We start from the raw sequence: 144179 nt of genomic DNA, 5'->3' as shown, positions 1-144179 counted from the left end.
CAATGCACAAATCTGGCTCCAAAAAAAAAAAAAATATATATATATATATATATATATATATATATATATATATATATATATATATATATTTTTTTTTATGTATTTTTTTTATTTAATACTGTGTATACCTAAAGTTTGATTGAGTGGGCAAGACTTACGTTTGGGTGGGCTCAGCATACCTCTGCCCATGCCTGCATCAGAACACAGACACAATGCATGCACGATCACGAGTCTTCTCGGAAGCTGTAGAGATGATAGAGTCAGATATAATGGGTTTCCATTGTGGAAATCTAAAAAGAAGAGACTAGAAAGACTAGATGAATGCTAGAAAAGTCCCTTTTTGAATATAAACTGATTTTATAATGTGGCAAGTAGGAGGACGGGGCCAGGCCAGGATGGCGCATGCTCGCCCTCTAATCAGGCTAATCAAGCAGACAAGAAGGATAAAGGTTCGGGAGAGAGAGAGCTACAGGCAACTGCCCTGTATGTGTTTATGTTTGTGTGTGTTTGTTTAATTAAATATCACTTCGTTATCGCCGCCTCCTTTCACTTTTACCCTGTTACATTGGTGCCGAAGCACAGGAAGGAGGAGGGATGCGCCATAGTAGATCCCTCACCACTACCATCCACCCCAAAAGGAGCAGCCGCGACCATCCGCCGGGGGACAGAGGAGCCCGGCCATCTGAAAGTGGAGGAATGACCGCCGACCGCGAGGGGAGGAGGTGCTCCTTACTAACCGACTGCAGTGGTCTGGCCTCTGCCACGGGTTGAGGAGACCCCTACTGGCTGCTAAAACGTAGCGGGTCGAAGGGAAGACTGCCGTCCATGAGCAGGTAGCGGCTCATTACAGACCACCTGGAGTGGGAGAACCGCTGCCAGGGGTGGAGGACACCCTTACTATCCACCAAAACATGGCGTGTGCTCCGTCTGCCAGGGGCCGGAAGGCTGCCTCCGATCCACCTGAGGAGGAGCGGCTGTCATTCACTAGAGGGTGGAGGCGTGACCGAGGACAGGCTACGGCGTATTAGAGAACCGGTGAGTCCTTAGTGACCTCGTTAAACTGTCTGCTATTATGCAAGGAAGTGCACTCTAAAATCTGTTTGTAATTTTGACAGTTAATGAAAGAAAATATGCTGCAGAAAAAACTGGTACCTAAAACTGGTTACAAATTATATTTCATATTAAAAAGACAATGCATGTATTTTTACAGCAAAATATTGTAAATATAATATATACAGGGTTGGGCGGGATACTTTTGGATTCCACTACAGATTACAGAATACATGCGGTAAAATGTAATTTGTAATGTTTTCCGCTAGATTACTCAAGGTCAGTAACGTATTCTAAATTCCAAATCCAAATTCTTTGTATTACGTTTTCAGCACTGATAGATATTTTCACTTTTTTTGACTAAAATCTCTGTCAGTACATTAAAACAAAATACAGATTTAAAACTACTTTCTCTGATGCCAAAAAGGCGTTTGATATGGTAGAATGGGATTATCTTTTTAAGATTTTGGAAATATACGGGTTCGGGAAAACTTTTGGATGGATTAAGTTACTTTATAGACACCCGGTCCTGAAACCATTAGCAGCCACGATAAGAAAGGAGGATGTTTTTCCAGGGGTGATGGCGGGAGGTGTGGCACATAAGCTTTTGCTTTACGCAGATTATATTTTATTATTCGCCTCTGACCCTACTAGATCAATGTCTTGCATCCACAGAATTATTAATTATTTTTCTAAGTTCTCAGGATACAGAGTCAATTGGTGTAAATAGAAAGCTTTGGCTCTGACAGCGTACTCCCAGTTACAGCCTTTCAGCCGGGTGCCTTTCAGTGGCCCAAACAGGGCATTAAGTATTTGGGCATTTTATTTCCAGCAAACAAGTTAATTTTGACCATTTAATAAAAAGGTTTTCATGCGATGTGGGCAGGTAGGCTTCATTACATTAATCTATGATTGGGAAGGTTAATGTTATTAAAATGAATTATATTCCAAAATGTAACTACCTGCTACAGTCTCTCCCTGTATATGTCCCCCTATCTTATTTCAATAAGAGATAGCATTGCGAAGTCCTTCATTTGGAAAGGTAAATGTCCCAGATTACATTTCAGTAAGTTGCATTGAACAATTGACAAAGGTGGGCTAGGCCTATTCAAGATTCTGTTTTATTATTATGCATTCAGTCTAAGACATTTGGCTCATTGGACACTTCCACCTGAGAGAGCATGCTTGTCCATGCTTGTTCAATGAACCATAAATAATTAATGAACATGCACCTGTGGCAGCCAGTTTTTTACCATAAATTTTGCAGTGTTATGATTCTAACAGTGTGGTTACCAGGGCATTGCTATTCGGCTGCTAAAGTGTACCAATGTTTTTTTTAGATTGTTGCTACTGTATGTGGTTGCTTTCTGGTCCTAGTCTCCATGATATTCTGGCCTCTATATATGGCTCGGGTCCCTCCTTCAGTTTTAGACTTTAGAGGGTTTGTTTGCCTGTTAAAATCATGAGTCAGATCTATTAGAAAAGAAATAGCTCACCTCTCCTCAACGAGCGGCACAATTTGATGTAATATTCATTCTGTGGCGCAAACGTGTGAGAGGAGTTACACTTAATTTTCAAGGTCTATGTGCGCATGTTGCATCACACTAGAATATGAGTCCTCATTCACTCAAACTGTTGTTGAAGTGTTCAAAAATTTACATAGTATATTAGAGATCATCTGATAAGCAGTATGCTCATGAATTATAATTATAATTCACTGTGTTTCTCATTTGCACTGTTCATAATAATCACCCACTTCTGAATAACAGAATGGTACAATTTAATGGCAGTTTTGTTGGCAAGCAAGCACACACTGGTAACAAACTCTTTGAGAGTAATTAAAAGCGAAATTAGTTAGCACACCTTCAAAATGATGACTTTTGCTGAAACCATGTTCGGACAGGGCTTGTGAGAGTGACATTTTACGATTGTTTTCCAGAACTCATTCACTCGCTGAAGCCATTCCCACGTCTGATTAAAGCTGAAGCCGGCAAATAAAGTTTGATATTTTTGTTGGGCAGGAGACAGTCAACGGGTTGTAATGTACACACACACAGTGGATATCCTAAATATTTTACTTTAAAAAAGGAGACGCAGTGAATCCTACACATGGGCTCAAATGAATAGTGAATCGTTTAATTGAACTGGTTAAATACAACCATCTAAATTCACTCTAAATTAATTTTGTCTTCCCAAAGCTACATATACGTAAGTAGATTAGTGAATCGTTTATTTTAACCGGTTCATTTAACTGTAAGAAAGAACTGCTTCAGTTGAATGTTTTGGACTTCCCTTAAGTGAGAGAAGATGTTTTACGTTAGCATGTTTGAGCACTGAATCAGTTTGCTCGGCGGCTGCATTGACAAAACAGTGGACAATGTAGTGTTTCGTCATGTTACACCATAACTCGTATAATATTTTCTTGCAAGCATGCGCTAAGTCTAGGCACAAGTGGGTTGGAGAAATCGCCCGCACAAAGCGCTAATGGGCTGGGTCAAGTGCAATTTAATTATGAGGTTCTTCTCTGGTTATTGAATCGTCTGCGTCCTATTATATAGTCCATTTCATGTCAATAAAAATTAAGACATCCCATTCATAAGAATTTGGTAGTGTAAATGGGCTGTACATTCCCTGCTCTGTGACTGTATTGTCTTTTGTGCTGCTCCAGACCACAATGTATGTGTTGTATATGTTCTCTGTTGTCCTTTCTGGGATAGTTGGCTCTCGTCCTGCTTGCCAGTGTCTTTGCTCTGAGATTTGACGTGGTTCTTAAATGTCTTTAGGCCAATTCACAAACATACAATACCTCCACAGACAGCACCAACACTCCGACTTATGCCAACTTGCACTTTGTGCTGCAGGAATTTGGCACTTAGTATTAGCACGGCCACAAAAATTGGATAAGATGTAGCGCACAGTCGCGCTTTGCACGGTTACGAAAATAAAGCCCATTGTCTAGACCTACAGCATGTGAACGGCCCCTAATTTTATTATATATTTAAAACATATACAAAATTTAGTTTGATTGGTAGCTTGGTAGCAAGCACACTTGATAGTGATTAGCAGAACTGTATATTTTTAGCAGCTTCGTTACAACCACTTCCAATCATTTTGAAATCATGACAGTAGCTGACCTGAAAGTGAAAACTGACTGTAGCAAAAGAGAGTTTGCACTAATGAGCATCCCTTGCAGCAATGTGTACTTGTGTTGCATTATGATTATGTAGCTTGCATAGCTAGAGTTATCTGCGTTCGTGTACTTGCATAGAGTGCATTTCACAACTTGATTCTTTTAAATCCCTGAGATACCCAAGTACTGTTAGTGAGCATAAATTAAATCTGGATGTGAAAAATAATGTAACTCATCATTAATGCTCATTGCTTTAAATATTGTTTAAGTTTAACAACTACATATGACAAAAGGCACCAATGACACTGTTAGCTGTAGCTTGTGAGGTGCAAGGTGACAGTGTTAGTGGTGGTAAGTAGTTGTTATATCTCTAGACTCATTTCATCTCCATGTCCAATACTATCACCTTATACTGTTATGCAAGCACTTTTTCTGTGGCCCTCTTCACTCTCAGGAGAAAAGCTGGAGGCCTTGATCACAGCTTTAAAAGGGAATATCACAGTAAAGTGGAGGCACAACACACTTCAGCTCTTTTAATGGATCTTTATGGTGACCCATGACTTACAAGAGCTGTGAATGGGATACATTTCTGAAAAAACATGTAATGCAGCTGTAACACAGGGCTGGATTATAGACTGGGCAAGTGGGGCCAGGACCCAAAGGCATTTGGGACTAACTGGTGACTCAAAAGCCTCAGGCACTCAAGCTGACCAATAGGGCCCCCAGGTCTCTTGGCGTAAGGTCAGGTAGTTTTAAGGCCTACAATTAAGGCCTTACTAGCCTACTAATACAACAATGAGCGACTTCGTTATTTCTTTTAACATTTATGGAGAATATGACAACTTTGACGACTGGGATGCTGCTGAAGAAAGAAAAAATGTAAATAAAACGGAGAAACGACACAAAGAGATAACACCGGGAGAATTGAATCAAATAGAAGACGAAAAAGATGAGATCAACACGAAAAAAAATACGAAATGGGCAGTAAATACACTCAGAGACTTTATTGTTCAAAAAGAAATGGACTCCAGCTTTGAAAATTACACCGTTGCTGCTCTGAATGAGACCCTGCGGGAGTTTTACGCAGCTGTCCAGACAACCAAGGCAGGAGGAGAGTACAGCGCAGAACTAATTGTTTTTTTTGTTTGATTGTTGTTTGATTAATTGTTTTATGTGTAATAAAAAAATAACTATGCCTACCTTTGTGTTTCATGAACAAAAAATGCATTTTTGAACCTGAAGGGTTCTACAAGCTGAGCGGACTATAAATATCTCCGGTTGCTAAATAAACCGTCAGGCAAGTTATTATTTGTAAAAACTAGATTTAGCCTAATTAAAATATAAACTAATGTTTTCAAAATGTTTTATTTGGCAAGTGACCATGGTATAAGCGGGTTAATGCCCTCCGAGGTGTCCATTGTCAGGTTTTAATGGCCTTCGGCGGAGGCAACCGTCCTCCGCTGCGCGTCGGCTGGTTCACACCTCGCCGTCGTCCATTAAAACCTGACAATGGACACCTCGTCGGGCATTAACCCTTACTTATTACACAGCACTTTGGAATACTCGATATTCTGATTGGTCAGTTGCACCATAGTGGGCTGATACTTCTGAAGAACAATCGAACATCTGGGGAATAAGTGATGACAGACCGGTCATCCAGGTATTGCGAGTCATCTTTTCTACTTCTCATATCACTCTGTAATCACTCAAATAAATGTTTCATGTACAATTATTAATTTATTTGGGAAGTAGTCACGTAATGAGCTGGATAATGAGCAGTACGTGATCGACAGTGTATGAAATGCAAAAGCACAGTTGTGAAGCACAGTGTTCGCTGGCTCGAAAATATACACAGTTATTTGTAAAATAACAAAGGTGCTTCAGCAAAGTATTCATCAAAGGCTGTGAATACTTATGTACATGTCCATCCATCCATCTTCAACCGCTTATCCGAAGTCGGGTCGCGGGGGCAGCTGCTCCACCAGGAGGCCCCAAACGTCCCTATCCCGAGCCACTTATGTACATGTGATTTATTACATTTTTTATTTGAAACAAACGTCTTTCACATTGTCATTATGGGATATTGTTTGTAGAATTTTTTGTAAAATAATGAATTTAATCAATTTTGGAATAAGGCTGTAACATAACAAAATGTGGATGTGAACCCTTTCCAGATGCACTGTACATCGTCAAGCATCCAACAGATTTGAGCTTAGGTAATTAAGAAATGTATCTGAGTAGTAATTTGAGTAGCGTTTGGGAGCAACATTGCAGACGACAACACAATAGTCTGCTTCCCCCACTTTTAAAATGTGCCTGTCCCACTGGTCTAAACATGCTTGAATCGATGTTTGAATTGAATGAGATTGTCAATTATGTTAAACGTTATTGGTTCTTGCATGTCTCATCATTGATTTCGAACTTTGCATGATGAGTCTTGATGTGCCATATTTTAACTCATTAACCCTTTAAAACCTATTATAAATAACAACAGGAAGTAATGGTGACAGAAAGGGAATGTAAAGTTTGTTCATGAAACTTAATTACAACATTGCCTTAAAGTTCAGAAGTGCACTTGGCAGAGTTTCAGCGATTATGCAACTGCCAAACGTTTGGAAGACAGTTCATGTTCTTAATTAAAAATGAGATCTATCTGCAGAACTTTTTCGTGTTGAATTTTTTTTTCTAATGGATCTGATTAAAGCAAGACTGATTGAGTAAGCGTGTCTAGGGTCCACCCACACATGCAAATCAAATATAAAACAAATAATGAAGAAACATTAAACAAAGCCATTTTCTCTCTCTCTCTCTCTTTTTTTTGTCTTCTACCTTCGAGATTAAAAACATTCAACACATAATTTATACTTTCGTCAAAAACAAAAAGCAAAAATGAACACATCGTGCATGGACCCCATGTGATGTTTCCTGCCCCTGTTTCCTATTTGTCCATCATTTCTGGCCCCTTCTCTACTGTCGCTCTTAATAAAATGTGATGAAATCATGTGCGTCAGTACAAAGCACTGTGTTCGGTCTCAAGTGGGCATCATTCCAATTTCGATGGTAGTTTCTTAATGGACATGCCTCAACCATTAGAATCCAGGTCAATGCAACTTTTTAGCAATTTGGCCAATCTATTTATAACAATTTGGGATGGAAAGCTTGTTGTCCTCTCTAAATTGCTGTCTTGATCTGAGAACAAAATGTTATGCATCTGGACATGAAAAATCAGCTTTTCTGAGAATTCACTCTGCTCATTCCAAGAATGACGGAGAACATTTTAAAATAGACAAGAACAAGATGGCAACCTCGAAACTAACTGAGTTTTAATTAAAAAATTTGTTTTTTGAGTTGCTGGATTTTCTTGCAATATACAGTACTTGAATTAAAAGTTTAAAAGAGTTTCATGGTGTTTTATGTGAATCTTCCTTGATATTTAAGCAACCCAAAAAGCAACATTCTGTCATTATTCTCTCTCAGTTCACTCCATATAGAGTCTTTCTCTCACCTGTCCAAGCTTCAGGTGTTGGACATCGGCTATGGCAATGACATTTTAAGGTTTCTTCATAAACATGGACTAGATCAATTCAGTACATTTTAAACCTGTGCATGCATGTAACGTCACCGTATCATTTTAAAGTCCACATGAAATCAAAATTGACCCTATATAAATACACGTCTTATATTAACCAGGGGCCGGTTGCATAAAACTGTTTTAGCCTAGTCTTACTAGTTAGTCGTCTAATATGTTGGTTTTAATTTTTTCAGTCAGTTGCATAAAAACGTAGATGTATTCAATAAAATACATTTTGAAGCACTGTAGTCCTCTAATAAGCAACTATTCTCAGCAAATAAAAAGTGTATTGAGCGTCCACTGTCGGCCATTTTTTTTAAGCTGTTCAGTGTCTTATTTTTCCCACAATGCAATGCAAATTAGACTGTCTTACCAAAGACAACTGTGAGCTTGTTTTATGGAACAGGCTTTCTATGGTGTCTTTAGCTAGTCAAACTAATTGTTAGATGCAGTCTTAAGTTAATGGCTATGTTTATGCAACTGGCCCCTGGTCTTATTATGCTCCGTTTATTGGTGCATGTTATTCTAAAGAGAAAACAAATCTTTGTTGTCTTTCATCAAAAATAAGGACTTGCTTCGCTTCTGAAATCACTTTTTATTTCAGCTGATGTCACAAATCCCTCTCACATTTCACCTAGTTTCTGCTAACATCCTGTTCATGATCCAATCAATGCCCGATGATTAAAATTAAGTCCTGTCTTACTCCCCCCCCCCCCATCGATTAGCCTGTTTTACTCAGAGATAAGTTATGTTATAGGAGTAAAATTGGTTCTGAATGTTGTTGAATAGAATAAATGAATGAGAACTTTAAAGCCTTTCATTTGTTCCTGTTTTTCTTTCTTAATTATTTTTTAAACTGGACATTATTATAACGGCAAGCCGTTTTAAGAGAAAAATAACTTGTCATATATTAATAAGAAAATTATCTTTATATTTGTTGTCTTTCATTTTTTAATGTGTTGTCATTTACTCATACTGTCACATATGTTTGTGTTTGTTTACATATACAGTATGAAACTTTTTATGTTGTTATACTGTTATTCTACAAGCTTTGTTTAGGGTTTGTTAGCCCAAGCCCCTGGACACTAAAGGCCCAAATATACTTCATACGAAATCGAAGAACGAATGAGCGTGACATCATTTAGGATAAAATCTGACCAACAAGACTGGGTTTCTCCGTTCACTTCGGTGGTTCGTAACTGCTATCCTGGATGAAATTTTACGTCATTTTACGTCTACGTCATCGGTAGGTGTGACTTGGAGCTCCACCTACATTGATGTCGACAGCTTATTTTGTTAATGTTGTTGAGTCAGTGAAAATTAGTCAACAAACACACACAGGCGTACAGAGTTATTAGTGAGCTGGTGCAGATTTACCAACATCTGTACGATTGTTCATGTAGAGACATTTTTTAAGACCATGTCATACAACTTTTTTGTTGATTAGTCTACAAAAAGAAACAAATCTACAAAAATCTCTCAAGTGCCCATTCACTCATGTGCCATCATCATTGAAAGCCATTCACACATCTGCCCAAAGTAAGCCTAACATCATTATTTTGTCTTTATTCTGCACTTTAACACTTTTATACTCTGATCATAAATTACAAGAACAGTGTTACCAGCACATATAATTGTGGCCAAAAATATTGACACCCTTGTTAAATATGAGCAAAGAAGGCTATGAAACAAATCTGCATTGTTTCTCCTTTTGAGAAAAAAAATCACAAAAATCTAACCTTTAATTGAAGTAAAACAATTGAAAGAGTCCAAATATCTCATTATTAAATATGAATTTTTCTCCAAAACACATTGGACACAATTATTGGCACCCCTAGAAATTCTTATGTGTAAAATATATCTGCGTAACAGCTCACCTGTCCCCTAAGAGAGAGAGGCCCGAGAGAGAGATATGGCAGAATGAAGATGGCGGTGCGACAGGGAGTCATGTGCTGTCTGACACCTGTGTGTGTGTTTGTGTCTTTTTAGTTCGGTTTATTATAAAATTATCATTTATATTATCAAGCCGGTTCTTGCCTCCTCCTTTCCAGCAATCTCTTTACAATCTGAAGTATATTCCCATTCATATTTTAAACTTTTTAGTGCACCTGGGTGTCTAGGAACATGAAATTGTTCAGCCATGACTTCCTGTTTCCCAGGGGTATTCATATGAGTTGACACACAGGCCAAATTCCCTTAATCATCAATCACAAATCATCAGTGGGTTAGACTGAAGAATATAGTTTTCATGTGCGGCAAGAGGTTGTTGAAATTCACAAAACGGGAAGAGGCTATAAAGAAAGAGCTAAAGCATTAAAAATACCCATTTCCACCATCAGGGCCATAATTAACATGTTCCAATAAAATGGATATCTTAAGAATTTGCCTGGAAGAGAATGTGGGTCTATATTGTCTCCATGCACATCACCTACATCACCACAATTGTTTGGGAGGGTATCATGAAAAAAAACTCATGCTCATCCATCAACAATCTCAAGCGTCTTCAGTTTGTCCAGACACGACTGGAACTTCAAATGCGACCGGGTTCTTTATGAAACATAAAAAGAGCCTTTTGGCAGCAAACACTAGAGATGGGTTTGGCACAGACAGAGATGAAGTACCCAATGCCCACGGTTAAATGTGGTGCTGGATCTTTAATGTTGTGGGGCTGTTTTGGACATCTTGTTCGGATACATGGCATCATGGACTCTATCATATACCAATAGATTAAAAAACCTGGCAACCTCTGCCAGAAAGCTTACAATTGGCCCTGGTTGGATCTTCCAGCAAGACAATGATCCAAAACTAATGTGAACATCAACAATAAATAGTTCCTTGACCACAAAATCAAGGTTCTGCCATGGTCATCCCTGACCTGAACCCCACAGATAATTTGTGGGGGTGAACTGAAGAGGAGAGTCCACCATGTGGACCTCTGAATTTAAAGGATCTGTAGAGATTCTGTATGGAGGAATGGTCTCCGATCCCTTGCCAGGTGTTGTCCAACCTCATTAGGTATTATAAGAGAAGACACAGAGCTGTTACCTTGGCAAAGGAAGGTTGCAAAATGTATTGAATAAAAGGGTGCAAATAATTATGAAATATCTTTAGTGCATTTTAAAACGATTTCTCAGTATGTGAACTGGTGTTGAGCTACATATTGGCTCTTGCATGAGCAATCCTCTTTGATAAGATGATAAAAATAAATGACCATGAAAGACCATGAAAAGAACTAGACAAATTTATCCAACTTTGTACAGCATCTTGTTACACAAAAATAAAAAGCTACAGTTAAAACACACAATATTTTGTAAAGCACATTTCTTAAATTGGCAAATCTTCACCTTTGATTTTAGTGCAGACAAAACAAACATTAACAAAGTTCAATACAGCCGTAACAAAAATAATCCACGCTCTTTGACGAATGTTGTAAACAAAGCGTGTTTATGCCACGGCTCTTTCTTTAACGGTACTTAAAAGGCAACATTGTTTAATCACAGCATATTGAAAACAATTCAATGTGTAAAATAGGCGTAAAACATTGCAAAAGTCATTAAAGACCCCATAATGATGAGTGCAGTTGTTTTTCCCACTTTTATGTATTTTGCTATTAAAAACATATCGTATTTCGCATTAGTTTGTTTAAATTGTGAACAAAGATTAGTATAAGGGAGAGAGAACATTTTTCTTTCTAGATTGCATTTTACTGGACAAAAAATTGGATTCTTCTGTGAGATGATAACATCAACATTTTTGGTCCATTTTCCTAGAACAGAAATTCTGTAAATTTTAAAAGAGTATATTTGCTAAAAGTTCATTTAAGTGCACTAGCGTAGAGATGACCTACTAGCATAGCAAATAAACATGGTCTTAAAACCACAAAACTCCAATTATGATATTTAAACATAAACAACTCTTGGCAAAACAAATGCTAATTTTCCAAACCTTTTGCCATAAATATACATAATACATATTATATATAAAAACAATACCTTCTGATGCATGAACTGTTAAATCACAAAGTAAAAAAAAAAGTTTTTAACAATAGAGGATAATGGTAAATATGGCAGAATTTCTTGGTGCAAAATCGGTAATATAAACTCAGCAAAAAAAAGAAAACCCCCTTTTTCAGGACACTGTATTTTAAAGATAATTTTGCAGATCTTTATTGTAAAGGGTTTAAACAATGTTTTCCATGCTTGTTCAATGAACAGTCAACAATTAATGAAGATGCACCTGTGGAACGGTCGTTAAGACACTAACAGCTCACAGACGGTAGTCAATTAAGGTCACAGTTATAAAAACTTAGGACATTAAAGAGACCTTTCTACTGACTCTGAAAAACACCAAAAGAAAGATGCCCAAGGTCCCTGCTCATCTGCGTGAACGCACCTTAGGGAGGCATGAGAACTGCAGATGTGGCCAGGGCAATAAACTGCAATGTCCGTACTGTGAGACGCCTAAGACAGCGCTACAGGGAGACAGGAAGTACAGCCGATCATCCTCGCAGTGGCAGACCACGTGTAACAACACATGCACAGGATCGGTACATCCGAATATCACACCTGCGGGACAGGTACAGGATGGCAGCAACAACTGCCCGAGTTACACAGGAATGAACAATCACTCCATCAGTGCTCAGACTGTACGCAATAGGGTGAGAGAGGCTGGACTGAGAGAGGCTGGACTGAGGGGGCTTGTTGGCCTGTTGTAAGGCAGGTGCTTACCAGACATTACCGGCAACAATATCGCCTATGAGCACAAACCGCCTTTCGCTGGACCAGACAGGATGGCAAAAAGTGATCTTCACTGACGAGTCTTGACTCTCATTTATCGTCAAAGGAATGAGCATTACACCGAGGCCTGTACTCTGGAGCGGGATCGATTTGGAGGTGGAGGGTCCGGCATGGTCTGGGGCGGTGTGACACAGCATCATTGGACTGAGCTTGTAGATATTTGCAGGTAATCCCAACACTGTGCCTTACAGGGAAAGCATCCTCCTCCCTCATGTGGTACCCTTCCTGCAGGCTCATCCTGACATGACCCTCCAGCATGACAATGCCACCAGCCATACTGCCCGTTCTGTGTGTGATTTCCTGCAAGACAGGAATGTCAGTGTTCTGCCATGGCCAGCTAAGAGCCCGGATCTCAATCCCATTGAGCACATCTGGGACCTGTTGGATCGGAGGGTGAGGGCTAGGGTCATTACCCCCAGAAATGTATGGGAACTTGCAAGTGCCTTGGTGGAAGAGTGAGGTAACATCTCACAGCAAGAAATGGCAAATCTGGTGCAGTCCATGAGGAGATGCAGCAATGCAGTACTTAATGCAGCTGATGGCCACACTTTTGATTTTGACCCCTCCTTTGTTCAGGGACACATTATTCCATTTCTGTTAGTCACATGTCTGTGAAACTTGTTCAGTTTATGTCTTAGTTGTTGAATCTTTTTATGTTCATACAAATATTTGCACGTTACATATGCTGAAAATGAAAGCAGTTGAAATTGAGAGGATGTTTCTTGTTTTGCTGAGTTTAGAAGTAAGTGTAAGGGTCAAAAGAAATAACCGACTGTGGTTTCACACCAAGGGGGATGCGTTTTCAATATAACGACATACATCACTGCTTAACCACCATAGTACGATGCATCGTTGTAGAAATTAAATAGCTAGTCACAAAATCATAGTAATTATGTCGCACATCAATCGTTCGAACCATGTTGGTTGAGCTGCCATTTATGACGTTACTCATGGGGTGGAGTAATAACTTCAGCAAATATAAATTTATAATAGCTAATTTACATGTACACCAGAAAGCTGTTTAATGCGAGAAAGCTACACGAAAGCGGCATGCACTTTGTAATGCAGCTGATACATTGCGCTGCAATAGTGGGGTTTCCCTATTCATTAGACTTCGGTGTTCCCCTGATGCACATGTGCACTCTTCAAAAACATATTAACGGCACTTATCTGTTAACATAAACAAGCCGTGTTTTCAGACAGATTTTTCTGAGCTTTCAAAGAGCTTTTAATACCTCAAATGGCTGCATTCGCGTCAAGTCTTGACAGAATTAATGATATAAATGGAAAGATATAGAAGCCTCAGTGAAGTCAAATGATGTCAACACAGAAAACTAACAAGGAACTTGTTAACCACAGGTGGAGGAGCTGTTGTGTGAAACACCAAATCATTGAACTATGTTGGTAACGATGGAACTTATGACCATTGTTGGATAATGATGCTTTTAAAAATTGCTTATAGAGATGCATAAGAGCTCTAATCAGATTGTAACACTTCCATTAGTTCCAAATGTGGTGAACTTTTTTTTATATATATATATATAAATACAATACAAATTTAAAATCCCAGATTTTATAGTGTGTCTCAAACAAACATACGAAAGCAGAAGACTTTTCAGACTGTGCATATTAAAGCTATATTAAAGACATTGAAACAAGACAGCGACCACAATGGACGTGCTGGTGTAATCGGCTTTGTAAACCGTGTCTGAAACACTATAATTCTCACAACTGTGAAACATAACAAGGAAAAGTCTTACATTGATTTAAATTTAGTTCTTTGGCTCAGCCGTGGTGGCACCCAAACAAAGCATGGCTCAGTTTCATGGTTTACAATTAAATGCTTTACAGATAAAGCCAAGAGCATTAAAACTTTTGTAAATAAGGTGCAATCTATAATTTGGGAACTGAGAACTGGTTCCTATTAATTCAAAAACCTAATGATTGCGGGTCTCGAACGTGCATTATTCCGCCATCATACTAAAATATCCTGACAGTGTTTCCTGCGCTACCATTAAGCAGCACTCCAACACCACTTTTGAATCAGCAGCGCAAAACATACTGTGCGACCAGCGTAGCCCAATTCTTTAACGAATGTTGCTTACAGTATGGTTCTTTTGAAGAGTCGGTTCTTTTGAATCAGCAGCATGCAACAAGAATCTCTTCTGTTAAAATCCTAAATTATCTCGTCATTTGGTTACCTGCTGCTGAGGGCAGTAAATCCAATAAGAACTGCATTTCTTATTTCCAAAATTTCTTCCACAATTTCTAAAAGAATCAATAAATGGAACCATTAAGGAACCGGAAATCATTAAATTCTTAATTTATTTGTGGGTATTCGGTGCATAATCCATAGGTTCTTGCACAGAATTAACCAAACGCATAAGTGGTACAATATTTAATAGAGTTCGCCTCTCAGAGAGTCAAAAAGGTTGAATTTGTTTCTTGGTTCAAAAACATAACAGCTGAGACTGTGTACCAACTGTAATTAGTAAAAAGTGTGTTGTTTGTTTAAATAACAAAATAAAGCTTTTTATTCAGTTAGTTCAAAGGCAAGCGGCTTCATCTGTGATGTTGAGACAATTCGGCATTGATATCACTCACTTTGTCCTGTAGTTCAAATAACTTATAGTTCCTGTAGCTCAGCTAGCAGAGCACGCCCCAGCAGATCCAAAGTCATGGGTTAGATTGTATATACTGCAAGTCACTCTGGAGAAAAGTGTAAATGTATATCGCAAGATAATTGTAGATGATGGAACAAAAAGTCTTGTTTTGGTAGAAATGTCCATCCCAGATCATATTTTCTAGGTAAACAACGTTACCACAGTAACATGACCATTGGATAAAACAATTAAAAGACTGGATAATTCACAAGTTCCAGTGCTTATGAAGGTCCCTCTACATTGATTGTGGTAACCGTAGCCATGAAGCAGCGCTGGAACAGGCGTTCTGGATCAGGTGGCTGGTTGTCACAGTCTAGTTTTGCCCTTAGGAAATGTTTGCGGAACCCTTGCGGTCCTGATGGCCCACTGGGTTGGCTCGGACCTTCCTGAGGACTCGGCTCGATCACTAGAAATGAGAAACACATAACAGACTCATAAAGGTCCGACTTAACATAGATTAATATACCTAGAGAACTATACATAAAAATGCATTTCTCATTACAGAGGCGGCTGGTGTTTTTCAAAAGTGGGGAAGCACTGACAATTGTTGTTGGTGCTCAAACTACTACTCAATGAAGTAACTCTCAGTTAAGTACATCACTGTTTCAAATATTGTTGCAAAGTCCTGCCCATTTTAGAGCTCGACCAGTCATAACATAGATAACTCTGGCTTCCAGATGGGAGTATATTGATTGAAGCCCTGTGTCCAATGAGCAATCCCATGCATATCCAATATAAATAGGATTGCTGCAGGCTGGAGATCTCCAAATGGGGCGGAATCTCCAAAAGAGGGCAGGATTCCTCTAAAAGAGGTTTGTGCCAACTACAAAAGAGGGTGTCGCTTCTACACATGATAAGGGTTAGGGGGATCCCTATATCTTTGCTGGTGGATCGGAGCTCCTGCCCCTTTTTGGAGCTCTGCCTGCAGCTATATCTGTCTCAAAGAAGCATGATGTCCAGTTGGGACCCAAAATTACATGTTTAGAGCCTCTTGTCCAATGAATATCGATCTTTTCGCTTCCGATTTGAATGGTACCGGCCTCTACCATTGAAGCATGACTTCAGTAACATTATAGGGCTGGGTAAAACTATAGATTTTCCCATGCATCTCGATATTGATTCTTAAATCCCAAGATCGATCTTTCACTTTATGTGGCAACCCTCTATAATACAAGTAAATCACTCACATGTGCAATCAAACTCACATATGTGACTAAAAATGTCTATGATTATCCACTGGCTAGTAAATGTTCAGATTTCACTCACTAGTGATTGAGTAGTCTAGTCGAGAGAATGTTATTAGCACAGAGGTTCTTTAACTGCATGTCTCGGTTACTGTCGTAACCTCCGTTCCCTGATGGAGGGAACGAGACATTGTGTCCCCATTACCACAATTCTGTAATACCCGCTGAAATGTCCAGGACCCTGTCTCGGCTCCTCAGCACAAAACCTGAATGAGTGGTTGCGAGCCAGCTCCTTCTATAACCGTATGTCCAGGGAAGTTGCATGCAAATTCCACTCGCCAATTCTCATTGGTCTTTTCTCAAAGATCTGAGGTGTTTGGGGCTCCCAAGAGTGACTCCTAGTGTCACTACATCGACACAATGTCTCGTTCCCTCCATCAGGAAACAGAGGTTACAACAGTAACTGAGATGTTTTCCATTTGAATTAAGTAAAACATTTTTACCCCATTGTTTTAAGCACAAGTCTCACAAAAATGTTATTAGATACGTCTCAAAACAAGACTTAAGACTTTCTAGTGTAAGTATTTTCCCATTCATTTTATTCATTGGGATTTCATAAAATTCTATGTTCTAAGCAATGAACCAAACCAAACAGCTCTGAGGTGAATTACAACATTACAAACTTTGATTTGAAGCAAAAAAATCATTTTAAAATTAGACAAAAAAGACAAGGATCCAAATTCCGCAACTGAACACGAATTGTAAAACATGAAGAATAAATAATGCAGACTGATGGCTTCAACAGAAACATATGTAATTGATTAACAACCTCAGTGCTCACAGTAGGTCTGACTTTAACCCTAAAGTGCATATAGAACCTCACACCCCTTAAATGCATACGTTAAGTGGGTCAAAATAGACCCAAGATAATTCTTGGTGCTTTTTCTTTTTTCCAAGTAAATTTATCTCTTTATGATAATTTTTATTAATAATTTGTATATATCTTTTATAAAATTTTGAGGAGCTTCACATACATTGAAAATTAATTAGGAGTAACACCAATATGTTATGACGCAGATATAGATATATCGTATTGGCATATTTTCTGCAATATATATATATATATATTTATATTTATATACACACACACAAACACGTCAAATGTTTTGAAACCCTCATTCTTTTTTTTTTCTTTTTTTTTTTTTTAAAGTCATCAAAACTATGGAATAACAAATGGAACTATGGGAATTATGTAAAATCCAAAATAAATCAAAACTGTGTTATATTTTAGCATCATCAATGTAGTCACCTTTGTCTAGAATTTGCAGACATGTACTCTTGACAGTTTCTCAACCAACTTCTTGAGGTATCACCCTGGGATGCTTTTTAAACAATATTGAAGTTCCCATCTATGTTGGTCACTTATTGGCTGCTTTTCGTTATTATTTGGTCCAAGTCATCAATTTAAAAAAAAAAATTTTTTATAAAGAAATAAATTCATATGGTGGCACAATTACATTTTTGTCTACAAAACTACTTTCAAACATTTAAGCATATGCCTTCAGATCAAAAGATTTTTATGATCATGGAAACATTTCAGTCAAGTGTTTCAAAACCTTTGACCGGTAGTGTATATTGAGGAGAGGATTCGTTTTAAAAGGAGAAAAATTAAATTAAAACAGCTCGCTGTGGTACCTTTACACATCAATCTCCAAACCTCTTATGAAATGCATTTCATGTACAAAAGAAAAAACTAAAGCATAATAGATAGGGTCTCTGATTATGATTTTCCTCGCTGAGTTTGAAAACAATTACAAAGAAAAGACGAGGCGGTAAAAGCCACAGGGGTGGCACCTCTAGACTGCATCATTTATTAGTGTGGGCCTCTGAGATGGATTTGGATGTAGGTTTAGGAATTGTACAATTCTAAATCTTGAAAACATGTACAGAGATAACGTAGAGTTATCATCGCTTAATATTCCTTTTGGCTGGCTGATTGTAAATTATCCCACTTATTATTACATAACTACTTACCAAATAAACACATACATGGAAATAATATAGCTATTTTAAATTTAACAAATGTTCTTATCCGAGAAGTTGTTCACAGAGTGATTGGAAAGACTTAAAGTGATCATGTCATGAGGAATAAAATTGTCCATGATATTTTGACATAAGAGATCTTTCTACTATGAAAACATACTGTTAATTTCAGTACTCAAAACTTAATCCCCAATGCAATAAAAGCATTTACTGAAACCAAGCTGCAAAGATGCCTCGTTCTCTTCTTCTGTGACTTCCCTACATCACTAGGGGGCCCATTAATTCACGACCGCCTCTACAGCAACAACGTCAACGCCTACTTAAAATCATCACACCCTTGGGCCCACCCACTGGTGCTCAGTTTGAGAGCAAAACACACAGGCCTAGTGTGTCCTCACTATTCCTGAACACCAAAGGGAACCCATCTGGACTATTTTGAATTATTTTGGTATATAAACATGCACTAGACCGATGTCTTTGGCCATTGTCATGTATCCCAGGCTGCTTTTAAAAAGACAGTGTCAAGTTACAATTCTGAAAAGGAGAATCCATTCGGTTTCATTCAGCAGCTGCCTCTTTTTGTTTTGAGCACAAACATGGACACATTCTCACTCGCATTTGAATTATTTTTTTATTCTTGGTGTATGTAAACATGCACTAGATGGACATCTGTGACCGTTTTGATGCATTTCCGGCGATGTGCATTTGAGTTCAGGATGATACTGGAAACTGTGTGTGTGTGTAGTTTACACTGTGTTTTGGACTATGCACGTATGAATGCAGGTTTTTTTTTCAGCATATTTCAGCATGGACTGCATGCTTTTTCGGCTGATATCAGCGTGTATTGCTTGTGAACCAGTCATAAAATGATTCAAGCTTTGCAAATGAACGGTTATTGAAGGATAAGTTAAAAACACTTGGACCCGATAGCAAAACAGTAAGTAAAAAGTTTTATTTATGAATATTTAAAATGTCATGACTGTTAGATAATTGAATGTGCTGAGTGTTAACAGTTGTGCTTGAGATAACAGTATAATATATTCAGATGCAATATGTTTGGTGTGTTGTGTAAACCCTGATATGTCATTTGTTTTTATTGTTGAGCACCTGGTGTTCAATTGTGATTGAGTTTCAATTATGACTGTATTTGAGGGGCAGTATGATGTTAGCCAATCATAACAGTGGGTGTTTACGTTGAACTTTTAAGGAGGTGCTTAGGCCAAAACCGAGTGTAATCGTCAAAATCAAAAACCTTAATATTATCAGTGGACCTCAGGGAAGATATTAAAACTAATATATATAGAGCATTTCATGACCACTTTAAAGCACAGACTTTGCCTGGGACAAGGGTCAATTACACAGTTTAGCTGTCATTATACAAAACAAAAATATTTGAAAGCCGAATGCCACCATAGAAAAATCAAAATTACAAACAGACTTCAAGTCAGACAATATGCATCACAATCATTGGCATTTTTTAAAATGGTTATGAACTAAAGGCTTCCATATTAACATATGAGAGTTTAGCAACTGTTTACTCAATTCATGATGTAATTTGATAACCTGCTAAGAAGTAGGTGTAAGTATATTGGATGGACTAGGGATGCACAGATATGGACTTTCTGGCTCATAAGAAAACGATATTTCACAGCAGATGCAGTATAGAGACTGCTGAAAATTGCATTTCATAAGAAGTGTTTACAGAAAAGGGAATTAAATTGTATTGTAGCGTCACAAAGAAGATGTTAAGAGTTTGTGCAGGGAAGAGGCGAGAGCGCGAGGATACAATTGCAGTAATTTAATAATGAACAAAAGAAGAACATACAATGAAGACGGTGAACATACTGTTGTATTACAAATTTATAAAATGTTAAACACAATCATATATATAAACTGGGAAAGTAGAATAGACTGCATTTAGCATTTAAGGTATAAATGATAAATATATCAGCTGTTAGAAAGAGTATTCCAGCAAGAGATTTCCTTCCAGTTCTGTTCTCTCTATTGTAAATTAAATTAGTCAGACTACTGACAATCTCATCCTCTGTCTTTTAATGGCTGTTGGAGCCCCAGCCCCAGTTGTCTAAATAGTTAGGCTGATTGGATTAGCATCTCTGTATCTGAATAGTTATGCTGATTGGATTAGGACAGGTAACAATCTAGAGTCTAGGGTGGGTTTCCTATGCCTGTATACATCATTTGCATGCTTTAAAGTTATCACCTGGGTGCTTTGTGTCTATCTCTAAGCACTGCCCTCTAAATGCATGTATAAATTACAATGTAAAGTTCCCTTAGTTAGATGTTGGTCCCTGCAGCTGCTGACACCACGAGTTTCTCAATAAAGAATCCTGCTTGAAGATACAACCGAGTCTCCTGGTCTTACCTTCTGAGTTTCCCACTCTCTAGAAGGATAAAAAGTTTACAACAGTTTTGGTGCCGTAACCCGGATAGAGCTACTCACCTGAATCCAGATTGAAACTTCAAGCTCAACAAAGATCTGACTGCATTCCAGCCTGAATCTTTCTTACAACCAAAGTTTGGTGAGTGCTACTCTATCCAAAAGAACCTTTAAGACCAGTACAAATCCTCTGCGCCGTCAGAGAAGGGTTAACAGACAGCTGTAGGTTTGGTTAACTAAGTTATCCTCTAAAATTGTCTTTTTAGAGAAGATTAGCATTACGTGTTAATATTGGTTACCCTCTGTTGTTTTCAGGCAGGGAAGATTAGCATAAAAGGCTAATATTTTGTTTATCCTCTGTATCTGCAGAGAAGAATATTTGTTACCCTCTGTTTTTAGACAGAGAAGATTAGCATAAAGTGCTAGTAATTTGTGTTATCCTTTGCTTGGGTCAAAGAAGGTTAACAATAGTTGAACTGTGTTAACAAGTGTACCCTCTGTTGATTAGAGACGTTTTAGTGTTTGTTTGTGTGATAACAGAACAAAGAAAATCCACAAAATGTTTAAGAAAAGTGCTAGACTAATCCCCACAACTGAAAAAGGTGGTCTTGCGACTCCTTTGTGGTCAGATAGTGAATTCAAAACACTGTTAGGAGAACAACTGAACCTAATTGTCACTGAGAATGTTAGACAAGAACTACCTAAGAAATATGAGATTCATCCAGACAAGACTTGGTCAGTAGATGAGTGTAAAACGTACTAGGAGCAAGTATTCGCAAGAACAATGTGAAAGGCATTATCTGCTGCCACAGAGAATTTTGTTTAGCACTTGCTACACAACAGTCTAAGCATAACTCAGAGCTAGAGAAAGAGAACAAAGAGCTCCGTGCTAGAGTATCCTCTTTCACCAAGAAATTGAACCACAACAAAGCTGCAGAAAAAACTGTTGTAGAAGTAGTTAATCAGCCGGATAACATTTTCCCTGACTTACAAAATTTCTTTGAAACAGATGTAGCTCTCCAATCCGTAACTGCTGTGCCTGTAAATTCAGTCAATGTGTGTGGTGCTAGGAGACGATCTCAGGGAATTGAGGGAACTGAAAGTGTTTCTACCAACTCTTCTGTTGTCCAAATACAAACAGTCACAAAAGCGCTTGGACCTAAAGATATAGAGAGACTATCCCAGAGCTTGCCCTCAGCACGCACACAGTTTTCTGAATTTAGAAGAGCATTGATCAACAAAATGCGTCTATGTGACATGTCGTTAACAGAAGTCACACAGTTAATGTCACAAATTTTGACTGAATCTGAATTCAACAGTTTTGAATCTGCAGTGACTTCTGAACTACAGCATGCCAGTAGAAGAGATATAAGAGAAGGTGTTTTGAAAATTCTAAAGAATATCATGGGACCCAAAATAGACTGGTCAAGAATCACTAGCTGTGTACAAAAGAAAGAAGAAACTGTGAGTGAATACACTGAAAGGTTTTGTCAGTCAGCTGTAACTTACAGTGGAATTGTTGATAATTCTGAAAGTGTGTTAGATGACAAGGGACCCCTAGTCCGCATCTGGTCAGATGGCCTTTTAGCTGAGTACAGAAGAGCCTTGCCATTCCTAGATCTCACTTGGTCTAACAGAACTCTTAGAAGTAACCTAGACAGGTTGGCTACATGGGAAAGAGATGCTGATGTTAAAGCCAAAGTGAGTGTAGCAGCAGCAGCTACATTTAGCACAGAAAAACAAAAAAACAGGTGGTCTAAAAAAGAAGGCAAATGCCACTACTGTGGAAAATTAGGACATTGGGAGAAAGAGTGTAGGAAGAAGTTACAAGATGCAAATAGAAATGCTATGCATAATTCTGCTCCTCCCCGCCTGCTTACAACCCTGAAGCAGTTCAGCAAGTGTCCACTGAAACTTTAGGACAGCTCGTTCAGGCTCTTCTAAGAGCACAACAAGACCAGGAAAAAACTAATTGTTGGGGCTGTGAGTAGCTACCTTTCCCCTGTAATCCATCATAATGACAAAATAATTTTTGTGAAAGGTAGCATACGAGAGAAAGAGATTGATTTTTTGCTTGATACAGGTGCAGAAATTACAGTAATTCCTACAAAATTGGCTAAAAGTTTAGACATCCCGTACAAGAAAACCAAACTTTCTTTAACTGGCGTAATAGGTGAAGATTCTGTTTTGTATGAAACCCCGCCCATAGAGGTACAATTTGGCCCGAAAACTCTGACTACAAAACTGCTATGTGCTCCATTAAATACAGGTGCAATTTTAGGCATGGATCTCCTGAGACAAGTACATCTAACTTTAGACATGTCCTCAGTCTAAAGAATCTGCTAGCATTAAAATTTGCTCAGCACAAGTTTCTACCAATAATGCAATCCCTCCAGAGTATGCTTTCTTACAGAATCATCCAATTTGGTCTAAAGACAAGGATGATTGTGGTTTGTTGACAGGTGTAGAACCAGTCAAATTGACAGGAACTCCACCTCCGGTCACCAAACAATATCCAATCAATAAGGAAGCTATACAGGGGATCAAACCTATTGTGGAAAAGTTGCTGACGCAAAGAGTGCTAGTTAAAACCAACAGTCCATGTAATTCACCCATATGGCCTATCAAGAAGTCCAATGCAACATGGAGACTTACAATAGACTACAGAGTAGCCAATAAACATATTGATGAAATCACCCCTCTAGTGGCAGATCCTTCTACAATTTGTAATGGCTTGTCATTGGAGTGTAAGATTTTTTCAGTAATTGATATGTCTAATGGATTCTTTTCTATACCGTTGCACTCTGACAGCCAGCCATGGTTAGCGTTTACAGTTGACTATGAACAATACCAGTGGACACGTTTGCCACAGGGATTTCAAAACTCCCCAACTATATACCATCAGGCTGTCAGACGTGATTTGTGTGACCCAGAATGTCCGGTAAAACAGTCCACTATGATCCAATATGTCGATGATATTTTGATTGCCTCAACAGATCACGAGGTACATCAAACTGAATTGGCAGCATTGTTTGACTATTTGCATAAAAAAGGACACAAATGCAGTTTTCACAAAGCTCAAATTGCTAAAAAGCAAGTCATATTTCTGGGTCAAACAATTAGTGCAGGAAATAGATCCATCACACAGGATCGAGCGGCTTCAGTCAAATCCATACCTCCGCCTACTACCATTAAAACACTCCGCTCATTTTTAGGAACAGCAGGTTACTGTAGACCGTGGATTGAAGAATATGCCTCGATTGCTCAGCCTCTCTATGACTTGTTAAAAGGCCATGGTAAAGATTCAGATACTGTTTGTATGGAAGAACTTCACCTCAAAGCGTTCAATGATTTGAAGAGAGCACTATGTCAAGCACCAGCATTGGGAATTGCACAAACTGATAGACCCTTTGTTCTTTATGTCCATGAACATTTAAGCTTCATGACTGCATGTTTAATGCAAGATCATGGGGGCAGTTTACGCCCAATTCATTACTATTCTGGTAAACTTGACATAGTCAGCTCAAGGTATGGGCCCATGCCTCAGAGCAGTACAGGCAGTTCATCTAGCGCTTCAGGCTTCATCAGGAATGGTGTTAGGACAGACTGTAAACGTAAGATGCCCTCACGCAGTGTCCGCACTAATGAATCAAGCAAAAGTCACTTCTGTCACTTCCTCTCATTGGGGAAATTGGTTAGCAACTCTCACAGCCCCGAATATAGTTCTACAGCGTGCACCAGTCACGAACCCATCCTCATGTATGATGTCTGCAATGACTGAAGTTTTGTTAGAGGATGAAGGCGAAATGACACATGATTGTGTTACGCTTACATATACATCTACGAGTGAAGTAAAAGAAACTCCCATAGAAAATTCAGAATTTGAGTTGTTTGTTGATGGGTCAGCTCAAGTAATTGAAGGTAACAGACGAGCAGGTTATGCAGTAACGTCCACCACTGAAGTGGTTGCTTCAGGTCGTCTTCCAGATCATTTTTCAGCACAAGCTGCAGAACTAGTAGCCTTAACAAGAGCATGCACACTAGCTTCAGGATCAGTTGCAAATATCTACACAGATTCCAGGTATGCTTTTGGGGTCATTCATGATTTTGGTATCATTTGGCAAACCAGACAGTTTCTAACTTCTGCTGGATCCCCATTAAGCATGCTGGATTAGTGAAAGATCTAATGTTTGCCATGAAACTTCCAAAGAAATTGGCAGTAATCAAAGTGAAAGCACATCTCACCACTAATACAATGGAAGCTAAAGGTAATGCTCTTGCTGATGTAGCAGCTAAACAAGCTTGTTCCTATGCAACTGTACAAGTGTGTTCAGGTAGTATAGCACAGAAGACAATTCTGCCTCCTGAATCAATAATTGATCTGTACAAAGACGTTCCTCTGTATGAAGCATGGACATGGTTAGACAAAGGAGCCACAGTGGATTCATCTGGCTGCTGGACCAAAGGGGAAAGTATGTTGCTCCCGAATCACTGCTGCCATATTTGGCTCAACAAATACACAATTTGGGTCACAGTGGTCCAGCAACAATGAATCACAGGTTCTCTAATCAATGGTGGAATCCAAAATTCAGAAATGTAGCCACTGAAACAGCAAAGAGGTGTGTTACATATCAGAAAAATAATGAGGTACCAGCAGCTACTACACCAGCAATACATACCCCAGCTCCACCAGGACCATTTCGGTCACCTGCAAGTTGACTACATATCATTGCCTCCGTGTAAGGGAAAAACTGACGTTTTGGTAGTAATAGATAAGTTCTCTAGATGGGTAGAAGCTTATGCAACAGGGCGTGCTACAGCTGCACATACTGCTAAATGTCTTGTCACTGATTTCATACCCAGATGGGGATTACCAGATTGCATTGACTCAGATCAAGGTACACACTTCACAGGACAGGTAGTCAAGGAAGTGTCTAGAATGTTGAAGATTAAGTGGAATCTTCACTGCCCATACAGACCACAAGCATCAGGACAGGTTGAACGATGTAACAGAACAATTAAAACCAGGCTAAGCAAAATGCATCAGGAAGGAGTACCATGGGTAGAAGCGCTGCCAGCAGTACTGTGTAGTATAAGAGCATCACCTAACAGATCAGTAGGACTGAGCCCTCATGAGATTATTACTGGACGCCCAATGCAAATGCCAGGTGTGATTGATCTTAGAAATGCTGATGTACACATTGCCTCAGATGCCCTGATCGCTACTGTGAAAACCTCACAAAGGCAGTACAGAGTGCCAAAGAGAGAGTTGAGTCGTGTTGGCAAACTCCACCAGAAGGTGGACACACAATCATCCCAGGTCAATGGGTCATGATAAAGACATTCAGAAATAAGCCATTAGAGCCTAAGTGGCACGGACCACATCAAGTGATGTTGATTACAGCAGCTGCAGTATTGTGTCAGGGAAAGAAAACCTGGACTCATGTGTCACACTGCAAAGTTGTTCCCCCACCTACAGGGATAGGATAGGACACAGACCAGTGAGGAGCCCAGGGAAGAACCGAATGCAATATGCATCGGGGACAAACCCTGTGGTGAAGACTCCCTCATAGGCCTTCCCCATCCACTAGTCCATCCTTACCTCACTGTTCTTTAGGTGTCAAAGGAATTATGAAATAGGGAAAGAAGGAACAACATTAGCAGACTCAGAAAAGGACACAACCCGGGTGTTTGAACAAATACTGCTCTACTGTCTTTTGTTTTTCTTTCTACCCTCTTTGCAGATACCACTTGATGGCTGTCCCGAGACCCATAGGCATCGACCTCCTCACCTGTGTATGAGGCCACAACTTCCAGAAAACAACTAGACCCACTGCCAAGCCCAGTATCACAAGAAGAACGAAAAAAAAAAAAAATAAAAAAAAATAAAATACACAACACAGAGACTCACATACGGAATCTTCAGTCATCCATCAACATGATCAAGATTGTCACATTTCTAACTATCATGGACATCGCACAAAGTGTGGACTCCAGAAACAACATATTCTTAGAGCTGATGAATAGGTCAAGAAGTGCCTTGTTTGCAGGAAAGGACGTTTGCATGCCACACGCACCCTCAGTAGGAGCAGGAATCCCATGGGTGGCACACCCTATCTCCAAATGTGACACGTGTACCTTCTTTGATCATCATACCAGTGGATTATACAACAAGGATATATGTCACAATGTAACAATTCCTCCACCCTCTCCATGTTGCATTCCTGGATTACCATCCTGCAACCTAACTTCAGCTCCTCCCATTATGACAGATCTACTTTTGCCAATGACTTTTCCTTGGTGTATGGAAAATTATGCTCCAGCCTCGACTCCCTTGGGTGAAATTCCTCGTGAACTTTGCAGCTTTGTGGTCGAAGTGAGAACAAAATCCCATGTAGACATTACTCCATCAGCAGGAAAAGAGGACAAAGACTTAGAAGAGTGTCTCCACAGGACACCATCCCTTCCAAAACTCAAAACTCTTGGCAATAAATCAGTGGTGTATGATTCCTCCACCGACTGGCATTTTTTGGTTATGTGGAACTTCTGTCTACAATATTCTACCCAGTCGATTCAATGGCAGGTGCACCCTGGTTTATGTTTTACCGGCTATCAGAGAAAATACACACTCCACCCCAAGCTCTACACATTTACAAAATTCACCACCTTCCACAAACAAAGAAGATGGCTGCATTCCAGGACTCACTTGTGCACAAACATGGTGGTCGAGAACTCTTGGAGCAATAATCCCGTTTTATGGTGTCATGCAGGCCCTTGATCAAGTCAGAAGCTTATCAAATTCTGTACAGAAATTGGCCAATGATACGGCTTTGGCCCTTGGTAACATCAAGGACACTCTCGCTCAGCACAAGATAATGATCTTACAGAACAGAGTGGCCTTGGATTACATTCTAGCAACGCAAGGGGAGCCTGCACCATTATCGGCCCCGAGTGCTGCACCGGTTTAATGGATCCAACAGAGAACTTGAACAAAATCCAACAAGACATTCTTGATCTTGCAGCAAATTTACATCAGATGACTGAAAATAATTCTTCATGGTTTGGAAACTTGCTAGGTAAACCCTGGCTGTGGATAAAGGAAATAGCAATTCTGCTGTTCTTTTTCCTACTGGTGTACTATTTATGCATCCACAGTATCAAGTGTTTCATTCAACAAATGACTCAAGCACCTCACGAGAAAATAACAGTTCCAACCAGAAAAGATTATTACCCATAAGAAATTCACGGACCCTAATTGCATGTTTGTTCTGTGTCAGCATGCAATCACAGAAAAAAACAACACAGAGCAAGTGCTATGTGCCTGTAACGATCACAAGTTACAAGAATGAACTTTTAAGTGTCTAAATTTTTATTTTGTGAGAGTTATTAGAACTCTCAAAGGGGAATTGTTGTATTACAAATTTATAAAATGTTAAACACAATCATATATATAAACTGGGAAAGTAGAGTAGACTGCATTTAGCATTTAAGGTATAAATGATAAATATATCAGCTGTTAGAAAGAGTATTCCAGCAAGAGATTTCCTTCCAGTTCTGTTCTCTCTATTGTAAATTAAATTAGTCAGACTACTGACAATCTCATCCTCTGTCTTTTAATGGCTATTGGAGCCCCAGCCCCAGTTGTCTAAATAGTTAGGCTGATTGGATTAGCATCTCTGTATCTGAATAGTTATGCTGATTGGATTAGGACAGGTAACAATCTAGAGTCTAGGGTGGGTTTCCTATGCCTGTATACATCATTTGCATGCTTTAAAGTTATCACCTGGGTGCTTTGTGTCTATCGCTAAGCACTGCCCTCTAAATGCATGTATAAATTACAATGTAAAGTTCCCTTAGTTAGATGTTGGTCCCGGCAGCTGCTGACAGCACGAGTTTCTCAATAAAGAATCCTGCTTGAAGATACAACCAAGTCTCCTGGTCTTACCTTCTGAGTTTCCCACTCTCTAGAAGGATAAAAAGTTTACAACAATACGAAGGAGGTAGTAACAAACTCCACAGCTGTATGCTGGCTAGTAACATTAAATACAGACATATGAACAAGAACCAACAAAGATTGAGGGAAACATGAGGGCTATATACACACAAAGACTAATGACTAAGCGAGAGACAGTTGGAGGGAAGTAATCAGGAACACAGGCTTGACAAGGAAGATCAAAATACATTTAAACATAAGAGTCCTTGGAACATTTGAACTTAAACTGTCCTTTGATGCAGAAAGACAACAAAAAGGGTTCCCCCCAAAGGTGGACTCCTGGTGCCCAATGACAGATTGAAAGGAGGGCAGGGCCAAGCAGACAAGGAAGGATCTGGAGGAGGATTACGAGGCCAAGGAGGAGCCCGTGGACGATCAGGAGGCCAGGGAGGTGCCTGTGGATGACCAGAAGGCCAGGGAGGACTCTCCAGGAAGGGAGCAGGGTACGAAGGTATGGGAAGCGGCTCCAGGCAGGGAGGGAGGTCCTGTGGTTTGGGAGGTGGCTCCAGGAAGGTAACTGGCTTTTGATGTTCGAATTACACCAAGATCTTGTACCTCCCATTAATACTGAGATGCCTATGCCCTGAGAACCTGCCACCATGAACCATAATAAGGACCGCTTCACAGCTCACGCCGTTTTCCCCTACTGAGCACTTTATTAGGAACACATGTACACCTTATTAATGCGATTATTTAATCAGCCAATCATGTGGCAGCAGTGCATAAAATCATGCAGATACAGGTCCGGAGCTTTAGTTAATGTTCAAATCAACCATCAGAATGGGGAAAAAAATTTTATCACCGTGATTTCGACGGTGGCATGATTGTTGGTGCCAGATGGGGCTGGTTTGAGTATTTCTGCTGATCTCCTGGGATTTTCACACACAACAGTCTCTAGAATTTACTCTGAATGGTGCCAAAACAAAAAAAACATTGCGTGAGTGGCAGTTCTGTGGACAGATACGCCTTGTTGATTAGAGGTCAATGGAGAATGGCCAGACTGGTTAGTGTTAGTGGGAACAGATTTGGGAACCACTGCGCTAGACGGGCATTATTGACTGGTGTGCCACTTTCAGCTATTTTTCGAGCTTTTAGTACAAGAATGCGTTTGGTCTGAACAGCCCCTTAGGTATTTTTTCTTTGTCGCCTTTGGCTTTTCACTGGGGAATTTTTTGTTAAAGTGCTTTAGAAAAACATGCATGTCAAAAGTGCCTGTTTTAGCATCAGATTAATTCTACAGGGTTCTTCTAGGAAGCATTCACAAAACATCTAATGGTTTAAAAGGGTGATTACGGATCATTAGTACTGTAGGTGACAAATTGCTCCCCACTTACTGTTAATGTACTCAACCATCCTACGGTGTTAATTTTAAAACGTTTGTCTCTCTCTTGCTCTGTACATTTTTGTAGTTACCATTAAAGACACTATTTTAATGAGGGGAGAATCAAACAGGCGATCATGCATATGCTCAAATCTTAACAGCAGTAATTATGTCCCTTCAGCTCTCTCGAGGACATTAGCACTCAACATAGAGCTTAATGTTCTGCTTCATCGGTGACTAAACCCTCTGATCATCTCATTAAACCAATCGGTCATCACTCTGTTGCTCTCAGTCAGTTCATGTAGTCTGAGCGCTTCATCTCAGTGTGACAACAAGACTCTAATAACTACACTTACAAAGTATCCTATTAAAGGGGTCATGACATGAGAAACCAAATTTGCCTTGATCTTTTGGTATATAAGAGGTCTATGTTTCATTAAAACGTCCTGCAAGTTTAATATTTTAAGATGTCCTCCCCATTCTAAACAAATCATTTATTTAATCAAGCTCAAAATACAGCTCGTTCTGGATTCATGGTTAGAAGTGACGTGACGGTTAGAAGTGACGTACCAGCGTTTGCATGTGACCGCCTCCAGCACAAGATAACTACGCTTTAAGCGCAAGACAACTACGCTCATTTCAGTATCGCCGTGCGCCTCACAAGTGTTCAGTCGATGGACAGCGAGCTCTGACAGAGACTACTTGTGCACAGGAAAATTACGATGCCACACAGATGTGCTGTTCCTGGCTGTGGTCAAACAAAACCTCTGAATAAGCTGCCGAAAGATCCAGACGTCAGGGAAAAATGGATGCAGTTTATTTTTTGCGGACGTCCCAGTCACGGCAGTGTTAACTTAAGCGTTTGTTCTGTACATTTTAAGGATGACTGTTTTGAGAACAAATCTCAATATGATGCTGGCTTTGCCAGAAAACTGTTGCTCAAAGATAAGTCCGTGCCGACTATTCTGGGAACAACGACGACGCAAACTGTAAGTAATCTATTTTAAACTTTAAACTACTTTTTAAAGCGCAATTTCATTCATTATGAATAATCACAGTGTTTTTACTTAGTTTACTTGCATATTGTTCTGGCTGGGGGCGTCAATAATTGATACATAGGCACTGACGTTAGCCAGTCATAACAGTGGGCGTTAACACTGAAGTCTTAAATAGAAAACGCCCCCAAAACAGACTGTTTGAATCAGAGGATGAGAAACAGGGTGGGAAAAGGTCATAAATCACTAGATTTTAAAAGTTTTTCTTAAAAAAAAATATATTAATACTATAATTGCACCTAAGGGAACATAATAATACAATAAAAAAACCCATGTCATGACCCCTTTAATGTCAACAAGAAATCAAAACTGACCCCATTTATTTTCTGTATGTTCCCAGTTATTCGTGCGTGTTATTCTAAGATTACAAATCTTTCTTAATCAAAATGCAGTACATTTCTCTGCCAAAATGCAATACATTAATTTTCTTTTCTGCTGAAGTAATCACGGTCATGTGGTGAGAAAAACTGATTTCAAAGAAATAATTAAACAAGGTTTGTCGTCAGTCTTCAAATCAATCTTACGTCAATTGAAAGGGAGAGTTTACATATCAGGAAAGTTGTAAATGCACTCCATGTATCCATCTATCCCAGTAGTGGCCCATGCATTTTACACCTTGAGATATAATGTATACAGCGAGTCATTAGGTCACTTCACAGAGAAAAAAAAAACTGCCTCATTGACAGACAAATTCACCAACAATCACGGCTGAAATGACTAAAACTACGTTTGCATGCCTCGATTACCAAGGTAGCTGACATGACGAACACAAAGACAGGTACGTATCCAATGTACAAGAAACTACAAGGCAGTTTCGCACAGGACCTGACAACTGGTAAAATCGCACGCGCGATTGTGCAGCCAAGATGGTGCTCGCGTCATGGTTTCATCATGGTTAAGAACTTTATTAAATCAAGTCACCCACATCATGTCCCCTACAGTTTACTAAAACAACAAATCAAAATGTAATGGTTTCAAATGGGCAAGGAGGAAGCGGGAACCGGACGAATCATCAAAATGATGAACACTGATATTTTTCTTTATAAGCCTGATAACATTGTGCAAACAGTAAATGGTCATTCTATGACTATCATGTGCTGTAAGTCATATTATGCACGTTATAACCACTTACGTAGACATCTGGACTTGTGTATACCGAAACATCTCCTTATGCATGTTTGCATCTGCAAACACCACAGAATGGCAGCGTGCCCTCAACCACTTTCATTCATTTCTTGCTTGTTTTATTCATGTTCTGATCATTTGTAGATTAATGGCTTCTATTAATAGAATAGAAGCCTTTATTTTGGTCACACATTATACATAAATTTTTGCATATATATAGATAAATTTAGGGCGCAACAGTGGCATCTTGGCTGTGCTGGGACCCCCGACATTCTGGTCAGTAACCCAGAGCCTCATCCGCTGAGCCACCACTGCCACTATGCTGTTAAGTATTGACATGGACCGATCAGACGTCGGCATCCTTTCACTTTTCTTACAGCAAAGGGCAAAATGGCACGTTTACCTATTTAAATGAATACCAGATGCTAAAACTACATTGAATTATATCCTCACCAGGAATGCTGTTGTTTATAGTTGAGGACTTGCTATTGGCTGTTGTCATTGCATAATTAATGAGGTAAATCTGTGCATGTTGTGGGGAGTGTTTGGGGCATTATTAACATTTATAAGTTATGGGGGTTTAGTTCCGTTTAATGTTAATTATATCATTTTATGTTATGAAATGGGTTTATTTTATAGTTACCCTGGGTGAAATTAGTGTTCCTTTGAGATAGGTGTGATACTGTTTGATGCAGTGGTGGTAAAAACAAAGCTTTTCAGTGCTAGAAATCAAATGGATTAATTGCTTTGCAAAACACTTCACTGTTTTGAAGCACTTGAAACGTCTTACGCTGGTGACACCCAGAGATCAAGTTTAGGTGTGATGCAAGGAGATGCCATCCCCCTTGATGCAAGAAATACCTAAAAGCATCCCCATAATAAAACCACTTTAATCATGCAACCTGGTAACCTTGAGCGTGCAAGCTCTCCTTCCACTACGAAAAGCCGCCAGTTTTCTAAAAAACACGGCAAACAGGTATGTCGGAGTTTAGCGATGGGTTGACTTGTCCTTTCTAGTGAAACTTACGCCACTACAAGTAATGCAAATTTTCTAAAGTTTTGCACTTTCAAAAATGACCAAGAGAACAGTTAGACTAGAGGAAATCGTTTGTCTTTCTTTGATAAGAGGAGAATATAAGGTAACCGCTTTGACAAGTGAATAAAACATGTACGTGTTTTTAACTAGACGTACATGTTGTATTTTCAGGGTTTCGCCCATAAAACACTTGTGTGTGTGTGTGTGTGTGTGTGTAAACATCTTTTCACCACTGTTTAAACACCCTTCATAGAAACTAAAATGTGGTTATTGGCAGAGGTGTAGTGGTAAAAACAGAGGTGGGTAAACAATAAATTCTGGTGGACCACGACGTGGTCACCCGGTAATGTGGGCCACTGCCTACCGGTGTATGTGTATCCTGATGACATCGCTATAGGCTATCATTTGATGGTACTACCAAGGGTATCACTGGTTGTTCCCTCATCATAGGTCACACAATCACTATTCAATTCATACATTAATCTAAGTTCTTGTTAAAGAGACCCAAGAAGGAATAATATGGTTGAAATCTATAAAGTTTACTAAATGACAAAACAGAGAGAACAAAAATATTTAAGAGAGATAGAGAGGGAGGCTTATATCCAGGGCTTCCAATGCAATGCACTTGTACATAATGATTAGGGATTTGGGAATATTTTCATAGTCGATTAATCTGTTGAATATTTTCTCGATTAATCAATTAGTTGTTTGGTCTATAATATGTCAGAACAATGTGGATCAGTGTTTCCCAAAAGCCCAGGAGGATGACGTCCTCAAATGTCTCGTTTTGTCCACAACTCAAAGATATTCAGTTTACTGTCACAGAGGAGAGAAGACACTAGAACATATTCACATTTAACAAACTGGAATCAAAGAATTTTTTACTTTTGTCTTAAAAAATGACTCAACCCGACTAATTGATTATCAAAATAGTTTAGATAGTAAAATAGTGCAGATTAAAGACAGAAGAATGAATCTGGTGCCACATATTTTAATTTTAAGAAAACTCAGTTTCTGTAATTAACAGAAGACGATATAAGTTCCATTTTGAACACAAAATAACCACACATTGATTTGATTTATTTTTTATTTTTTACTAAGCCTATTTAAAATCGTATTTGATTGCAGAGAGCCATAGCGCATTCGCGCAGCACTAGGCTACCTCTCGCTCGTCGCTCGTCCCTCTCTCTCTCACCCGTACCTCGCACGCTCTCTCTCCGTCATGGAACACCGCTGCATAAATCTGTCCAACACAGCACTGTCAGTTATTACTTATTAGCCAGCATGCAAGGAGCCTAGCTAATAAGGAGAGCTAAGTTATTGTTAGAATACAGCTGGATTTTTGAGGTCAGCACGCTGTATATAGCTGGTAGTAGTCAATATCGATGCACGCGCATGGGAAACACTGCCAGCAGCGCATTATGAAAGACTTCGTCTTAGGTTTAACAACCTATGAAACTAATAATGAACAATATGAAACTAAAATGACATAGCCTAAGCTTAATTTAAAATGGCTTAGGAACTATCTATTTAGAGGTGGATAAACACAATTTAGAGGTGGTTAACCCACTTTGGAGGTGGGTAAACGCTATTTCCGAATTTTGGGAGGTGCGTAAACGGCATTTACGTGCGTTTAGCCTCCACTACATCCCTGGTTATAGGAGTAGAAAGAAATGTGAGTGACAGTGAGTGAATGATCTAGAGAAAAACCTTTTTCATGATGATAATGTGGATTCTTTTCACAAAATGCATCATAAAATACAATAACAGAGGGAAATAGGTTTAAATACAGATCTATTGAATTAAACGTATATAAATGCAATTAAACAAATCTTTTACTTGAATAATAAACCTGGTTTTACATTGAGTTTAAAGTCATATTGAAAAAAAATTCTGGGGGTTTAAGTAAAAAATGTCATATGGGGTCTAGAGACAATAAAAAAAAAAAAAAAAGTCTCATTAAAAGCTGAAATCCTTGATAAAAGAAATGTTGGCATGACTAGTGCAGAATAATTCGTTATTGTTACATAAAAAAACAAGCAGTGATACAATTGTGTTTTAACATATGATTCATTTAAAAACAAAAAAAAAATGTTGTCCACCAAATCAGTCATGTGGTTTAACCAACATGTAGGTAGCCATGTTGACCATAAAAAAAAAACATGGCGGACACCTTTCGACCCTCAAGACGGAGCATATTTATTTGACATTTTTATGAAAAGGCATTATTCATTTTATTCAGGTCATGTAACCCTTGAAAAATGTGAATTTTTCAAATGCATTAATTGAAATTAATCATTTGTATATACTCATGTATTCAAAGTACAAATCAAGTATTATAATAATACTTTTTAGTTGATGGTTACACCACATTTATTTTCGAAAAAGCAATCAAGATAAAAAAAAAAAAAAAAATGTATGAAACCAAATTGGAGACAAAGATAACACTTCTAAGAAGCTGACAAAACAGGGCTCCAGACAGCGACTAAAATGGTCACAAATGCAACCAAAAACAATTAATTGTGACAAATATTTTAAATCTAGTTGCCATTGGAGACAGTCGGGTTGTGCATGTTCATTTGCGGATTCATCAGATATCATCTTGAGTTATTGAATACATCTTTAGAGCGTGCACCACCAGTATGTCTCAAGCCTCTTTTCACCCTTTCTGTTGTGATGAACGTGCTTCACCGCACGCAAAAAACACGCAGACCAAAGTGTCAGCATCCAGACACCATGCTCTGAACATGAGACACAGACTAGACAGAAGAGTACATGTGCTCACACGGAGACATAGAACATACGTGTCAGGACACCGTCACCACAATAAACCTGACTGACAAAGGTGACACGATCCTGACATTTGGTTTGTGTGCGAGCAAACAAAGGGGTGTTATTTAGGTGCGTGTATTCTTGGTTTAAACCCTTACCTGCCGCTTGTAGAGGCAGTCCGTTGTCCAAACCCCGGGGTTTAGTGGCAATAAACAGGTAGCATAGCACACATAGTGTGATGATGAAGGCTAATAACACCACAGCAGCTATAGACAAACCAACCAGAGCCCCCAAACTAAAGAAAGAAAGAAAGAGAGAGAGAGAGAGAGAGAGAGATTAAACAGTTTTGCATGTATGTTGTCTTAAAGCAATATTCAACACTGCATAAAATGATGAGCACCGTCATCCCTTGATTGTTGCAAAGTCTCACGAGAGTCGCATGCGAGACATTGTTTATTTGGAGTCCCACAGAAAATCTGCACCTACCTCTAAACCAGTGTTTTCCAAACTGGGGTACGTGTACCCCTGGGGGTACGTGAGGTGACAATTGAGGTACGCAAATAACATTCTGAGATAACATTTCAATTTAATCTAATTTTAAACATTAACATTAAAAATAAATTAAAATAACATTCAAACCCAGTTCATGTATTTCTCACTGGCAAAAATTATTGTGTGTGCCCTCTAGTGTAGAAACACCAAAATGGTATGTGGTTATATCATATCTAGCATACCCATCTCAATCGGTAAGCCATTTATTCAGTATGTACATGATTACTATAACATGTTCAAATCATGTACACATTTTAATTTTATATTATTTAATATAGAGTTGTTTTAACACAAAGATAATTGTGTTAAACAGACATTTTCAAATGACCATGCTTGTGCCTCGTTTGGAAGGATGCGTCCTCCGGAGGTCGCATTTGTCGGCCGCATACGTCATCGAGGCGGTCTCGTTTCAGAAAAGCGAGTAGGACACTTCGAATGCAGACTTCAAATGCAACCTTCTTTCATGGGTATTTGGAGGATGCATGAGCAGTCACAACCCACAATTCTTTGCTTCAACGGAAATGTCGGAAAAAAAATCACAAGTGGCGAGCTGTCATAGCAACCATGTTACGTTACGTTTCCGTTTGTCCTATGAAGGCCGTCTTGTTTAAACAAGGCTTGTTTAAAGGAGGACACTCGGTATACTGCAGCCTTCAAAGGATGCATCCTATCTAGCATGCAGCCTTCCAAATGAGACAGCTCTTGCATGAATTTTATCTATGCGTTGGGGGTATTATGCAAAAGGATGTTGAATGTTTGAAGGGGTACACCACTGTAAAATGTTTGGGAACCACTGCTCTAGACCATACCCTAACCCTAAAATCACTAACCTTACCCATAATCCTAAATCTAACCTTGGTAGCAGTAGGGTTGGGACCCGAGAACCAGTTCTTGTCCAGAACCATTAACGGTTCCAGCATGGGCAATTAGAGTACAGTGCGAAAGATGTTTCGCTTCCAGTGCGTTCGATTCTCAAGCAAACACTCGTATGAACTGCCTCTTTTTAGTTCATCAAAAACACCAATTCATCAGTCGAAGCGGTTACTGAATTCATTTTATACTAATGTGCAATTATGAATGTCCAATTTGGGATGAAATAAGAACTGTTGAAGTCTCAAACATTATGTTTAACATTTGGCTACATATATAGTCTAAACTGTCTCTAGAAATGTGCCCGTTAAGTAATGTACTGCAGACCTTTGAGACTCCGACTGTGCAGTTACTGACTGGCTGTTCAAAGGTCATTGTGCAGTTAAAGATGCGTATACGTTTTATTTTTAATCAATGAAAACATGCCTAAAGAATTGTATTCATTCAGAAATCGGATTCATTAGGCAACAGGATGCCGAGGGCAGTAAATGCAATACAAATGGGATTTCTTTTTTTTTAAAATATATAATTCTTCCTTAAAAGTACTAAAATAATCCTTACTGGAACCACTGTTGTTAAGAGGAATCTGAACCGGAATAGTTAAATTCCTAAATCCCGAGACATTACAAGATTGAGGCACACTTTCTATTTTTGTTCCCGTGTTAACATATTTCCTTTTGAAACCGTAAACAAGGGCTTTTCTCCATTTTCTTAAATAGCCAATAGCCTTTAATTACATCACAGCCCACCAAAACCACACTTGAACCATACACGAACGTTGTGCTCAAATTCTAGCAATGACCAGTTGATGGTTGGGAATGGACATAAGGTATGAGTGTTTGTTCGCAAATAAAGACATAACCAACGAATCATAATTAGCTACTGGCCATCGGTAGTCAGAGGGAGGTGGCATTCACAGTGATGAAGGGGTTAATCTCATTTTAGAGGTCATTTGATTGGACAAAAACAAGATGAGTCATTCATATTTGACATTTTTTCCTGGAAGAGAAATACTGTAAAATTTAGTTACTTTGGTCAACTTTTAGAGAGTACACTAGCATTTAGATGGCTTCATGGCTAAGAAACAGTGACCAAAAGCCATAAAACTTCTTAATATTGCAGTGGGTCTTTCAGAAGGCAAGTAGATTTGCAAGAAAACCCACACATTTGCATAAATCTCTACTCAAATGGAGTTCTTACAGTCCATGAAATTCATTATGCGATAAGGATAAAAGACTTTGACTATCACTTTCATAATTCAATTATGTGGTTAGATTTGGTTCCTTTAATGCCAATCCCATTTAAAATGTACTTCGCCTGCCATTCAAGATCATTAATGAAAGCTCAAATGACTTTGTTCAGAAGATCAAAGTATGCCTTCATACTTAAGGAAAAAAAATTAAAACCAACTCTGAAAAAGAAGAATATATAAGAGTTCTTATATAAATCAACGTTAATGGATGAATTCTAATTCTAGTTTGGATTGTAAGACTGCAAGTTTCAAGAGGCACTAAAATCAGTGGAGCATCAATCGAGAGATGCATTTCATAAGCCATCATTGGTTACTGCAGTTAGTGACATGCAGATCTCATCTAAATGTGAGAAACAGAGATTGTGGAGAAATGCAGAGTTTTATATTTAAGGTTCTAAAACACCTAAACGATCTCGATATTTATCACAATGGAAAAAAAACACGATATCGATGATAAGCTTTGGAGTAATTTTCGATATTTAGCCTGTGTTCTACATCTACGATCTGGTGCATGTCTCTAAAAACACAAGCAGTTTGGCTTTCTCAGACTGTATGAAGTTGCTAACGCAAACTGCCTAGCTAACGATTGGGCTACGCCAGTCACCGCGGTCTGGGTGGAATCAATCCAGGGTCCAGACCATATGGTGATTTGTGCAAAAGATCATGACGGTTGCGCCCTCTCATCGTCTCTGGTGAGCAGTGCAACAAAACAAGAGTGCTGTGTACGCCTGATCTTTCTACGCTGTATTCTTGAATATTTTTCCCTAGCATCGAACAAGTTTAATTTATGCCCTGACCCGAAAATTATATGCGGTCATTATGCTTCAAAACAAACAGATGATCTTTAAACATTCATATCCAATTGCACTTGATTGAGAAACTCTAAAATATTTAAATATTTTGGTAGAAGATCCCTCAGACGTCACTGCTATGGCCGTCTTTGGGCCCCAATGCAGTTTTGCATAGACTATGACTTTTTAGGCAACTTGGAAATTCCAAATAATTTGCAATTTGTAAATGTGAATGTATATTGTGATAAATGTAGATATCAAATTATAATATTTTTGGCCATATCGCCCAGCCCTAGAAGCAAACAATCTCAGGATTTAACCCACAGTGTGTCTGCCTCACTATTATTAGATTGCCCAAAGAGCTCTCTAAAATGTCATGTTATGGTGGTGTGTTCAGAATACGGTCACCATTGACTTCCCTGTTAGAACAAGAAATGGATATTATGGTGAACACTGAGAAATATTTTAATTGACTAACAATTTGAAAATAAATTACAAAAAGACCCCACAGCAATCATTTTATGCAATAAAAAAAATGCATATACAATCTTAAAAGGTTCTATATTAGGCTTAATTTTTCTGTTAGCAAAACATTTTCTTAATTATTTCTTAAATCAAGCAGGATTTATACAAGAATGTTGCCACTTAAATCCAAAAAAATTACTACAATAACCTGCAGAACATTTTAGTCAAAGCAACTGGTGGCAATAGAAGTGTTTCCAAAGCAGATCTTCCATTTAGATCTGCCACTAGTTTATCAATCATTGACTCGAATGTTAATTCAAGTCACTGAATGCATTCATCCATTTAAGCTTTGATTAAGAACAGGGAGCATAATTATCCTACTGAAATTTAATCAACGAAGAACCGTAATGAAGAATTATCCTTTCCCCAGTGATCTTCCTTTCCAATCAATTATAATGCAAGGTTAAGAACAGATCCATTAAGTCTGTTCACTTGGCGGACAATAGATATCATTGTTCAATTTCAGTTCTGTCGTAATATGTCTTCATATGGTCTGCTCTACATTATAAACTCTGATTCTTAATGAATATCTTTGTGTGAATGGTTGAAGTACAAAATAAAATACTAATCATTGAAACATACTTAAAACAAGAAATTCATTTGTGAAGCAAAACAGAATAAGACAAAAAAAAAAAAAACAATTGGTCTAGATATATTTGTACAATTTTGCTTAATTGTGTAAATTTCTCATTTTAGGATGTTTTACTAGAAAGCAAGAACAAAAAGATATTACACAACTATACAATGCTCAATTTTTGGACATTCAGTGAGCTGTGGCAACCTACATATTATGTCCTGCTTTGCGGCTTTTTCTAAACCTACAATTTGCTCTAGCACAGTGGATCTTTACCTGGGAGTCACAAAGCAGTTGCAGTGGGGTCGGGGGAAAGCTTTTATTTTGAAGGATTATATAAAAATGCTCGCCTAATGGCACCACCTACTGGTGACATGAAATTAACTGCTGATTGGAAGGCTTAGCAAGTTGTAGATCCTCGACCACAGTGTTTGATTTGTGGTGACGTGTTAGTGAAAGAGAGCCTTAAAAGGGTTAGTTCACCCAAAGAATTATCCCATAATTTACTTAGCTTCAAGCCATCCTAGGTGTATATGACTTTCTTTTTTCAGCCAAACACAATCAGAGTTTGAAGTCATGCAGACCAAAATATCCTGGGTCTTCCAAGCTTTATAATGGGAGTGAATGGTACCTTAGATTTTGAAGCACAAAAAAGTGCATCCATCCATACTATCCATACGGCTCCAGGGGATTTATAAAGGCCTTCTGAAGTGAAGCGAAGCATTTTTGTAATAAAAAGATCCATATTTATAACTTTATAAACTATAATCACTGGCTTCCTGTAACGGCCATCCAAGCGCTCACAAGAGAGTCGAGTTCCGTTGTATGACGTAGGCGTAGCGTAATCTCCGGTAAGAAGTGGATATTTTTCGTACAAAAATGCATCGCTTTGCTTCAGAAGGCCTTTATTAACCCCCTGAGGCCGTATGGATTACTTTTTTGATGGATGGATGTGCTTTTTTGGGCTTCAAAATCTAAGTTACCATTCATTCCCATTATAAAGCTTGGAAAAGCCAGGATATTTTTTTATATAATGCCGATTGTGTTTGGTCGAAAGTCATATACACCTAGGGTGGCTTGAGGGTGAGTAAATTATGGGATAATTTTCATTATTTGGGTGAACTAACCCTTTAAACCTTCCAAGATGCAAAGGCACTTGAAAACTAAACACTAAATCGCTCCAGACAAAGCCACTTGAATTTTTCCAGCGAAAATTACTGGAACTCCGTGGTCCGAAATCACTAATGCAGAAAGCTCTTATGGTGAATGAGAGGTCTTTTCGCGCCTCATTCATTATCTCTCATTGGATTGCGAAAACTGGGAAGCCACTATTTAGGTGAAAATTTTTTTCTTACCCTGTGCTAAAGAGACATGCTCTCTGTTTCTGTTATGTGTGGATAAAGTGCTGCCGATCAATTAGCATTGATTCCGGTGTCAAACTATACTGTGGCTAATCATATTGGGCAAATTGCAACAGATGCGAAAGACCGGATAATCACGAAAATTAAAATCGAGCTAATTTTTTCTCTTCAACTTGATGAGAGCACTGATATTGACAGAGAAGCATACGTATTGGTTTACATCAGATTTGTTGAATAAGGAAAAATTAAGGAGGCTTTTTTGTTCAGTTGCTCTCGTCCCAAACATGCAACAGGTGAGCAACTTTTTGCCACATTGGATTCATTTGTACATGAACATTTCATTGAATGGAAGAACTGTGTGGGAATTTGCTCCGATGGTGTGTGGGCAATGACAGGTAAACACAGTGGATTGGTGACAAAAGTACAGGCCGTCGCTCCACTTGCAGTGTGGACACATTGCATGATACATAGACAAGCCCTTGCGGCTAAGAAAATGCCACCTGATCTAAAATATGTGACGGATGAAGCTTTCCGCACAGTCAACGTGATCAAAACGAGGGCAACGAGCACTGCAACTTTTCAAAGTTCTGTCAAGAGAGGAGCGCGGAACACCAGCAGCTGCTGTTTTATAGTGAAGTATGGTGGCTTTCCAGAGGAAAAGTTCCCAGTCGAATCTGAGCTCCGAGAGGAGGTGCAGATCTTTCTTTTAGTTGATGCTTTCCCCTTACTGGACGATTTTCTGAAAGAGAGCACCATGTCAAAAGCCAACTTGTGGCTGGTTATTGGGGCTCACCTAAATTAAATGCAATTCTGTAAAAATCAAGTGGTGTCTGTAACAAGAGTTGATTAGAAACCCCTTTGCAGTGACATCACTGACAGTAATGCTAATTTAATTGGAAGAGTCAATGGTTGACATGGCAACAGAAATAGCCCTGAAGCATAGGTTCACAGAGAAGCCTCTGGTGGATATTTGGATATCTGTGCACACAGAATACCAAGAACTGAGTGACATGGCACTGAAAATGTCTCCCATTCGTATTAACTTATCTCTGTGAGGCTGGTTTTTCCAGAGCTGGTGTGCCTGAAGAACAAGTACAAGAACCAGACTCATGGTTGAAGATAGTTTGCATCTTTTCCTCAGCCCTACTTGGCCACAACTGGACAGCCTCGCATTCTCTATCCAAGCCCAACCATCCATTCAAAGAGTAGTCAGAAACATTGAATTTGTTTTGTATTATATTAACCTTCATCAATCAAACATGATTGACTTGCATTTCGCACTTGCAAAAATGTTAAGAACCGGCGCACTAGCAAATTTCTATAGTACCTTTTGTGCAACATTGGTCTGCCGCTATATGTTAATTTGTAAAAAAAATTGTAAAATAAAACACACGGCCAAAAGTTTGGAATAATGAACAGATTTTGCGGTTTCAGAAAGAAATTGGTATTTTAATTCACCAAAGTGGCATTCAACTGATCACAAATTATAGTCAGGACATTACTGATGTAATTTGATCAAATCTAGACAGCAGCATCACTCCAACACCTTATCCTTGAGGAATCATGATAAATGCTAATTTGGTACTAGAAAATCACTTGCCATTATATCAAACACAGTTGAAAGATATTTGGTTCATTAAATGAAGCTTAACATTGTCTTTGTTTTTGAGTTTTCACAGTATGCAATAGACTAACATGTCTAAAGGTCAATAGTAGGACAGAAATGGCAAAAAAGAAACTTCTTTAGAAACTCAGTCAATCATTGTTTTGAGGAATGAAGGTTACACAAAGCCTAAAAAACTGAAGATTTCACTCAAAAGTGTAACTACAGTCTTCAAAGAAAAAGGACAAATGGCACTAACAAGGATAGAAAGAGATGTGGAAGGCCAGATGTACAAAAAAGAAAAGGAGGATAACTACATCAGAGTCTCTAGTTTGAGAAATAGACGCTTCATTGAATTCTACAATAAAGAGAAGACTCTGGAGGACTTATGGGAAGAATTGCAAAGATAAAAACACTTTTGAAACAGAAAAAAATGAAAAGGTTAGAGTGGGCAAAGAAACAGAAACAGATAACTGGAAAAGAGTGTTATGGATCTGAACCCCATTGAGGTTTTGTGGGATCAGCTAGACTATAAAGTGTGTGAGAAGTGCCAGACAAGACAGTCACATCTATAGCAAGAGCTGCAGGAAGTGTGGGGTGAAATGTCACCTGAATATCTGGACAAACTGACAGCTAGAATGCCAAGGATCTGCAAAGCTGTCATTGCTGAACATGGAGGATTTTTATGAGAAATCTTTGAAGTAGTTTAAGAAAGTTCTGAAATTTTTTCTTCTTTTTTTGTATAGTCTTTTTTTTTTTAAGACTATAGTACATTGTGATCAGTTGAATGCCACTTTGGTGAATAAAAAGTACCAATTTCTTTCCATAAGAACAAAATCTGTTATTCTAAATCGTTGGCTGCCAGTGTATAACACACACACACACACACACACACACACACACACACACACACACACACACACACACACACACACACACACACACATCTTCAAAACATTTTTCTTGTGAAAGGGACAATGGCTTTTATCTCAAGATAATAAATAAATAAACTGCGATCATGAAAATGTAACATTTTAATTATGGTAAGACCATGACTAACAGGTCAGATAAAATATTGTCCACGATTTCTTCATAATGCAAACATCTGATTTGAAGTTTGACAGGACCAACACAGTGACGGATAACTCCTCTGCCCAGAGGTTTGGCGATTATGGAGTGAATCTTGAAGTTGGATCCACAGGGTCTCTCTTGGAGCAGGAGCTGGCAGCAGAGCGTGCCGGAGATTAAGTTGCCAGCTGACCCTGTGTCGAGGAGAGGGAATACTGTAAGTGACATACCAGGGGCAGCAAGCGTCACACTGGTTAATAATGGTGAATAACTGACATTAGGAATGTTAAAGTGGGGGAAGAATGGGACATGGCGAGATGATTCACTGCAACACAAGCATAATCGCTGCAGGACAGGTAGTTCGTTCAGGCAGGCTTTCATGCTGTTGGCCATGCAGATGGAAAAGTTGGATGAAACGCTCTAGACCCATTGAATCTTCATAAGAGGAGAGATGCAGCCACAGCCTCGGTTCCAGTCCCTGACGGTAGCTGGTGAGAAGAGCGGATCATTCGATTCACTGGAAGTAGCTAGAGTACGAAATTTGAAAGCATACTCATTAATTATAAATGAGATTATAAAGTTGTTTGGATCTCCGAATCTCCCACAGGGTGTCCAAAAACATCTTTGAAGTGTTTAATAAAGCTCTCCAGCGACTGAGTGACTGGACTGTTTTGTTCCTAGAGAGATTGAGCCCACTGCAACACTCTTCATGCAAGCAGAGATATAATTAATTAAATTTTAGCCTGCTCTGTGGGAAAGTGATGCAGCTGCATCACTAGGGTGAGCAAAAATTGGAGAAGAAAACTGCTGCAGCCCTCCGATCCGGAGTATGGCACAGGATTGACCACAGGACAGGCAGAATAGACCGGTGCAAAAGAAGCGGAGAGAGTGCTGGTTGTGATCTGTGGTGCAGCTGGGTTAACCGGAGGGGTAAGTGCATGGCGAAGAGTGTCAACCAGCTCCTGAAATGGATCCGGCGGTGTTATACCTGCTGGGTTCATGATTTTACACCCTCCCATCACACCCTCACATTAGCCAGACAGTCATGCCAATGCATTACAGGGAAACAATATCTAAAAGGTAGTTGAGACCCTCAGAAAAGCAGATAGCATATCAATTACAACCGACAGCTGGACCACCACACTACCCAGAATTAATATCTTATGGTCACAGCTTGTTTGATAACCAGCAAGTGGGAGATGGTTAATTTTGTTCTCCAAACTTGCCCTCTGTTCAAAACACACACTGGGGCTAATATTGCTGAAGTTTTTAAATCAGCTATGAGTGCATGGGAGCTTCAAAATGCCAACCATGGAATTGCTGTGGTCATGGACAACGGGAGGAATATGGATGTTGCTGTCAGAGAGGCTGGGCTAGCCCCCCCATGTCAGCTGTTTTGCCCACACTTTGAACTTAGCCAGCCAAGCGGGTTTGAGTGTGCTCCATGTGAGCCGTTTGTTGGGCAGAGTGAGGTGCAATACTGCCTTCATTCACTGAAGCTCCACAGCCACAGCTGCGCTCGTAGCCAAACAGATACTACTGGAGATTCCAGAGCATAAGTTAATCACCGATGTCGCTACGCACTGGAACAGCAGTCTGGATATTATCGACCACTATCTCGAACAGCAAGCGTCTTTGACAGCGACTATCCTGAGCAACGGCGTTCGATGAATTGTCCATGACATCGATACTTTGGATGGCTCAGACATACGAGATGTGGAGGTCATGGTGAGGCTTCTTAAACCATTCAAAACAGCCACCGCTGTGCTGTGTGACGAAAATAATACAACCGTGTCTCTCATTGTGACCTTAATGCACATGGTCGAGCATAACATGGCATCTAATGAAGAAAACTCCCTCACTGTTAGCAACATGAAGAGAGCTATACTGAACAACCTTTCAGACAGATACACTTAAGAGTACACTTCAACCACCTGCTGGAGTGCACCGCATTAGACCCCAGATCTAATGCGGGCTCTGCCTAATCTAGAGAAAGGCCAGCATTAGGATATATTCCACAGACTGAAGAAGAAAGCGGTGTTGTTGTTGTTGCAGAACCAGGTATTGTATTTATTTTACTCTCTCTAAATGGATTTAATAATTTGTTGAATATTACAGCATATTTTTCTAAATGTGTTCAAGTGTTAACTCTTGCAAGAGTAATTATACAAATTATATTCCAATATTGCCTTTATAACAATGTGAAACCCCTTTCACTGTTGTACTTAGATTTTACTTACTCTGTGCAGGATGAGGGCAAAGAAGGTGCCAGTGACCACCCCCCTGCAGCAGAGCAGACTCTTGACCAGACAGAGAGAGCTGAGCTGAAACAACCTCCTTCCAAGAAAACAGCATTGGAAGATCTCCTTGGAGGGACTTTCTATGAACCATCTGTACATCACATCATTCAGATTGATGCAGAAATGAAGTACAGAGCTGAAACATCAATTTCCCTCAATAGCGGGCCACTTAAGTGGTGGAAAGAGAATGCTAGGCTGTACCCACTGCTCTCCAGTCTAGCAAATGCATACCTCTCCACACCAGCCACATCTGTCCCTAGTGAAAGGGTTTTTTCATCAGCAGAGGACATTGCGAATCTGCAGAGATCTCAGCTTCTACCGGAAAATGTGGATATGCTCATATAAAAAAAAAACATGTAAAAACAAATTCAAATTCAAAGCTAGGAAAGAGCACAGGCAAAGACTTAGTTTGTTTATATGAAGAGATTCATTTATTTGATTTGGAATTTGTTTTAAAGTTCAATTTAGTTTTGTTATTTGACATAAGAGACTTCAATTTCTCAAAGAAATGTGCAGCATTTTTTCTGTGTGAGAAATAATAAAAGGACACTTTTTCATTTATCTTAAATCTCCATTTTGTTAAAAAAAAAAATTGTGAGAAAATCGTATCGTGAAACCAGTATCGTGAATCATATTGAATCGTGAGTTGAGTGAAACGTTACATGAGTGTAACAGTCTGTATTCATATAGGAAATGGGAGTCCTTGATGAGCCACACTCACAAACATCAGACGTGGCACAAGGAGAAACAGGGGGAAGAAGATCGTTGGAAACGTTGTAGAGGAACCTTGGAGAAATTGTTGGATATCGCTGGAGTGGAACTTGGAAGACTTCGCTGGCAAACAGAGAAGTAGCAGACAAGTGAGTCTGTATTCCATGGGAGACCAGGCATCGACTGAGAAGTGAGTGTGACTTATGTAGGGAGCTGATTAGCATGGTGATGAAAGACAGGTGCAGATGATTATTCGGGAGAGAGGGAAGGCTGTGTGTCTGTGTGTGTGTGTGTGGCAAGAGTGAATCTGTGACAATATATATATTAGTACATTTATATTTACATTTATGCATTTGGCAGACGCTTTTATCCAAAGCGACTAACAGTGAACTTATTACAAGGACAATCCCCCCCGGAGCAACCTGGAGTTAAGTGCCTTGCTCAAGGACACAAATGTGGTGGCTGTGGGGATCGAACCAGCAACCTTCTGATTACCAGTTCTGTGCTTTAGCCCACTACTCCACCACCACAGTATATAATTTATTTTCCAAACATGTTGGAGATTTAAATTACAGAGGATGAACTGCTGCCAACTTCCAGCCGGGCAGCAAGGGATGCTTCACTGGCCACTAACTGCATCATCTCGGTCTTTGGATAGACTTCACAGAGAATAATCTGCTATCAACAGCAGTACTTGCCAGCGAGTAACTTCACTGACCACTGCTTGCATCACTTCTTTCTCTCTTAAAATGGAATACAAAGACATTGTATTGCAAAAAAAGCATCTACCATCCAAACAGCAGTCAATTCAGGAAGGACTTAATAAAAAAAGACAAATTTTCATTAATATTACAATTCAATCAATATTATTTAGTTTTAAACATTACCTACCAAAACTCAACTGTTTACACTATTATTCTATGACTTATATTAACGTATATCTAACTGATATTGGCAAAATATTCATACTGTAAAGGGGAACAGGCTTGGTTTCTCTGCTATCATATTATGGGGTTTTTCTTTCCTTACCACAGTCAGCCTGGTCTTGCTCACTCGGGCATAAAGACAAAAACATTAAAGGGATAGTTCAAAAAATGCTAATTCTCTGATAATTTACACACCCTCGTTGCATCTGAGATGTGTATGATATTCTTTCTTCTGCAAAACACTATAAAAGATTACTTCCTGACTGGAAGCGATCTTTTATTGTTAGAAAGTGTTTTAATATCATTCTTTTTCACTCACAAAGTGATTGATTCACTTCAGAAGACATTAATGTCACCGCTGGAGATAGGATGGATTACTCTTATGCTGACTATATGTGGACCTACACATTTCTAATCACCATCCTTCTAAGGACCTGCTGAGCCCGGATCTATTTCTACAAATCTTCAAAAGGATTTTGCAGTAGAAAGAAAGTCATACACACCTCAGATGGCATGAGGGTGAGTAAATTGTCAGAGAGTTTTTATTTTTGGGTGAACGATCACTTTAAGGGTGGGTTGCACCAATAAGGATTACTTGACTCGACTTGCTGGATGACAATATATTACTTAGACTTTGAACATTGGGTGGGTTGCAACAATAAGGTTAAAATTAAATGCATAGTTCGCCTAACAATGAAAATGATCTCATGATTTATTCACCCTCGTGCCATCCTAGATGTGTGACTTTCTTCTGCTCAACACAAACTAAGATTTTTAGAAGAATATCTCAGCACTGTATGTCCATACAATGCAAGTGGATAGTGGCCAGAACTTTAAAGTCCAAAAAGCACATAAACTGTGGGTGAGAAACAGATCAATATTTATGTCCTTTTTAGTATAATTCATCTCCCTGCCCAGTAGGTTGCGATATGCATGTGAATAGCCAATAACAAAAAACAAGACAGTTATGGTTAAATTTGACCTAAATTGCCAAGTTTGAAAGAAAAGATTTTTGAATGCTTTAGACACATTTGAATATAATTGTTGGAACAGTTTGGAAGATTGTCTAATGTTATAGCGTTCACTAACATTGTAAATCAATTACATTTGGTACAGATTGTCCTGGTTCCTATATGTTCCAAGTTTTGTGAAGTTTGGACATTGCACTGTCAAGACACAGGCCATTTAGTCCTAGCAATAAACCTAAAACCAGCCCTACTTTGATTTCATTTAATTTTAGCACCCCCGTATCATAAATGGATAAAATTTGTCATGCATCCTGGTGACAATAAGTGCGATTACATGCACAGAAATATGCAGATTACTCCCAAATATCGTTGTATTTAAAATAAATAAAAATAGGACAAATCTAGAAATCCGTGTTTATGTGACATTTGAAATAGTCACGTTATTCTCTGCTTTTGACATCAAACCATGAAGAGGCATGCGCACAACACATGCAAACATCGGATTAGACAATAAACTTCGGTTAAAGTGCTTACATGCAATGCAAAATCAGAGTAATGGGCAAGAATCTACCCATGTCGATCGGTTTATTCTCAAGCCATTTATAACCTTACACCAATAAAGGAAAGCCGTTTATTGCATTTACTTGACCACACACATTGTCGGCTTATTAAGCATAATCGGTGTAAGAATGTGCATGTAAATGTGCTAACTGTGCACCAAGTTTTGTGAAGTTTTTATGGGACACCCCCGAAAATTTTATCTGTTTATATTTGCTAAACGATTTGACAAATGAATAAACAATTTTTTGTCATGGGGGTTTCTAGATGATAGATTATAATTGGCCATTCACATTTTAAATTAGATTTTTGTTGATTTGTCCTCTTGATATTTTAGGATATGGCAGCACTTGTACCAAAGAAGCAACACACCGCATTTCAACTTCCTCAATCAATTTTTTTTTTTAGCTAAATCAATACCTATTAGCGGAATTATGCAACATTGTGTGTGCGTCCTCAGAATGTCCCGTTGATAATGCGCACCAAGTTTCATGCAAATTGGACTTCTATTTCAGGAGATATAGGCCATTTGTTTCAAATGGGCCACGCCCAAAAAGTTATCGCCTCCGGTCTGCCAAATAAAAAATCTGAAAACATCTTTTGGTCAGGAAGGTCTCTAGATGATACATATGACAAAATTTGTGCGAATCGGACAAGTGGCATAAAGGCGTGGTCACAATGAGAATCCGCACAATCGTGAAAAGAATTTCCCTTCACGGATTTCACGTGGAGTTCAAGAGTGCAAAACATTTGAATTCATTGCATTGACCAATGGGAAGTTGCAGTAACCTTGATGCTTCATACAGAGCTACACTGAAAATTCACAATGGACAAGGATATCATTTTAGCAGTGATTTTCATTTTAACTAAATATAAAAAGATTAAAAGAGACCGCATGGCAATTATATTTTTGCTGGTTTCACATGTGCAAAACGTGATGTCATTCGCATCTATCATTTTCTTTCTTCAGTGTACAAAAGCAGATGTTCGGTAGATTGTCTGAACGTCTCTTGATTCGAACTACATTTAGAGCCTATGTCTTCTAAAGTCATACAATAGGATGAAACTTAAAGTTGTTTTTACTGAAAATCATGTATCAAACATGGCAACTTGAGACACGTTGTGCTAAGTTTGACAACAAACATCATTGTTCACTACAAGGAGCATTTGAATGTTTTATGTTTCACACCATACGGATGAGATTTGATAGCTATAGCTGAGAGTTTTTGTGAATATCAACTCAAATTTGTAACATATATGGTTTTAGCAAGACTTGAGAAAGTGCATAAGTCACAGGGGCTACCTTTTGTCCATTTTGGAGCAAGACAGAAAAAATCACCATCCAATCAGAAGAAGATGCAGAAGAAGACGCAGAAGAAGAAGAAGAAGAAGATCTTATGCAAAACATCTCTTTTTCTTTCACAGAAAATAAACAATTAAACATGAAAGTATATGAATTTCTTCAAGTTATTGCTCTGTTTAATGACATAATCAAACAATCAATTGGTATGTTTTGAATCATGTTTCTTCTAGTAAACTCTACCATGGTAGTTCCCAAATACTATTTACTTCAGTTACTACAGTATAAAAATAATGCAATAAAATACATGTTTTCCTGTCATTTTGTTTATTTTAATAACAATTTATTTGATATCTTGATGACAGTCTGTAAAACTGACCATGGTAAATTTTCGCGAAGTATAAATCACAAATATGCAGTATATTGTTTTGTTTACCTGAGCCACCACATGTATCCATACTCGTATGGGAAAAAGCTATTGGGATCGTCGCAGCAGTATTTGACGTCATTGAACCCACAGCAGTAGATCGCGTGCACATCGTTGTCGGGTTTCGGGCACGTGAAGGCACTAACCAACACATTCTCCGCGTTATAATATCCCTCGCAGTCTGCGCTCATGCTGCCCGAGACTGAAACCCTCAACCCGCCACCTGTTAAAGCACTAAGAAGCCTCTCACATCTTCTGAAGTTTCTTCAGTCCACAGTGAGTTCTTCCAGTCAGACTGTTGTAGATGATGAATGTGTGCCAGATGAAACGCGAAGTCGCGAACAATATGAGAGCGCTCTCTCTCTCTCTCTCTCTCTCTCTCTCTCTCTCTCTCTCTCTCTCTCTCGAAAGCCCCTCATCCAATGTTTTGTGTTGTACTTACTACACAAAATGCAAGATTACATACAGACCGATAGACAGACACTGAAATTGACTCTTCACTTCATTGTAAGGTCCACCTAATTTGGGCACAGCCATTATAAACCTTGAATGTGGACCTCTTCCATTATATTCCACTTTCAGCTATTTTAGCGATACAAAAATACTAAATTATGCTGCTTTATACTGCAGGCTGGGAACATATGTAATCATATAATTATCATTCATTATTATGTTCATAAGCACATGGTTCGGACCCAATATAGTTTTACCATTTATCACACTTGCAAACTTTTCATTACAGTGGCCACGTTTACATGCAACCAAATAATCCATTTTGAATCCGACTGAAAGCTCAGTTGGATTGAAAAGCCTTCATGTAAACACAAAAATGATCCAATTGAGCTGGATCTGAATTCAATTTCCATTCGATTGAAGGGGGTGGTGTAGACCTAAAATAATCAGATTAAAATACAAATATTAGCCATGTAAACATTTGAAACAGACTTCTTTCTCAATCATATTCAAAATACCTAAGAGGAGACAGAAGGGGGTAAAAATTAATAAAAAACAAATAGGCGAGGGAAAGGACAACACAGAGTGACAGAGAGAGTTTCTTTTTCTCTCTCACTCACCGGTTCGCTGATCATCGTGTGGTCCTCAATCACTCGGATGGCAGCCGCTCCTCCCCGGGCGGACCAGAATCAGACCTCTGAGCCCCAGCAGACAGAATGCACCTCCGCATTCCCGGCGACCCGTGGGGACACTCCTCCGCCCCTGGAAGCGGCCCTACCTCTCCAGGCGGTCGGGGAGTCGCTTCCCTCCTCCCCTCGCAGACTGCGGTCATCTCTCGACGACTCCACTTTTCTGGGAGACGGCAGGTCACTCCTCCACCCCTGGCAGAAGCTACATCGCTCCAGGCGGTCGGGGAGGGCTACTCCGTTCGTCGGAGGATGGCAGCGGCGCTCCCCTGGGTGGACAGCAGTGTTGAGGACTCTGGATGGGTATCCTCCCTCCTTCCTGGATTTTGGTACCAGTGTAACACAGTTAAAGGAAAAGGAGGAGGCGAGAACCGGCTTGACAATATAAATAATATTTTAATTATGAACTTAACCAAGAACACACAAACATAACCACACAAAGGGCAGCTGACTGCAATTATCGAACTGTCGTCTCCAGCTGCCTTTATCCCTACAGTATTTAAAATACAAAATATAAGTAACTTTATTCCACTAAAGTTATTTTAATTATTGGTAATTACAATACAGTTACATTAAAAAAGTATTTTTATTACTGAAGAGATTACTTTGCATTTTATTGTCATTTGTTTCATTTCGTATTTAGTCTTTTCAGATGGAAAAAATATTCATAAATCCTTCAAAAAAGAAACATCCTCTCACTTTCAACTGCTTTTATTTTCAGCAAACTTAACATGTGTAAATATTTGTATGAACATAAAAAGTAACAATCAGTATCTGGTGTGGCCACCAGCTGCATTACATTTACATTTATGCATTTGGCAGACGCTTTTGTCCAAAGCGACTTACAGTGCACTTATTACAGGGACAATCCCCCCAGAGCAACCTGGAGTTAAGTGTCTTGCTCAAGGACACAATGGTGGTGACTGTGGGGATCGAACCAGCGACCTTCTGATTAACAGTTATGTGCTTTAGCCCACTACGCCCCCACCACTCCACTAAGTTGCATTAAGTACTGCAGTGCATCTCCTCCTCATGGACTGCACCAGATTTGCCATTTCTTGCTGTGAGATGTTACCTCACTATTCCACCAAGGCACTTGCAAGTTCCCATACATTTCTGGGGGGAATGGCCCTAGCCCTCACCCTCCGATCCAACAGGTCCCAGATGTCCTCAAAGGGATTGAGATCCGGGCTCTTCGCTGGCCATGGCAGAACACTGACATTCCTGTCTTGCTGGAAATCACGCACAGAACGAGCAGTATGGCTGGTGGCATTGTCATGCTGGAGGGTCATGTCAGGATGAGCCTGCAGGAAGGGTACGACATGAGGGAGGAGGATGTCTTCCCTGTAACACACAGCGGTAAGATTGCCTGCATTGACTACAAGCTCAGTCCGATGATGCTGTGTCACACCGCCCCAGACCATGATGGACCTTCACCTCCAAATCTATCCCGCACCAGAGTACAGGCTTCAGGGTAACGCTCATTCCTTCGACGATAAACGAGAGTCCAACCATCAACCATCACAATGTGGGTTTGTGCCCATAGGCGACATTGTTGCCGGTGATGTCTGGTAAGGACCTGCCTTACAACAGGCCAACAAGCCCTCAGTCCAGCCTCTCTCACCCTGCGTACAGTCTGAGCACTGATGGAGGGATTGTGCATTCCTGGTGTAACTCGGGCAGTTGTTACCATCATGTAACTGTCCCGCAGGTGTGATATTCAGATATACCAATCCTGTGCAGGTGTTGTTTCACGTGGTCTGCCACTGCGAGGACAAGCAGCTGTCCTTCTTGTCTCCCTGTAGCGCTGTCTTAGGCGTCTCACAGTATGGACATTGTAATTTATTGCCCTGGCCACATCTGCAGTCCTCATGCCTCCATGCAGCATGCAAAAGGCACAATCTCGCAGATGAGCAGGGACCATCTTTCTTTTGGTGTTTTTCAGAGTCTCTTTAGACCTTTAGAAAGGTCTCTTTAGTGTCCTAAGTTTGTATAACTGTGGCCTTAATTGCCTACTTAAAGCTGTTAGTGTCTTAACAACCGTTCCACAGGTGCATGTTCATTCATTATTTATGGTTCATTGAACAAGCATGGAAAACATTGTTTAAACCCTTTACAATAAAGATCTGTAAAGTTATTTGGAATTTTACAAAATTATCTTTAAAATACAGTGTCCTGAAAAAGGGAAGTTTCTTTTTTGCATTTATAAATTATGTGATCCAATGTACATTTTGAACAGTGGTGAAACACTTTCTTATGATGAGTTACATTCATACAAGCAGACCTTAATAAACCTTGATTAAACTTTGGTTTTCAAATAAACCTTGAGTAAATTGTCAGCTTTACGCTAAGCTAAAGTGCTATTTTTAGCCATTTTACATGCACATGTTATCAGGCACAATCATGTTTTTATCAAGAAATGTAATGTTGGATCATAACAACCTCTGATATTGTGCTGTTTTAAATAGCCTACCTTTTTTCTTTTTCTTGACCTATTAAATGCTCCGTTTTGCCATTTCTATTGCTTAGCAATTTTTTGCATAGTGTCCCGCCCACAGCTGTTGCTTAAAGTCCCTATTAATTTGTTTCCATTGCACATCTATAAACTCCTTTAAGGACATCTCTCACCCACCTGTCTTTAATACTCTCATCTAGAGATGTCTGCGGTTAGATTGGAGGAGGAATGGGCATGATGCAATACATGGTAAAGTCAGACAGGGTATTAGACACTGCTTCTAATTCTTTGTTTGCCGAGTAGAGTAAGCAACATAAGAAGAAAGCAATTGGATTGCAGTTGGATTGAATTTATTCGGATTTACGAAAATTTGTGCATGTAAACATAGCCAGTGTTGCACAGGCAGACGACTGTGGGAACAGTTAAACTATTACACCAGTCTGGTGTAAAATTATTTGCACAAACATTCACAAATTTTTTTATGTTTTGGGGCACATTTCCTTCAAAAACAAAACTTGTCCACTGCGTCTTCAGTGGCTCTGATCCCGGGAGTACATGAAGACTCCTATGTTCACTTTTACAGCCAATTACAGCCTACACTGTTACAGGAAGTACCCCCCATTTTTATTATTTCTGTTTCCCTCCCCTTGTCCCCTCCCTCATCCAGGTAGATGGGGATGACCTGCTGGCAGACGGGGCGGAAGGCATGCCCCTCCACACTAAAAGAGGAGGAGGGATATACGTCATGCCGGGGGCTCCCCAGCCTGAGATAACAAGGGAGGAAAGTGAAAGGGTAGAGGGTGGGGCTGGGTCGTGATTATACACACCTGGTCCCTTATCAGGCTAATTAAACCTCCGAGAGGGATAAAGGCCGACTGCAGAAGGTGGAGCGACGAGAGATAGATCGTTTACGGTCAGCTAACCGTCATGTGTTTGTTTGAGTTTTTGTTTATGTTTCTCTTTAAAGTATTATTTATATTGCCAAGCCGGTATTCGCCTCCTCCTTGCCCATTTATATCCCTTTACAGTACCCTTTAATTTATGATAATTTCTTGCCAGAGAGCATTTTATCTTTCTTTAAGGCGTATAGTAAATGGACAAGCAGATCTTGCATTCAGCATGGCTAATGAAATATCGCCTTGGGAAATAAATAAAGGCACCATCAGAGGTTATGCAGATACATATGAATGGAGTTTACATGAGCCCCTTTAACACATGCAACCTGGTAAATTGCAGTAGAATTGTTGGATTACTTTTACTGGTAAATTTGGAATTCACACATGCAACGGTTTCTGTTTTTTCACACATCACTACCAAAATGCAGTTCAGCTTTGAGATTTAGTTTTTTGTTTTATCAGACAAAAGTTTTCTTCATCACAGATGAGCAGAAGTCTCTCTGACATGTAACATACCGATTTTGCTGCTGTAATGCAGACTGATCTCACAGTGAATTAGGAAACGGTAAGTTGACTCTTCTTTAGGTAAAATCGGTCTTTGTTTACTGAAGATCAAAACACTCCTTCCAGTGGCCAAAGCGGTTAAGTGTTGTTTAGAGAATGGGCACGTGTAAGCTCCATTTAATATGTGTAATAGCAAGTTGTAAAGTGAGTGTTTTTTTAGATGTACAGACTGTAATACAGTGAAGAAGATTGCATATTTATAAACTGTACCCCCAACTCAAAACTCTATCCTAAACCTTACCATCAGTGGGGTAAAAATGTAATGGTAGTCAGACAAATGCAACCACCTATTCGCACTCATCACTGACTATGTAAACATAGTCTCAGATTCAACGCAGGATCTGAACCCGGGTCTCTAATGCTGCAGATGCAATGCGCTTCTGGTCATGCCACAGAGGAAAGGTAAACTGACTGGAGTCGCTACAAAAATGTCTGATAGGAGATGTCGTTTTTCAGAGAGTCGACATAATGTGTCTGATTCTATGGGTACTGGAACTCTCGGAAACAACATGCTGGCTTCCTATGTGATCTTGCTGGCTAATGCAATGGTTCCCAACCTTGCCTGCCTCTGACCAGGGATGAAATGGATGTTGTAATGCCAGTGATAGCCAGTCTGACTATCAAAACATGCTGCTGGCAGTATTTCTTTGATATAGAATCATCTTGAAATTAATCTAGCTTATCTTCACAGCCAAGGTATTCCACATTCTCAAGCCTGGTAATGAAAGGCCACAACTCCTTAGATAACACGTCAGCATCAGCAAAGCAGGACTTCAATTCCTCTCAAAGCAAATTCACGTGACTGGAAAATTCTGTGCACAAACACGCACTCATGGCGCTGCTACAGTGTTTAAGCAGCAGTGGAACTTGTTGTAACGGCCCTTGTTTAATTTTTACAGCACTGTTCTCAAGTTTATCAATTGCATATTTGCACCCCATTATGTTTGACTCTGCAGTCTAAGGTTGGTCTCATTATAAATGTTGAGTGTGTCACAAAGGTATGCAATTTTGATCCAGGAAGCACCAGTCAGCTGCTCTGATTATTGTTTTGCAGAAATTATGGGATTTTCTCATTAAGTACCAAATGACGCACAAGCATTTTGCCATGCGAAAACCAGCTAACCTCCATGTGTAGTAGTATAGTTTGTTGCATTTCATCCTCAAACAGTTGTGCAAATATTCTCAGATTGGAAGGACAAACTTTAATGAAGTTTAAATCTTTTACAACTGTTGCCAGTGTATCACTAAGGTCTTTGGACAGTATTTTACTGGCGAGTGCCTGATGATGTATCATACCGTGAAAGATTGCACTCTCTGGAGCCTTTTTCTTCAAAAAGTCCTTATTTCAACCAATCACAGCAGCCTTATCCATGCAGGAGGCGACAAGATTCACAAAGGGCAGATTGTATATAGATTGCATTGAGGGCAGATTGCTCCCAGCTGTACTTTTCTGAGCTTTTGTGCAACAGATTTTTGCAATTTTCTCTCATTTTATAATTCTGTCTTTAATGGTGTTGTTAGAAAGTGGGACAGACTTCCATTTCTTGCAGGCCACACAAACTGCAGGCGGATTTGATTACCTCCTCTCCAATATTATGCAGCTTTTAGCCTTGGCAATCAACAGCAAACACTCAAAAGAAGCATCCGTGGCCTTCTGTTAATCCCTGCCGGCTCGTTCATATGCTTTTCTGATGTCTGTTGTTTTTTTTGATAGAGACAAAAAAAATGCTTTATGTTGAATTATGTTGTCTTGTCATTTGGCGTTGGATTTACTTGGGTAGCATGAGGTAGAGCCTGAAAGCGCATCTCTCGCAGTCTATGTGTGACAGCAACCCTGGTCTAATCGTTAAGCTTTACTCCATCTAATGAGTCAGCCAAGCATTTGATTCTATCTGCTCTTGGGAACATGAAAGAGAAAGAGCAAAATATCTTGGTTCAATGTGTGCAAGCTAAGGCCTTGCAGGTTGGCAGAGAATGAAGGTAAAAAGCAAGATCAAAGATAGAAAGGTACGATAGGTCAAAGAGAGTAAAGTAGAAAGACAATTGAAGAGGAGAGACCTTAAACACCATGCAAGAACATTGAGGAAGGGTGGTTGGAGTGATTGAAGCTCTGGAAAGATGTTAACGTTGGTTTAACCTTGTGATCAACCTCTGCATTCAACAAATCATGCTATACAACCTCTCATTTTGCTTCATCAATTTTGGCCTTTCGAAGGTTTTTTAATTTCATCTGAAATAAGCGTCCTGACTTGCATTTTCTTTGCAAAGATAACTTGCCAGTTGTAAACATCAATTCACACAATGCTTTTCTCTTTAAAGCATCTACTCCTGTCAACTGGCTTATGTTTTTAATTTTTATTTTGCTTGGATATGTGCAAGCAATATTGAGATTGGAAAGCTACGGCATTATTTTCAAAGAATAACTACATATTTCAGTCTGTTCCTCGTTCAAAGCTATCATATGGCTTAAGAAAACTGTTATGTCCTTCAAAAGAAATGTATAGAAGGTTGGAGCCACATAAAGTTAAGTAAATGACAGAATTGTAATTGTTGGCTGAAAAAGCCCAAACCGTGCCCATAAACTAGACCTTGTACCTTAACCAACCATTAATGTCAAATTTTATGACCCAATAACTTCTAAATCAAAATCACTCACTCTCTATATATCCTCTAGTGAGCAAACATTCTCTAACAAACTCAACGATGAAAGATTGTCTTGCCTATTAAACTCATTATGTGAAAATTATAACATAAGATATTTATAAAAGTAATTTATTTCTCCATTTATTACAGAGTAGAGGAGAAAGTACATTAGTCATATGTGCGTGTACAATGGAATTCGTAATTACTTTGATTGATGATTTACCTACAACCCTACTCAAAGATATTTCGAAGTTATACATGAAAATCTGATCTGAACCTGGCCAAAAAACAGTTTGTCGAATCTCAATGAACGATCTCTGGTCAGGAAACAGGCCTTTTCTTTCTACTGTCTGTTGGAGAGCTTTCCAAGGTGCTAACCAACCTCACCATTGGGAGAATGCAAGCTAAGCCAGAATATTTTGTCAACAAAAAAATTCTATCTACAGATTTAACAGTTTTACAATATAGTATATTTGTTCATAATATAAACAAGCCATTTGTGTTTATAGCTTCTTCTTTTTCTTCATGAGAAATACTGTATTTCAGCCTAGCAGGAAATTCTGACAAAATACTGTATACATGAGACAAAAAATGAAGAAAAAAAAAATAAACAACCAAACCAAATAGCAAAAATAGCTTCAAAGACAGCATGGAGTGGTGGTGGCGTAGTGGACTAAAGCACATCACTGGTAATCAGAAGGTTGCTGGTTCGATCCCCACAGCCACCACCATTGTGTCCTTGAGCAAGGCACTTAACTCCACGTTGCTCCAGGGGGATTGTCCCTGTAATAAGTGCACTGTAAGTCGCTTTGGATAAAAGCGTCTGCCAAATGTAAATGTACTAAATCTGCTAATGGGCAGTGGTGGCTCAGCGGTTAAGGCTCTGGGTTACTGATCCAAAGGTTGGGGGTTCAAGCCCCAGAACTGCCAAGATACCACTGTTGCGCCCTTGAGCAAGGCCCTTAACCCTATCTGCTCAAGGGGTGCTATTTCATGCTTAGCTGGGATATGTGAAAACAACTGCATTGGCTCTGTTCCTGTACTCTGCACAATGACAATAAAGTTGAATCTTAATATCAACATAACGAGCCTCTGGCCATTGCTTTATGTGATCTACCACTCAGTTAAGGCACAGTCAAAAGACTGTCATTGCTACTCTGTAAAGTATCCACATTTTGGGGCTGCATGTTTTTTTGTTGAGAAGAATCTCATCTCTGAATGCTATCAGAGATCTCAAACGCAGGTTGGCGCTGTTGTGGCGGCACGAGGGGGACCTACACAATATTAGGCAGGTGGTTCTTGTCATGTTTATTCTGTTGGTTCCTGTTTTTGTGTCTTTTATTTTGAAAAGTTAGTCCTGGTCATGTCTTCAGGTCCTTTATTTTGAAATGTGTTCACTTCCTTGTCTAGTCATGTGATGTCCTTGGTAGACTAGCCTTAAACTTAAACTCGACATGAACTTGATGTTTGTTTGTGTAGTGTCAAGATTAAGCCTAGCCTACCAAGTTTGTGTTTATGTTTCAAGTTTATGTTGTGTTTAATTCATGTTTATAGTTAGGGGTTTTGGTATAACAAGACAATGAAACATGAACCAATAACAAGACAAGACTAATAAACAAAGGAACCCATGAGAACAGTCATGACTATAAAAACTAGGTCGCGAGTACAAGCGGCCGAAATGGGCTTTCCTCAGAAGGGTGGCGGGCTTCTCCCTTAGAGATAGGGTGAGGAGCTCAGTCATCCGTGAGGATCTCTGAGTAGAGCCGCTACTCCTTTGCGTTGAAAAGAGTCAGTTGAGGTGGTTTGGGCATCTGGTAAGGTGCCCCCTGGCCGCCTCCCTAGGGAGGTGTTTCAGGCACGTCCAGCTGGGAAGAGGCCTCGGGGAAGACCCAGGACTAGGTGGAGAGATTACATCTCCACACTGGCCTGGGAATGCCTCGGGGTCCCCCAGTCAGAGCTGGTTAATGTGGCTCGGGATAGGGAAGTTTGGGGCCTCCTGCTGGAGCAGCTGCCCCCGCGACCCGACTTCAGATAAGCAGTTGAAGATGGATGGATGGATGGACCAATGAGAACAAAACACATGAAACATGGCGGGAACAGGACATCACATGACTAGAAGTGAACAAATTTCAAAATAATGGACCTGAAGACATGACCAGGACTAACTTTTCAAATAAAAGACACAAAAAACAGGAACCAACAGAATAAACATGACAAGTTCTAATTTTTGTGGTTGAACGGTGCATGCAGTTGAAGTCAGAATTTCAAATACACCTTAATCATACACCATATATATTTAATCTCAGTTTTTCACAATTCTACTCACCTTTCTGGCAATGCAAAGCCTCTTTTCTAGCTGGAGTATTAGCTTTGAAAATGAAAAACTGCATCCAATCACCATGTTCTACCCTCATCACATGGTACGTTTGTTCGGGACATTGTCCATAATTTAGAATTCTGTTCCAGAGTGACGGGTAATACCTCTGCTGCCATGGCAAGATGCACCTCAAAGCATCACTGCAGACAAGTTGTAGAATGATGGAAAGCAGTTTGTTTGGTTAAGTTAAAAGTACAATGAGCATACAGAGGCCAACAAAGGATCAAGAATTACAATACTAGATATTAAAAATGTCTATGTACATGTTAAATGTTAATGGTACTTGCCCATGCAAAAATCAGCACCACAATATTTGGGCCACGAAGTAGTTATAATAAGGGAGTTGTGTTTGGATCTATGTGTTTTTATTATAAAGGTGATATGAGACAGCATAAAGGGGTAAAGTACAATCTCGTAATCTAAAGAACATGCAGAGGTCAGAGCACAGTAATCAGTCCCAACAGTTGTCCAAACAAGGCTAGATGCAGGGTAACAGAACAGAGAATATTCCTAAATGGGGGACAGGCAAAAAAGGTCAATATACAGGGAACCATGTAGAATACTAGAATGCTCAGAATAGACAAACACTAAACTGTGTGATTGCGCTTAGCTAGCAGTGATTGCTAACTAGCTTCAGGTGAATAAACAGTCAGTACTCGGGTGAGGGAGCCCTCTGGTGGCGCAACCCTGCTGGTTGGTGTAATATGCATATATCATTGTGCTAAAATAAGAGGACTGTGCTGCAAACATGGAGTTTCTATTCTGTTTTCATTAACATAAGCATTTCATTACATGTTAAAGGGTTCATGTCCTTTTTTATAGTTTTATTGTCTTCCCTGAGGTCCACTTATTATGTTAACAGTCATAATTTATTAATATATGATCATTTTCCACCCTGTCTCTTCCCCTATGTCTGAAACGCTCGGTTTTAGCAGTTTAAGCGCTTCCTAAAAGATAATAAACGTAAACTTATTCGGCCATTGTTATGATTGGCTAACATCGTGCATCCCCTCAAATAAAGCCTTATTTGAAACTCAGTCGGAAGAGAAAGAGGAAGCTCCACAACATCTTCAAAAACGTCAGGGTTCACACATAACGCGCATTCATCATGAATTGTTGTGGATTAATTTTATGCTGCCTTTATGGGCTTTTTTTGAGCTTCAGAGTTTTGGACACTCTTGAGTTGCGTTTTATGGCCCTACAGAGTTGAGATATTCTTCTAAAAATCATTGCTTGTTTTCTGCAGAAGAAAGAAAGTCACACACATCTGGAATGACATGAGGTTGAGTAAATGGCTAAAGAGTAAATGTTTGTGTGAACTATCCCTTTAAAAACTCTGTTTGAAGCTAATTGGCTAATTGTCTAAAGGCTTGACATAATTTTCTGGAATTTTCCAAGCTGATTAATGGCACAGTTAGCTTAGTGTCTGTAAACTTCTGATCCACTGGAATTGTGATATAGTCAATTAAAAGTGAAACAATCTGTCTGTAAACAATTGTTGGAAAAAATACTTGTATCATGCACAAAGTAGATGTTCTTATCGACTTGCCAAATTTATGGTTTACTAATATTAAATCTGTGGAGTGGTTAAACATTTTTTTTTATTAACTGTAACCTAAGTGTATGTAAACTTCTGCCTTGAACTGTATATCAAAGTACCATAGTATTACCATCTTATACCATCAGATATAGAAGTAACAGTGTTGCCCAGGTGTGCTCACACACACAAGAATTTTGGCCTGGACACAAAAGCTTCAAGTATTCAGAGAATGAATGGATAATATTAATAGTACGCATGTAGAGTGTATATAAATAGATACTGTTGATAGATAGATAGATAGATAGATAGATAGATAGATAGATAGATAGATAGATAGATAGATAGATAGACAGACAGATAGATAGATAAACAGACAGACAGACAGATAGACAGACAGACAGATAGATAGATAGACAGACAGATAGATCGATCGATAGATAGATAGACAGACAGACAGACAGACAGATAGATAGATAGATAGATAGATAGATAGACAGATAGATATCAACATAATTAATGAATGAGTATTAACATAATTAATAAATGAGTGAATGTGCACGCCAGCCGCCGGGCATTTGACTAATCTCTGCTAATCCTGACCTGATGAAACCAGATTGAGCAGAAATATTGGCAAAAGAGTGGGATTACCAAGCATGGAGTCTGGGAAAACATGTGGCTTGAGTGATGACGACAAACCAACACACACTTACACAATCACACTAAAAAGGCATGTGCTCAACAGTGTTGTGCACTATTGAGATGTGAAAAGAGACGCTATTGATTCCAATTCAATTTGACATTCATTAACATTTTAATTGAGGTATCAAACCAGAAACAGACTTGCAAATTCAATTCAATTTAAGGCTGTAGAATTAGAATTTTGCTCAACCTTGTTGCACAAACACAACACATGCATGCAGTATACTCAACTTTGCACAGACACACGTTTATACTGATCGTGTTTGAATTTAATCTCTATCTTCCCGCAAAACAACACTCATAAAGAACGCTCTAAAACAGACACAAAAGAGGTCATGTCCGGTTGTGTGCGAGAATGGTGTCAGGACTGTGAGTGTGTGTGAGTCGGAGTGCCAGACTGGGTCGGATTACTGCACTGATAAACATCTGATGGTGACAGTCCTGACTAAAGCACGACGTATGACGCACAAGTCCTGCTACATATCATGTCCTGAAAACCCTGTCACACACTCACTCTCCAACTGAGCACATCATTCAAATGTAACATCAGGATGTCTCTTCTATAGCTGTAGATTTCAGGCTACAGTGTGTCAGTGCTGAATACATCATGCTGGAATAGTTTCTGACAACCTGTGAGACTATAAAAGTAAAATAATAATAATAATAATTCTGTCATCAGTCAAAACCCATTTGATTTTTACGTTCTGTGGAACTTAGAATTTTGACAGAAATGTAGAATAATAAACAGCAAGATGCTGCACTGCACCCCAATTGATATGTTGGAAAAACCTTCTAGAATGTTTTTCAAAAAGGTGCTTTAAAGGGATAGTTCACCCCAAAATTTGAATTCTCTCATAATTTTCTCACCCTCATACCTTCCCAGATGTGTATGAATTTCATTCTTCTGCAGAACACAAATTATATCAGCTCTGTAGATCTATACGATGCAAGTGAATGGTGATCAGACGTTTTTAACTCCAAAAATCACATCAAGGAAACATAGAAGTAATCCATACGACTCTAGTGGTTAAATCCATGTCTTCAGAAATGTAAGCGCAGCGTAGTTCTAGCGGGAAGACTAGCAGCTGTACATCATTGCATCATTAGCTGGGTAACCCCTAGCCAATCGCATGTAAGCCATTGCTTTATAAGTCTGCTCACAATCTATCATATTGCTGTTTCAGTGTGCTAACACGACAACCTCCACCACCCCACCACCACCAGTTGAGCTCTGTCCCGCACGGGGTTAGGCTCCTCGCCCCTGCCTCCTATCTCCTAGAACATGACAGTTCCAGGTACAACTCCCTCGGACCGCCGGACGGGGCCTACGCCAAAGAGAGACATTACATTCTGTTTTACATTTATCAAATAAATGGCATCTTAAACTTCACTCAAGCCTGCGTGTCTTCCCGATAGAAGTGATATGACATGTGTGGGTGAGAAACAGATCAATGTTTAAGAACTCTAAATTGCTAATATTGCTTCTGAACATATAGATTTAATCACTGGAGTCAAATGGATTACTTTTATGTTTCCTGGATGTGATATTTGGACAAATTTCTGATCACCATTCCCTTGCACTGAAGAATGAAAGTCATACACATACATCATTTTTGGTTGAACTACCCCTTTAAGCATGTTGCGCCAGCACATCGCGCCAGATCACATTCATATAATCAACGATGAACGCAATTTGGATACGCATATTCCCTTCTGAAATGACCATTTTTTCTGCACTGATGCTTAAGTCAAACACATTTGAATTGATGCAAATGTGTCTAATGGGAGATGGGACTGTTTCACAATTTCATGGTATTGGCGATTTCTTGTGTGATCATGTTGTAGCAGATTGTTTAGCTGCGGTTAGCATGCTGAACTCAACATAAAATGTGCAGAAAATGTACTGTAAACCTATACACTAACACAGTGTTTTGCAATATAGAGTTTTACGAAGTAACATAAATGGATGGAACCGAATATACACCCATTTGTCATCTGTCCACGTTTCCAACATTAGTTTAGGATGTTTTTAGCTTTAGCGTAAATGACTGAATTATAGTACTGAGATTAATCATATTGTCCTCTATAGTACATTTTTCTGTTCAGCTTCATGCTGAAATCAGATAAATACTGCACCGACTGAAATGATAAAGCTAGAGTACTTTATCATAAGAGTAGCTTGACTATATTTTAACTACAATAAATGATGAGTAGCTTATAGCTTGGGAAATTGGGTGTGACACAGGCCTTAGTCTAATAGCTCTTCTTAGTGCTCCATTAAAAGCTCTTTATTTATGTTGAGGCAAAGCTAAGCTCATGTAGCGACTGTCGCAGCACTCTTCTGAGTGTCATTGATGAATAAGACAGCTGGAGAGATGCTTAGCCTTTAGCATTCTGGATTAATTGTGAATGAGAGGCTGGGGTGTGTGTGGTGTGCTGGGATTATGTCATCTAATGGTCACTTCTCTGATTTTCTCTCCACAAATCACTCACTGTGCAGAATGTCTTCACATCTGTATGGTTTTATTTTTAGCCTTTTGTCACTTTGTTTGATATAGAGTATGTTCGGAATAGCATACTACCTTATTACCTACTATTACTGCAGGAGTATGTATACTACAGTATGTATTCATATATATATGTGAATTTTCTGTATGCATGGATGATTCACTATATTTAATCAAAATGCATGCAGTATAAAACCAGAGCATATTGGGCCTCATTCATGAAGCATTCGTTAATTTATGAGTAAATTGTGCATTAAATGGAACGTCCCAAAACGGACTTCCAGATTCACAAACGCTCCGTACTCCCAAGATTTGATAGTAAAACATGTGTATGTTAGGGAATTCCAAACATTAGTAAACGGGGCGTGTGCATGTTCATTCACAATTATCATGACCCAACTCCTTGGAAAAGCCATAGAAGGAAGGCACCAGACTCGCTGGTAAATGCTGTGAAAATCTATATGAAACAGTAATGTAAATAATGTAATAAATGAAGTGCATTCACACTGAAATTCTTTATTTAGCTAGCACAATAGCCTATTAAAGAAAGTGAGCAGTTGCTGTCATCACATGTCATATGATGCTCTTTTTAATCAAACAGTTCAAGTAAATACCATTTTTTAATATGAGTATAAAAAATGTTCAGCTCATGTGGGCAGGAGGATGCCAGCATCATTTATGAAACTTCTCAGGTAAATTATGACAGTAACCGTGATATATAGTAGCAAACGACAATGTGCAGGCTTTATCTATTTTTTTTTTAACCTGCTCGCAATGTGTTTGTTTATGGATTTAACAGCATTAGCATTGACCATACATTATCAACTGAACACATTTACCGATGCCCATACTAAAATATGAAACTGAAATTGTTGAGCTCATATCAAATATTATTAAAAAAAAACTAGGGCTGTCAATCGATTAAATCGGTGTGTCGCATCATAAACATAAAATTTTTCGGTCACTGTGTCAAGTTAAATATAGTTTAATACACAATCTTTAAACAGATCTTGAGATCACTTAGTTCGGATTTGCTCTCCATCAAGTGTTTTGAATGCAAAAACGTAACGCATGTCTGTGTTGTGCTGAAGTGTTTTGTTCACTGTATAAACTGTGCGTTTTCATACAGCTGAAGATTCACTTACTGCCCTCTGGAGTAAACAGGTGGTATTACAAGCTTGCATTTCTCAGGAATCTTCCTTATACAGGGGCACGCGATTAATTGCGTTACATTTTTTTAACGTGTTATTTTTTATAAAATTAATTGCACTGAATTAACGCGTTAAATTGACAGCCCTAAAAAAACATTCCAACCAGTCACGTAAAATAAATCTTGAGCAGCAGGTTAATTTCACTCATTTAATTGTTAGTTAATTTTTTCATTACTTATTCAATTGAACAGCTTGCCTGAAAGAACACAACGCATTTGGATGTCTTACGCACAACATGGAGCAGGTGTACGTTTCCTTCGTACAAACTAACGTTTTGAAAATACAAAAAAAGTTATGAATCCGAGAAATTACGTTAGAACGGTTTACAAATAATTGGTTCTGTTCATGTTTCATGAATGAAGCCCAATGTGTGGAATACTATATATTGACCTTCCATTTCCACTGTGATGAATGAATATGAAGCAATATTAACCATGATTTAAAAAAAACTCTTGCTTGGCTTAATATTTGAAAGGACCTTCAAAATACATTTTTACACAAAATCGGATTCAAAATGTAAAAAAAAAAAATAGATGTAACTCACTTAAGTTATGCAACATATTGATGTCATGTGACAACAATGTAGCATTCTACAGTTTTAAACATTAACCGTTGCATATTGTTTACTTTTTGCACATACTACTTTTTAAAACCTAAAAGCTAGTCTATAGTAGAGCGATGAAAAAGATAAAAACTAGATAAAAGCTGCGTTCACACTGCCAGCGACACGCAGCGACCTCATCTCATACATTTTCAATGAGAGCGGCGACTTCCGGCAACACGAGAGACAGTGACCGTTGGGCGATTGGATGCGGGTGTGTTCAGCGACGTGACAAAGTTGAGAAATGTTTAAATACATGCAAATGAAGAGCAACTTTCGGGAGCGACAACCAATACGAGAGAAGATAGTAGAGCTCGCATGATAATTTTTTTTATTTATTTTTATTTATTAATAATAATATTAATTGTAAAGAAACAGTGATCTTTAGACTCTCCATACACACCACTAGCGACCTAACCGCCAGCCACTGGTGACATGCAGCGACAAAGTAGCTGGCAGTGTGAACGCAGCTTCAAACTCGCATTTCCCAAATGAGCACCACTGCTCAATGATTAGGAGTACATATGTAAACCACTAGGCCACAGCTCCATTATCTTGCTCCTTGCAGGAATCAAACCAGTAACCTTCCATTTATCAGGCATGTGTTTAACCACTAAAGTGCCATCCAACATTGGGGACTGACTAAAAGTAGCAATGCATTTGGCAGACACTTTTATCCAAAGAGACTTGCAGTGCAATTATTACAGAGACAATCCCCTCAAAGCATCCTGGAGACTACTTTACCAGTTCTGTGCTTTAGCTCACTAGACCACCACCAGTCCAATGCAATGCTTCCAACTTAACTTTTTCAGTAAGCCATAGTCCAGCTGCTAACATTTAACTAATGTTAATTACAATTAACATTGTAATGCAAAAGCAGCTTTACAGTCTAGTAAGATGCAATAATCAAACATGCTCACCATTAAGCATCATCTCAGTTCAACACAAAGTGGCAGTTCAGGCTGAGTACACTCTTGTGCAACACATATAACAGAAGGCAAATGTCTCGAGATGCGCTTACTTTTTTTTACCTGACTCCACGTCTAAAATGTGATGCTCTTGCAAAAGATGCTAACAAAACTGCTGGATGTGCCGCATTGGTCTAAGATGTCTGTCTTGATAATTTTTACAAAAAAAAAGAGTGTAGACGGACACAAAAACACAATTGTTTGAACTGCCTTTGATGCGTTTGCGTTTTACAACATATTGACTTTGATGCACCTCTCTTCCAAACTAGAACGATGTTTACCACTAACGAAAATGAATACTTACAAAAAAATAACTCTTACCGCACACGTTTAATACAGTAGGTTGCGCTCATTCGTTTTTTCGAAATTGACTAAATTTGCAAAAGTGGAAAGTGCTTGTTGTTCGTTATTGGTATTTTATATTTATATATATATTTATGTTCATGGGGATAAAATTACTATACAGCTTTAACGTTTGCTTTGCACATGTGGGTGGAGCTGAAACCTGGTTGGCCAACCAGCACTGTTATCAGTCCTGCCTGAATCATGTCCTTTAAAAATAAAATCTTAACACAATAGCAGCCTTTTCTCACTATCACAGCCTGAATAAATGAGATATTCATAGTTTTTTTGTGCAATAAAAGCTTTTCTGACTGCAGAATCAACAGTGCCGTCTAATAGTTGTCCTTATCGTCTGATATCTGACGCTTCAATGTAGTTAGCTACTTCATGTTTGTTGCTCGTAGTGTAGCTAAAAACTTATTTTAAAGGGTATCTTTGCTGTAGTTTAATTACTTAAAGTTTTGAGTATCTTGTAGCTTATAAAGCTACAATTTCAACTTAGCTTCCCCAACAATTGTGCCATCACAAACCTCACACTTAAAGACATTCACACGCCTAAACATGCCTTAAGTCAATGTCATTTATGGATAGCTCCAGCCAGTTGCATCTACATTTGATGTTTGTGTGCGTGCGTGCATGTGTGCGCGTGCGTGTGTGTGTGTGTGTGTGTGTGTGTGTGTGTGTGTGTGTGTGTGTGTGTGTGTGTAATCCAGGCCTTATACACATCGTGCTTTCACTAATAGGATTGATGCTGCTTGTCCTGTGCACAACACCAACTGTCACTCACTTCCTATTGGCTGAGCTGGAATGTGGGCGGCGACAATCTGTCCCAAATGGTTTTGGAAACCAGAGGATGCTCAGACAATGTGATGATCTGCTTAGTCTAATGCTGCATAGAGAAATAGACAGTATGAATTTTAGTTTATTACCCAGAACCTGAGCTAAAATAGTTCATTTTTATCCATCAGTACCCATCCTGTACTTTCGTATACGCTATCTGTCTGTGGGTCGTTCTCTCAGGCCACTTCCTGCAGGATCTGGGCATTGGATTTATGGATATCTGCTAGTGTTGCTGGTATTTTGTGGAAGTGGGACTCACCATGGCTGTGGCGTTGGATGCAGTGTGGGTGCGAGTAAAGGGAGTGTGTCAACAGAATGGCCTGCTCATCCTCTCGGTGATGGCTGTTGTTATTGGATGCCTGCTCGGATTCTTTCTGCGCTCCAAGAACCTCTCAGAGCAGGTTAGTCTGGTTGACGACCCCTTGTACATCCTCCACCCTTGCTTCAAACCCTATCAAGCTTCACCATAAGAATTCTCCTCAAAACCATAAGCCTATTTTTCTTCATCTTCAAAATGTACAAACTTCCACTCCAACCTTCAACCAATCAGGGTCAACCAATAAGGGGGTTTTGATGACTGAAACCAGCCAATATCTAGTGAGCAGATTGGCAATTGGACGAAATAATGCTGATATCTACATAAATCAATTCAATGGCAATTCAGTTGCAAAAGCAACATCTACAAGCATCTCTTATTTGAGTCATTCTTTGATCGATTGCCAAAAGTTATGACGTTTTCACACAAATTGGATTAAAATTGAGAAGTAATCGTATTAAATTTGGATGCGCTTAATGGACCCTACTTTAATTTAGTATTGCAATTTAATGAGGTCATGTAATAACAATGTAGCAAACTACATTTGAAACGTCTCCCAAATGCAATGTACACAAAATTACTTGCACTTTAAAAGTAATTTAAAAATGAGTCTATTCATCTATTAACAAGGCTATTTTCCTCTGGCAGCATCCCCTTGGAATAAGGGTGGTCTACACTCTTTAAATAGAATACATAGACAATTAATGAATTACCATGCATCTGTGTGCACTTCCGCACTTAATTCAGGATGAACAAAACATTTTCGTTTAAACATTGGCCCTTAGCACTTACTTAGTTTACTAATTTTAAACCATGACATGTACTACACACAAATAACTCATATTTGCATTATATTCATGCTGTTTAGCCAGAAGGGAACTGGCCCCCACAGCGAGCCTGGTTTCTCCCAAAGTTATTTTTCTCCATGGATGAGATATCAATCTATCACTTGTCAGTATGGCCCAACTTCATAGTCCACTGTTGCTTTAAGTATGTCGCCTTTGTGTCTACAGTATGTTTTAATGCATTTCCCATTAAAGGCTAAGATTACCTGTCATCCCCAAATTTTTTAAATGTGTTAATCTTTCATGGTTTTATCAGTCTTCACATTCTTTTTAGCCCATCACAATTCCACATTTATCATTTGACCTGGTTCAAGAATTTCAGAATGTAACTTTTTCAGTTACCAGGTCTGATATTTTGGGTTGTGAATGTCAAAAAGAATTCCCAAATTATAAAATCTAGCATGATAACAAAACACTAATTTAAAGTAAAATACTTATTATTATAGAGACAAAATATGGAATATGAAGTACCATTTGATGCATGCTTCTATGCAAAGTAGTATGTGATGGTGAAGGATTAGTTTTTAGCAGCTGCTCTTCCTTCGTAGATTAAGATTAAAAGCACTGTGGCTGAATGAAAAGCAAACAAAAGGTGGCGTTTTTCCATTCTCATTTTGTGGCAGTCACTTTGACTAAAACCTCTGTTATGTTTCTCAAATGCGCCTAAAAATAAAACATCCATGGGCCATTTGCTGTGACAGCCAGGGATTACTGTCCAATCATACAAATGCTCTTTGTAATTGTACATTAAGCAAATGCTGCTTAGACTTGTGCAGTGTTTAAAGCAGGTCAGCGATGCTACAGTATCTGGCTTTTCAGCTAAATTGGAATGGGCACTATAAAAAAAAACGTAGCTAATTTTTTTAAAAGAGAAGCCCATATTTACTAGAGAAAAGAGAGGAAAGAAAGAAAGAATTGTCTGCTGTGCATTTATGTTCATGCACTTTAGACAATTGTAATTGCAAGTTACTTTACCACATGCAGTGAAATTGTATTATATTTAAGGTGACGATATATGCACTTTTACAGTAAATGACGTTTTAAAAAATGAAAGGAAATAAAAATCATGTCCCGGGGCTATAAAAAGGAATATTTCTACCATCGGAGTAGTTCAAGATTGAAGTACCACCTGTTTTCCACAGGGGGAATTAAGCGAAACTCCAGCTGTATAGGCAATGCACAGCTGTACAGAGAACAAACCACACTCAGGCTTGCTTGACACTAGCAACAACACAAAGTGAGGATGCTTTCTTGCATTCAAACACAGTTGGACATAGCTCTTTTTTTTTACGGTTTCAAACTACATTGAACTTGACACAACGACCTTAAAACGCTGTGTTTATCGCTGACTAGCACCCCTGGAGTCGCGAGTTCGAATCCAGGGTGTGCTGAGTGACTCCAGCCAGGCCTCCTAAGCAACCAAATTGGCCTGGTTACTAGGGAGGGTAGAGTCACATGGGGTAACCTCTTCGTGGTCGCGATCAGTGTTCTCGCTCTCGGTGGGGCGTGGATGCCAGGGAGAATAGTGTGGAGCCTCCACACGTGCTACGTCTCTGCGGTAATGCGCTCAACAAGCCGTGTGATAAGATGCGCGGATTGGCGGTCTCAGACGTGGAGGCAACTGAGATTCATCCTCCACCACGGATTGAGGCGAGTCACTACGCCACCATGAAGACTTAGAGCGCATTGGGAATTGGGCATTAAAAATTGGGTTTGTTTATGACGGGACATATTCAAAGTGAGATGCTCCAAAAGCATAATGTTGTACATTGACGTGTCTTTAGAAAAGCCCTTATAATAAATGTATCTCGGACCGTTTGAATAATTGTTTTAACCATTAAATGCTGTGTTCTGTCATTCAAAGTGTTTAATCTCAGTGCTTATGTGGTCTGAAAAGTTTTAAACCACACAAAATTAGCATAACACTGGCTTTGACTGAAAACTAAATTCAGTCTTCACAGGTAAAAAGGAAACGAATTTGTTTCTCAGAGAAATATAAATGTACTTGATAGTATTTTAGCCTTGAATGTTAAGGCTTCAATTGTACTCAAGTATGCACTCAAATCCAAAGTACAATCAAAGCATAAATGCATGCATGCATTCATGTTTCCTCATTCTGTGCAGAAATGCCTTTTTTTTACAGTTTGAAGCCCACAGTGACGAATCTCTTTCATACACACATTCTCAAATTGTTGAAGATGAATGCATGTACAGTATATAAAAAAACAAGCTATTTATAAGTATTTCATTATTGTTATTTGAGTGTCTTTTCTCTGTGAGGGGAATTCATATGTATGTGAATCATTTTTACATTATCATGTTTCAAAGGAATAATGCTGGCTCACTTGAATCACAACTCTGTTATTTATCGCTCTCTTTACTCATATGGTTGGCGGTTCGATTGCCGGCCCACATGATTCCACATTCCAAAGTGTCCTTGGGAACCCCAACTGAACCCCAAGTTGCTCCCAATGGCAGGCTAGCGCCTTGCATGGCAGGTCTGCTGCCATTGGTGTGTGTGTGTGTGTGTGTGTGTGTGTGTGTGTGTGTGTGTGTGTGTGCGTGTATTTATCACTTTGTGGGTACCAAATGTCCCCATAAGGATAGTAAAACCCGAAATTTTTGACCTTGTGGGGACATTTTGTCGGTCCCCATGAGGAAAACAGCTTATAAATCATACTAAATTATGTTTTTTGAAAATGTAAAAATGCAGAATGTTTTCTGTGAGGGTTAGGTTTAGGGGTAGGGTTAGGGGATAGAATATAAAGTTTGTACAGTATAAAAACCATTATGTCTATGGAAAGTCCCCATAAAACATGGAAACACAACATGTGTGTGTGTGTGTGTGTGTGTGTGTGTGTGTGTGTGTGTGTGTGTGTGTGTGTGTGTGTGTGTGTGTGTGAACGGGTGAATGAGTCACAGTGTAAAGCGCTTTGAATACCGTTAAGGTTAAAAAGGCGCTATATAAGTGCAGATCATTTACACACATGCTGTTTCTGTCAGTGGCAATCCATTGAGAATGGGGATGGGGACATGGGGATAAACTGACCAACACACTCTAATGGCGAAATCGTCAGGATTCGCACGACTTTTCTAAATTTGGCTAATTCGTGTGATATCGAGTGACTGCACTCGTTTGAAATCCTACGACTTTCACTACAGCCAATGACGTCGCTGGACATCATTTCCATATAATACAATTACTTGCTTCTGTCACACGCAACAGCTTCCTATCATGTTTACACACTCTACTGATTGGTTAGGTTTAGATAAAGGGTTTGGGAAATGGCACAATATTAGTATGTCCTTAATGCCTTGTGCACGGAACTCACATTTACTTCCTCATTAGATATCCGGGAATTTGCACGTCATGAAGTCGTACAAGTTTATGGGAACAACACCGTGCGAGACCATACGAAATAGCCAACTTGTAAATTATGTACGACTTTCCATGAGATTGACACAAGTGCCTGAATCTCTCCTTTCAAAGTGCAGCAACATATTTTGTAAAGTACATCTGTATCTCTCTATTGCTTTATTTCTGTATGCAAGCAAAGTCGGTAAACAGTCTGATGGGTTTTGTATGGACACTCATGTGTGAGAGTCAGTTGAAGACAGAGATGAGCCTTTACAGACATGAAACTTCCAGTCTCATGACACACACACACACACAATCACGCGCACGCACGCACGTGCAAAGTGAAACAAATATAACCGAATAGATTACGAAATTACGACATTGAATAAGATAGTTTAAATATGAACTTGAAAAAAATAAGTTAATTCTACATTTGTACTCAATTCGAACATGTAAAGTTTGCATGATTTCACTGTTTGCATACGTTTACACCGTTTTTATAGTTGATTTTGTGGTTACGTTTGGTAAAGTCTTGTTTTATAAAATCTGAAGTTCATTTTCTACCCATTCATGATAAAAAAAAGAGAAAAAAATATCTGTTTATTTTTACATCATCGGTTTTTTTTGCACCAAGTGTTCAGGTCTGGGTACGCAGCTCTAAATCTTATTAACAACACCAGTAATGCACGGTGATGTTGTCTAATAGAAGGATCTGGGCATTGGAAGGCATCCTATGTCCTGGTACAAGATTACAACTAAAGAGGAACACATAAGCGAATCATCTTAAGGAGACAGTGGTAAAAAAATGTGCTATAGTACAAAGTAGTATTCAAAACAGACACTGGGTGCAACTGAGTGCAACAAGAATTATTATAAATTTTTTTTTTAATGACTGGCTAAGTGCTCGTGGAAAAGATATGTTTTTAGCCGTATTTTGAAGACAGAAAGTGAGTCAGCTTCACGGATGGAGTTGGGAAGGTCATTCCTCTAATGTGGTACGATGAAGACGAATGACTGGGAAATGTTCTCCTGCAACCCACCTCCTCCCCCCTCCTGCTACTCAACCTGCACTTAAGATCTGTGAAGAGGAGGTGTGGCGTATCTTCCGAAAATATAAAATGAGAAAAGCACAGGGCCCAGACGGTGTTTCACCCACTTGTCTAAAATCCTGTACTAACCAGCTGGCCCCCATCTTCACACTGATCTTCAATAGATCACTGGAGCAGTGTGAAGTCCCATGCTGCTTCAAATGCTCAATTATCATTCCTGTCACAAAGAAACCCAAAATCACAGGAATTAATGACTTCAGACCCGTCACTTTGACGTTTGTGTTCATGAAAGTCATTTGGGAGACTGGTGTTGGCCCATCTGAAGGACATCACTGGACCCTTTCTAGATCCCCTTCAATTTGCTTATCGAGCAAACAGTTCTGTGGAGGATGCAGTCAACATGGGATTGCATCATGTCCTGCAACATTTGGACAGACCAGGGGTATTTGGAAGGATCCTTTTTGTGGACTTCAGTTCGGCTTTCAACACAATCATCCCAGCTATTCTCCAGACTAAATTACACCAAATCTCTGTCCCCACGTCTATCTGTCAGTGGATTACCAGCTTTCTAACGGACAGGCAGCAGCATGTGAGACAGGGTAAATTCACTTCCAGCACCTGTACAATCAGCACTGGTGCCCCCCCAGGGATATGTGCTCTCCCCACTACTCTTCTCCCTGTATATCAATGACTGCATCGCCAATGACCCCTCTGTCAAGCTCCTGAAGTTTGCAGATGAAACTACTGTCATCAGCCTCATCCAAGATGACAATGAGTCTGCATACAGAAGGGAGGTTGAACGGCTTGCTCACTGGTGCAGTCAAAACAACCTGGAGCTGAACATAATCAAATTGGTGGAGATGATTGTGGTACATGCTGTAAAATGTAATTTGTAACATTTTCCATTAGATTACTCAAGGTCAATAATGTAATCTAAATACTTTGGATTACTTCTTCAGTACTGGTAGATTTTTTTCACTTGTTTTGACTATAAAAACTCTGTCAGTACAATAAGACAAAATACACATGCTAAAAATACATTCTCTGAAAAAACAAAATATTTTATGCAGTGTTACTTCTAAAACAAGATTAATCAAATTGATTTTTTTAACAGGATGTTTAGATATTTTTACAGGAAAAAAATACAAATGTTATTATCAAGAATACAATGTTTGCCCTAATATCAAAGGTCTTACTTGAAAAAAACATTTCTTTTCTTGATAACAAAATATCGTGTCTGGTAACATGTGCATGTAAAATGGCTAGAATTAGCATTTTAGCTTAGCATAAAGCTGAAGTTTATTTCTATTTCTTCTGCTCCAAACATACTTCAAACGTACTTCTCTGTCTGCTCGTATGAATGTGACACATCATAAGAAAGTGTTTCCGTGCTGTAGAAATGCACTTTGGATCGCATCTGAAAGTAATCTCTTCAGTAATCAAAATACTTTTTGAATGTAACTGTATTCTAATTATCAATTATTTAAATTGTAACTGTAGTGGAATACAGTTACCTATATTTTGTATCTTAAATATGTAATCCTGTTACATGTATTCCGTTACTCCCCAACCCTGTAAATATAATCCTTTTTGTGTATTTCTATAAATACTTTATTTTCTATTCATTTTTATTTTTATTATCATCTCTGTCTTGTTGTTATATTGTTTGTGCACTGGAAGCTTCTGACACCATGACAAATTCCTTGTATGTATCAACATACTTGGCAATAACGCTCATTCTGATTCTAAGAGTTTTTCTCAATGTTAATTTCATATCTCAATGTCAAACCCAGTCGGACAGGAAGACAAATGCAAGCTCTCCCTGAATATGCAGTGGATTCATTTGTATGGGGCAGCCTTGTGTGAGCTCTTGTGATCAACAGAGCACAACAATGCCTGCCCACTTTTTCTTCTTTTCTTATTTGCGGAACTATTTTTCCCATTAATTTTTACTTCTGTGATATTTAAATAATATCTCAATTGAGGATCATGAGTAGTGTTGTTATTTAACAGTATCACAACAATACAAACTTTAATGAGCCAAATTTTTTTTATAAAAGCATTGCAAATGATGTACTCTGATTAAAAACAGTAATACAAAAATAAATAAAACTACTGACTTAACGTCATTGATTATCACTTTATTTTATATACAGCAAATAATACCACATATACCCTCATGCGACCCAGCGTACACATAATTACATTTAAAATGACTGATCTCAGTTCAGGAGAATCTGTGCTGTCAGTCAAGTGTTAAATGTGACTAAACAACATGGTGCCGATCACAGCGGAGTTTGTCTTTGGGAGAAACTCCAACAAAACTACATCTGGTAAGAAACCTAATTACGTTTTTACATTGAAACCTGTTTGAGTCGAAAGTTTCCTGATTCATCTGATATGACATTTGAAATTCTTTTGCGATTTATCTTGAAATGCCAAGTTGCTAAACACAATGTACACTAATGTGTACTTTAGAAATGTTTTTTCCTTAGAAATCCTCTATTTACTGCATTTTTACATTGAGAATCAATGGATTCATCCAAAAGCTCAAAACTGTTGCTTTCAGAGGATTTATATGGAGTTAGGATGAAAATAAGGTGCATTTCCAACTGTTCTGAGACAAGTGCAGACAGACAGCACACTGGAGGTTAAGTCATTCACTAAATAGGGAGCAAGGGAGCATCCTATAGCTTTCCTGTGAAGCTAAGTGCATTCACTCCTAAAATCTGACCAAAAGTTCAGTTTCAGGCTGCAGATGATGTTTGAACCTCTCAACATGTTTGGCAGACATGGGTAATGATGCTGGCCATTAATTTGAATCAGAATTAATTAGGCTGTTTCTGATGTAATGTCTGTAACGTCTACAAAATATGAATAACCAACAATCCTGGAAACATTATAAACAATTTGATTAAAAACAAGTCTGACTTTCTATAGCTTGTTGTTATTTAAAGTTTCACAACTTAGTCCCGCTGTCTACATATGTGGACATCTATTTATAGAAAAACTAGTTGTTCTAGTAATTTCTTTTTATTGTTGCATGTTAATTTGGTGCCACTACAGCAGTCATGCTCAGGTCTCAGGAGGATACATAAGTTGTTTTAAAAAAGACTCATCATTAGCAATGCTTTATGGGATATCAGACACTAACTAATGAAATCTCCTTCCTTACAAAGCTATTGAATGGCTCCTGAAGATTTGGAATAAACTAATATTGGACATAATGAAGATTGCAGCAGACATCAAGGGGAAAGAAATGAAGGACATTTTTAAAATCACCACTAGAAAAGGGAGATGAAAGTGTAGACATTGAGTGGGAAGACAACTGGAGTTACTTTCAATCATCTGTCTGGGGTTCGTCTATATGTGAGGTAATTGGCATCCTTTCATTCTTTGATTCAGAAACAATATTACCTGATTAACAACTATTCTTCAAGTAGATGTGTCTCAACAGAAATTAGTGGGTTTGTTCCTCTATTTGGCAGGATGCAAATCAGTGACCCTGATGTCTCGAGGAAACACTTGATGGGAAAACTTTGTGATGTTTGTGTGGTGCTAAAAGTTGACTGTTCTACAAGATTTGGGTTAAACTCTGTGTTTGATCATATTATGTTCTGACGGGTTGCTTTACAGTAGGGTACAACTGAGCTAAATGCACCTCTTAAGAAGACATAGCGTTTTTCTGGTCACAAAGTGTATTTCTTTTTATTGAATACTGATGGAGCAACCTGAACCTTTATTTCCTCCAAAAAAGCGGTTGAATATAGCTGTACTTTGAGTATGTTCAACCAACTCCCCCAACCAATAGGATCAAATGGGCATATTCAATCCACATCAAACTTTCATGGCAAGATAAACTTGTGTACATTAAATCACACCGAGTTATAGGCATAAGCCTGTCCTTATATGACATTGTGAAGGCAGTCATTAGAGACACAAGAAGTACTGGACAAATAAATGGACTTTAAATTCAGTCATCACCAGCAATGGTTCTGTATAAGTCTGAATGAGAGCCTGCAGTGAGGGTTTAGGGTTACTGTTTAGTATCCACCCTCTATGAGTTTTTGCTCTTAAACATCTACTAATAATTTGTTGTGGTCAGCAAGGCTACCAGAGCACTCAGGCATAATGCTTTTAGTGACTAATAGGGGAGAGAGCGAGAAAGAGGATGGAAAAACAAAGTAAATTTTGGCTTGAAAACTTGGCTCAAGTGGCCATTTAGGACAAAGTGCAGAGCAGAAAGCAAAATCTCTGGAGTTCCTTTTAAACATCCTCTGCTGTGCATCTCAAACTACCTCCATTAGAATGCAAATGGAGAAACAAGCTCTCAACTGTAACTAGAAATTCTGGTTTTTGTGTTTATTGTAGGGCTGGGCAGCATGATCAAAATCAGATATTATGGTAAGAGCCATTTTATGTCACATCAATGCCATATATCATGATTAGGGATTGGATTCATAAGGAATTGACCGATTTGGATTCCTCTCAACGATTCAGTTTCCTAAATGTCCCATTAGTGATTCTTTTAGAACTTTTGAAGAAGAATATTTTGGAGCTTTTTCACCCTGCTGATTCAGTGTAGTAGTGCCACTAACTGGTTGCTTACACTGGAAACACTATATCATTCGGTACCTTTCTGCTGGGTTCATCCACAATAACACCTTCCAATACGGTCAGAAATATAGGGGTTACCAATGACAACCAACTTAATTTCACTGACCACATCTCAAAAACAGCACAATCATTTACAACATCAGGTAAATAAGACCCTTCCTCTCTGACCATGCCACACAACTGCTTGTTCAGTCACTTGTCATATCTGGATTGGACTACTGTAATGCTCTTCCTACATGCGCCATTGACCTCTGCAAATGATCCAGAATGCAGTAACATGTCTGGTCTTCAACGATCCAAAGAGAGCACATGTTTCACCCCTCCATGTCTCTCATCACTGGCTTCTGGTTGATGCATGTATCAAATTCAAGGCTCTGATGTGATGCTGGCATACAGAACAGTCAGAGTCTGCTCCAGCATGCCTAAAATCAGCTACGTTCCCACCAAAGGCCTGCGGTCAGCCAATGAGCAATGCCTTGCTATACCAACACAGAGGCACCAAAACACTTATTTTCGGCTTCACAAGGATTTTGATAGTGAACGCACAACGTGGAGGAGATGAGACAGAGATGCTTATACTGTTACTATGGAGATGATACAATGGCAGCTGTGCATTTGGATATGTTGGGACTGCGTCAAGCTTTTCAAACATGTATTTTGTAGCTGTCAAACTTGAAGGAAGGCGATGGCTTTGGATAAAAGGTCTGCCAAATGGATAAATGGAAATTTAACTAGTTCTAAATAAGAACCAGTTCACAGTTCCCAACCTTAATCATGATATAGTTATTTTTGCTGGAAATAAAAAACTAATAATAGCTAATATATTCACACCTGTGTATGTGCATCAATTGAATTCTACATTAATGTGGCAAGTTGCTAAACAAGTAAATTTGTGCTACACTCTGTGATACTTATTTATTCATCATCTCGACATGTTTGGGACTCGTTCCACTCTGCATTTTTGCCTATCTCCATTTTCCCATCATTGTACAAAACTGTCATACCACCTGTTGTTTTTTAGCCATTAAAAAAAAGTTTGATATATGTATTGTTGACCTGTTTAAGAACAAATGCGCCATCTGGCATTTGCTATCACAAAGGCACGAGCAACTTCCGCACAAATCGATGGTTGATTTTTAAACAACCACCTGCTAATTCTTCTTTCATGTACTCTGTGGCACAAACTAAGCATTCGTAAACAAAGGAAAGCACAATGTTCTTAGATAAAGAAATCATGTCAATCAAAGCTCTATTGTAAATGAACGGTCTATACCTCTGGCCATTTGAGAAAAAATACCATATTTGTCTCAGCATTTTATATATTTTTTCCCCAGATGGAGATATGAAGTAGCTCCCACAATAATTAGAGTGATCCTATGCAGATAGAGAGAAAATATCTTTTGTAACATCATAACAAAACCAAGGCAAAAGGGTCCTTCGCTATTTTCCTTCCAAGCCGTCGTTCCACTCAAGAATGGCTTGATTATCAAAATGCTTTAAGCAGCAATCTTTTCTTTATTCCTTCTTTATTATTATTAGTAAGGCGGCTGTGGCTCAGGTGGAAGAGCGGGTTGTCCACTGATCGATTCCCGGTCCACATGACTCCACATGCCGAAGTGTCCTTGGGCAAGACACTGAACCCCAAGTTGCTCCTAATGGCAGGCTAGCACCTTGCATGGCAGCTCTTCCGTCATGGTGTGTGAATGTGTGAATGAGATGCAGTTTAAAGCTCTTGAAAGGCGCTATATAAGTGCAGACCATTTATATAGGCCAATATGGAAGCTTTACAGAGATAGTTAATCCGAATTTAAAATTCTGTCATCATTTACTCACCCTCTTGTATTTCAGAACCCATATGTTTTTCAGTCTTTTATTGAAAAAACAAAACAGAACAAAAAAACATATTTTTAGCTGTATGTCCAAGCAACTCTTTCCGTACAATGAAATAGAATGGGAAACTGTCAGAAATAATGGCTTAAAATAAGTTTCACTTATATTTGTCACTTTAAAGCAGGGCTGGGCTGGTAATCTGGCATACCGGGCATTTTCCCCGTGGGCCGACGCACTTTGGGGCCGATCATGGGCGGAATAAACATTGGGAGAACCGAGCGGGCTGGTAGGTCAGCTAAAATGAGCCGTCGCATTATGCAGAACAGACCACAAAACAAATAAAAATTTTATTTTATTGGTGGACATGCAGTCTAACCTAATTAACATCCACATTTGCCCAATACTAATTTAAAGGGGGCATATTATGCAAAATTCACTTTTACATGATGTTTGTACATAAATTTGAGTCGGCAGTGTGTGTACACAAACACCCTACAATGTTAAAAGTCCACCCACTCCTCTTTCTTATATTTCTATTAATCAAAAACAGTGTGTCAAAATGAACGGTTTTCATTTCTGCTCTAAAGTGACGTCAGGTTAGAGCAGGCCACGCCCACGACTGGCGACGGACTCCACCCTATTACCATAGATCCTCCCCCGAGTGATCTACACACAGTCCGCCATTTTTTTTCCACGCTGGAGCAGATACAGTGAGAAGAATAATGTCTCAGCTTCATAAGCGTCATAAGTGTTCTGTTGTTGGCTGTAAAACTTAAGAGTCTTCATGTACTCCCGACATCAGAGCCACTGAAGACGCAGTGGACAAGTTTTGATTTGGAAGGAAATGTGTGTATGTTTGTACACCAGACTGCTTTTGTGAATGAGCTGATTCCACGGCTAATGCAGCTAAAGTTAGCATTGTCTCTGATTGTATTCACCAGAGCTATGTCGGGGTGGGGAGCAGCAGCTCATTTGCATTTAAAGGGACACACACGAAATCAGCATGTTTTTGATTCCACTGAAAAAGAGGCATTTACAACATGGTATAATAAATGATCCGTGGGGTATTTTGAGCTGAAACTTCACAGACACATTCTGGGGACACCTGAGACTTATATTATATCTTGCAAAAAGGGGCATAATAGGTCTCCTTTAAAGGCTATATAAACAGCTGTGTATGTGAATGATGAATGCAGAATCACCATGTATTAATTTTATTTATTTCGACAGAGAACACATAAAAAAAAAAATATTAATAATTAACAATAAAAGAGAGGAAGAACTACTGACCACGCAGCTTTGACAAAATTACAAGCCTAAATGACATTTGTGCTCACAACTGATATTAACTTGTGAAAAGTACTTAGACAAGCTTGGCCCAAATGCCTTGAAATACATTTGTTCATTTAATTCAAAACAATTGTTTAAAGATACAAAATATAGAATTTGGCACAATGCTTGAGGAGATTTCAGATGATAAAAGCTGCCAAATAGACACAGATGCAAAAATGTTAATAAAACTACTTCAAATAGAAGGTGAGTAATGTATCTTATTCAATCTGATGTTGTTGTTGAACTTTTGTGGAAGATATAACTGCCCAGAAACAGAGATGTAGAAGTCTGTTGCTGTCCTCTCCAGTTTGAGTTGGGTCCAGTTGGTTGCCATGGGAACTCCAATGACACCAGGGGCAGGATTCACAAAAAATAAAAAGTCCCTCGTGATAAGATGTGTTAGTTTAATGACATTAACCATTATAGGAGAATTTCCTTGCTGCAAATCATTTGATAACTTTTAACATGGAGGAAAAGAAAAGAAACAAAAACTTTAGTTGACAAGGGGTTCTTGTTGAGGAAATTACGTTCAAAAGTTTTAGCTCAAAATACCCGACAGATCTTTTATTATACCATGTTGAAAATGCAAATTTTGGGGTAGGAATATAAACGAGCTGTTTTTGTGTGTGTGTCTTTAAATGCAAATGAGCTGGTGCCCCCCTCTCCATATCCAGAATAGGGCGGCGTTTTGACATCTCTGTTTCGGATAACTAGACATCATCAGTATGACTAACAGTGAAAATAGTGGTGTTCAGACTGAAATGTTTAAACCAGAGTCAGACACTGATGAAGGAGAGACTCCGTCAGAAATACCAACTTTGAGAATGAACCAGGAAGTTTCCGAAGGGTTATTTGATCAATTTATTTATTTGTTGTAGAGTTTGTTCAGAAGTTTTGCAACGATGGTGTGCAACACACACACACACAAATACTGTTACAACGTTCGTTATGCGTTATAACAAAACAAATCACACAAACAAACATGTCCGTCGGGAGTGTCCGTCAACAGTCATGGGCGGGGCCTGTACAAAGTGACATCACTTTGTACAGAATCAGCGAACGGCTTGTTCTGAGACAGTGCTTATGATTAATGGGGGTTAAAAAAATGTCTGGGTGGATTTTTATCATCAGAGGGTGGTTGTGTAAACACAGAACACACATTTATGTTCAAACGCCATGTAAAAGTAAACTTTGCATAATAGGTCCCACTCAGTAATTTGTTCCTCATTAAAAAAGTTTAACTCCTCATGACATGAATTGCAATTTTGCAATATATGTAGGAAATCATGAGCACTCACATTAAAATGAAGACTCCAGTCATATCAGTAACCTTATAAAAGCTGTTTTATTCTACATGGAGAGAGTCCTCACATGGGGGCGGCCATTTTAGAATCACATGACCAGCCAAATACTACCCGCTTAATCTCAGTAACCATCCTGTTATATGACTCTTTCACTCGTTGATGAAAGTATTCATGGCTGACTGTGAATACTTAATTTCTACAATTGCATCTGAAACTGAAAACTATTGATTTTAAATGATGCTGCATCCAAACCACTAGGTGTCAGTGTAAGTCCAAGATGACACAAAGACACATTTAAGTTAGAAATTAAGAAGAAAATCATAGTTAAGATGAACTTTCTTCTCAAGAACGTTTAGTGAATCCGGCCCCAGTACTGTGTAATGTTATAAAAACAGGTTTAGGCTCAAGGAACCATTACACACTAGTTATTTCAGTACATTTTTATAAAAGTCGTTTATTTATTGTTTTTAAATTGTTAAGAGGATTCAGAAATGTAATATCCAAATTATTATAAACTGAGACTGTAAATCAAATGGATACAAAATGCATGAAAAAGTAAGACTATATATAAAAATATATATACACAGTACTGTGCAAATTTTTATGCACTTGTGAAAAATGTTGTCTTCAAAAATAATGACAAAAGTAAACTTAAAGTAAAACTAGTAAACTTAAAAAAGCTAAATCAATATTTGATGTGACTACCTTTGCCTTTAAAACAGCTCCAGTTTTCCTATGTACACCTGGACACAGTCTTTCTTGGTTGATGGCAGATTGGATCACAGTTCTTCTATCTCTTCAGACTGTCTCAACTGATTCTGTCTCTTTATGTAATGTCAGACTGACACGATGTTCAGTGGGGAGAATTGTGGGGGCCATGACACACACACATTTTGTAAGATTTAATATCCCCTCAGACCTCCAAATATAGAGCTACACAGCACAACTTAAATTATTAATCTTTGATAGAAGTGCAATTTTCCTGTGCTGCAAGTGGACTCAGCATATGCTGATTAGCACATTAGGAGAACGTAAAAAAAGAGGAATTGGAATTGGAAGGTAAAGTGGTAATGGAATAACCCGCCTATGATGTAGTTACGTTGTCTATAAGTCACTGAATTACAAAATATTACAAATACGTTACGTAACTGGACCATTCTGGGTAAGCTTGGGACTTTAGGAGGACGTAAATATGACGTTGTGAATTGGTCATTTAATGGTTATGAAATGATGGGCCTGTGACGTTGCAGTTATGTTGCTATTTAGTAAGTCACGTAATTACCAAAAAGGATGAATAAGTTACATAACTGGTACGTCGTGTGCTAGCAGGGAATCATGTTTTTTTCCCATGCGATCAAGCTCTAAATTTCTGTCTGTTTCTCCCACAAAGCTGTTGAATGGCTTCAGAAGATGCACGTATATGATTTATATATATATGTTTATTCTGTCATCATTTATAATAATGTCAAATATTGTCTTTTTTCTTTGTATATTTTCTTTTCTTTATATAGTTAGAGCTGCAGGTGTCTTGAGTGTTCTGTTGCGTGATCTCTAGTACTGTAGTCTAGTGACTTGTAGTATTGTGGATTGTTAGAGTGGTGCTTGGCCCATCAACTGACGGCTGAGTAGCAAATGTCAACAGCTCGATCAAACTGTGCATCATTCTAGTGCCATTTTCACTGATAAAATACACACACACACACACACACACGTGCACACATACTGGTCCTGCTGTAAACTGTAGACTAAGTCCTTGCTGCCTAATGCATAGTGCTAAAGCTCTTTAGCCATATACCATGTCATCTCTCATCCTTTTTCTCTTTTCCACAAACTATCACTACAACCCACCATTATCTTTTCCCAGAGTAACATATGATTGATCTGAATTTTCACTTTCATAGCTCATGAGATGTAATGGACTTCTCAGTTATGTTAATATGTTTGTCTCAGAGATTTTCTACTTCTTTAGACGTTAAAAAAATAAAAGACACAAATGAGTCAATTGTTGGCACAGAGTAAGAGTATAGAGCTATAAAAGGTAATGTGGATAGCATTCAGTTGTGGCCAAAAATATTGGCACCCTTGGTAAATATGAGCAAAGAAGGCTGTGAAAACAAAATCTGCATCGTTTGTCCTTTTGTACGTTCATTCACAAAATTTGAACATTTAATTGAAGCGAAACAATTGAAATAAGGAACAAATCTCATTATTAAATAAATATTTTCCTCCAAAACGCATGGGCCATAATTATCGGCACCCTTTTATTCAATACCTTTTGCAACCTGCAGATAACAGCTCTGAGTCTTCTCTTATGAAGCCATCTGAGACCATTCCTCCATACAGAATCTCGACAGATCCTTTAAATTCAGAGGTCCATGTTGGTGGACTCTCCTCTTCAGTTCACCCCACACATTTTCTGTGGGGTTCAGGTCAGTGCACTGGAATAGCCATGGCAGGAACTTGATTTTGTTGTCAGTGAACCATTTTTGTGTTGATTCTGATGTTTGTTTTGGATCATTGTCCTTCTGGAATATCTAGCCAGGGCCCATTGTAAACTTTCTGGCAGAGGCAGCCAGGTTTAGATTTTTAATCAGTTGGCATATGATAGAGTCCATGATGCCATGTATCCGAACAAGATGTCCAGGACCTCTGGCAGAAAAACAGCCCCACAACATTAAAGATCCAGCACCACATTTAACTGTGGGCATTGGGTACTTCATCTTTGTGTGCACCAAAGCCATCTCTAGTGTTTGCTGCCAAAAAGCCCTTTTTTTTGTTTCATCTGCCTATAGAACCTGGTCGCATATGAAGTTCCAGTCGTGTCTGGAAAACTGAAGACGCTAGAGCTTGTTGTTGGATGAGAGCAGAGGCTTTTTTTCTTTACTTCCAGGTGTAAGTAGGAGAATTGGGGCTGTTTTAAAGGCAAAGGTGGTCACACCGAATATTGATTTAGCTTTTTTATCTTTACTGAAATTTGCATGACATTTAGTGATAAATGAAATCTATTTATGTCATTATTTTTGAAGACATCCTCACTCTGCAACAATTTTTACAAGTGCCTAAAACCTTTTATATATATAAGCCTTTATTATGGTCATACATACATTTCTTTTTTGCATAAATACAGTGAAATCATTTTTTTCCCATATCCCAGATAAGCTGGGGTCAGAGCGCAGGGTCAACCATGATACGGCGCCCCTGGAGCAGATAGGGTCAATGGCCTTGCTCAAGGGCCCAACACTGGCATCTTGTCGGTACTGGGGCTTGAATCCCCGACCTTCTGGTCAGTAACCCAGAGCCTTAACCGCTGAGGCACCTGATAAAAATTCGTGCTCACCATCTTGCAGCAATATTTGGGGGTGCAGATTGACTTTAATTTCTGTGTTTCCACCAGACTATTGGAGTGTACATACCCATACTGTGTGGCATGTGCTATTTACACCTAGTGAACGTTGATTGCAAAATGAAACGTTACAGAGAATACAATTGAGCTATGAGAGAGCAACGTCTGAGCAGTGAAATTGACCTGTGGGACAATTTTGGGAACATCTGATAATACATTCCAGCAGATACATAGCTCAAAAACATCCCACAAAAAATCATCACATTTAGTTGTTGCTACATCCTGTGATACAAAACTGGTGAATTATGTTGTGGAGGGACATTGTATTTTTTCAACTTTGATTCGATGGAGTCCCGATGGAAATCCCAGTCTCACAGGGTGATTCTGAGTGCTGAGTACAGCGATCTGTTTTACTAGGACTGTACAGAATCTTTCGGTGCATGTACATTTCTTTTTGCAAGTCTTTCACAATATTTATGTGAGCATTCTATAGAGTTCTGGTCTGAGTTTTAAGATGGATTAATTTCTCAATGCTGGCAGTTCTCTGCTCTCATGGCAACACACAAAAAAGAGAGAGCTTAAAGCAAAGAGGCTTTTTCAAAGAGGAGTTCTGACCGCCAGCCAAACACATGACTACAGAGAGAGGGAGAGATTTGGATATCATTGCTGGGCAGTTTTTAGTTCACTACTGAGGGCTCATGAAGTTAATTGTTCTGTCAAACTCACAGGACACTGTTCACAACACTTTTTAGACCGTCATTAAAGGGTTAAACTTCTGACACACTGAGTCATGTGACACAACAGCATTTTGCTTCATTTTAATATAAATAAGATGCATTCAGAACTGTCCTGAGACCAATGCAGACAGACAGCACACAAGACGTTAAGTCATTCACTAAATGGGGAGCAAGGGAGCATCCTGTAGCTAGTGCATTCACTCCTAAAATCCAACCAAAATTTCTGATTCAGGCTGCAGATGATGTTTGAACCGCTCAACATGGTTGGCAGACATGGGACAATGGTAATCTGTACATAGATTTAGAAGTAATATATTTTTATTTTAACATGGTTTGGCAGTGATTGGATGAGGCTGGCCTTTACAAATGAAATATGTCCATTTCTGATGTAATGTAATGGTAGCCAGCTGGTAAGGTAGCTGTGCAGTGTGTAAACCTCACTCCCCTGGCCTCAAGAGGCGCTCTAGTGACTGATGCTAAGGGCTGTAGCATTTAGCATCCTCCTCCTTGTTAGCGCGCCTGCCTCCCATGCCGGAGACCCCGGTTCGAATCCCACTCTGACAAAATGCATCACACACAGCATCCGTGCTTGGGTCTCAGGAGGTTAATCAGGGAATGAATTACTATACCATGAAGCATTGGGAATCTCGTCATTGAATTGACATTGTCTGTGGCGGTTACGCCCTTGCCTATATGTGAAAATAGCAGGTATAAAAATGTAATATTAGTCCTGTTCTAGCATATTGTCTATGGAATATTTCTGAGTACACCTAAATATATATATATATATATATACATTTAAAAATATAAAAATCAGAAACACTAAATCTTATCTGAATATCACTTCATTCCTATAAAATGATGGGTCACTGACCAATGAATAGCACTTGAGGGCAACTTTAAAACGAAACCTCGGGGCTATGTTTATGCTTTTACAAGAATTGGGAAAGAGACCTTAAGGCCAAATCCACCATATCAATAATTCTCTCATATATAGAGTAGATAGTGAGAGTTTTTTATTGATCTCTTGTCTGTTTATGACTCTACAGGAGGTGCAATACTTCCAGTTCCCGGGAGAGCTGCTGATGAGGATGCTAAAGATGTTGATTTTGCCTCTGGTTGTGTCCAGGTAAGACTCAATTGCGCTATCTATGACATACAAGTTATTGCATTAAAGATGTTAAATAGCACAATGGTGATACACAAAACTTAATTAATTAGCACAAAACGGTGGCAGGTACCCTACCCTAGTGGAAGAGTAACAGAAACAGTAAGAGTAGTATGGCAGAATGCTATTCTGAGCTAGTGTTTCATGGGTATCTGGGCCTTAAGGTTGAACATGTTCCAGTTACAATAAACACTCTACCAGTGTATTTATTGATTTATTTTGTCCACTATAAGGTACATTATACAGTATCAAGAGCTGCATTTGGAAAATTGGGTGTTCTGGGTGAATTGAAATGCATTGCTATGTACAGAAGTTGCTAGGGTGTTCTGGGTGGTTGCTAAGGCATTGCTAGATGAGTGCTGGGTGGTTGCTTACTAGCTAAAGCCAAGAGTTGTTTGCCTATTTTATCATCTGATTGGTGAAAATCTGTCTGATTGCTTCGTAAAGTGATGGCACACATCTCCTCAACAAGCCACATGTCTTGAGATTTTTGAGCATTCATGTTTGTAGCACAAACAGTGTATGAAAACTAACGATTCAAAGAGTAATTCTTAATGTTAGGGATTTGTGCATATCCCTAACCCTAATTATGACCAATAGTAATGTTGCCTTAGCAAGAACCACTAATTGGTCTGTTTTGTGATGTAATAAAGGAGACTATGATGTCCTCATGTGAGCACTAAAGTGTTTTACAATGTACAACAAACATGTTTGGAAAGACTTGCACTAATGCACTCACACAAACAAGCCTTGCAATTATGATGATGAACTACTTTGGCTTTTATCATAATGTTGATGATATTGTGAACATCAAATACAGCATGTACCCACAATTTTCCATGCATATAAAAAAATAATCCATCAGATATAAAAAAAAAAAAAAACACTGAAAATGAATGTTTTAATAAATATATTTTTCTCTGCAGTGCTGCAGGCAAAATATCCATGCTCTCACGTATCCTACATATTTGCCTTTTTAAAAGATGGTTATTATGATAAAATCAGTGCATGAACGGAGGACATAACAGTTTTTGAATCATACACTTTCAGTATTCATTTTAGGCTCAAATGGAATATATGGACCTTTATCCAGTTTTCTGTACGATTTTGCAGCATGATCAAATAGATTTATGGTACTTTACTGACATTTTTGCAAATTATTTTTACATGGCTCATTTGCTGCAGTAGTTTGCATCAGTCTGCTGGTGAAATGACCACTAGAGGTGATACAACAACAAAAAAGTGTATTCCCTTTCACACAGGTCACAAATAAAACTGCAGTATATCAGTTCATAATCGCTTACTTTTCACCCTGTTGCTTACACAATGCAACCCACTGGGAGCTTATGACATTACAACACTTTTTACATTATTGCACATGCCTTGTAAGCGATACATTTTAACGTTTGCATTACATAGCTGAACATTCAGAGACTCTTCCATGCGCAATCAAATTGCTCAGTACCTCAACTGATGCAAAGGACCAGGGTAAGAGTCAACACATGAGCCGAAAGTGTCATAGAAGCACCACTTTTAAGTAAATTAACTGAGAGAAACCAACTCAAAAAGTGATTATTTCATGCACGGGTATTGCTTCGATTCACAAGCCCCATGCTTGTGAGTCTATGGCAGTGTTCACCATGGCATACTATCCATACTACTCACACTTTTTTTGCCGAACACAGATATAACTGAAAGAGTAAGAGAAGTATGGTAGTAAGGCATTCGGTACACCGTCTATATGTTCCATGGAGGGTGCCACAACACATTATCGGAATGCACAGGGCGCATATTGTTCAACACAGATTGGAAATATGCTGAAATTGGCTCGGTAGATCGTCACCTCGGAAGCATTGACGCCCTAGGCAGTTGCTTATGTCGCTTGATGGGTTGACCGGCCCTACACACACACACAAATTGTCCAATGTTTCTCCAATGCTGAACATTTTGTCATTATTTACATTCCAAACCAGGGACTTACTTTAGAGGAAAGCTAAAATAATACATTTTGAATTGACCTTAATGATATATTGCACAGTAAAAGTATCCCATACAACTTGTGCACTATATTCCAAGTCTTGTGAAGACATACGATAGCTAAGATTATTCGATTATTCAACAGATTACTTTCCTCTCCACCAAAGTCCTGTATTGGACAACAGTACAAATGATGTAACGACTGTAAAACTAGAGCGACGAAACAATCGACGGTAAACACAATAGGTTCTTGCGTGACTTTTGACCAAACGTCACAGCCGCCATATTTGAGAGCTACAGCGGAGGGGAAGATGTTTAAAATGTAGTGACTAAACAAGATTTTGCGATTTGGTAGCTAATAAGGAAGAAGCAATAGATAGAATCGTTGAGGACCTTAAAATTCTCAGCTAATGGAGGCAATAGCCACTTTCACATATGAAACCCGTTAAATTGCCCTAAAATTGCAGGATTACCTTTTTTGTTATAAATGTACCACATCTGCCATTTATACAAGCAGCAGCTTTCCAAATTTGATCTGTTTCGCAACCATTCTCACACTAGCACCAAAATGCCGTTAAACTCTGTGATGAAATTTGCCGGAATGGCTTTTGGTCTTGTGTATATCTCGTATAGGAGGCTTGTTATTTTATCAAAAGTAACAGAATCACTTACTGCTCCTGTAAACTGTCTATAAATTTGATGAGGAAATGCAAATGCAAATACATGATTTGCAATGACAATTCTAATGCAACAATGTATGCATCCGCAAAATTCAATTTGCAATTCCTTTTGAACTTGTTCCAGAATATGCCTTCATTTGCTATTTATTCATTCAGCAGAGAGCTGAAGAAAGACGTATATCCTGTGCATATGTCTGTCAGTCCAGCCTGAGCTCCATATGAGCTGCGACACAGATATTTGCTGCAGCTAAAGCTCACATGCCACACAGCTGATCTGCCTGTTATGAGGCTTTGAGCTTCACAGGGATTTGCTGTGTTGAAGTCGGTCTGCTCGAGCGTAGATTCTGATGAAGAAGCATGGGGAGAAATAAAGGCATGGCATTTAAAGTTGACAGGGAAGAACGCATTTAAGATTAAGATTCAACTTTATTGTCATTGTGCAGAGTACAGGTAATAAAATGTACCTGGTCTGCATCTGTGTTTAGGTAGGTGGCATGTGTAAAACTGACATCCACATGAATGGCTGGACTAGGTTATCCCATCAGAAAATTGCCCAGAGCATCACACTCCCTCCACCAGCTTGTTGCCTTTCCACAGTGCATTCTGGTGCCATCACTTTCCCAGGTAAACAGCGCACACGTACATGGCCGTCCATGTGATGTAATAGAAAATGGGAAGCATCAGACCAGGCGCCATTCTTCCACTACTCCAAGGTCCAGTTCCAACACTTGTTGGTTGTAGGCATTTCGAATGTGTCCTGTCTGAGGATTCTCAGACCCATACGCAGCTGGGTGCGATGCACTGCGTGTCGTGATATGGTATCATCTTATGCCACAGTAGACATTCTGTCCAGTCGGACCAGACAGGATAGCCTTCGTTGTCCTTCGTTGCCCTTGTCGCATCGATGAGCCTTGGGAACCTTGTGGTTTGTCCTTCCTCGGACCACTGTTGGTAGGTACTCACCAGTGCACCAGATGCTCTGACCTAGTTGTGTAGCCATAACAATTTGGCCCTAGTCAAAGTCACTCATGTCTTTTAATCCTGCCCATTTTTACAGCATTCAACACGTTTACTACAAGAACTGACTGATCACTTGCCATTTAATCTACACAGACTTTGACAAGTGGCCTTGTTAGGAGATGATCAACGTCATTCGCGTCACCTGTGAGTGAGTCATAATGTTTTTGCTCATCACAGTATAGGGTGTTTTTTTGGGTGTTGGCCTTTTTATAGTGGAGTTTGAATTCTGAATGAACAACTCATTCCCTACATACTGTATGTTCACCCATTCTTTCGTACAATGCATTCTGATTTCTGACATTATATTACAATTCAATGGAGGAACGAGCGAGCTAGAGAGACATCCGTTGTTTGCTGCTTACTTCAATTCTGTAATTGTTTTTGTTTTTTTATTTCTTTGTTTGGAATATCCAATTCCCAATGCGCTCTAAGTCATCGTGGTGGCGAAGTGACTTGCCTCAATCCGGGTGGTGGAGGACGAATCTCAGTTGCCTCCGCATCTGAGACCGTCAATCCACGCATCTTATCACGTGGCTCGTTGAGCACGTTACCGCAGAGACATATTGCGTGTGGAGGCTTAACGCTGTTCTCAGTGGCATCCACGCACAACTCACCACGCACCCCACCGAGATCGAACCACATTATAGCGACCATGAGGAGGTTACCCCATGTGATTCTACCCTCCCTAGTAACTGGGCCAATTTGGTTGCTTAGGACACCTGGCTGGAGTCACTCAGCACACCCTGTATTCAAACTCGCAACTCCAGGGGTGGTAGTCAGCATCAATACTGGCTGAAGAACCCAGGCCCCATTTCATGCTGGCTATAGACCTTTACTTTTCTGACCAATCATTTATTGATTAAAAATAACATATTAAAATATAGAGAGCCAAAATCATGCAGATACATTTTTAAATTAAAGATTTATTCATACAGATACAGAAACTTACATAGATAAGTTACATAGGCAGTGCAGTTGAGTTGGTACACATACAGTCTGCTTACATATACAGTTTTAACTGTTCATGAGATGGATAGCCTGAGGGTAAAATCTGTTCCTGTGGCTGACGGGTCTGATGCTCAGTGCTCTGTAGCATCTTCCAGAAGGCAACAGTTCAGAAAGGTAGTGGGCTGGGTGAGTGGGGTCCAGAGTGATATTTGAAGCCCTTTTCCTCACTCTGGTAGTGTACAGTTCTTGAAAGGAGGGCAGGGGGCGACCAATAATCCTCTCAGCAGAACGATCTGTCCTTTGTAGTCATTTTCCAAATAAATCCATCGGCCCGAGCAATTCTCATTTAAAACGACACTATGGCTGGCTGCGGATTACCAACAATGCTTTAAGGATCACAACCTAGAATAAGCAGATTGTTGCATACATGGATGCTGCTCATTTATACTAACACAATATTCATGTTTCATCCATAATGATGACATCAGGGTTTGAGCATTGCTCCTAGAGGAACTTATAAGGCCAATTATGTCTAATTTACTCACCCTCATGTTGTTACAAACCTGTATGACATTTTTCTGTGGAACACAATAGGAGATGTTTGGCAGAATGTTTGTCTCAGTCACCATTCATTTTCATTGCAGCTATTTTTCAATGAAATTGAATGGTGACTGAGACAAACATTCTGTGTTCTGGAACTAAAAGTTCTTTATGCTGCACTCTAAAACGTCTTACACTCACTTAGCACTTTATTAGGAACACTATGGTAGTGGTCTTTACGGGTCCAAAAATGTGAACGGAAATGTGCTATCTGGAACCGATCCAGACCTGTCTATTATTTGACAGTTTGGACCCGGACCCGTGGAGAACTGAGAAATGCCATATATGTACTACCCAGAACCGACTTGGATCCACAGACTTCGACTTGGAACACACAGACCGATTGAACCGATCGGCTCAGATCCCACAGCTAATTCTATTAACAGGTTAATTTACAAGTTTACAACTTTTTGTCTTACCTAATGTAACGTTAGTAGCCGTCTCTCCTGTACCTGACAGTGACGCATACAATTCATCCTCCTTGCCAAGAAAGTAGGTATAATAACATCCATGTTGTTCCTCTCTTGCTGATTGAAAGAGCATGAATATTCCACTCATTATTTAAGCTTCAAAAGTCACGGAAGTCACAGTGGTGGATGACTAACGCAACTTTGCAGCTTTGCAGTTTTTTTTGTATCTCGCATAATTCAATAACTTCCACAGTTTGACCTTTTGAACTATAACAACGATTGCTCGTTCAGTGCCACGGCCCCTGACGTTAGCATCACTAATTTGCCTTCATCTGTGCCCTCTGAGACGTGTCTGACCATAGATTTTAGATATACAAAGCGATGAACTCTAATCACAATATCTCAAAAATCGCGCCGACGCCAATAATGCAGTTCTGTTTACGTCATCTTTTTTACGTCATTTTTTACGAAAAAAGTCCCGCCTTCTAAATAAAAGAGCCAATCGTCATTTGGTAAATTCATCATGCCACTGCAGATGTTAAACAGACCCAGGACCCAATGTACAAGAATGGGACCCAACCCGGTTTAAAATATGGATTCAAGGTTCGACATGATGTGCATTCTGAGATGCTATCCTGCTCACTACAATTGTACAGAGTGCACCATTCTGAGGACTGTTGTGTGTGAAAATCAGCAGTTACAGAAATACTCAAACCAGCCCGTCTGGCACCAACAATCATGCCACAGTCGAAATCACTGAGGTCATTTTTTCCCCATTCTGATGGTTGATGTGAACATTAACTGAAGCTCCTGACCCGTATTTGGATGATTGTATGCATTGCACTGCGGCCACACGATTGGTTGATGGCATAATTGCATGAATAACTAGGTGTACAGGTGTTCCTAATAAAGTGCTCAGTGAGTGTATATTTGTATATGCTTGAATATTTTGAAATAAATTTTGGAATAAAATCTCATTCAAGGACTATTAGTCGGTAGTGGTATAGTGTACAGTGATTTTAATTTAATTTGTCATTTGTAGTACATTTTGGGTACCCATTGTTTAACATCTGTATACCTTTTTTGCTTCAAATCTAAATCTGTAATGTTTTCGTTCATTTTGGAGCTTGTTGGTTTGGTTTAAGATTTAGGATTGAAACTATTCATTGAATTTTGTATTTTTTTAATCCCTCTGTAAAAACAATTATGGTAAAAAATACATCTGTAGCCAAAAGTGTGGATGGGCAATTTTACACTCTATTTTCCTGGAAAGTGATTTCTTTATATGAGGACCATTATTTCGACATATTTTAGATCAGCTTACAGGAAAGTAAATAATGTTGGATAGTTATGTTAGCAGTGTTTTCCCATCTGAAAAAATAAGAATCCTTGCCAAAAACAACAACAACAACCACTTCAAAAAATGTCTGGTTTTAGCTGGTCCTGCTGGTGTGCAAGCCTGGCTAAGCTGGTGTTGAGCTGGTTTAGCCAGCTGACCAGCATGTCTCCTGGCTGACAAGTGCCTAAAACTCCTCTAAAACCAACAAACCAGACCAGCAAACTAACTATTATTTAAAAAAACTTAATAAAAAAATCACTTGGGGTGAAAAAGGAATATTTTTGCATGAACCTTTGCATGTGAGCTGTCTTGCAGTCATTAATACGTAATCTCTGGGCCAATGAAGCCAGCTGTTCAACTACACGACACTGGCTGTTTAGAGGGCACCTTCTCTCGTGCGCTAATCTTTGGGCTTTTGTTTGGATGACTGCTCATGTTGTAGTGAGATTTCAGTTGAGTCTACAGTCAACATGAAATCAAAATGTACCCTATTTAATTTTTAACGAACGTTCTTCGGAGTTACTGTGAACGGTTTAATGCTGCACGTTATTCTGACGACTTTCCTTTTTGGCCAATGTCACGAATCCCACTGATTTGTTTGTTTACATCATTCACAGTCCTTTTATGAAATGTGTACCTGTTAGATTGTGAGTGAGTGGTGGTGGTGTAGTGGGCTAAAGCACATAACTGTAAATCAGAAGGTCGCTGGTTCGATCCCCACAGCCACCACCATTGTGTCCTTGAGCAAGGCACTTAACTCCAGGTTGCTCCGGGGGGATTGTCCCTGTAATAAGGGCTCTGTAAGTCGCTTTGGATAAAAATGTCTGCCAAATGTATTAATATAAATGTAAATGACTACTGATGGACACTGATGTTTTTCCTCTGTCTTCTACTCAGTTTGATGTCAGGTCTCGCTGCGCTGGATGCCAAATGTTCAAGCCGACTTGGCCTCATCACAGTCTCTTACTACCTGTGGACCACCTTCCTGGCCGTGGTGGTGGGCATCGTAATGGTGATCATCATCCATCCGGGTGGAATGGCACAGAAAGAAGACTCAGAGGACAGCGGGAAACCCATCATGAGTTCTGCTGACGCCCTGCTCGACCTCATACGGTGAGACAGATCTCATGAAAAGACATTGCCAAATACTTTTTGACTGTTACAGTATTCTGGTTATCAATTATGTAAATTGTAACGGTAGTGGAGTACAGTTACTTATATTTAGTATTTTCAATACGTAATCTCATTACACGTATAGCGGTACTCCCCAACTCTGGGTGTAATGTATAGGCAGCTGGTTGTTATCGCAAATTAAACGGGGTGATCAGGACCCCGACGTCAAGCACTTATTGTGAAGCATGAAGCTACTGACCAAATAAATAAATACATGGAATACAATACAAAAATATTGATTTGCATTGAAATTAGGAAGTTACAAAAAAATGGAGTTTCAAAAAAATAAAATCACATACATACAGCTTAAGAATGCAACAAGCATTTAAAACCAACAAAGACAGGATAAGATAAATTGACCTAGTACAATTTATAATGCAATTAATTAAAGTTAATAAACGTTTTTAAGGCCCCCTGGAATGACACTAGAGACGGAGATGACTTCATGACTAATGGAAGCTCATTCCAAAGATCAAGGGACTGACAGACACAGCTGATCACCAGAGAGGAGAGACATATGCATCTTAGTAAAAGTCTACTTGGCAAATAAATTAATGAATTAATTCACATGAAATATTGCCTTGCAATTATTTTATTAGCTTACTTGCAGAGACTGTAGAGTCATTCGAGAATCAGGAAAGATGGCTCAGAAACCTGGATGAGCGATCTGAAGCGTGGCTGTGCGGTTGTTACAGAGAAACATCAGACCACTAGATGGTGCTATTGACCAATCAGAATTGGGTATTCCAGAGAGCCATGTAATAATAATAAATATCACCCTCTCATTAACTGTATCTGGCTGAACCCTTTAATGCATATAGTACCTCTATAATGACCCGGGACCTCATTCCACCCTCTATACCGCATCCAGTTAGTCCTTTAGTATTTCTCAGCCTTTCAAAAAAAAAATTAAAAAGACAAATTTACAAAAATATTAGTTTCATAACTGCTTGAATACAAAAAGTGTTTAGGGTCATTAATGACCCAAGATATGTAATAGTGTTGCTTATTATTTGTGTTTGATTTTATTTTATTTAAATAATATTTTCATGATTATTTTATATCTCTATAAGTTTGCTATTACATAATATATATATAAAGTGAAAAAGAAAATGACTACTACTGTAGATCACATTGATGGCTACACACATGTTATACATGCTATTTCATACTCATGGTGGCGCTGATGTGTCAGTGATTGACTTATTTGACAAAGAAGGTATAGCAACTATCGCAAGTGTAACACATAAACAGTGTGATACGGGTGTCCTACTGAAATTATAATTTGTTATTTATGTGTCTAAAAATACTCAAAATGTGAAAGTACATATGTTAATTTATGCTTTACCTAACTCAATATGTATTTGACAGCCAGTTGCGTCCCATGAAATATCTGTGTGGAAGTAATGAATCCTGTTCTATATTTGTTAAATTATCTATTTGCTATATGAAAAATATAACATCAAAATATATCAGAATATATTTAAAAATGTGACACTATCTGGGCATTTTGTAAATCCCTTTGTGATAGATATGCGTTTCTGGGTCACTCATGACCCAGTAATAGAGTGTGTAATAATGTTTGGTGGAACAAACGTGCATTTAAGGGCTGATATCCATCGTTTGAAATAAATGGATCAGGTTAGCTTACTTCTTCTAGTCAAACCTCATGACACAGTCCTGTGTTGAAGATTTGATGAAAAACTCGTCATGGCATCATAAAGATCTTGAATTAAAAGAAACACAGCTTTACAATTCCAGGCCAGTGAGTTTATTAAACTGAAGATGAGTTTAATAATAAATGCTATCAGGCCTCGAGCATCTGCTACATTCCATTCTCTCAAATGAGTTTATAATGAGCCCATATCACCAAGAGTGAATGTGTGTGAGCTGAAATGTAATATCTGCACTAATGAAGGTGATTGCAAAGAGAGAGAGAGAGAGAGAGAGAGAGAGAGAGAGAGAGAAAATTAGGACTTTTTTTTAGATCCATACATATTTAACACCATTGCTCCTTAGCAAATAACAAGATTGGTGAGTTTAAAAAACAAGTAACTTAGTGAGTAGGGATGTGACTGGCATAAACAATAAAAAGCTTAGATTCCGGTGCTAATGGGAATTTTGGGCATTGATTTTGGGCTACAAATAGCAAAGCTATTAGCTTAACTACATTTCTGAGTAGCGAGGTGGTAGCTTCACTAGTTTTTAAATCAAGTAGCTTGTCAGTAGCAAAGCTATATTTTTGATTACGGAAGCTACACCGCTACATCATATATCACACTGGTAATTACTATCGGTAGTTTTTAATCAGAACTAAAGATGTCCATAAATAAATCGCTAATCTGATATGGTTCTTTACAATGGATTTGTCACACGTTATAGCAAAGTGGTCTGAATCGGTTCACGATTCAATCTGAATGACTCGGACAGCTCACTCGCATGCTGCTGAATCATTTGGTGCAGGTCATATAGTCAAGTACCGTAGTAGTACCATGGTATTCTTTGAATTACCTTGAAGCACCGTGGGCATTCAATTGTATATGAATGTGGTAATTATATATCAAATTACCATGGTGGTACATAGTACATTTGACATCTTTCCTTTTAAAGTCTCGGGTTGTTCAACTAGCTTTGTGAAACAGGACTCTGTTCAAGGTTAGTTTCTCTATTTTCAGACAGGTGTTATGCAGAACGTTTGAAACTGAGAGCTCAGTTTACGTTTCTCATTTAAATTCCATTAAAGTTTTCTTTTCTGAGTATCCACAAAAAATTTTTAATTAAATAAATCTGTTTCTGCACAAAAACCAGCAAGTTATACCTCAACATGAAAGCACCAGAGGAGCCGAGCCAAAGTTATTCATGCAGACCCACACAAATGCTACATTTGCATCACATTCAATTATAAGGGCATTCTTCTCCAGACCAGCCTGCGGGAAACTGTTTCACATTTGAAACACGCAGCATTATTTTCGGGTGAAAAGTGTTGTGGTGTATTGTGCTGAACAAGTGCACATCAGGACCGGTTCTAGTGGCCCTAATGCTTTGGATTTGTGTTTTTCCAAATATAGATTGTGTTTGGATGCAAATGAATGAGTCATATCATTTCATACACCAGAATAAAGTAATACTGCTAATCACACAGCCACTTTTTATTGGCTAACTAAATTTGTCATCAGTCCTCTTAAAAAAAAAAGAAGAAAAAAAATAGAAAACTTTTCGATTAGTTGCAATATTTGCCCACTGGATTTGATTTTCAGGGGCATTTTTTTTTTTTTTACCTTAATGAGGGATTAAACAATACGTTAAATACTTCAATTGAACCAATTTATTTTCATAAATGATACATTTTGGGATATATCACAAATGATATATCTTATATTTTATGTAATAATATCTACACTGATGAGCCAAAACATTATGACCACTTACAGGTGAAGTGAATGATGTTTATCATCTCCTAACAACGCCACATGTCAAGGTCTGGTTAGATTAGATGGTAAGCGATCAATCAGTTCTCAAGTCAATGTGTTGAATGCAGGAGAAATGGACAGGAGTAAAGAACTGAGCGACTTTGACAAGAGCCAAATTGTTAAACCAGACGACTGGGTCAGAGCATTTCTGAAATGGCAAGTATTGTGGGGTGCTTCCGGTCAGCAGTGGTGAGGACCTACCGACAGTGATCCAAGGAGGGACAAACCGGCGACAGGGTATTGGGTAACCAAGGCTCATCGATGCGTGAGGGCAATGAAGGCTATCCCGTCTGGTTCGAACTGACAGAAGGTCTACTGTGGTACTGTGGTAAATTTTAATTTTGGTTACAGGTGTAATGTGTCACAACACAGAGTGCATCGCACACTGCTGCGTTTGGGGCTGTATAGCTGCATACCGGTCAGAGTGACCATGCTGACCCCTGTCCACCATCGAAAGCCCTTACAATAAGTACACGATTGTCAGAACTGGACCTGGGAGTAGTGGAAGAAAGTCGCCTGGTCCGATGAGCCCTATTTTCTTTTACATTACGTGGACGGCTGGTTACATGCACACCGTTTACCTGGGGAAGTGATGGCACCAGGATGCACTGTGGAAAGATGACAATCCATGGAGGGACTGTGATGCTCTGGGAAATGTTCTGCTGGGAAATCCTCAGTCTGGCCATTCATTCATGTGCCAACTACCTAAACATCGTTGCAGACCAGGTACACCCCTTACGCCAGTGGTATTCCCTGATGGCAGTGGCCTCTCTCAGCAGGATAATACGCCCTGCCACACTACACACATTGTTCGGGAATGGTTCGAGGAACACGATGAAGAGTTCAAGGTGTTGCCCTGGCCTCCAAATTCCCCGGATCTCAATCCAATTGAGCATCTGTGGGATGTGCTGGACCAACAAGTCCGACCCACGGCAGTTCCACCTTGCAACTTACAGGACTTCAAGGATCTGCTGCCATCTGTCTGCTATTTTGGTGCCAGACAGGGCTGGACTGGTAATTTGGCATACCGGGCATTTTCCCGGTGGGCCGATGCACTTTGGGGCTGATCGGGGGCGGACTGGCCATTGGGAGAACCGAGTGGGCCGTGGGTCGTCCGCAAAACGGGTGCCCGCGTTAAGCTAAACTGAGCCGCCACATTATGCAGAACATACAACAAAACAGTACCGCAATGTGCAGAATAGGACAGCGACACCTTGTTATGTTTTTTTTGGTCTTATGATCTTATTGGTTGGTCAGCACTCAACAATTACTGTTGCAGTCCACATATTGAAGACACCCATTTAACTACATTGCTCTTAAAATTACCTAAAAATGTAAAGGTCAGTAAGAGAACTTGAGTAGTTTGTTTGCTGGCCTTCAATCCTTGTTTCAGCCACTTGACTACAAAACAAAATGTTACATAGGAACTAGCAAAGATAATTTCTTGAAAATACTTGACACTACATAGATTTGATATTTTCAATTCATTTGAAATGATTCCAAAATCCAATGTATATATATATATATACACATATCTCACTGTAATATGTTTATATATCCAAACAGAAACATGTTTCCAGCCAACCTTGTTCAAGCCACATTTCAACAGGTAAGACTCCACAATGAGCTATGAACGATCCGTTACTCTTCTTGCAATCTACATAATTGGTACAGTGTTGGAGAAACTACTTTGAAACTGTAGCTTTCCAAGCTACAAACTACTCACAACATAAAGTAGTTTAATTACAGTCAAGCCACTCTAAAAAGTATAGTTATCTACACTACAAGCTACAAACAAGAAGTAGATATATAACAATCAGATTACATTATTTAATTCTGCAAGTTCTCATTCAGTAATACCACCTGATACAGTAGTTATACATTTAATTAGGATGAAATTCAATTACGAATATTAACCATTTGTTAATACAATAAGGATACATTAGCAATGGTATTTGGAGTAAAAACATAGTGAGAACACAATTAACCATGGTTACAGGGATAGTTCACCCAAAAATGAAAATGCAGTCATTGTTTATTCCCCCCTGTGTTGTTATACCCCTACAGTCTTTTACTTAACACAAAGGGAGAAATTGTGAAAATATTTTGTGCTCAGTGATGTCATACAATGGCAGTTTATAGTGAATACATCTGCATCTGCAAAATATAATTCAGAAGTCTAATAAATTATTCAATGAGACTCATGACTGTTGTGAAAGCATTAGATAAGGTTTGGTGAGAAACCAACCAAAATTAAATGTATTGTTTATTAAAAATATTTACTGACCGTTGATCTCCTGTGCACGTTCATTGTGTGGCATGAGAGCAACAGTTTACGCAGCGCCCTCGTGACATTGGGGCATTCAAGCAAAAACATTTTTGCTCATCTAAAATCCGGACATCCACAGTGATAGCAACAACAGAACACAACACAGCTGCACACAAAACAGAAAACAGAACTTACTAAACATGTCTGAAGAGTTTGCAGTTGAAGAATTGATGCATTTCTATGCCCAGCCTTATTATCTTGAAAGATTTGGACAGGTTTCATTTCACAGTAGATGAAGTTACATGCATGTCAACAAAAACAGAAAACATAATATAGCTGCACACAAAACAGAGAACAGAACTTACTAAACATGTCTGAAGAGTTTGCAGTTGAAGAATTGATGCATTTATATGCCCAGCCTTATTATCTTGAAAGATTTGGACAGGTTTCAGTTCATAGTAGATGGTTACATGCACAATGACGAAACTAGAAAACAAGCAATTAATAGAATGTACCGTCGCTCATCACTGCTGGTTAGGACAAAAACGATGAATACCATAGAAAATAAACCTTTTATTGTGTGTCGTTTGCCGTCAGGTTAGGACACAATGTGACTGTGGCTGCCTGTAGCCTGCTCTATGTTTCTGATTGATTTCAGAGTTCTCCGTTCAAAAAAACAAGGCTGGGCATAGAAATGCATCAATTCTTTGACTACAAACTCTTCAGACGTGTTTAGGAAGTTCGAGTTCTCTGTTTTGTGTGCAGCTGTGATGTGTTTTCTGTTGTTGCTATCAATGTGGATGACCTTTTTTTAGATTAACAAAACAAGTATTTGCAAGTATTCCATTCGTGAACTGTTGCTCTCGTGCCCTATTGTGAACGCACACAGGAGATCAATGGTTGGTCAACAGTTTCACTAAATAATACATTAGATTTCAGTTTATTATTGTATGCATTCATAACAATCATGAGTCTCATGGAATAATTTATTAGACTTCTGAATTATACGTTTGTGTTATTTTGAAGCTTGAAGACATGGCCACCATAAACTGCCATTGTATGACATCACTATGCACAAATCTTTTTCACAAGTTCTCCCTTTGTGTTAAGAAAAGAAAGAAAGTCAAATAGTATAATAACAACACAGGAGTGAGTAAACAATGACAAAATATTCATTTTTGAATGAACTATTCCTTTAATTTTCATAAGGGTTAAACAAATGTTTAAGAGTGATTAAATTCTGCTTATATTTACATTCTAAACATGAAATGTAATTCCCACTGAGCCATTGTAACATAAATAAATACATTTTCTGAAGAGTGCTCAAAAATATTTTTTTGTAAACCTTAATGTGCACCTGAAAATATTCATAGAAAATGTGGTCAGGTTAGTTTCTATGGAGACGTGTGGTAATGAGAAGATTTATTTCACATTATGCAAATAAGTTTTCCCTTGTTAAGTTGTGCTTTTGTGAAGACAGGTTTTGGCAGGTCTGAAACTGTAGACTGTATTTTGTTTGGCTCTGCAAATTAATTGGTAGCATATTTTCTAGTCTGTTCTACAGAAACAACAACAACAAATACATTGAAATAAATCATACTGAAATCTAATAAAAAACGTGAATTTCTCTTATCTTCCCAGTATCGTACCAACAGTGTGCCCATTATGAAGAGCCCAAAGACGACAGTGGCCACCGGCCTGACAGAGACGACCACTCGCCGCGCTCTTATCTACGGCATTCAGGATGATAATGGGACGGATTTTCGAAACTTCCAGCTGGATTTGACTCCGCCTCCTGATGTTGTGTTTCGAACGCTTCCTGGCACCAGTGAAGGCATGAATGTGCTGGGCATCGTAATTTTCTCTGCCACCATGGGTGAGATACTGTCACATAGAGGAATAATTGCTATGAATACTAACCAGTTATAAACTGGCTATAAAATCAAGGAATTCTCAATGCATTATAATAATACATCCATAATGCTTTGTTATACACCTTATTATCAGTTGATTCCAATTGAGTTTGACATTAGGGCCAGGTTAATGCTAATACCTTTTGGTTTGAAAAAATATTGTTGCATTCATTTATTACATTATTACGTGTCCTATTACATTCGAAAACAGCCTCCAAAAACTAAGAGTTTTGAAAAATTGTCTTGTACTGCATACTTTGGAAAACAATGACATTAGGAAACAGAAAGTGGCCGTGGCTAGGGTTGCCAACTGGCCTGTATTAGCAGGGATGTCCTGTAATTTGGCAAAAAATCTTGTCCCATATTTCAGCTCTAAAAGTGCTCAAAACTTCCCGTATTCGTGAGTCGAAAAGTTGGCAACCTTACGTAATACTTATATTGGGTGAAATGGTACATTTGAATGAATTAAACTACTTTTGATCAATGTTTTTTAGCATTTCAGCATATAATCAGAATTTTTCTCTACTCATGCATTCTTGGATTGTTGTATCCCTGAAGATCTGTTGCCAACTGTTCCGTACTCCTGTATTAAGCACTCAAAATGATCAATCGTCCCGTAATTGAATGGCAAAAAAGTTTGAATCCTACCTGAAGAATACATGTGATATAACTTTTAAGACTAAACATCATTAACACCCAATGTAATGTATTATTGTCCATTATACTCTTTAAAGATACTCTTTTAATACTTTAAAATAAGGCATATTAACTTCATAGTGCATTGTATATACTGTATACAGGCTTCACATTGCTATCAATAATCTAGTAGTTATGCTTGTTCACAAGGTCTGATAATATATGTGATAATATAATGTCATATCTCACTTTTGTAAATCACTGCTCATTCTCATCAGGTATAATGTTGGGCAGAATGGGTCCGAACGGCAGCGCTCTGGTGAACTTTTGCCAAAGTCTCAATGAAGCTGTGCTGAAAATTGTTGCTATAGTTATCTGGTGAGATTTCTATTGATTTTATGTATTTATTTTACTTTGTTTTTAATAGGGATTTCAATTGATTAAAATTGTTTATCAAATTAATTACATGATGTGCCAAATAATTAATCGAATGAATCATACCAATATTCGCTGAGAAAGGCCCCCATAAAAAAGGTTCATTTAAATATTTATAAATATAATATATAAGCCTAATAAATATAATAATTCAGATAATTCAAATGCATTACATCATATTGTGGCAACAAACAAGTACAGCGTGCAATACAAAAATTAGCTTTAAAAGCTATTATTGGCCAACTTCCCTGTACTCTGTATTTTTAATTGTTGGTCTATGTACTGTGCATCCGATGGATGCTTTTGGAGCGCCTCACTTTTTTACAGCGTCGTTAGTCATAAGCGTTGTGTTTTTAGGATGCTGTGTCAAATTAAGCGTAGTTTGAAACTTGAAAGTTAGTACATCAAGCTTGAATTGCTTCGATGGTAAAAATATTCCTTATCTGGGAATTTACACAGAGATCGGGCATGATTCATTGCATTTAAATAACACTTTAAATCGCCAGCCCTAGTTTGTACATTTACATATATGCTTTTGGCAGACACTTTTATCCAAAGCGACTTACAGTGCCCTTATTAGAGGGACATTTCCCCTGGAGCAACCTGGAGTTAAGTGCCTTGCTCAATGACACAATGGTGGTGGCTGTGGGGATCGAACCAGCAACCTTCTGCTTACCAGTTCTGTGCTTTAGCCCACTATGCCACCACCACTCCCATTCCCATTCTTTTATTTAAAATATAATAGTGTTAATGAGTGAATTATTAAAAACGTTAAGTATGATCCTTTATATGATAAATGTATTAAATATGTTAATTGTTGTAAACGTGATTTAAAGTAGGTACGTGCAGATTCTCACCCTGATGTCTGATGGTTCCATGAACCTTTTGTTTCTCTGCAGGTATTTCCCATTTGGTATTGTGTTTCTGGTGGCCGGGAAGATTCTGGAGATGAGCGACCCATCCGCGATGGGAAAGAAGCTGGGCTTTTACGCCATCACTGTGGTAATGGGCCTTATTCTACATGGCCTCTTCATCCTGCCCAGCATGTACTTCTTCATCACCAAAAAGAGTCCCATTGTCTACATCAGAGGAATCCTGCAGGCTCTGCTCATTTCACTGGCCACATCATCCAGGTACAACCACACACAATAAATCTTCAATAATTCATATTGTGGGAATTCTGCCCTATTCCGTTCTGGGGCCAGATACAAATAATGGGAAAATCTAACATTAATTGGCAACAATTTTTCAACAGAACTCACTAATTAGCAGACCACATACCAGATCCAGACTTGGACCACCAAGTAATTTCTTCAGAAATTAATATAATTATAAATGTGCCATGTTTCTCTTCATATGGAATGCTGACAAAGATGGTACAGAAGCTGCATTTGAAGTGGCACATATACCACTGCAATGAGCCAATTTACATGCACACCAATCCGATGATTACTTTCCAAAATCAGCTTATTGAAAAAATCTGACAAGGCAAAAAATCTGCGTTTACATGACATTTGAAATAATCACGTTATTCTCTACTTTTGACGTCGAACCGTGAAGAGGCATGCGCTCTACACGTGTGCACTTTGGATGAGAGGGTAAGAACATCGGGTAAGGTGTTTACATGACACACGAAAATGGCATAATGGGCAAAATCTACCCATATTGATTTGGTCATTCATAAGCCGTTTATTGCCTTTATGCTAATAAAGGAACAAGGTTTATTGCGTTTAGATGACGGCACGCTTGTTGGCATATTTAGCATAATCGGTGTAAGAATGTAAGTGCATGTAAACGTGCTCAATGTGTATTTGGGTTGTTAATATGAAATACTTAGGGGAAGATGACATAAATACATTTTGAAAACATAAAAAATGTAGGTTGATTAAAAAAACTCTAAAGACATGTTGTCTCAATTATCCAGACTTTTTTTATGCTCCTGGACAAAACAAGACTTTACAGTGTTTTCCCTATATGCATTTAGTAGCGGCACTAAATTATGAGTGGCACTGCTGAAATTTTATATGGTTATTTAATATTCTTGACGCAACGTAACTCTTTCAAAGTCTATTCGTAGTGGGTCGCAGACAGCAGTGAAAGAACAATGCTGTTTTTCCCTCCATTGCAGATGCAAATTGAATTATTATCTCGAGTTCGGAGCTTTATACACGCTAAATATGCTCAACGGCACTAAGGGAAAGATTAAAAAACCACTGAGCCAAGTACATTTTCCAATTACATATCATTATCCTTATTAAAATTTAGTAAGTGGTAGAAAAGTAAGTGGTTGATCTGTGAAGTGATCAGGATACATATATACATGGGCGCATACTTAATCAATCTGAATATTTTATATTGAACACATATCAACTGGCGGCCAAAAGTTTAGAATAATGGACAGATTTTGCTGTTATGGAAAGAAATTGGTACTTTTATTCACCAAAGTGGCATTCAACTGATCATGATGAATAGTCAGGACATAAATAATGTGAAAAATTACTATTACAATTTTAAAAAAGTTCAGAACTTAATAAACTACTTCAAAGATTTCTCATTAAAAAATCCTCCACATGAAGCAATGACAGCTTTACAGATCCTTGTTACAGTATTCTAGCTGTCAGTTTGTCCAAGACCCCACACTTCCTGAAGCACTTGCCATAGATTTGACTGTCTTGTCAGGCACTTCTCATGCACCTTACAGTCTAACTGATCCCACAAAAGCTCAATGGGTTTAAGATCCGTAACACTCTTTTCCAATTATCTGTTGTCCAATGTCTGTGTTTCTTTGCCCACTCCAACCTTTTCTTTTTGTTTTTCTGTTTCAAAAGTGGATTTTTCTTTGCAATTCTTCCCATAAATCCTCCTGAGTCTTCTCTTTACTGTTGTACATGAAACTGGTGTTGAGCGGGTAGAATTCAATGAAGCTGTCAGCGGAGGACATGTGAGGTGTCTATTTCTCAAACTAGAGACTCTGATGTACTTATCCTCTTGTTTAGTTGTACATCTGATCTTCCACATCTCTCTTTCTGTCCTTGTTAGAGACAGTTCTCCTTTGTCTTTGAAGACTGTAGTTACACCTATGTATGAAATCTTCAGTTTTTTAGGCTTTGTATAGCCTTCATTCCTCAAATCAATGATTGATTGACAAGTTTCTTGAGAAAGCTGATTCTTTTTTGCCATTTTGACCTAATATTGACCTTAAAACATGCTAGTCTATTGCATTGACAGTGACTTAAATATGACTCTAAGACAACAGGTGGAAAAATACCAATTCTTAACATAATTATAATCATTGAAAAATAAACCATGACCTAAAGATAGTTTAAGACATATCTCATAAATTTGTGTTTCACGTAACAGCAACAACAGTGATCGTCATGGACATAATTTGATGTGTGGACATTAATTTTATTACCACCTGCTGCTAGAATCTCCAAACTACAAATACAGGAACTGAGTTTAGGCTTTGCATTGAAAACAGGCATGATGCTGAAACGTCTTAGCGCAATAACCTGTTTCTCAGAAAACATTACAATTTGCATATTGTGTCACTTCATTAACATACAATCAGGGTTGGGGACTAACAGACTTGACTAATATTTAGTGCTTTCAGATGGAAACATTTATACATATAAATTATTTGATCCAAAGTGCATTTGAACAGCGGTGAAACACTTTCTGATGATGTGTTACATTCATACGAGCAGACAGAGAAGTACGTTTGAAGTTTGGAGCAGAAGAAATAGAAATAAACCTTGTGTAAACTGTTAGCTTTACGCTAAGCTAAAATGCTATTTATAGCCATTTTACATGCACGTTACAGACACGATCATATTTTATAATCATGAAAATTCACTTTGGATTATAATTTCTTTTTTCTAGTAAGACATTTGATATTAGGGCAAACATAATTGACTTGATAATCATTTTTCTTTTAAAATATCTAAAAATCCTTAAAACAAGATAAATTTGATCTTGTTTTAGAAGCAACCCTGCATGAGATATTTGGGTTTTCAGAGAATGTATTTTTAACATGTGTATTCTGTCCTATAAAAACCTTTTATGGTCAAAACAAGTGAAAAAACCTACCAGTGCTGAAGTAATCCAAAGTATTTAGAATATGTTACTGAGTAACAGAATACATTACAAAGGACATTTTACAGCATGTATTCTGTAATCTGTAGTGGAATACATTTAAAAAGTAATCTGCCCAAACCTGCATACAATACACCCAGAGATGGTGCAAACACTCCCACCCATACCCACTTGTGCTTTGTGCTGCCACAAAAGGACTCTTGGACTGAGAATTAGCACTCTCACGAAAATTGGATGAGGTGTTTTGCGCAGTCCTAGCGCTGCGCTTTGGGCACTTTTAATATTAAGCCCATCATGTGTGCCACTCGTTTGTAATTTATTCTTAACTTTTAAAGATATTCTTTTTTGCTGTAGTTGTATCTCGTGATAGTGATTTGCACATAAATAGACTGTCCTTTGTGGTGGTGAAGTGGTTCTATTGAGAGAGCTCACACAAACATGAACAATTAGTTATCATTTACTCAACCTCGTGTCTTGTCATACCTACACTCAAACGTATTTTCTTCCATGGACCACAAAAGCAGAAATCTCGAAGAGTCTTCTTACTAGGGCTGCATGATATGGAGGAAAAATGTGATATGCTGTAAGTTGTTGGGCGATGCGATACGTGATAATCGTATGAGGACATCATCAGACTGGGCTGATCTGTGAACATCAATTCAAAACCTCCATACCCAAATATTCCGAAGAGTATTGGAAAAAATGGACTGTCTATCCCAGAAATAAAAAACATAGTTGTCTTAAGTTCCAAATTGCACATAGACTGAATAGGCATACATAAAGTGCCTGAATAAAAGCATTATTCTCACTTCAATAAGCACTGGAGTGAGTTTTAAAGGAGTCATAAAATGGAGAATCAAATTTTCCTTAATATGTAGACATATAGGAGGTAACTGTACTATAAAAAACATATGGTAAATTTCAGAACTTAAAGCTTCCTCCCCAGTCTAAAAAGAGCATTTATAGTTGCCACTGTGGCAGCGGGGGCGTGGTCAAGCGCCCGTCCGGGAGAGGAAAGCGGTAAGGTCACTTACACCTGAGCTAAATTATGCCTAACACCTGTCTCTAATTCCAGTGAGCACGAGGAGAGCGGCATAAAAGCAGACACAGAGCCTCCAGTCTGGAGAGAGAGCACCACAAGCCAACCCAGTGCGCTTGTATACTGTTGTGTTTACTGTTAATCTGTGAAAGAGAAAACGGCAATTAAAAGCCTTACCTTTAGTTCACAACCTCGTTTCCTGTGTCCTCCTTTCCATTGATCGCCTTACACTGGTGCCGAAACCCAGGATCCATTTCCAAGTGCATCCAATCATGGAGACAGGTCGCCCCATAGAGACCTCCCAGCTGGCGGAGGTCCTCCAGTCCCTCGCGACGTTACATCAAAGCCACCAGCAATCCCTGCTTGAGCTCTGGCAGGACCAAGATCGCCGGTTTTTCGAGATCATGCGGGCTCAGGCAGAGGACCGGCACGCCATCAGCCAGGAGACCACGTCGGCCACAACCGCGACCCCGGACACCCGCGCTACGCTACCCCCGCCCACGTTACAGAAGATGGGGGCAGCAGATGATCCTGAGGCCTTCCTCGATTTATTCAAGTGCACTGGGTTGGCTTGTGGTGCTCTCTCTCCTGACTGGAGTCTCTGTGTCTGCTTTTATGCCGCTCTCCTCGTGCTCATTGGAATTAGAGACAGGTGTTAGGCATAATTTAGCTCAGGTGTAAGCGCCCTTACCGCGTGCAAAATATGACTCAAGATTTGCAAAGGAAGTGTTATTGAAGGAGGTTAAGTTTGCTGAATTTGAGGGGCTGCATGATGTTAGCCAATCAGAACAGTGGGTTTTGAGGAAGTGCTTAAGCCAAAACCGAGCTTTTCAGACAGAGGGCCAAAAACAGGGTTAAAAAAGATCAGAAATTACTAAATTGTTTTGGTGCAAAAAAAAACTTTCATAACATTATCATTGGACCTCAGGGAAGATATTACAAAAAATAGCACTTCATGACCCCTTTAACATTTAATTTGTCTTTAATTTGCAGTTCAGCCACACTGCCTATCACCTTCAAGTGCTTGCTGGAGAACAACCACATCGACCGGCGAATCATTCGCTTCGTGCTTCCCGTGGGGGCCACCATCAACATGGACGGCACCGCGCTCTATGAGGCTGTCGCAGCCATTTTTATCGCCCAGGTCAACAACTACGAGCTTGACTTTGGCCAAATCATCACAATCAGGTATGAAATGTACTGTAAATGTTTACAATTGAGTTTGTAATAAACATATTATCTATCTATCTGCCTAAAAATCTAAATGCATCTAAAAAAAACCTTAATGGAAACATTTCCATTATAAACAAGGAACATTTTTCTATTAGGTAATGATCTAATATTTTATATCCGTTTTAGTTATCAGGTGTTAAAAGCCCTGTTGTATCTGTGATGTCCTGTGTAAAAGAAGCCTCAGCATAGTCACACAACATATAAAACATTCTAAAAGGAAAATAACATTAACTGAAGAGGTAAGCAGGGGTAAACCAGCCCCTTCATAACACACAATGTTGTGTAAACAGTGTGTTTGTAGATCTGAATCTGATATATGGCAATACACATACAGTATATAATATGCATGTTCATGTATGGGTACGAATATGCAACATATGTTTCAAAATACTACAATAATTCATGTTTTCCTATATGTAAATGGAAGTGGAGCGTAGTTCTAGCGGGAAGACCAGCAGGTGTACATAATCACATCATTAGCTGGGTAACTCCTAGCCAATCGCACGTAAGCCGTTGCTTTATAAGTCCGCTCACAATCTATCACATTGCTGTTTCGGTGTGCTAACACTGCAACCTCCACCTCTCCACCACCACCAGTTGAGCCCTGTCCTGCAGGGGGGTAGGCTCCTCGCCCCTGCCTCCTATCTCCGACAGGACATGACGGTTCTGGGTACAACTCCCTCGGACTGCCGGACGGGGCCTACGCCTAAGAGAGAGACATTACTTTCTGTTTTACATTTATCAAATAAATGGCATCTCAAACTTCACTCAAGCCTGCGTGTCTTCCCGATAGAACATATTTTCCCAAATACTTAAATCAATGACACATAGATTAGATTGCAAAGCGGAAAAATCATGATTTCTGCTGAATGTTTGCACATGTACTTTATAACATACACTCACTGAGCACTTTATTAGGAACACCTGTACGCCTTCTAATTCATGCGATTATCTAATCAGCCAGTCTCGTTGCAGCAGTGCAGTGCCTAAAATCATGCAGATACAGGTCAGGAGCTTCAGCTAATGTTCACATCGAACATCAGAATGGAGAAAAAGAATATCTCAGTGATTTCGCACATGGCATGATTTTTGGTACAAAGACAGGCCAGTTTGAGAATTTCTGTAACTGCTGATCTCCTGGGATTTTCACACACAACAGTCTCTAGATTTTACTCAGAATGGTGCCAAAAAGTTCTGCAGATGGAAACGCCTTGTTGATGAGAATGGCCGGACTGTTTCGAGCTGACAGAAAGGCAACGGTAACTCAGATAAACACTCTGTACAATTGTAGTGAGCAGGATAGCATCTCAGAATGCACAACACGTCGAACCTTGAGGCGGATGGGCTTCAACAGCAGAAGACCACGTCGGGCACTTTACAAGCACCATAGTGTTCCTAATAATGAGTGTTCCTCAGTGAATGTATATCACAAACATACATTATATATATATATGTTCATATATATTCACATGTTCATATTCATTTTTAAACAACACAATACTAATATTTAAACTTAGGAAGAGTTCAGAAATCAATATTTGGTGGAATAACAGCTTTCATGCGTCTTGGCATGCTCTCTACCAGTCTGTTGGGTGACATTATGCCACTCCTGGTGCAAAAATTCAAGCAGCTCTGCTTTGTTTGATGGCTTCTGGCCATCCGTCTTCCACTTGATCACATTCCAGAGGTTTTCAATGGGCTTCAGGTCTGGAGATTGGGCTGGCCATGACAGAGTCTTGATCCGGTAGTCCCCATCCACCTTGATTTACCTGGCTGTGTGGCATGGAGAATTGTCCTGCTGGAAAAAATATATATTCTTAGAGTTGGGAAACACTGTCAGAACAGAAGGAAGCAAGTTTTCTTCCAGGATATCCTTGTTAGTGGCTTGATTAATGCATCCTTCACAAATATATTTATATATATATTCTAATATATCAGATTTCTGTATTGGAAATGTCATCAGCAATAGTCTCAGGATTGAAAGCTTGCATTAGTTTACCAGATGAAGAAAATAATATTGACCTACACACACACACAATCAGACAAAGAATTAACATCCAAACAAAGACAAACTCTTTCGCATATGCCAACGCAAATGCTTAAGTACACAGCTGTGCATGCATACACACACACACACACACACACACACACACACTCACAGGATTAGATAAACATTAGTAAACTGGTGTTACACACTCAAGGTTTGACAAGGTTTTCAGCGGCCTTGAGAGCATTTTATTCATACCTGTAAGTTTATGAAGATTTGTGCTTGTTAAGAGACGAATAACAGTACATCAATGCACAGAAACCCCCGCGCACAGTCTGAATGCGTGAAGAGGAATAAAAGACTTTGGCTTTTTTCAGCGAAGTAACAAGCCTTTTAAAGGGGTTGTATCATGAGGAATCAAATTTTCCTTATTCTTTTGAGCTTAAAAGGATGTATTTATTATGAAAACGTACTGTAATTAGGTGGTAAATGTTAATAGAAAATGTGTTACCATTGGCTCAAGAAGAAGAAACTACACAAACATTGTAAGTGGACCTCAAATGGAAACAACATTTAATAATAAAATACATTTACATTATGTGGCCGTAGGTTTGTGGAGACCCAAACATTTCTCCCATTTATGTTTGTTGAGCATTTAATTTCAAAACCATTGGCATAAATAAAAAAGCTGGTCGTCCCTTTGCCACCATGACTGCGTCCACTCTTCTGCTTCAGCTTTCCATTAGATGTTGAAACATGGCTGTCCTTTCACATCAGCCTCAGTAAAAAAACAATTATGGACCTCACTTTGTGCACAGGGGCATTATCATGCTAAACAGAAAAGGGCCTCTGTTTTTCTTTCCTATTTTCCCATTTTCTTCCTAATTTGGTATGCCCAATTCCCAGTGCTCTCTAAATTCCTTGTGGTGGTGGAGTTACTCGCCTCGGTATGGGTGGTGTGGACAAACCTCAGTTGCCTGCTCATATGATCATGTGGCTTGCTGAGAACATTATCGCAGAGACTTAGCATGTGTGAAGGCTCACGCTTTACACTGCGGTATCCATGCACAACTCACTATGCGCCCCACCGAGAACAAGAACCACCAATTAGAGACCAAGAGATAGGTAACTCACATGACTCTCTACTCCCACGCCCTCCCCACATCCCCACCAGCAACCGGGCCAATTGTTTAGTCAGCACACCCTGGATTCAAACTCGTAACTTGGGGTAGAAGTCAGTGGTAGAATGTGTTTTTTTAAATATTTGCTTTCCCTTGTAATAAAGGGAACAGGTAGTGCATGACAGGTCAAGTTTTTTTCGGAAAGAGTGATTTAGCAGAAAGGTTCAATTAAATGACAGCATTGATGGAGCAATGTGAAAGAGAGAGATCAGAGACAGAAAGGGATGGATGGAGGATGGAGGGGGAACAACTGAAAAACTGGACAATAATCCTCTGGTAAGACAGCCATGTGACAGTTGTAAATCACCATCCCTCTCAGCACGCCACCAATCCACATTTATTCCTGACACAGCACTGCCTAACAAACATTCCTCTTTCTTTCTCTCTCTCCCTTTCTATGTTACTATTTTATTTTAATATTACTTCATCTAACTTCTCATTTGCACAAACATTAGGTTCAGCCTGTGATGTACACATACAGTACAGTAACTTTGAAGTATGCACTTGCGTGTTGTCTATCACCAGGTATTAAGATGCATTTTGTTGATCTGATCACAAGTGGTCAGCACTAAATACAGGTGTAAACCGGGTCCAAAATGTTCTGTGATCAGATCACTGAAACCACATATCATAAATCGTAGCAAAAAATGCATGTGACCACATCACATTTGAGTTGTGAAACCTTATTTGTTCTGAATGAGTTGTGGACCGCAGTGAGGCGCCACCCTTCACCTGTCAATCAACCCCTGCATTAAAACAAGAGTTTAAACTTTGCCGGAAATTTGCGGCTTTAAAAGGAAATAAGTGTAAAAAAGCGAATACATATTCAAGCACGAGAACTTAGTGAAACTAACTAACTAATACATTTTTTTCGTACTTTCTTTGTTGTTTATGACTTTTTTGCTGTTTATCATCATGCAGTAACACAGTGACAAAGTGATTGATGTGTGTTGTCATTAAATCAGAGTCAATCCCCTCGAAATCCAAACATAAACTGTCACAGGAGACGCATTTGAGACCCATGTTAAATCCAGGTGGAAACAGATATGCATCTCGGTTGACCACATGGGATTGAATCACTGAAAATGCATCTTAATACCAGGTGGAAACAGACCCTTTGGCTGAGACAGTTCAGATCATCATGGCATGAGTATAAGCTTAAAATTAACAGTTCCAATTAGGATAGGATTAAAACGTTTTTATCTCTAGTTCTTAAGAAAACCTTGTATTTGGAGCTTTAAAGAACCAGAAATCTACAAAGACCCCTTTGTGTGTAGAAAAACTGAGCAGGGACCCTCAGTTATATATTTGATAATATTGAGTGTTGCATTTAATACCTGGCCTATAATAACTTGTGTATGGTATATTGTTAATTAATGTGCATTATGATTTTTACATTGTGAAGCCGTTAAAATAATCATTAAATTATGTACAGCAAGGGTCTGCAACCTTTTTGAGATTGAGTGCATTCTTAATTTTTCTTGTTAATCACTGTTACATACCCCCTGCAGAAAAGATATAGTCATCTCAAAGCACCATAGAGCCAACTTAAAGAACCATATGGCCAACTTAAGAACCAAAGAGCAACTTAAAGAACCATATGGCCAATTCAAAGAACAAAAACAAATACATATAGTAATTTAAAAGATCCTTATAGCCATTTCAAAGAACCATAAAGCCATTTCAAAAGAACCATATAGCCATATCAAATAACCATATATAGCTATACTCAACTCAAAAAAACATATATCCAAATCAAAGGATCATACAGCCAATTGAAAGAAGCATATATCAATCTCAAAGAACCATATAACCATTTCACAGAACCATATAGCCAACTAAATAGAACCATAAAGCCAATTCAGATAACCATAAAGCCAACTCAGATAACCACATACAAAACTAAAATAACCATATAAACTCAAACCAACTCAAATGGTTTGACGAGTTGTCCATTCTGAGATGCTATTCTGATCTCTACAGTTGTACAGAAGAGTTATCTGAGTTACCGTAGCCTTTCTGTCAGCTCGATCCAGTCTGGCCATTCTCTGTTGAACTCTATCATCAACAAGGTGTTTCCGTCTGCAGAACTGCTGCTCACTGGATGTTTTTTGTTTTTGGAACCATTCTGAGTAAACTTTAGGGGATGTTGTATGTGAAACTTCCAGGAGATCAGCAGTTACATAAATACTCAAACCAGCCCGTCTGGCACCAAAATCATGCCATTATCAAAATCACTGGGATCACATTTTTTCTACATTCTGATGGTTGATGTGAACAGTAACTGAATGTCCTGACCCATATCTTTGTGATTTTATGCATCGCACTGCTGCCATATAGCCAATTCAAAGAACCACATAGCCATCTCAAAGAAGCATATACCCAATTAAAAGGACCATATAGCCATCTCAAAGAAGCATATACCCAATTCAAAGAACCATATGGCCATCTCAAAGAAGCATATACCCAATTCAAAGGACCATATGGCCATCTCAAAGAAGCATATACCCAATTCAAAGAACCATATAGCCATCTCAAAGAAGCATATACCCAATTCAAAGAACCATATAGCCATCTCAAAGAAGCATATACCCAATTCAAAGAACCATATAGCCATCACAAAGAAGCATATACCCAATTCAAAGAACCATATGGCCATCTCAAAGAAGCATATACCCAATTCAAAGAACCATATGGCCATCTCAAAGAAGCATATACCCAATTCAAAGAACCATATAGCCATCTCAAAGAAGCATATACCCAATTCAAAGTACCATATAGCCATCTCAAAGAAGCATGTAGCCAATTCGAAGAACCATATAGCCATCTCAAAGAAGCATATAGCCAATTCAAAGAACCATATAGCCATCTCAAAGAAGCATATACCCAATTCAAAGAACCATATAGCCATCTCAAAGAAGCATATACCCAATTCAAAGAACCATATGGCCATCTCAAAGAAGCATATACCCAATTCAAAGGACCATATGGCCATCTCAAAGAAGCATATACCCAATTCAAAGAACCATATAGCCATCTCAAAGAAGCATATACCCAATTCAAAGAACCATATAGCCATCTCAAAGAAGCATATACCCAATTCAAAGAACCATATAGCCATCTCAAAGAAGCATATACCCAATTCAAAGAACCATATGGCCATCTCAAAGAAGCATATACCCAATTCAAAGAACCATATAGCCATCTCAAAGAAGCATATACCCAATTCAAAGTACCATATAGCCATCTCAAAGAAGCATATAGCCAATTCGAAGAACCATATAGCCATCTCAAAGAAGCATATAGCCAATTCAAAGAACCATATAGCCATCTCAAATTAGCATATGCCCAATTCAAAGAACCATATAGCCATCTCAAAGAAGCATATAGCCAATTCAAAGAACCATATAGCCATCTCAAATTAGCATATAGCCAATTCAAAGAACCATATAGCCAACTAAATAGAACCAAAAAGCCAACTCGGATAACCATAATGCCAACTCCGATAACCATATAGAAAACTCAAATAACCATATAAACCCATTTGGCTAACACAAAGAACCACATAGCCAATTCAAAGTACATCTCAATCTCAAATAACCATATAACCATCTCAAAAGCTAATAACCATATAAATGTTACAACTAAAGTTTGTCAATGTCAATTTATTTCTAAAGCACAACTAGAATGGAAATTAACCAATGTTCTGAACAACAACAATATCTATAAACAAATATAAAAGTATTTCCAAGAGGTATTTTCTAGCAAAGGACCGGACAGTAATATCTTACACGGTGTCAGTATGTTACGAACTGATAAATGAACTGATAAATGAAAATTTAGGCAGCTAAATAAAATCCTTAACGTTCAAAATAGTCCCTGGGCAAAGATGAGGGCATTGGAGGCCCAGAGACAGCCAAAGGACTGGGGTCTTATGGACCTTCTACCAAAGGATTAAAATAATTCAAGTTCATTAGTTGAGGGCACTCAACTGTCCATTTTGAAGCTGAATTACAGCAGTCCAGTTTTTGTGTCTGAATATTTTATTTAAGTTTTTTCTTTTTTAACATTGACCTTTTGACTGAGAAAATATATTTTGGGGGTTCAAAGTTGTCCATTGAGAGAAATTTTTGAAAATGTAAAAGTCTGAATTTTTTATATTTTACCTAAAGTGAAAATTGACTAACATCAAACAATTTACATCACAACAGAGCAGCTTAAAAATACTGTTACAACTGTACTAGAGCTGCTAGTGTCCATCGACTATATAATGCTGATCACTGTGTCTCCACTCCTGTTATTAAAATAGCTGCATCTCATGCGGCACCTCTCATCTATTCCGGGGGAGAGAGTACAGGCCCGCAAAGCGGGAAAGTGTTTAAATGAAGCCCGTTTGGTGCTATTAAAGGAAAAAGCGCTGAAAGATCAGCGCTGTCCATGCCTCTGAGTGCTTGTGCCGTGTACAGCTCCATGTGTTGATATGTTGTGCAATTACAAACTGTTGAAATGATAAAATAGGCAAACAGTCATGATTTCTCACGGTCTGGATGGAGCCAAGCCTGGGTTCGAACTAATTAGTGACTGTTGAGCTAGAGAAAAGAGATGTTTTTACTTTGAGGCAGTTCTCATAAAAACAGGTAGGCTGTTCCAGAGCTTGGGGGCAAGTACCGCAAAAACACGGCCTCCTGTCAGTTTCAGTCTAGACCTGGGAACAGTCAAATGTCTCTTGTCAGAGGACCTAAGCAATCTCACAGGATGGTGAACAGACAATAGATCAGAGAGATACGCATGTGCTAATCCATCTAAGGTTTGGAAACAAAAAGTAATCATTAGAATTAATTTAGTCACGAATCGGTAAGCAGTGCAGAGAAAGTAAAATAGGGGTAATACATTCAAGTTTGCTAACAACTGTCAAAAGCCTGGCAGCAGAATTCTGAACCATCTGCAACTGAGCAAGAGATGATTGTCCTTCATAATGTCTTTTTTCTGTATCTGGTTTTCCAGTATTACAGCGACAGCAGCAAGTATTGGTGCTGCCGGAATTCCACAGGCTGGCCTGGTCACTATGGTAATAGTGTTGACGTCTGTCGGACTTCCCACTGATGACATCACTCTCATTATTGCTGTAGATTGGGCCTTGTAAGTATTGACACATTCTGTGTATTATTGGTTTTACTGAAGACAACAAAATGCTCGAAGGTGTATATACTCGGTTCTTGTAATTTCTATGAAAATGTCAATGCAAAATGTCTAAGTGTTTAATTTGGCGTTTGTGAAAGGATTGTGAAGTTACAGTTTAACATCATGTCTGGTTTTCCTCATCTCTTTTCAGAGACAGATTTCGCACCATGGTCAATGTGATGGGAGATGCTCTGGCTACAGGAATCATGGCGCATATCTGCAGAAAAGACTTTATCAAAGAAGGAGAAGGGGTGAGTTAGTCAGTTTGCCAGATGTGTATTTAAACGAATATCTTTGACCCCGTTTCCACATGGTATTAAGGTGCGTTTTTACAGATCAGATCACAAGTGGTCTTCTTAATTTTCCATAGTTTTTTAGTTTTATGGTAGTTTAACCGTTATGTCATTATACCAAATGCCACCAAAACCATATTGAACAACATGTACATCTGGAATTGTAACCATGTCAATAGAAAAATGAAGATATTCCATTTAGAAATCAAATGAAAAGAGATGTATCTGGACTAGCATACTTTAATTGCCATGGCAAGTAATCCCCTCAAGGATTTAGTCAGGGGACATTTTTACACCTAACAAGGTCATTTATGTTTCACACCTTTGTGTCACTCAGTTATCCATATTGGTCATTCATGTCAAAGTGGATTAGTTGCTTTGAAGCTTAAATCCCCCCAAACCAGACAGCTTTTGGGCCATGGACTCATTAGCCACGTTTTCACTATCGGCCCAAATGAGGGCATGCTAGTTCATGCCAAGGCCAGTTGCATTTCCACTATCACTCTGGGCTTCATCGTGCCTCTTTGGTGCCAACGACCAACCGCCTTTTGACCGCCGATTACCAAGAGTGTAACGGTTCACTAATCTTGCGATTTGGTTCGGTTCACGAGACTAAACTCATGGTTCAGTTTGGTTCGTTTCACGATTCTTTAAGCCTAGTTTAAGAAAAGTTAAGGTTGATTTTAAAAAAAAAATAATTATTATAACTTTAAAGACATATGCAAAACAGTTCCTTTCCTTTAAAATGTAGCTAAAATGACTGTTTTTTAAAGTGCTAAATAATCCATCAAATATGTACTGGGACTAAAAATCAGCCCAGAAAAGGGCAATGGTGACACCAAATGGAAACATTAGCTAATAAGTAGTGGTGGTGGCGTAGTGGGCTAATGCACATAACTGTTAATCAGAAGGTTGCTGGTTTGATCCCCACAGCCACCACCAATGTGTCCTTGAGCAAGGCACTTAACTCCAGGTTGCTCTGGGACGATTGTCCCTGTAATAAGGGCACTGTAAGTCACTTTGGATAAAAGCGTCTGCCGAATGCATAAATGTAAATGTAATAATTTTGCTGACTGAAAATATAGAATTATGTGAGATATGCTGCTTACTGCTTACTTTATCACTGATAAAATGTAAAATATTCTAAACTAATATTGTCTCTGATTACATCTAAATATTATTTTCAAAAATACACATTTAATAGAAGCGCATGCTTATCTAGTTAAACAATAATAATTTACTGGTGAAATCAAATCAGACATGATATATGACATTAGGATTACATTTCCTCATTGCATAATTATGCAGAATATTCAGCATTATATCCTGTATAGTAGATTAATATGGCACTGTCATTAAACATCTGCACAGTCGTGCTGAAAAGGCATGTCTCTCTCACGCGCCTAGTTTCACTTTTATTCGCAATTTCAGCCGAACTCATGTACAACACCTGTGGCTGCTAATGGATTTTAGAGATCTTTGTTTGCTGTGATTTCCATTTGTATGCTAGCATTATGTAGGCTTAGGACGTTGTGTATTGAATAGAACAGACGCTAAAATAATATTATAAAAAAAAAAACATGATGCATCGTGCCACGATAAACTGTTACACCCTAGGGCCAAAGAATGCCAACTGGGGATTGAGGTGGGGTCAATGTCATAGGCAGAGTTGGCACCACTGCGGTCTATTAAGGGTGAGTTTTAGGCAAGGCTGCAAGGCTATTTGCCTGATGGTGGGAATGCACATTGATATAGTTCTCGCGGCTTGAGGTCCGAGGCTATTGGCCCTGGCTGAGCAGTTGATAGCACTGGCTCCCACTGGCCTGATAGTGGTAACGCGGATATTGACTTTCCTCAAAACTCATGTCAATGGTTAAACTTAAACTTTATACCATCCAAAACCCTTACAGTTGAGTGATTTGATTGGTTGAAGGCCAAGTGTGGAGAATGACCCCAGCCTATGCAGCATAAGCCCATTCTCACCTACCAAAAAACATTGTGTAGACACAATAATTGGTTTATTATGTCAGTGTATTAATTGGTTTATAATTTTTAAGTAAAATTATAATTAGAATACAAAACATAATATATAAAACGGAATTTAACCATGGAAAACACCCACTTAAATACATTTAAAATCCTATTATAATCTTAATAGTTTCTATTATACTCAAAATGGTAATCTATTATACCTATTTTTTTTTATTATTATTTTTTTTACAAGGAAAACTGAAACAGAGTGAAACTACCTGAACTTGCTCAATTATCTATTCAAATTAAAAATATATACATTCCAAATTTATTGTGATGGGATTGAAGTACTGTAGAGCTTTTCTGGTAAGTCTTAGCGTACCCCTTCTGTCACTCACTCAACGTTGTGTCAATGTAGTGACATTAGGGGTCTCACTTGAGAGCATCTGTTGCCTCTGAACTTGAGAAAGACCAATGAAAAATTGGCGAACAGAATTTGCATGTCCCTACGGGTACAAAGGAGGGCACAATGCGGCTGTTCATTCTGATTTTTTCTTTCGAGCTGAGCGGTTATGTGTTCAGCAAGCTGACAGTTCCACTACTGTTCCACTTACCTCTGCAGAGCATTGCTGTTGGATTTTATGGCGCATTACCAACGGCTTTTCTCATCACTGCACACCTGGGAGCTTCGACAGCGATTCTAAAAGAGCAAAAAACCTCTAAAATAGTACACATTGGCGTTGAAAGTCTTTTTAAAGATGCCTTTCCACCTTTGTGTAGTTCCTGGATGCAGAATATATCTCTCCACTTTTGATGTTCATGGGCGCTGCCTCATGTGTCTGGGCTGCGATCACACTGAGGCAGTGTTTATGAATGGTGAGAACATGACCATGGCAACATTGCGGTCGTGGCTTTCCTTCCTCCGAGGAAAAGCCACTTCAGCCCCCCTCCTCCCACGTCGCATCTTCTTCATACAGGATTGAGGCCAGCACAGCTGGGGATGAACGGGGCGGCTGTGGCTCAGGTGGTAGAGCGAGTCGGCTGCTAATCGCAGGGTTGGCGGTTTGATTCCCGGCCCACAAGACTCCACATGCCGAAGTGTCCTTGGGCAAGAAACTGAACCCCAAGTTGCTCCCAATGGTAGGCTAGCGCCTTGCATGGCAGCTCTGCAGCCATTGGTGTATGAATGTGTGTGTGAATGGGTGATTGGGACACAGTGTAAAGCACTTTGGTAACCTCTGAGGTTAGAAAAAGTGCTATATAAGTGCAGACCATGAACGCGATCTGGGGAATGCACTGGCCGCGGTTTTGCCTAGAAAACCCTCGTTTGCCCCCGTCCGGGTCCGATGGTCACGCATCATGGCCAGTCTGATGTCTCCTTCGGACCCCCCGACCTGGATGAGAATATCACCACTGCGTCGGAAGGCGCTGCGGGTGTCTAACGCTGAGGACTCGACTGGGCTGCCACCTTCGGGTCTGCTCGCCATGTACCCGTGGACCGCCCCGCCGTCGAGGGTAGTGAGAGCGGACGAGTGAGGAGATCTGCTTCAGCTCATCATGCACTTCTGGGAATAAAGGAACCGGGGCAGTGGGCGTGGCTGTGATCAGCGCCCTGACCCAAGGAACCAATCATCTTTCCATGAGGGCTAAGAGGGGGATGGGTGTTCCGGTCCAGCCCAACGCTCACGGCGGCCCGGGCAAGTATGCCGGACATCTGCCCAGTCTGAGGCCGACACGATCAACCAAGCCAGAGCTCCCTCTATCAGGCAGCTTTATGCCCTAAAGTGGAATCTGTTTGCAAACTGGTGCTCTTCCCGATCAGAAGACCCGCAGAGGCGCGCAGTTGGGTCAGTGCTCTCATTCCTGCAGGAGAGGTTGGAGGGGCGGCTGTCCCCCTCCACCTTGAACACGATGCAGTGGATGGTAAGGGAAGCATGACCTGATCATAAGGTTCCTTAGCGGCGCCCAGAGGTTGAATCCTCCCAGGCCATGCCTGTTCCCCTCATTGGATCTCTCCGTGGTCCTTGTGGGCCTTCAGAGAGCTCCCTTCGAGCCGCTAGAGTCAGTTGAGATAAAAGCCATCTCCCTGAAGACGGCCCTCCTGATGGCACTCGCTTCCATCAAGAGGGTTGGGGACCTGCAAGCATTCTCTGTCAGTGACACTTGCCTGGAGTTCGGTCCTGCAGATGCTCATGTCATCCTAAGACCCCAACCGGACTATGTCCCTAGCCCTCTGGCTTGTGAATTCAGCAGAGGAATTCCCGACCAGACCAACTACGGGTACTAATAACTCTGTATTGGAATAGGTGCTCCGCAGGTGTCAGTTATCACGGTAACCCCATGTGTCGTATTTTCCGCGGTATGGTCCCCCTGTCGCCAGACCTGCGTCTCCCTTGGGAAGTTCCCTCTGCCCCGGTTGCTGTGTTTGTAGAGCTCCTCCCTCCCTCCCACTTGCATGTGTGGCTTGTAAGCCCATGTGACGTATTTGCCACATGTTGACCTCCACAGCCTGGGCAGGATGTGGTCTCCACGGGGTCTTTTCCCCCGGAAAGAATAGGATTGGAAAAGAACACCTTCCCCGATGCGTGTTATAGCGTTAGATGGCCCCAGCCGCATCTAACACTCTATGGAGAGAAAACATAAAGAGAGAAAAGGCTGCGGCTGGCGCGGCCTGCTTCCATGCTTGTCATGTCGCTTGTCCCCCAGGGATGCCGGGAACCTAAAATGTATATGACGTCTTAAGGGGTGTTGGGGAAGGTTACGTGCAGTCTGATGGGGTCTGCTCCTTTGGCACGTAACAGCTTGCTTGCACCTGCGTCAGCAGTTCACGTAACATGGTTCAGTGTCGTGGCGTTATTGGATTGGGACCCCTAGTGTCACTACATCGACACAACGTTGAATTGTGTCCCTCTTGCCTCAACACTGTACCAACTTATTCTCTGCTCCTCAGTGCAAATCCTGAATGAACAGCCGTATTGCTTCCTCCTTTGTACCCTTATGTCTAGGGGTGGGACATGCAAATTCTGTTTGCCAATTTTTCAATGGCTTTTTCTCAAGTTCAGAGGCAACCGAGGCTCTCAAGAGAGACCCATAGTGTCACTACATTGACACAATGTCTCGTTCCCTCCATCAGGGAATGGGGGTTACAACAGTAACCAAGACGTTAGTAATCATAATTAACTACCTTACAATGACTCTAAAATCTCTATCTCTTTAGGTTCCTCTCATCTGTGAAACAAAGCCCATGAACAACCAGGCCTTGCCAAACTGTCAACAGAATAACGGTAGTTTCCAGCCTCCTCCACCAGTGGGAAAAACTGAGCGCATCCCTCCAGAGGTGGCCCGCCTCATGCAGCTGGAAGAAGGTGTGCGTCTGCTACCTCCAGAGCAGAAAAAGCCCCCAGTACCGCCTCGCCACCTTAAACACAGAGACAAGGACCATTGTGCTGTCGATATGAATGGTCTCGAGACGAACGTATAGCATCAATACCATTCAGGACTTCATTCAGGACAGTCAGCATGTAGACTGAAAACTAATGAACATGAAGGAGTATGAAAACGAAAGCATCCACTTACTATGGAATGGATTGCTGGACGTGTATTATTTGTTCTTGTAATTTGGACAACATATTTTCGGTTTTATTTTTTATTTCTGCACAGTGCACATTGACTTGATATTGTGATGTTCATGAGATAACACATGGTGTGCGCCTGTACATATGGGCCACTGCCCCAGTAATACCAATCATTGGCAGTACATTTCTGTTGACACATTCAGTGCTTTAGGTAACACTGTAATTGGAGCAGAAATCAGGTCAATGACAAAAACACCAAACCGGCCTACTTCTTTGGTTTGTAGACTGCCATCAGAGGGCAATAGATTTGTGGCATTAAGATTGGAGCTTTCTTTGTGGACTGGGGTTCCCACTATCATAAAAACCTGGAAAAATCAGGAAATATTCTCATCTTAAAAAGTCAAAGTAAAATTGGCTAGTTGCATTTTGATGGCCATGTTTGATTTGCGGTTTAGTGAGTGTGAAAATAGCCACTTCCGGATTCGCCGGGCACTGGTGGAGAGTGTTTACAGAATCTACCAAATATCATCACCAATTAGTAAATGGGAAAAGGGATTTAAAATGTTTGAATTAAGTTACATTGATGACTATGAAGGTAAGCTAGCAAATGTATTCACCATTTGATAATACTTTAAAATAAGGGTCAATTTGCTAACATTGGTTAATGCATTCAACATAATGGACTAACAATGAAAAAAGTTTTTTACAGCATTTATCTAGGTTAATGTTTTATTTAAATATACTATTGTTTATTGTACTGTTCGTTCATAATATATTACCTAATGTTAATTTATACAGCTTGAAATGTTGAAAATATATTTGTATTTGTAGAAGTGAACATTAAACAAGATTTATAAATTCTGTAAAAGTATTTTTCATTGTTATTTTACATTTGCTATTGCATTAACTAATGTCAACGTATAAAACCTCAATGTAAAGTGTTACTCACAATTTTAACAATATTTCTTGATACCGTTGGTCAGCTCATCGCTGCGGGCAGAGGCACACAACAATATGAAGAGGATGTTATCTCCTGTTGCTGAAAGACCACTCTTCTCTTTTATTTTTACTTGTAAACACACTCAAGCAAGTCTTAGCCAAGTATCTAACAAGTCTCCTCTGGAAGTCTCCCCTCACAGCAAAAACAATTAAGTGAAAGTCAATACAGCCCTGCTGACACCGTGACCTGATCTCATTCATTTTCATTAAGTGCTCATATGACCGAAAATCATGCACTCACTAGTATCGCTGAAGCTCACAGGTGCTGTCTTGTGCATTGAGCCCATTTAAATTGTGACAATTTTGGTTATGTTAGTTATGTTCATCTCTAAAGCAAATCATCTAAAAAAAATTGCTCTTTAGAACTTCACTCTATCTAAATGATAAAGTGGGTAAAGAAAGGAACCACCACCATTCAAAAAATTTAACTTTTGTTGCCTTGCAGCCTAAAATACAAGCATTTACAATTACAATTTTCCAGCTTTATTCACACACATTAATTCACAATATCCAAGTAAAAAGAACAAAGTCAAAATTATTTATTATTTATTTAAAATGTAAAAAAAAAATTTTTTGGAAAAGTGAACCGCACCGTGGGTCTCGGTCCACTTCCAAATGTACTCTGGTACAGTTCGATTGATATATGAACGCAACATGGACCAAAGACGTCTTAACGGGCCAAAAACAGGAAGTAATTAGCTTAATACGGACCTCAAGCATACATGGTTCTTCTAATCATAGTTTCCCATTACAGTTCGGTACTGGGGTCGGAACCGCCCGTCAGCTGTCCTTGCAGCATATCTTCGTTTGTGCGTACAGCGGAGGAATTCCTGCCATTGTTTTGACTCCTTTACACATTCTATTAACTCTTCATTTGTTCTCAGCTGGTAAAAATACCACCATATATACATATATACATCCAACGAGCGCATTTCGCCAGCATTGTTTTGGATGTTTGGTAAGTTCCGTCAAACATTATATGTCATAAAACTGTCCAATCATTTCGTGACTTTTCCCTGAAGCATTTTGCCATGGTTTTATAGCCTCCTTGCTAGTGAGTCCGACTCCCATGCCAGGGATTGCTGGTTCGAATCCCACTAAGAGCAGGTCAAGAAGGATCAGTAACACTGGTGCCATGACCCAGATGGGATTGAGGATTAGAGGGTTGAGTGTAACCAGCTGGTACATGATAACTGTGCAGTGTGTAAACCTCCCCATGCCTTGAGAGACACACAAATAACTGTGCTCTGGCCATGGCTTTATAGCAACTGGCCATGGCTTTATAGCCTCCTTGCTAGTGCATTCGACTCCCATTCTGTGGATCGCCAGTTCAAATTCTACTTGGGCAGGTCGAGTCGGACTGGTGACACAAGGCAGTGATACAGCAAGACCATTTACATGAATCCATGAGAAAATATGTTTAATTTTAAAACATTTGATGCAAATTAAATGCACATCCTCACTGCTGGTTCAGGATGTTGGTGTGCAAAGGCCTTTAGAATTGCAAGGGAAAACTTGCTTAGGTATAACAAACCATCTTCTAGATCACAAATCAAGCGAATTTGCTTCCATCTGTGATCAATTGTAGCATATACAAGGAGAAAAGCAGAGGACCTAACACTGAGCCCTGTGGCACTCCATACTTAATTGATCTGACAAAAAAGTAAGACCTAAACCATGCAAATACTTGTTCACAAATGGCAAAATAATTCTCAAGCATATCCAAGAGAATTTGGTGATCTATGGTGTCAAAGGCAGAACTAACAAGAGAGATTCAGCCACAGTCAAATGATAAAAGCAAGTCATTTGTAGTGCAGTCGCAGTACTATGATGGGGCCTACATCCATAATAAAATTTATGAAATACAGTAAATAAAACTCTATAGAGAAATACACAATCTCACAATACATATGTAAGATTATGCTACATACAGATATACAGTTATGAGCAAGGGAATATGTTATGTGCAGAAGAGGTAGGACATGTTAAATAAATATAAATGTTAATAAATATGAATGAATTTGATATTGCACATGATTATATTGAAACACTGGAGAGCTCTTGTGTGCAGTTTTAACAGTTTGTTAGGTGGATGGCCTGAGGGGGAACACTCTTCTTGTGCCTGACCGCTCTGGTGCCCAATGCTCTGTAGCGCTAGCCAGAGGGCAGCAGTTCAAAGAGGTAGTGGGCTGGGTGTTTCTCCTGAAGTCCACTATCATCTCCACTGTTTTGAGCATGTTCCAAGTTGTTTTGACTGCACAAGACCACTAGCTTTTTAAGATCCATTTTGTATGGATTAGGCAGATGACTATAGTGTCATCTGCAAACTTCAGGAGCTTGACAGAGGGGTCCATGGTGGTGCAGTCATTCGTATACAGGGAGAAAAGTAGTGGGGAGAGTGCATATCCTTGGGGGCACCAGTGCTGATTGAACAGGTGGAAGTACATTTTTCCAGTCTCACTAGCTTCTGCCTATCTGGCTAAAAACTGGTGATCCACTGACAGATAGTGGTAGGAACAGAGAGCTGGTCTATAATTTGCCAACTCTCCAGGGTCAAGCTGTGGTTTCTGAATAAGAGGTTTGATAGCTGTCAGTTTGAAAGTTATGGGGACTTTTACATGTAATATACATAATATTGAGAAGAGGTTCTGAGATTATAGGAAACACCTCTTTTAGTAGTTTTGTTTGTATAGGTCCTTTCAAAATCTGTATGATATAAAGTTGTGGAAAGGCACAAGTCAGGGGATGGATTTAAACAATTTTCAAAGGCTTTGTCTCTCCTTTTAACACAATAAAGAGCATTATTAGGAAGTGGAAGGTAAATGGCAACACCCAGACCCTGCATAGATCAGGCCGTCCCTCCAAACTGGCATCACTGAAGGAGCTTCGGGCCTTTACGGTCAGTGGTCAGTGTGTGCAAATTTGGGTGAACAGCAAATTATTTCTATAATTAAATTAATATGCATTACGGGTACCACTATAAGGAATAGATCTACCAAAAATGACAGTTGTGTCACCACAAATTGGGTCTTTATGGGAAAACACATAATTGTATATGCTTTCATTTTAGGCTGTATGGTAACAAAAGGTGAATATTTTGAAAGAGGGTGGTGACATTCGATACCCAATGTATTTAAAAATCCTTATCCAGGAATCACAAACAATTGGAAAATCATAGAAATTGTCAAAAGGTGTGGGAACCCCATTCAGATTAATATAATTGTGATGTGTCCTTTGCAACATTGTCAAAAAGTATGAATTTTGAGGACTTTTGAGTTGTAAACACAAAATAGTTGTGTATTCTCTGCGGTGTGTTTTTAATTTTATATAATTGTATATCTTAGATTAGATTTTTCGTCTTTTCAAGACTATGTAAAAACATTGTAAATTGAGCCATGTTGAGTGAGGTGTGAATATCAAATATTCTTGGTTGATTGTGATGTTATGTTATTGAACATTCTCTTCTCCTTACCCTTTAATTAACCATTATGACAACTAACCTTCATATTTATTCTGTGACATCATTAGCACTGAGATCTGCTTAGCTTGTTTGCAAGCATCTCTGAGCCAGAGGGCAAATTTGGGTGAATTATTTCTACAATTAAATATATAAGCACCAAGGATAAAAGGATAACGCTTAAAGAATAGATCAGCCAAAAATGACAGTTGTGTCACTGTTTACTAATGTTGTAGGATTTGCTGTCCTCTATGGTACCCAAGATGAGATTTTAAACATGATATTCACACAGCTAATTTCCATACAATGAAGTGGATGGTGACCACAGTTGACAAGCTTAAAAAAAAGACAATAATGCACCATAACAGCATCATATAAGTAGTCCATATAACTCATGTGCTATAGTCTATTTAAGTCATATGATACTTTTGTGTGTGGAAAAAGGCTAAAATGTAAATAATTGTTCAATGATAATTTTCCCTCTGAAGTAGAAAATCAAACAAATTTGGCACAAAGAAATGATGACAGAATTTTCATTTTTGGCTATTAAGGAAAAGGGTGCTGGCCTGTAATGTATCATGCATCTTTAGGAATGTGTGCTAAATTAAGCTGTAGTCTATCAAAATAATACTATTCACTTTGTTGTGCAAAGAAACTTTGTTTAAAATGCCCTCTTTAAAGTTTTTACCTTATTAGCAGAAGAACAGCGTCAGATATACATTAAGGCATAACAACAAAGTTTAACCCGTGAACAAGTATTCAACATTTCCAGTTTGCATAACCAATTCTCACAGCTGACATTTAGGCCAAACCATACTCTATGCAAGTATGCAAACACAGACGTGAATGCTTGGCCAATGCATAGCATTGACCTCCGGAATGTCCCGGAAGTGTTTTTCCTATTCATTTCTTCCATAGGGATTTCATAAAATGATGTATAAAAGCATTCTAAGCCATAAACTAAATCAATCAGCTCCGAAGTGAATCACAACATTACAAACATTTGATTTGAAAAAAAAAAAAGTTTTAAAACATTGGACAAAAAGACGAAGGTACAAGAATTTGTACTTGACGTCTTTAATGAGGGAATGAACTATAATCCTGTGTAGCCTTGTGAATTACATATTCAAATTAAAAACTATGGAATAGTCATAAAACTATTGATTTAAAGTTGTTGATAAGTATAGAATAAATGCATTTAAAATATTGCGTATTGCAAAATATTCATATATATAAATATACAAGTAGTTTGAAAGTGTAGGGAGACCGATTTTGTCATTCACGGGTATAAAAGGAGCTGGCTCGCAACCGCTCATTCAGTTTTTCTCTTCGGAGCCGAGCGGTTGTGTTTCAGTGAGCTGAATTCCTCTGCTGATCCATTCGCCTCTGATTTACAGCGTATTACAGCGGCTTCTCCCCCTCTTGCACCGGTGTAGTGCAGAGAACGCCCCTGGGCACTTCAGCAGTCTAAAAGAGTGTATTCTTCCTCAAAAACAGTATATTTCCTTCTAAAAGTGTGGCACTCACGGAGAGAGTCTTTTTTAAAGATTCCTTTCCGTTTGTGTATAATTTCTAGTTGCTGTCGTTACCTCTCCTCCTCCGACACCCATGATCGCTGCCTCACGTGCTTGGGTGCTGCCACCTTGTAGGTGAACGTGGCCGCTGTAGCGGCGCACCACGATGTAGTTGACGGTATGTATCTCAGGAAGCATGACCTGATCATCAGGTTCTTTAGAGCCGCGGGGAGATTGAATCCTCCCAGACCGCACCTCATTCCCTCATAGGATCTATCCATGGTCCTGCGGGATATGTGGGGAGCCCCGTTTGAGCCCCTTTAATCAGTTCAGCTGAAGGCGGTCTCTTTAAAGACTGCCCTACTGGCCTGCGCTAACGTCCATCAAGAGGGTAGGGGACCTGTGGAAATTCTCTGTCAGCAACATGTGCACTCTCATATGGTCCTGAAACCCAGACTAAGCTATATGCCCAAGGTTCCCACGACCCTGTTTAGGGATCTTTGTGCTTTTAACCCCCCAGCGGTGTTCACGAAGTTGTGGACCCTGGATGTCCTACCTCCTTAGCCCTGTGGCAGGCGAGTTTGTGGAGAAACACAATGCCGGCCCAGTACGTGTGCTAATAGGCCCTGTACTGGTGTAGGTGCTCCACATGTGCTGGTTGCCTGTATGTAAAGCCATGTGATGTATCTTCCACAAGACAGTTACCCCATTGGTAAACCCGCGTCTTCCTTTGGCAAAGTTCCCTCTGCCACCGATCACCGTGTTTGTTGAGATCCTTATAGGGCCCCTAGTGTCACTACATCGAAACAACGTTGAGTAAGTGACAGATAGGGAACGTCTTGGTTACTTTCATAACCTCTGTTCCTTGATGGAGGGAACGTGACATTGTGTCCCTCCTGCCACAACACTGAACACCCTTGTCTTGGCTCCTCAGCACAAAACCTGAATGAGTGGTTGCGAGCCAGCTCGTTTTATACCTGACAATTCCCATTGTCCTTTTCTCAAAGATCTGAGGTGTTTGGGGTTCCCAAGGTCGACCCCTAGTGTCACTACATCAACTCAACATCTCGTTCCCTCCATCAGGGAATGGATGTTACGAAAGTAACCAAGATGTTTGTCACAGTAACACAAAGCTGCCACAATACTTTGGTTAGAAAGTATACAGGTAGATAATTTATTTTCCATGGTGAAATGCTGACAGGATTTCTAGGAATGAAGAAATGTTTGCTTTAGGTTCTATACTTGAAATGTTTACAAATGGACATTTCATGACAGAAATTTAATTTGCAACTTGTAAATGCTGAAACACAACAAAAGATTTCAATCCAGTGTTTAAGTTGGCAGTGTTTACTTTTGCCCTCTAAATAAATTTGGTTGATTTACTGTCCCAAATAGTATTTGTACACTCAAATCACTATTAGAAATGTCTGAATGTCATTGCATTAAATAAAAAAAACATAAAAGTTTTGTTCAACATCAAAGTGTCATATGTGCTCAAATGGATATATATATCTTCTCAATCTCAGCCCAGTCACTACAAGATAACTGTAGTACTGTGATTTTATGCATATTTCATTTTATTCTGGAAAGGAGCCATTCATTCAGGTTCAGGGAACCGCCTGAACACGTTTAACCACTGATCAAATTTCACTTGTTTTTAAGGTAGACAACATTTTAACTGTGTCAAACACAATGTAGTTTGACATTTATGTGGTGATATTCTGTTTACGTGCTACTATATGTTTAAAACAAATTTGGATCAATTTGGAATGCCCAATTGCCAATGTGCTCCAAGTCCTCTTGGTGATGTAGTGACTCGCCTCAGTCCGGGTGGCGGAGGACGAATATCAGTAGCTTCACGCTATTCTCCACGACATTCATGCACAACGCGCCCCACGAGAGCGAATCACATTGTAGCAACCTCGAGGAGGTTACCCCATGTGTAGAATGTTACAAATGGCTGTTTCTATTTAAATAAATGTTGTATTCTTACATTTTATTTTTTGTCAAAAATCCTCTTGCAGCAATGCAGGTCTTTAGCATTTTGAAGCTGCTAGTTTAGGACCTGTGAGGAGTCTGTTTCTCAAACTAGAGTCTGTGATTTACGTGTCTTTTTGTTGTGCATCTGGCCATCCACTTCCCTCTCTATCCTGTGGTGAGAGATTATTTTTTCAAAACAGTAATGCATGGAACAGCCTTCATCTCTCTAAAACAATAGACCCCAAATCCCCAATTTATTGGAGTTTCCTTTTCAAAAAGTTGAATTGCAAGTGTAAATCAACTCGTACGAACTCAATACCTCAACTAATGGGGAAAAAACTCTGTATTTGGATTTCCACATTTAAGCGCAACAATTTTCAAAATTTCAAATAATAAGAAAATGTTATTGAGTACGAAATTAGCACTTTAGAATGATTTTGTAAGGAATAGGCGACACAGTATAGGTTTGCAATCACGTTTGCAAAACAATTATTTCATTTTTTTTTTATTATTTACAATTTGAATCACTTTAAAGCCTTTTAAAAATGTGGTACGTACAAATGAAATTTCCTTTAATGTTATGAATGTGATGCATGTGAAATGACACAAGCTGTCACTGAATATCAAATGATTATCAAGCTGAAACCTAAAGAATAAGCATAATTCCACGTATAACAATAAAACGCTTGAATCTAGAAAAAGTGCCATGTCTCATAGCTGTCCGAATGTGATCTGCCAGGTCCAGTTTACCTCAGCGGGTGTCGGAAAATCAAACATTTACAGTGACATTAAAACACATCACTAGCATCTTCATGTACAAAAGAAGTGGTTTAAACTCTTGGTGAAAAAAAGTTCTGTGATTCCACACGTAATCCATTTTAATCGACTCTTCTCAGTAGCTTCAATGCAAACCGGTTGTTAAGAGACAAAACATGGAACCACAGAGTGCTGAAAAGGGGCGGGGCTGAATAAGGTAAATACAATCATACTGTAAATATCACCGGTGTCTCCATGTCAAAAACGTCAAAATGTAAATTCGATTGAATTGAAAAAAATTCACTGCGCTATGTCAAATGGCCAGACTGTAATTATAACTGGCATTTTATAAACACGGAAGAATTCAGCGGGCTAGCATCTTTTAAACATAATTTTCCTAATTGCTGTGAACTTCAAGGTGAAGCGTGTCTTTTTTTAAATGTTATTTCTCCAATCCAAGCTTAATATACTAAGTAATATACTTCTTTACAAGCAGTAAAAGTGAAAGGTCACTGAGGCTGTCATTCTGTCAAGCATCTCTTTTTGCTCCATAGAAGAAAGAAAATCACATGGGTTTGGATCAATCTGATGGTGAGTATATGATGAAATAATTTACAGTTCATTAAAGTAATGTTCCTGGTACAAAACTATTCAAGCTTTATTGACAACATTTGTGACAATATAGATTACCACAGCAAATAATTAAACAAAATACACACAAACATATTATTCAAAGATTATATGTGTTAACAAGCTTTACAAGTACATGGCTCCAATCACTTCCATTGTAAGTATATTAGCCTACTGTAATCATGACAGTTTTTCTTTTAAACAAATCAGAGGCACAATCTCATCTGAAAGGTTTTGCGGTGTTTAAACAAATGTTTAAAGAAAGCAGTGGTGTATTATCTTAATTCAGGGTGAATCCTCTCCTTTTCAGTCATTATAAAAACTGTATGTAATAAGGTGGTTTTACATTGTTCCTCTGTACACAAGACACCAGATATTGTTATACTGCACACACTGCACAAGATAAAACAAATAAAATATATGTTGTGGCTGCGTGTGTCATTCTGTTGTGGGTTTGCCATAGTTGACCTCTGTGCCCCCTGTTACGGTTCCAATATTTGTGCCTCATGTCTCACATGTGGAGCCGGCATGCGTGATCACCATTCCCATGGGTTTGCTGTCAAGTGCTCTCTTGATTAGTTGGAGATTGATCATGTTTCTGTTGGTTGCCTGTCTCTAGAGGTGTAGTTACTTTCCTGTGCATCTTCGCCTGTATTGTCGCCCAGTTCCCTTGGAGGATGATTCCTCGATCTCTGCCTGCGTGTCAGGGGAGAAACTCGCCTGGGCTTTGCTTTGCACCACACCAGCTTCAACAGACTCTCTTCGGATAGCTCCTGACTCCCACAATGCACGCACTCATCATTCTAACACACTCATGCCTTAGCCTGATGAGCAGCTATAGCTTTTGACTCAGCTCATCACTGCAGACGGTGTTGGGTACACCTGTCCTTGTTTACAATCTTTGTTGTTAATAAACTAATTGACTTTGTCTCCCCTCACCTGACAGAATAACCTGCCCAGCATGGACCCAGTGGAGGAGACTACTCTTTGCTCCGCCCTTTCAGGAGCTCTGCTTGGATGACACCAAGATAAAACCTCTGCCTCTAACCGAGCTCTGGAAATGATGGCTTTGCAGCTTGTGGACCTCACCGCAGTGGACAAATCACCTTTGTCTCCGGTAACCACTCTGAACAATTGTCCTTCTATCTCATCCGGTTCCCATCAAGCCCAGTTGTGCTGGGACATCCCTGATTGGTAACGGACAACACACACATTGTTTGGGCAACCAACACAGTCCTTGCTTGGAGCTCTTTTTGTTCTTCACACTTGTCTTAATTCTGCTGTCTCCACTCTCCAGTCTTGTGTTTCGTTGCAGGATGAGCCGGCGGATTTGTCCGGAGTACAGTTGGCATACCACAACTTGAGGGCGGTGTGCAATGCAATGCCTTTGTTTTGAAACAATCAAGCAAGCTACAGGTCTGAAAATGCCATAAATCACTCTATTGCAATTGCAATTTTACTCATGTTGTTATTTTGGCGAGCTCCATGTGACAGAGATCAGAGAGCGATAGTTGCGGTGAGTCGTTATGTGTGTCACCCCTCCACCATATTGAATCTGCAAGTGTGTCATACCTCTGACTGAAGAGAGGGAGATCTCAGCAAAACAGTTTGCATGTGAGACACCCTCTGCCAAAATGAGTTGTTTTGAGTATGCTTGTGTAGAGCCAGCTTTAAATGTAACCACTAGAAAGTCTACTCTAATGGCTGTACCTTGAAATTTGTTGAGGTGAGAAATTGTCGAATCGTTCAAATGTGTTTGATCTATTTGCAGAGTTCTGAAGTTCTTGCTTTGAAGGTAAAGGAATGAAAGCAGTTTCAAAAACCTCTGACAGTGAGGACTCTTAATCCATTTACAGAATGTGGAGTTTAGCTGGTAGCTGTGATTTAGGAAAGCAGTACATATCAAAACTTCTTCAGCAAGCTGTCATAAAGCTGCAGCGAGGCTACACAGACCATCCTTTTTTCTATGCGAGACATCAGTCTCTGTTTTGCAAATGCTCACCTGGAAAGTATGATAGAAGTAAAACCTTAAGAAGTATTTTGTTCAAAGTTTTAGCATCAGAAGTATGTAGGGGTTTAAATCCATTTGCATGGCTTTTATATGAAAACTTCAAAATTAGAACAACCTGAACCACAAAGAATAAATAATCCAAAGTCAGAAAAGTCAAACATCTGAATAAGTTGAACATCACAAACTAAAATGCTCGCATATTGAATCTTCTGTTTATGTCTCTCTGTGTGTGTCTCTTTCTCATCTGTCCTTGTCTTTACCATTTCACCTTACTTATTTCTTAGGTCTGATGCCTCAGGATAGCTTCAGGCACAACAGAATGACTCATTTAATTTATTAATTTACTTTCAGCATGCTGTTGCTAAGCAGTGTAGAAGGGGTGAGAGGAGTGAAGTAGAGACAGGATGAAATGAAACGAGATGAGATGAGACGAGGAGCCAGGGCGATAGAAAAGGAGATGAGATGAGAGTAGACTACATTTTTATTTTTAGAGTCATTTGTACTCTATTGATCTCTGTGAAGCTTTTATTTGTTTTTTTATTAGAAAAATTTAAAATATTCATCAACATATTTCTGTATCAAATTTAGGTTGTTGTGCTTCCAATTTATGTTCTAACCAACCTCTAATTTCCATATTTTCCGGCTTTCCGATATCCAAGCAGCGAGGAAATAGTCTAAATTATAAAAAAAATCCAAATCCTCAACTTGTCAGTTGGATCCTATTCCAACGTACTTGGTTAAAGCCTTCTCTTTGATATCATACACTCATCGCATGTTTCTTGCACTGTTCAGTCTTCACTTAAAACACCTGTGATAACTCCTAAACTTATCCTATACTAAGAAACCGGGGGCTGATTCAAGTAACTTTGATTATTACCGCTCCATTTCAAATCTACCATTTCTTTCTAAAATACTGGAAAGGATTGTTGCAACCCAATTCTGGGATCATCTTTCTGAAAATAGTCTGTATGAGCAATTTCAATCTGGTTTCCGCACATATCATAGTGTTGAGATGGCATTAGTTAAGATTTCTAATGACTTATTGTCAGCTGCTGATTCAGGTTTTCTATCTACACTTATTTTGTTCGATTTGACTGCAGCATTACTATACTATCTTGCACAGCATTATGTTGGACAGATTGGAATCAATGGGAATCAGGGTACTACCCTGACTTGGTTTTGATCATATCTTACGGGTCATTCTCAATTTGTACAGCTGAAGCAGTTTACATCAAAGCCTTCATATGTTAATACTGGGGTTCCACAGGGAACTGTCTTAGGTCCTCTCTTATTTATTATTTATCATTTATCTCTTGGTAATATTCCACTGCTATGATGATGACATCCAACTTTACCTGTCCTCCAAACCTACCTCTACTTTTCCTCCATCTATCCTCTCAGATTGTGTAGTTGAGATGAAGGAGTGGTTTACATAAAATTTTCTTAAGTTAAATAGCATTAAAACTGAAATTCTTCTTGTTGGCTCAAAAACCAACTTAGCCTAGTCTAAATGTTGCTAAGTGGATATTGATGATATTTCAGTCTCTGTTGCTAAACAGGTTAAAAGTTTGGGTGTTATCTTTGATAGTACTTTATCATTCGAGCCACATATAAACAATGTTATTCGTGCTGCATATTTCCAACTACATAACATTAATCGACTTCATCCATCTCTTTCAGTAAAGAACACCAAAGTTGTTGTCCATGCTTTAGTAACTTCCCGAATTGATTATTGTAACGCTCTTTTTTATGGTCTGCCATCAAGACTTCTCTATAAACTCCAGTTAGTACCGAATTCAGCAGCACAAATTATTTGCAGAACTGAACACATTACTCCCATATTACAATACTTGCATTGTAATCATATCAGACTTTTTGTGCCTTTAATTTAAAAATGACAACCTATGCAATGCCACTGAAAAACAAATTGACACATTTCAGAGAAGAAAGAGAAGAAAAGCAGCGCTACTTGGGGTTCAGGGATTGGGTATTGGTGAGACCGGCCTTACATATTTTCCTGGCCGGCCTGGATGGGCCCTTGGACTGGGAGATATGGAGAGACATAAAGTGTTTGGACTTTTTGGGAGGTGATTGAGAAGTGTGTACTTGATCAGTGGGAACCAAACTTCGATGATCCCACCTCCCAGCCCCTGTTAGCATCCCACTTTTCGTCTTCCTGACCACTACCGTACCCCTGTAGCTGCCCGCCTCATCCACTGGCAACCGCTAGGAGGCGACCTTGCCCACAGGCAGTCGCCGATGAGTCTGACCTCATCCCTGCACCGAGCCTGCCTAACCTCATCCTGTCTCCAGACCCACTGGAAGCTGCTGCTTTCCTGGAGCCACCTCCACTGCCACCTGACCAAGTTCCTTTCCTGAAGCCACCCCCTGACCCCGCCCCTAAATTGGAGCCACCCCCTTGATGTCCACCCCCCCACCGGCTGGAACTGCCTGCACTCCCCTGGTCTGACTTCCACCTTCCTGCCCCGCTGGTCCCCTGGCTTGCCCCACCCTGGTCTGTGCCTCCGGTCCTATGCTCGTTTGGCCCTCCTGCTCCTCCTTGGAATGTCTTGCCCTTGGGAAGCAAGGAGTGGGCATCTATTTGAGTGGGAGGTACTATATGATCTCGCTGGACTGACGTGCTCTTTCTGTGGGGTTTTTTGTAGTGTGTTTGTGTAAATGGCTTTGTATTTGTCAGTATTGTGCTCCCCTGAGTCCAACTTGTCTCTCCTTGCCCTACTTCCTTGTCTAGTTCTTGTTTGGTTAATTGCCACCATGTTCATCTTGTGTTCCTCTATATATTTGGTGGCCTTTCAACTCATGTCTTTGTAAAAAAAAAAGTGTTTCCCCCATGTGAGTGTAATTTTGATGTGTTTTGATTATTTAAATAAAACTCTCAGCTGTGGCTCAGGTGGTAGAACAGGTTTGCCACTAATCGCAGGGAGGCGGTTCGATTCCTGGCCCACATGACTCCACATGCCGAAGTGTCCTTGGGCAAGACACTGAACCCCAAGTTGCTCCCAATGGCAGGCTAGCGCTTTGCATGGCATCTCTGCCGTCATTGGTGTGTGTGTGTAAATGGGTGAAGCACAGTGTAAAGCACTTTGAAAACCGCTAAGGTTAAAAAATAACTATATAAGTGCAGGCCATTTATCATTTACCTCTGAGAGTTCCTTACAGACAAACACCAATGGGAAAATATGGAGGGTGATGAAGCAATGGGCAAAGTCACTTTCAATCAAATAATAAATCACAAATATTTTGAAAATGCTTCCTCGCATTCGCACAATTACTGAACTCTGTTTTATTTGCATACAGTGCAGAAAAAAAAGAAACAAATTATATATATATCCATTAGGCAGACACTTTTATATGGCGAAATGTTAATGGAATATGCTTATTCAGTCTGTAAGCAATCTGATCAGTAAAAATAGCAAGCGTAAATACCCCTTAAGTGTAAATAGCACTCATCACACAGCCTAATTATTTGCATGCTAATGGTCCGATGGAACCTGTCAAAACTATAAAAAAAATATATATTATTCAATTGTTAAGAAAATGGCATCTAGACATAAGTAGGCCAATTTGACATCAGTATGTCTTAGAACAAGTTTGAGTCACATTTATTCAATGTCATTTGTCTCACAATATCCATCTCATACAAGCAAAAACAGACAGTGGCTGCATACCTCAGAATAATTTATTTGAAATAAAATGAACACAAAAGGTAAGTTAAGGTAAGACTGCCATGATGAATAAAACATTGAAACATGTTGACCAGTACGGCTACCATGATGACAAAAAAAAAAAAATGTCATTTTTGTGGCATTGGCCAATTTACTGACACAATAATTCGGTTTTGAAGCATAAATTAAATGTTTTGGCGAGTTCCTACATTTTGCAGACATGCAATCGAATTGTGATGTCCCATAAAACAGTTGTGACAATTGCACTTACAGTTTAGAGAAAATGAGCCAAAGCGATTGAGATAAACTATAATATATCGATATAATTAATAATTTACACCAACATAACTCAGGGAAATATAGCATGGCATGTACAGAGCTGCATGTGAGCTGAAATTGTACAAAATCTGTTTTTAAGCAAGCACTCAGTGCTAATTTTGACAGACATGAAACATAACTAAAGCGATCAGGCTGTTCATTGCCAATGATATGTTGCCCTTCTCCATTGATGAAGATGTGGAATTTCAATGTATGATTAAAATGATTTTTAGAGCCATGTCAAAACATCCCTTCTCGTATCCATTTTAACAGCAAGGTTATTCCTTCAATTGAGATGTACAGCTTTCGTATGTTGAATATATGTTGAGTTGAGTTTAAAATGCACTGCGTGTTTGTTACATATGTAATAGTGCTGGTATTAAGTTAAAATGTTGATTAAATAATAAAAAAAATGTATTTATTATTTACATTTTTTAAGTTAAGGACTCTAATGAAAATTAACCATGGTTTAAGGTTAATTTTCTGTCAGCATGGTTTTCAAAGCAGAAATCATGGTTTTGATACAATTTACCATGGTTTACAACCGTTTACTATTTTAGCATGGTTAAGCAATGGTTACTGAAGTAAAACCATGATGTTTATTAAGGGCAACCCTGTTGAAGTGTTTACCAAATAGAGTATTCTTTCTTTGGATTTGGCAGTAATATACACTTTTTTATGAACATAGTGACCCTAAAACCGTTATACAAACGTAAAAACCGTTACACCCCTAGTCAAGAACATGCATGTTCTTAAGGTTTTTTAATGTCACAAATGGGTAAGCCTTGCCATTGACCAT

General features: G+C 39.1%; 2 protein-coding genes across 2 annotated transcripts; one reads left to right on the top strand and one right to left on the bottom strand.

Annotated features, from left to right (window-relative positions):
• Positions 1-15431: 15431 nt before the first annotated feature.
• On the bottom strand, positions 15432-52114 carry LOC127619312 (protein shisa-like-2A). Its single transcript, XM_052092184.1, has 4 exons — positions 51933-52114; positions 36296-36432; positions 24500-24513; positions 15432-15596 (listed from the first exon to the last, which is right to left on the bottom strand). The coding sequence occupies exons 1-4, from the start codon at positions 52112-52114 to the stop codon at positions 15432-15434; spliced, it is 498 nt and encodes a 165-aa protein (XP_051948144.1).
• Positions 52115-70965: 18851 nt separating this feature from the next.
• On the top strand, positions 70966-127935 carry LOC127618882 (excitatory amino acid transporter 5-like). The gene is made up of 11 exons (XM_052091559.1): positions 70966-71106; positions 90486-90565; positions 98476-98691; positions 103788-103830; positions 106132-106366; positions 107318-107417; positions 108374-108607; positions 113602-113796; positions 122014-122148; positions 122342-122441; positions 127672-127935. The coding sequence occupies exons 1-11, from the start codon at positions 70966-70968 to the stop codon at positions 127933-127935; spliced, it is 1743 nt and encodes a 580-aa protein (XP_051947519.1).
• Positions 127936-144179: the final 16244 nt, after the last annotated feature.

The sequence above is a fragment of the Xyrauchen texanus genome, chromosome 25 (genome assembly GCF_025860055.1).
Source record: "Xyrauchen texanus isolate HMW12.3.18 chromosome 25, RBS_HiC_50CHRs, whole genome shotgun sequence".
Taxonomy (NCBI): domain Eukaryota; kingdom Metazoa; phylum Chordata; class Actinopteri; order Cypriniformes; family Catostomidae; genus Xyrauchen; species Xyrauchen texanus.
Note: the sequence above shows the minus strand (reverse complement) of the source record. Positions and strands in the feature narration are given on the sequence as shown.

Bases quoted from the DNA above. Each gene is read 5' to 3' on its own strand.
- LOC127619312 (XM_052092184.1), bottom strand. From the start codon at position 52,114: ATGAGCGCAGACTGCGAGGGATATTATAACGCGGAGAATGTGTTGGTT. The intron at 36,433-51,932 runs GTAAACAAAACA...TTCTTTCTTTAG, and splicing joins GGATACATGTGGTGGCTCAG to TTTGGGGGCTCTGGTTGGTT.
- LOC127618882 (XM_052091559.1), top strand. From the start codon at position 70,966: ATGGCTGTGGCGTTGGATGCAGTGTGGGTGCGAGTAAAGGGAGTGTGT. The intron at 106,367-107,317 runs GTGAGATACTGT...CATTCTCATCAG, and splicing joins AATTTTCTCTGCCACCATGG to GTATAATGTTGGGCAGAATG. The intron at 113,797-122,013 runs GTATGAAATGTA...CTGGTTTTCCAG, and splicing joins GGCCAAATCATCACAATCAG to TATTACAGCGACAGCAGCAA.